At 36.6% G+C, this 144179-nt stretch overlaps 6 protein-coding genes and 1 long non-coding RNA gene across 12 annotated transcripts in view; 4 read left to right on the top strand and 3 right to left on the bottom strand.

Annotated features, from left to right (window-relative positions):
* The window catches only part of bzw2 (basic leucine zipper and W2 domains 2), a 21840-nt gene extending 14614 nt beyond the window's left edge, over window positions 1–7226 (top strand). For both annotated transcript variants that reach the window (XM_058754387.1, XM_058754388.1), the window contains exons 5-12: window positions 178–243; window positions 361–496; window positions 674–783; window positions 2088–2258; window positions 2401–2547; window positions 3775–3913; window positions 6643–6765; window positions 6852–7226. In XM_058754387.1, coding sequence (XP_058610370.1) covers window positions 178–243; window positions 361–496; window positions 674–783; window positions 2088–2258; window positions 2401–2547; window positions 3775–3913; window positions 6643–6765; window positions 6852–6880 — 921 coding nt within the window. In that variant the 3' untranslated portion in view covers window positions 6881–7226. The remainder of the gene's footprint in view (window positions 1–177; window positions 244–360; window positions 497–673; window positions 784–2087; window positions 2259–2400; window positions 2548–3774; window positions 3914–6642; window positions 6766–6851) is intronic.
* A 1118-nt stretch (window positions 7227–8344) lies between these two features.
* On the top strand, window positions 8345–14119 carry rbbp4 (retinoblastoma binding protein 4). The gene is made up of 12 exons (XM_058753623.1): window positions 8345–8527; window positions 9180–9327; window positions 9739–9884; window positions 9989–10162; window positions 10440–10555; window positions 10717–10877; window positions 11023–11149; window positions 11251–11328; window positions 11412–11488; window positions 11599–11656; window positions 11746–11856; window positions 12831–14119. The coding sequence occupies exons 1-12, from the start codon at window positions 8512–8514 to the stop codon at window positions 12891–12893; spliced, it is 1275 nt and encodes a 424-aa protein (XP_058609606.1). The 5' UTR covers window positions 8345–8511; the 3' UTR covers window positions 12894–14119.
* Window positions 14120–14274: 155 nt separating this feature from the next.
* On the bottom strand, window positions 14275–28185 carry sync (syncoilin, intermediate filament protein). The gene is made up of 4 exons (XM_058753622.1): window positions 27980–28185; window positions 26228–26990; window positions 17129–17548; window positions 14275–17059 (listed from the first exon to the last, which is right to left on the bottom strand). Exons 2-4 carry the CDS (start codon window positions 26975–26977, stop codon window positions 16895–16897), a joined length of 1335 nt encoding a protein of 444 aa, XP_058609605.1. The 5' UTR covers window positions 26978–26990; window positions 27980–28185; the 3' UTR covers window positions 14275–16894.
* A 17449-nt stretch (window positions 28186–45634) lies between these two features.
* Window positions 45635–95030, top strand: kiaa1522 (KIAA1522 ortholog). Of its 5 annotated transcripts, none has more exons than XM_058753308.1 (8): window positions 45635–45826; window positions 47464–47755; window positions 88744–88896; window positions 89029–89069; window positions 89582–89708; window positions 90241–90348; window positions 90503–94101; window positions 94196–95030. In XM_058753308.1, the coding sequence occupies exons 2-8, from the start codon at window positions 47518–47520 to the stop codon at window positions 94238–94240; spliced, it is 4311 nt and encodes a 1436-aa protein (XP_058609291.1). In that variant the 5' UTR covers window positions 45635–45826; window positions 47464–47517; the 3' UTR covers window positions 94241–95030. The 5 variants fall into 5 exon arrangements, with proteins under 5 accessions (XP_058609291.1, XP_058609290.1, XP_058609292.1 ...); XM_058753307.1 differs by having other exon boundaries at window positions 88741–88896; XM_058753309.1 differs by having other exon boundaries at window positions 88741–88896; window positions 90503–94105.
* Window positions 78244–80306, top strand: LOC131525552 (uncharacterized). The gene is made up of 3 exons (XR_009267246.1): window positions 78244–78388; window positions 78471–78535; window positions 78747–80306. It is a non-coding gene; the product is annotated as an uncharacterized LOC131525552 (long non-coding RNA).
* Window positions 95031–95196: 166 nt separating the features above from the next.
* yars1 (tyrosyl-tRNA synthetase 1) lies at window positions 95197–105121 on the bottom strand. The gene is made up of 14 exons (XM_058753313.1): window positions 105043–105121; window positions 104665–104732; window positions 103224–103370; window positions 102953–103128; window positions 102600–102729; window positions 101760–101840; window positions 100640–100732; window positions 100314–100449; window positions 100151–100236; window positions 99431–99566; window positions 97107–97207; window positions 96832–97025; window positions 96583–96724; window positions 95197–96061 (listed from the first exon to the last, which is right to left on the bottom strand). Exons 2-14 carry the CDS (start codon window positions 104716–104718, stop codon window positions 95951–95953), a joined length of 1587 nt encoding a protein of 528 aa, XP_058609296.1. The 5' UTR covers window positions 104719–104732; window positions 105043–105121; the 3' UTR covers window positions 95197–95950.
* A 524-nt stretch (window positions 105122–105645) lies between these two features.
* Window positions 105646–120854, bottom strand: mfsd2ab (MFSD2 lysolipid transporter A, lysophospholipid b). Its single transcript, XM_058753314.1, has 14 exons — window positions 120544–120854; window positions 118047–118172; window positions 116790–116914; window positions 113140–113263; window positions 112962–113040; window positions 112715–112884; window positions 112536–112626; window positions 110922–111040; window positions 110653–110736; window positions 108546–108629; window positions 108298–108410; window positions 108070–108213; window positions 107609–107785; window positions 105646–107428 (listed from the first exon to the last, which is right to left on the bottom strand). The coding sequence occupies exons 1-14, from the start codon at window positions 120628–120630 to the stop codon at window positions 107377–107379; spliced, it is 1575 nt and encodes a 524-aa protein (XP_058609297.1). The 5' UTR covers window positions 120631–120854; the 3' UTR covers window positions 105646–107376.
* Window positions 120855–144179: the final 23325 nt, after the last annotated feature.

The following is a 144179-nucleotide window of genomic DNA, read 5'->3' as shown; positions in this document are numbered from 1 at the left end:
AATATCACATACAATTCTTTATTATTATTATTATTATTATATTTTGGAATTTAATATTTGTTTTTAGGTATTATTATTATTATTATTATGCCAAATGTATATAACCCCTTTATTTTTAAATTATTTCACCATTATTAACCTTAATGCTGTGACTCAGATGATTATGTCTATATACAGGTTTTCAATAAACTTATCAGAAGGTACAAATATCTGGAGAAGGCCTTTGAGGAGGAAATCAAAAAGGTAACTAATGTGGATGCCATGTTCTTGCTATTATCAATATATAATGATAATGTGGAGGATGTTCCACATAGGTTGATATACTGTATGTTTTGATCCATATGTCTTCTCCCCGCATAGCTTCTTCTCTTCCTGAAGGCCTTCACTGAGTCTGAGCAGACCAAACTAGCCATGCTAACAGGCATCCTTTTGGCCAACGGCACACTGCTGCCACCTATCCTCACCAGCCTCTTCAGCGATAACCTTGTCAAAGAAGGTTTGTGCTTTGTGTCTTCTTCCTCTTGAAGGAGTGGGAAAAATATGTATTGAATGAATTATTGGCTTGAGAGATTTTTTATTTATTTATTTTTTTGCATTGGCAGTGAATTCTTCATTTCACTATTTTAGAAATGTATTCAAGTATGTGCTGTTTTCCCCACTGTCTGCTTTGTAGGAATATCAGCCTCTTTTGCGGTGAAGATGTTTAAAGCTTGGATAGCAGAGAAGGACGCCAATGCGGTGACATCTGCCCTTAGAAAAGCTAACCTGGATAAGAAGCTCCTGGTATGATTGTTGATGATCAGTTCTGATACTGAATTCATTAACCTCTGATAATTATGAGGAGATAATGAACCATTTTGCAGATAAATTATGTTTCCATGGAGATGTTCATCACCTGGCAGATGCGTCTTAACACCCCTAAAAACACTCATGACCTTCATGCACACAGTACAACAAAATCCATGCAGATTATATAACAAAAAATAAAGGTTTTGATATTCAATCACAGGTTGTAAATAATTGAAAACAGTTTGGACACAATCACAGTTATGATGCTATTTCTAAATTCATAAGGTTTCTGAAATGACCTGTAGTTACGAACTACATCATGTTTGGTGGTGGTACGATTTTTTTATGCTTTTGAAAAATGTGTCTTATGCTCATCAAGGCTGCATTTGTTTGATAAAAAATGCAGTATTATTGTGAAATATTATTATAATTTACAATGACTTTTCAATATATACAGTATATATGTGACCCTGGATCACAAAACCAGTCATAAGTCGCTGGGGTATATTTGTAGCAATAGCCAAAAATACATTTTTTGGGTCAAAATTATCAATTTTTCTTTTATGCCAAAAATCATTAGGCTATAAAGTAAAGATCATGTTCCATGAAGATATTTTGTAAATTTCTGACCGTACATTTTTGATTAGTAATATGCATTGTCAAGAACTTCATTTGGACAACTTTAAAGGCGATTTTCTCAATATTTACATTTTTTTGCACCCTCAGATTCCAGATTTTCAAATAGTTGTATCTCAGCCAAATATTGTCGAAAAATTGACACTTAAGACTGGTCACATATAATAAAATGTCATTTATTTCTGTGATGCAAAGCTGAATTTCAATCTTCAGCGTCACATGACCCTTCAAAGTCATTCTATTATGCTGATTTGCTGCTCAAGAAACATTTCTTACTATTATCAATGTTTAAAACATTGTTCATTTTTTGATGAATAGAAAATTCAAAAGAACAGAATTGTTTGTAACAAAAAATCTTATAGGCCTTATAGGACTTTTTTTTTGGCTTAAACAAATACAGAAATTTTGTTTCTCAGAGTGCTGATGCTGGAGTGTGTAATTTCTGTTCCACTATCATCCCTGAAAATAATTGCAAAAACAATGATGAATCAATCATATTTTCTCCATCTTTCCCTCATCTTCCATCAAAATCGAGCTGGGAAATGAGAAAGTATTTTAACATGGGACTATTGGCACACTTCACCTTCTTAGTCTTAAAGGTTAAAGGTTCTTCCGAGTTCCTCTTGTAGTTAATCTAATTGTGTAATCTGCTCTGACTTCAGGAACTCTTCCCTGCCAATAAGCAGAATGTGGAGCACTTCTCAATGTACTTCACTGAGGCAGGACTGAAGGAGCTGTCAGACTTCCTGCGCGTGCAGCAGTCTCTGGGCACACGCAAGGAGCTTCAGAAAGAGCTGCAGGAGCGCCTGTCGCAGCAGTGTCCCATCAGAGAGGTGAAGCATCCACTCATGTTAAACGCTGCTTCTCAACTGCTTTTGCTTCAAGATCCAGGTTTTATATTGGTCATTAAGGATTGTCACGTTAGTCCTTAAGTCCTTAAAATGTTCCGTATGTTCTGGTGTGAATTGTGCTCAGATCGTGGTGTATGTGAAAGAGGAGATGAAGAAGAATGATCTTCAGGAGCAGGCTGTGATTGGCCTACTGTGGACCTGCCTCATGAATGCTGTTGAATGGAATAAGAAAGAGGAGCTGGTCACCGAACAGGCCCTCAAACACCTGAAGGCACAGTATCAACACCCAGACTTTATAATGCCACATTGATATTTATAATGCTCATATCTGTCTTCTCATATCTAAATCATCATTAAACTTCAAAGTGTTTTGTAGCTATACTACATGTTTTTAGTAATTAAGTTACACCATTCTTACACTACAATGATCACCGCTGAATCGCTTCAGCTATAATCACTGACGCTGTCTACACTGAGAGTCTGTTACAGACGATACACATGAATTTGCAAAAAATATATATATATATCATAAAAAAGAATACATTTTATATTACTTCGCCCTGTTACATCAAAGTCAGTTTGTGATTTTTTTTTAATAAATTATTTATTTTATAATTTATTATATAATTTTTTTTTTTTTTTTGTGAAATTTGTCTAATATTTCAAGATAACCCTTGCAAAAATTGTCAAATTAAAGTCAAGTCAGATTTATTTGTATAGAGCTTTTCACAATACACATTGTTTCAAAGCAACTTTGCAAAAAATAATGATGTTAATGTTTACAATATTACAATATCTTAAGATTGTCAAGCCTTATAGTCGTATTTAGCAAATTAGAGCGGGACGATAATATAGTTTGCATTTCATGACAATACAAGTAATCAAACAATATGCTATATAGTATACTCTATCTATCTATCTATCTATCTATCTATCTATCTATCCATTGATCTATCTATCTATCTATCGAGCTATATATCGAGCTATCTATCTATCTATCTATCATCAAGCTATCTGTCTATCTTATCTATCTATCAGGCTATTTATTTATTTATCTATCTATCTATCGAGCTATCTATCTCTCTCTCTCTCTCTATATATATAGGTGACAATAGAGCTACATTTTGCAACAAAATAAAAAAGCAGAGACCTAAGATTTGTGATTATATATCATTTTATGTGAGTGTATGGATAAACTGGATATACTTATATCTCCAACTTTATATGTAAAGCTGTGATAATATCATTTTACATTTTTCGATGATACAACAATCAACTGCTTGAGATTCATTTCTTTTGATCTTTTGTTATATAAAATACAATTTCAACTACTAAAATAGTTTTTGAACTTATTTTATTTCCAAATTTCTGTGTAGAATTGGCAGCCTCCAGCCATTGCAGCTTAACACATCGCAACAAGTCATGTGCTTCCAGTATAGATCTGTGTAAGAGAGAGACAGTGATGCTGGAATGATAATCATGATTGTTTCTCCTGTAGCACTTTGCACCTCTCCTGGCTGTGTTCAGTACTCAGGGCCAATCAGAGCTGGTCTTACTGCTCAAGATTCAGGAGTACTGTTACGACAACATCCACTTCATGAAATCCTTCTCCAAAATAGTGGTGCTCTTCTACAAAGGTACCCATGTCTCACCTGATCAGTGTTTTACAGTTTTTCTCAATTGTGACCCTGCACCACAAAATCAGTCTTAAGTGTCAATTTTTCAAAATTGAGATTTCTACATCACCTGAAAGCTGAATAAATAAGCTTTCCATTGATGTATGGTTTGTTAGGATAGGACAATATTTAGCAGAGATACAGATGCAAAAAAATCAAAATATTGAGAAAATCGCCTTTAAAATTGTCCAAATGAATTCTTAGCAATGCATATTACTAATCAAAAATTACGTTTTGATATATTTACAGTAGTAAATTTACAAAATATCTTCGTGGAATATGATATTTACTTAATATACTAATGATTTTTGGCATAAAAGAAAAATCAATAATTTTGACCCATACAGTTTATTTTTGGCTATTGCTACAAATATACCCCAGCGACTTAAGACTGGTTTTGTGGTCCAGGGTCACAATTGCTTTGGCACATTTTTCGAAACAGTCTTAACATTCACAACTGTTTGCTAGAACCTCAGAACTTTATTGCATGTCTGCAAAATGTAGTTACTCAGCCAAAACATTTCATTCATGCTTCAAAACCTAGTTATCTAGGTAATTTGGCCAAGGCCACCAAAATATAAAGTATTTTTGTCATTGTGTGACCCACACTTGTCAAAATGTTTAGTTGTTTTTTTCACCATGACAGTCAACCATGGAAACCATGGTTTTATAAAAAAAATCTGATATTTGTTGAGTCAATAGTACATAGAAAAAAAAGTGCAGGTGCATCTCAATAAATTAGAATGTCGTGGAAAAGTTAATTTATTTCAGTAATTCAACTCAAATTGTGAAACTCGTGTATTAAATAAATTCAATGCACACAGACTGAAGTAGTTTAAGTCTTTGGTTCTTTTAATTGTGATGATTTTGGCTAACATTTAACAAAATCCCACCAATTTTGGACTGAGGCTGGGGTCAAGACATCAAGACCCACCACACACAGACGTGTCAAGGAATTTGGCTACAGTTGTCGTATTCCTCTTGTTAGGCCACAAGAGGAAGTCTGGAGGAAGGGTGGAGAAGCTCATAGCCCAAGTTGCTTGAAGTCCGGTGTTAAGTTTCCACAGTCTGTGATGATTTGGGGTGCAATGTCATCTGCTGGTGTTGGTCCATTGTGTTTTTTGAAAACCAAAGTCACTGCACCCGTTTACCAAGAAATTTTGGAGCACTTCATGCTTCACTTCATGCAGAAACAAGAGACCAAAAAATGCAGATGAGCTGAAGGCCATTGTCAAAGAAACCTGGGCTTCCATACCACCTCAGCAGTGCCACAAACTGATCACCTCCATGTCACGCCGAATTGAGGCAGTAATCAAAGCAAAAGGAGCCCCTACCAAGTATTGAGTACACATACAGTAAATGAACATACTTTCCAGAAGGCCAACAATTCACTAAAAATGTTTTTTTTTTTTTTTTATTGGTCTTACGAAGTATTCTAATTTGTTGAGATAGTGAATTGGTGGGTTTTTGTTAAATGTGAGCCAAAGTCATCACAATTAAAATAACCAAAGATTTAAACTACTTCAGTCTGTGTGCATTGAATTTATTTAATACACGAGTTTCACAATTTGAGTTGAATTACTGAAATAAATTAACTTTTCCACGTGATTATAATTTATTGAGATGCACCTGTATATGAACATTTGTATTTATACAGTACATATATTTTTGTACGAATGTATTACATGTAAAGTAGTGTGAAGTGTAACAGTGCACTCTGTTACAGTAGTATTACCTGATGTAAACTATGGCAACAGTTTGGATGACAGTTACTGTACTGAAATGCAGAAGGCTGCACTTCTTATGTATGCCATATTTCCTTTCAAAAGTACAAATTTACACATTACTGTATGTGGGATATTGATTGAAAGAGACTGTTTCAAAATGTTTGAATTATTGAGGATATGGTCGATCTCCCAATTTTTAGCTGCACCCTTCAGCCATTGTAAGGCCATGATTGACAACATTATTTCATCTGATATGCGCCTCTGTTCTTGGCCTCTTCTTCCTCTTCCTCTGTTTTGCCTCTGTACACTTCCATGCATCCTTACTCCTCTGCTTCCTCTCGGCTGTTGACCTGATCGTTTTCTGGATGTTCATCTATCGTCAGAATTTGTATCTCTTGTGTTGTGCTCTGTCTATGTATGCTTTCCAATTGAAGGTTCATGAGATGCACCTTTGAGCTATTTCAGAGAACTGGTTTATAATTGGTTGATCTATATTCTCTTCATTAGTGAGAGTCAAGATTCACTTTCACAATTCATGACAAATTTACAAAAAGTCTAATAGAAATGTGGAGAAAATATGCTTGACAGTTTATGACAACTAGATCAATCATTTTGCATTTAATGACTTGTACGATGAACTAATAACTACATGTTTTGAGGGATAAGACTATCGCACAGAGAACTATATAATACATTTTGAGCAACATGACATTAACAACTCATAATGTAGGAAACAGCAGACAAATGTACATAATCAGTTGCATGAATGTACCAAAGCAATCGCAACTTGTTCAAAAGAATGAGAAACTGCTTTTTTGATGTTCACAAGTGACTAGATGATGTGGAGGTTGAAGTTTTGAGAATTTCATTTCTGTTCTGAGAAATGCACCAAAGCAACTGACAAAAACTGTAAGGATAAATTATAGGCAAGGTAAGATATGGTGTATGTTTCTCATTCCACAGCTGATGTCCTTAGTGAGGAAGCCATTTTGAAATGGTACAAAGACGCCCATGCTGCCAAAGGAAAAAGTGTATTTCTGGAGCAAATGAAGAAATTTGTGGAGTGGCTTCATAATGCGGAGGAAGGTGAGGAATTATATTGGATAAAAATATCCTCTGCCAAACAAAATGTAAATCTCAAGCACATTTTTTCTTAATTCTCTCTCCCACAGAGTCTGAGTCAGAGGGGGAAGACGACTAATAATTTTGAGCATCCTGAAGATTTTCTGGGCTTTACACTGTCAGCTCTCTGTGACCAGCTTTTTAGTGCATATTTAGGCTCTTTGTCATTACATTTGTGTCCAGAGGGACAAATCACATACACTGAGGCCCAATCCAGGGAAAAGCTTCTGAGCTCTGTATAAAGAGTGGAGGAAGCTACATATAGACAGCCTTTAATAACAAACACTTTAACATGGATTTTATATTAATGCCGTTCAGGTACTGCGTTTCCTGCAACTGATTTTCATTTGAACAAACACGTGTATATGTCGTATGGGACTGCTTTGAATCTTTTTATGAATAAAAAGTGTTTTATATGTACTCTATTTCAAGAATTTGACTCTTTTACTTTGTCTGACTCATCTTTATCTCCTCATTTCTAAGTCACTTTGGATAAAGGCATCTGCCAAATGAATAAATGTTGATTAGGACTATATTAAAGGCTTTTAGTTCTACAAATTATGCCAAGGACAAATCCTTTACTTTCTCACTCACATATTGATTAATGTATTTTAAACATTAACATGAAGAGAAGAATTTTGAATTTCATTATAGAGCTGGCTCATTATCATTCAGAGACTTTATAAATGAAAATGTATCTTAAAATTAATTACTTTTTAAAATAATGTTTCTGAATAAGCCTCTAAACTGGGCAAATATATCACCCAAAAAATCTAAAGAAAAAAAAATAGATATTGTAATTTTAGGGCTAATTAGAATTGGCCTATTTTATTTATTTATTTATTTATTTATTTATTTAGGGAAATAAGCACATTTCCCCTCAGTGGTATTTGATTTCATGTATTTTATCAAATCACATAAGTTTGTAAGAAACTGATTAATTTTCCAAAAAGATTTTTAATTATAGTAATATAATGTACCACATGCTGATCAGAGGGATGTAATGCCAGAGTAAAGTAAAGCCACAACTTGCACAACAGTGTTCAGATCATCTTTTTTCCTGACAAAATCAATATAATGCAATATTTCTATCTGCTGAATGTAATCTTTTTCATATTCCAAGCTTGTCTGCTGCACTGGGGACATCACATGCATGTGCGAGTCGTGAAAATTATGAAAATAAATCAAGTAAAATAAATTAAGTAACTAAGCTGTTTTATGCATGGTAACTGTAATATTATTACTGAAATCTTATTAGTAATTAGTTACACTACTAGTTATTGCAAAAAGTAATATTATTACAGTAACTAGTTACTGCCCAACACTGGTGACATGTCAGGTCTCAGAGAAATTTAGTAAAATATAATGTCCTCTACTGAGACAAAAACTTCATAGCTGGGTGAGTCTCAGGATGATATATTTTCCTTTTCTTTACGGCAACAAGTGGGATACTCACATGCTTCATTTGGTGGCGTGTTGTCAGCAGAGGGCAGTGTGGAGGCTGTAGTGTGTGACCCTCCTCCTCCGCAGAAGAAGCCGCTCTTCTTCTCCTCTCCTCTCATTGGTGGCGCGTGCTCTGCTGTGTCTGTCCGAGTTGGCGCGAACGTGCACGCCGGCGCGAGACAAAGAGCATCCTGCACTCCCGAAGAAACTACACCGGTATCCTGTTATCGGTCAAGTTTACGAGTGATAGCTGTCTGTCGAGGAGTTATGGCTGATAAAGAAGGTCAGTATGGTTCCGTGGCATTCGGGGTTCTCTCTTTTAGCGGCGGTGGTTAAATGAAGCCGGTAGCGGCAGCGGTGTTGGTGTGAGTTCAGCACAGGCCGAATCCCGCCATAACGACACAGTGCTGCTACATTAGTACAGTTCACACATTAGAGCTTATTATGAGCACACAGTAGCTGTTTTGCGGCGTATATGTATTATTATTATGATGGGAACGTGTTAGGAAGTATCTAAACTATTAAGCTGTTTAGTTAAATTAGCGTCGAATTAGCTGCGGCTTGTTTGTTTGGCTTTTAAGTTGAAGTGTGTGAATGTGGGATGCGTCGCTTCATTTCAGGAAGCTTTCAGTGTTGTTTTGGATTTTTTGTGTTGCTAACTGATAATAAATGAAAAATATTTTGGCAGTGTGCACTAAATTCGCTTTGAAGTCGCTTTCCAGAGAGTTTGACAGATTGAACAATATTGGTTGCATCTTCATCTTCCAGTAGACTTGCTTATATATTAGACGGAAAGTCATTTATTGTCTTACAGTAATTGGGGGGGACTTTATGATCTTAACTACATATTCAAGTTGCTCTAAAAAAAAAAAAAAGGTGTCTGTGTTGGAGGCGTTTTGACAGATCTCTTGTTTTCCCGCCCCTTTTTGTTACAGCTGCATTTGATGACGCGGTGGAGGAGAGGGTGATAAACGAAGAATATAAAATATGGAAGAAAAACACACCGTTTCTTTACGATCTGGTGATGACCCACGCGCTGGAGTGGCCCAGTCTTACTGCTCAGTGGTTGCCAGATGTCACCAGGTAATACACATTCACACCTACTGACATTGGCTTTGAAATAGGAATGAAACCATTGTTTTGCTATTCAGTTCAGTGGAAGAAAATTGCTTTATTCACTGCTGTGAAGTGACATGGCTGATGCAGTTTATCAATAGGCAAATTTGTCAATTATTTTCATTATTGATTTTGATTAGTTGTTGCTGCCCTACTTTGAAACATTTCATTTATCGAGTGTGTGTGGCTTCAAATAATCTTTTCAACATGTTTGGTGGGTTTTTCCCATGATGCCATGATAATGGTGACGTTTCAGCTTCACTGCTTTAGGGATGCGGGTAATGAATATAGTTCGGATAGTGATTTTCATCACAGCTGTACAATGTGCATTTTTATAAAGGTCAGTGTAAATAAGCACACTTGTCATCTGTTTCACAGACCTGAAGGAAAGGATTTTAGCGTACACCGTCTGGTTCTCGGCACACATACCTCTGATGAGCAGAATCACCTGGTTATTGCCAGTGTCCAGCTGCCCAATGATGATGCCCAGTTTGATGCCTCGCATTATGACAGCGAAAAAGGAGGTGAGTGACTTATATATGATGTTCAGATCTTGAACTAAATTGTGACTCCATCTCCACCTGTGTACTTATCTCATGTTGTCACACCTGTTTCTCTTCGTTCACAGAGTTTGGTGGTTTTGGCTCAGTAAGTGGCAAGATAGAGATTGAAATCAAGATTAATCATGAGGGAGAAGTGAACAGGGCTCGCTACATGCCACAGAACCCCTGCATCATTGCCACCAAGACCCCCACTAGTGATGTGCTGGTCTTTGACTACACCAAACACCCCTCCAAACCTGGTATGAGCAATTCTGGAAAAGTTATGTCACTTTTAGCTCAATGTATTTAGCAGCATTGCCTAAAAGGCAATTGTTTTTAAGACAGCATTTTAACATGTAAACATAATAGCTCAAATATAGCACACTATTTAAAGCGCTGCACTAAAAAATAAATTCTAGGTAATAATGGGAGACTTGGCTTTTTATTTCCAAGCTACTTGTCAACTCAGTGTTTGTTAGTATTAAGTATTCCCTCTAAATTTACACTCTTTGTGTTCCCTTCCTGTGCTCCTGGAAGACCCCTCTGGAGAGTGCACTCCTGACCTGCGTCTGAGGGGACATCAGAAAGAAGGATATGGTCTTTCCTGGAACCCCAACCTGAGTGGCTGCCTACTGAGTGCATCTGATGATCACGTAAGCCATTTGTACAATTGCTATCATTGACTTAATTATATGGTGACCACAGCTGTACATTTGCAAACATGCTGAGGTGTCAAGATGTTACTTTTGTACCCTTCATTTGTTTTTAAATTCAGCCAACACTAAATGTTTGAGTTCTTCTGCTTTTTCTGCAGACCATCTGTCTGTGGGACATCAGTACAGTGCCAAAGGAGGGGAAAATAGTGGATGCTAAGACCATTTTCACTGGTCACACGGCTGTAGTGGAGGACGTGTCTTGGCACCTGCTGCATGAGTCTCTCTTTGGGTCTGTTGCAGATGACCAGAAGCTTATGATGTAAGTTCTTTGTCTTGCTGTGTGTTTCTGTACTCTGAATGACTTTTAGCACGACGTGTAATTTTAAAAAGGCATGTAACAGTTTGAATTGTGGTTATATAGTGCAAGCAGTATTTTTTTAATCTGGTTTCTCCCCTTTCTTTAGCTGGGACACACGCTCCAATAACACATCCAAACCCAGTCATGCAGTAGATGCCCACACTGCAGAGGTCAACTGTTTGTCCTTCAATCCCTACAGCGAGTTCATTCTGGCCACCGGTTCTGCTGACAAAGTGAGAACTAAATTGAGCAATTGGTTCTGTCACACCTGTTAACACTTATTAAATGTGCTTCTATATTTAGACCTCTGAATTGTGCTTTTTGTCTCTCACAGACTGTTGCATTGTGGGATCTGCGAAACCTGAAGCTGAAACTTCACTCATTTGAATCGCACAAAGATGAAATCTTTCAGGTATCAAATCCCCTCCTTCCATGATTGTAGATGAAATTAAAGTTAAATGAGTGTGATGATAAGCTCTTCAAATGTGTCCACAGGTTCAGTGGTCACCCCATAATGAGACCATTCTGGCTTCTAGTGGAACAGACAGGCGACTCAATGTTTGGGACCTCAGGTGGGTTGTTTCATCTTCATTTTACTCACTACTACGGCTGAAATGTAAAATACTTTATTATTATTATTATCTTTTACATGGTTAACGAGAATTCATTGTTTTTCTTGTAGTAAAATCGGTGAGGAACAGTCACCAGAAGATGCAGAGGATGGACCTCCAGAGCTACTGGTGAGTAGTAATGTTGTTCAGTAGTAATGTAGTTATTGTGCTTTTCTCTGAGGTCGTGTTATTCACATTTTATTTTCTAAAAAATTTAGTTCATCCATGGAGGCCATACAGCCAAGATTTCTGACTTCTCTTGGAATCCAAATGAACCGTGGGTGATTTGCTCCGTGTCTGAGGACAACATCATGCAAGTCTGGCAGATGGTAAGGACACTTTCAGCTTTTAAGCCTATTTGTTACAACTTTGAATTTTCCATCAGCTCCTCTGCAATAAATAAACATCAGCTCAAGTGTATGCCACCCCTAAAAATGGATGTTGGGGGGAAAAAGTTGTTTGTGCAAAAGAATTAGCATAACCTTTCTAGTTTTGTCGGTAACACTTTATAATAAATGCACAATATGAATTATTAGGTAAGCATTAGTAAATAGTCGATTCATCCTTTATAAAGCATTGTTCCAACATTAATAGGCATTAGTAAGCAGTTTATAAATACAGCTATAAAAGTTTTGTTCTTGAGCATATCTATACTGTTTAATAATTGTATTTTCATACTTTATTAATGATCAATTTATCATTTGTAAATTATTACATTATTTACAAACAAGTTATTTAGGAGTTGTCAGTGGTCCATAAGATCATTTATAAAGTGTAAGTAAATGATTAATAATCTATTTAAATACATTTATAAATCTTATTTAGATGCATGATAATAGTTGCTCAGTGAGTTAATAAATGCTATATTAACACATTCCTGCTGTAATTCATGATTAAGTCAGGTAGTTATAAAACATTTAGTAGTTGCCAGCCATCTATTTTTGAGAAATATTTTTTCAAGATGTAAAAAATGAAACTGTACACTTGATTAAAAAATAAATAAAAAAAACCTCTGCAATTTCATAGAAAAAATTAAATATTCAAGTTTACAGTTTAATTTGGTTCTGTTAGGAAGATAAGGGAGCCTTTAAATCTCCTTTGCAATAGATATGCTTATAGATCAAGGCATTTATAGCTGTATTTATAAACTGCTTACTAATGACTATTAATGTTGAGACAATGGTTTATAAAGGATGAACTGACTATTTACTAATGCTTACCTAATGATTCATAGCGTGTAGTTATTATAAAGTGTTACTTTATCTTATAGCTCTGTTTTATATGCATATTTCTATTTATTTAGGCCGAGAACATCTACAATGATGAGGACCCAGAGGGGGCAGCAGACACTGAGGTTCAGGGATAAAACAGCTCTTTATACCACCCCACTCTCAGCATAAGACAAAACTCTTCTAAAAACTGTCTGTCTACACGCAAGTGAAGAACTTAAGTGCTCTCCCCTAAGTAATGGAAAAGGAATAATTGACTATTTCCCCACCAGGCATTTTCTACTACTATGTTAATAGAGTATTTTTCTAAGAAAAATGTCAGTTGATCATTGGTCAATATCTGAATGAGACAAATGAACCTTCTCATCTCTTCCCACCAGTGTCTCATGACGATTTCCTTGCAGTTTAAGTATACTTAAAGTATTACTTAATATCAGAAAAGTGTATACAGGTGTGTAGTATATTGTGACCAGAGTGCAGTGGTACAATGTTGATGTTCAGTAGTTTTTTTTTTGTTTTTGTTTTTTTTAATTATTTTAAACTTGCCCTACAAATGCATTTTCACGTTTAAGTATCCATTTAATTACTGGCTAGATGTATTGATAACTTAAGCTCTTGTGTACTCTTTACTTTGAGCTTCATGTATCAGTCAGGTGGTGTTTAATGTCTTTTTAATATTGTGACTTTTCAATGTTTTTCTCCTGTATGTCCATACCGTTGTACAGAACATTATGAATAAACTGTTTTTGTTGATAAAATTTATTTTATGTTATGGTGACACAGCTTTTGTAAGATTTTCTATGTCAAGTGCAGTGTATATCTCTTATATACATTACCAAGTTTCAAAATGTGAGAAATTGTGCGTGAACCAGGCAGCAGAAAATGATTACCATTGTTAACCAATCAGAAAAGTTGTAGGTGACTGCATGCCTATGGCATGAGTTAGGGGCGGGGCTACCTGTTTGTCTGTGGGCTTGGCCCTTGCCAGCTTTCAAGCTTCACTGCAAGCTCTGGTCAGGTGCACTGAAAGGAATGGTGCGATTTTTGAGGAAAGACGTGTTTTTGTTTGTTTGTGGTCAATTATGGGATTTATAATTAAGGGTTTTTGAAATCAATTATGTAGTATAGTAAATATCAAGTTGCCTTAAGATAAAACGCAGGTAGTGTTTCGTACTGTTTATTTATTTTAGTTCTTTGGTACAGGTATGTAGGATTGTACTTGTAAGAGAATTTTGTCCATTTTCACGTGGGAGTCAATATACCTGAAAACAGACAAAACAATAAACCTGAGACCACAGGATAAAAGATAGCAAACACTTATGGACAGGCCTATCACACACCCTTCCTCCCTCATGCCCATGTCCAGAATTTGCTGCAGGTCCCTCTCATAAGTGATCACAAAAAGATTTATTTGAGATGGATATTACAACCAGATGTAATGATGATCTGTCTTGCCTTCCTGACCACTTGTAATTGTTTAACAAATGAAAGCCAAAAAAGAGACTGAACAAAACCCAGTGTTCCTCAATAAATGCCTTTTATTTTTGTAATTACCCAGATTCAAATTTTCTACGTTTTAGTCACCGAAATGTCTTGAAATAGCAAATTATTCAGTCTTAAAAAAAAAACATGCTCCCTGTCACTGACAGAATTCATATCCTTGCACTCAATTCACTACTAGGTATGATAAACAGTATTTCTAATTCTTGTTTATTTCAGATCTTAACAAGACACATCAAATCAACCAAGCACTTAATTCATCTTCTCTTAGTCATTCATCTAAACATTATCACAATCATGCTGTCTGCATGTTTATAGAGCTCTCATACAGTGCCCAAATAAGTCCTTGTTTTGCCCACTTAACTGACTCATAAGAGAAAGCACTTAGTTCAGGCACCATTTGATATGAACTTTATTCCCTCTTATACACACAACAAAAACAGTGTTTTAAGAACATTCTAAACTGTGTAATTTGTCAGATAAAGATCTGGATATCTGACACAATTGGTCCTTGCTGTTCAGAGTGCTTTTTTTTTTTTTTTTAAATCTAATTTGACCTTTGCAGAGAACACTGTTGTGCGTCTTCAGTAAATTGGGGTTACTGTTTTGGTGATTGACTATTAATAAGAGAGGAGAGGGAGTTTCGATTAAACTATGATAAACTAAATATCATATGAAACACATTTTACATACAAATAAGATAATCAGTAACACAAACTTTAGTTCATTAGGTTTTTTCCACCATCACACTGCTCTCTTGCTTGCAGGTGCCATCTACGTGCTCTCTGTAAAACAATAAAGACATAAAATATTTTTCATAAGTTATAAGTTTTCAGCAATTAGTAAAAGTAAATTGTCTGTCCACACTGAAAGTGGAAATCCAGTACAATCAAGGCCAATCAGAACGTAGGGTAAGATGGAGGAAGATGTTCCTCTTGAGAACAGTGTGTTTTTATAGGGTACAATTGCATGACAGCGATGTACTAAAAACAGAAAATGCAATTTTTTGCATTTTTGAAAAGCTTTGTATACAGACAACAGTGTTGTCAAAAGTATCCCCATTCACATGTATCTGCAAAAATGTCTGAAAATGCTGTATTATGCATGCCAGGCCAGTAGTGTGCGATGCCACTTTGTAAAATAAACTACGCACTTGTGCACATATGCATTCTTCTACAGAGCCTTGAATATCAACATTGTTAGTTTTGGTTGCCAAGTACTCTCGCATGCCTATAGACTGAACACATTATACATATGCACACGATGTCACTTTTTTCACAAATTTGTGGTTTTGTAATTTGCACAGAGATAATAACAGTAGTGTTTTCAAAAACGTACACTTTCAAACCCTTTTTCAAAAGTTTGTGTTTTCAGATCTGCAAAACACTGTTGTTGTGTAAATGATCAGCCAAAACCCATGAAAAGTTTTCAACTCAACTCGCCGTTTTTGGAGGAGGAGGAATACTGCCTACGACCCCAAGAACACCATCCCCACCGTCAAACATGGAGGTGGAAACATCATGCTTTGGTGGTGTTTTTCTGCTAAGGGGACGGGACAACTGCACCGCATCAAAGGGACGATGGACAGGGCCATGTACCGTCAGGGTCAGGGCATTGAAAATGGGTCGTGGATGTTATTCCAGCATGACAATGACCCAAAACACACGGCCAAGGCAACAAAGGAGTGGCTCAAGAAGAAGCACATTAAGGTCCTGGAGTGGCCTAGCCAGTCTCCAGACCTTCATCCCATAGAAAATCTGTGGAGGGAGCTGAAGGTTCGAGTTGCCAAACGTCAGCCTCGAAACCTTAATGACTTGGAGAGGATCTGCAAAGAGGAGTGGGACAAAATCCCTCCTGAGATGTGTGCAAATCTGGCGGCCAACTACAAGAAACATCTGACTTCTGTGATTGCCAACAAGCTCTAATAAGGAGGCTAAAGGCCACGGCCTCTAGCGTCAGTCGCTAGAGCGCCACTTGAGATCGGGGAGTGTGGTTTTACCTGCACAGCACTTACCCGCTGGCCTCTGCTACACCAAGTCATGTTTTGCGAAGGGGTCAAATACTTATTTCACTCATTAAAATGCAAATCAATTTATAACTTTTATGAAATGCGTTTTTCTGGATTTTTTTGTTGTTGTTGTTGTTGTCATTCTGTCTCTCACTGTTCAAATAAACCTACCATTAAAATACTAGATTGATCATTTCTTTGTCAGTGGGCAAACATTTTTTCCTTACACAGGCATATAGATATTTACATATTTATTTCCCAATATTTTAATTAAAGATATGTCATAACTTGATTTCACTGAATTAGCTTATAGGTTTTAATGAAAAGTGAAGATATAATTCATGGAATTACTGAATTATAACCTTATGAGTTACAGTAAATAATAAATAAAAAATTGGGGTCATCATGCCCGGGGGAGTCTTACCCCCTTTTAATATTTAATAGAGTAAGCTTTTGGACCAATGACATATCACTGTGGGCAGTGCTATCTAGTTTAGTGTGACAGAGCTAGAAATCTTGCATCTGTCTTGTTGCAGCTGGTTAGGATGAGGATCCATTAACATAGAAAAGTTTTATCACTTGGTACATGCATGGTGTAATAGTATTTTCCCCTTAAATTACTTTGCAGTTTTAAAAAAAAAAAACTCTTTGAAAAAGTGTCAGCACTTGCCTGTAAAAGAACAGCTCTTTGGCCGTGTTGTTCTTCAGCATATCCAATTCTTCAGTCTTCTTTGTCTGGATCTTGAGCTCAGTTTTCAGTTCTCTGATGTTCTCCTCTAAGGCATCAACTGTGTCCTGAATGAAGAACATTAAACTTTCAATAACTAAAATGACAATTATCTAAAATCAGTGAAAATTACTCACCCGATATTGTTCCACATTTTCCCTTCTCTGTCTCTCCATTAGTTGGATCCTCTCCTCCAGACAAGTTCTCTGGAGTCTCAGCATCTGCTCCTCTTCTCTCAGTGGTCCCAACTTGGCCCTCAGCTCCTGGCACTGCTCTTTAGCCTTACTGAGGGCATCCATGGTGGCCTCACGTCTCTTCAGCAGGGACACTAACCGGGGCTCGTAGAACTCCTCCAGAGCTTTGATCCCACCCTGCAGGTACTGCTGGAGGTCACAAGAGGCCCGCCGTCCTTGAGTTACATACGAGCGATTTTTCTTCTTGCTGGACTCCTGAGTGGTGTTCAGTTGCTTTTGTAGTTCCTGCAGGTGGCTTTGGTGATCTGAATGTATCTTGGCGATCTCCTCAGTCAGCTTAACAGCAAAGGCCTTCAGCTCCTCCTGAGCCAGAGGATTTTGAATACAGTTAGAGTGAATTTAACACCCATTTATCACAGATGATATGACATGAACAACAGGGACTGAGTAACTTAAACCAGGGGTCTCCAACCTTTTTTATACCATGGACCATTTTGACAATATTCTCGCAGACAGGAAATCATCAAATTACGTCTCTATATCAACTGCATGCAACAACAAACCATTACAACTCACTATAATAATAAGTGGGATCAGCTTGTTTCCCTGCAATAATAAGGTCTCAATGAGGAGGGATGGGTGACAGTGAGCATCTAAAACTAAACTAAACCAAGTGTGCACGACCAGTCCTCAAAAGTAAAGCCATAGCATCTTGACCGCCTCCAGGTGACTGGCTGCAGTATAGGTCATAAACCCCGCCCTCTCCGTGTAATATAATGGGACGCGAGACAAACTAAATAATCAAATTACACTTCAAATAATTTTTCCCCAATTGTTTCTATCGTGGCTCTTCATGACGTAAACGAGGGTGGAACTCCTTATATGGGCATTTCTCTGAGATGGGTATAAACGGAGGTCGGAGCCAGCTGCAAATGGGTGGGCCAGAGCGGGCCAGCCGAAAGTGGGTGGGACTTAAGCTGCAAGTGGGTTGTACAAACCAACAGAAGATTTTGATTGGTTTGTTTAATATCAAGGGGGTTGTAGTATAGGTTCACGCTCCTGGTGGCGGTAGTGAGCGAATTTTTTGCGATCTGTGAAAAACACGAAGAAGACGACTTTCAGCGGTGGCACGGTAGATGAGTGGAAGAGGTAAGCGTGATGTACAATTTTTGTTTGTTTTGTTTTGTAAAAAGTATTACAAGCTGTGAAAAGTGCATTTTCTTGGTGGCTTTTGTACAACGTTTTCTTAGTACCACACACAGTTTACAATCCGTAATGTGCCTGACAATATCTTTTTTTTTCTACAAACAACCAATTTGCTCTCCAGGTTATGGATACCGAAGACCATAAGCAGGTAATGTAATTGCATGGCATTGTAATGTTGTAACACTTTCTATGAAGCCCATATTTATAATAAATTATAAGGGTATTTATAAGGCATTATAATGAATGCATAATGCATTATAAAAAACCTTATAATATGTTATATCATCTTATGCATATTCATAAGAACAGTTTTATATGTATTATAATATTTACTTATTAGTGGTTATAGCTTTTAAGAGTATGATGATTTGTAACACACAGTGAACACGTTGCATCCACTTAAGTTACAATGGATTATATTTCTCATAGTTATAATGTATTATAAGTGTCATATCTTGCCACCTTTCTTATGCTACTTTACTTAAAGCCATCAATGACCACTTATAAGTATAGTAATAATAATAGTAATATTTTTTTTCTCTCAAACAGCCATAAGATCATATATCAGATCAGATTGCTTTGAACTATTTTTATTTTAATATCAGTTTGATTATTTTGATGGTATCCTTTAGACAGCTGTTGTTAAGTAACTCTGCAACTACGTCAACTAGCAGTCATTGGAGTATTAGTAGTATGTCTGCTAAATATATGCTAACACTTTATTTTGATGGTTCCCCAACAGACAAACTGACTTTTTTTTTTTTAAGTGTTACCAATTTAAGTTTTTTGTTGTTGTTGTTGATCCAACTGTTCACTTTTTACAGTGTAATTTTCTAAAGAATAAGGTACATTTTCAAAAGTATTAGAACACATCTCCTAACCTGCTAATCCACAATGCAATATAATTAAATACTAATAAAAATCAATAATCAGTTTTGTGTAAATGAATGGTGAATTTTGTCTAGTGGTTTTTAAAAGGAATACTTCGTTTAAAAATAGTAATAAAGTCTAATTTACTTGGCCTAATGTCGTCCCTTAAAATTTCTGGACACCATTTACTTGCATAGACCTACAGAGCTGAGAAATTATTCTTAAATTTGTTTGTACATGTTCAACAAGAGAATAACGTCATGCATATTGGATGGCATGGGGAGAATGTTTTAAATTGGGGCTAACCCTAGTGCTCATTGTGCTTCTTGTGTACCCACCAGGTTATGTTGGGAAGGGCAAGTGAGGCGAGCTCCGTGGAATTTACTCGGAAGCAATGCATCTGGGATTTTGCAGTGTCCACTGCATGCAAGTCTATTGTGCTGAATGAGTTGTACACAGAGGTGGGTAGAGTACCCAAAAACTGTACTCAAGTAAAAGTAAAAGTAATAGTCTGAATAGTTACTTGAGTAAGAGTAAAAAAGTATTGGATAAAAAAACTACTCAAGTAGTTAGTTACTAGTTACTTTGGATCATATACTGATTATACTATATACTGCTGATTTTATTTAGATATATAGACCAGCATAAACCAGCATCCCAGCCTCAAAACATACCTAACCAGCATATGCTGTTTTTTTTTTTGTTGTTTTTTTTTTCCAACAACACTGGTAATAAATCAATATATTTGAATGATTTCTGAAGGACCATATGACTCTGAAAACTGAAGTAACAGCTGATACAAATTCTGATTTGCATCACTGAGTTAAATTAAATTATATTTTAAAGTTTAATTGTATTATAAATGTATATAACCTCAGAGAAGAGTGAAAACTCCTTACATGACTGCTACAGAACATCTGAACATAACGAAATATATGCACATTGACGGATCTTCTTCCGTCTGTTCTGCAAAATGTAAACAAATGTAGCCTTTATTTCTGCAAGCGTAAATATTGTGAAAATATCAATATTAATTGTGTCTAGGCAAAGGCATTCCTCCTGGAACTAACGCGGGTTTGGCGGGTGTTTATTTCATACTCTGTGACAGCTTATTTAATGAATAAATTATACAATGTATTTAATGTGTAAGGTACATGTACAACAAACTGGTAATGTCATGGTATCGTGTACTGTAATCGAATCTATACCTGTGGAACCGACAGCATACGCCGTGTTCATCTAATAAAGATCTTCGTAGCTAGCAAACCATAGCCTTTGCTTTCAACTGACTGTTGATCCAAAGCCACGTCTTCAACGCTCTTGATGTTACAACTCTGAGTGAGAACCGATTCAGACGACTCAGCGCGTGCGGCAGGGAACTGAACGAATCATTCAAACTGATTCGCGAACCGATTCATTGGTCTGCCAACTGGTTTGATCAAGCCTTGAACAGAATTGACTCAAAGAATGAATCATTCGCGAACGGGCATCGCTCATTGCCCAGAAAAAGTAGACGGCGCTTGGAATAAATTGAAGGATTTTTAACTTGTATTGCATTAAGATAAAGTAAAATAAACTCACTACATGTTCATAATTTTATGTATTTATTGTTTGGAGTATCTTGAAACTCTCCCGAGCAGCGTTTTGGCATGACCGTAGAGCGCCCTCAGGCGACGTTAATTTGACATCAGAATGAATACGCCACCAACGAACATTTTTAAATATCCACCAAATTATCATCATTTTTGTCAATTAAACGGCATCTCACGTTCAAACTAGCTCGCTCCCGCTCTCTCTAACAGCTCCTCGGTTCTCCGCATTGGATTGTGGGAAATAGTGCTTCAGCGAGTGTACATAGGTTGTACACTCGAAATCAGAATGCATTGTGGGTAAAAAGTAGTGAACGAATGTAGGGAATGAAGTCGTTCACTCAGAATTCGGACAGCACTACAAAATGGTTGACACCCGATATAGTGCACTATATAGTGGATAGGGAGCGGTTTCGGACACAGTTCATGATTTCTCCTGGAAGAACGCGCCCGTGCAAGCATCGACCAGACCGAGAGCGCGCCCATCACTGCACGGAACTCGCTCGGGAAGAATGTCTCTAAAGAAGTGTGTTTTTGGTTGTGAGGGAAAGATAACCTTGTTCAGCTTCCCGAAGAACCCAGCGTTACGTAAACACTGGATGCAGTTTTTTTTTTCGGGGAAGCAACGGAGTTTCTCAAGTGTATCTGTTGACGAACGTTTTATAAACAAGGCCCAGTTCGACGCTGGATTTGTACATCGTTTGATACCGAAAGATGGAGCAGTACCAGCTATAAAAGATCCCGGTCATGATTCAGAACTGCAGACGGTAAGTGAAACGGCATCAAATGTCTGAGTTTTGTTGGCGATCGGCGCTTAGTGCTGGTCACTCTTTAGCTCCGCCCACGGCGCGCCTCCAGGAGCTTTGCTTTTTTCTGAGAGAATCGTAAAGCTGTATCTTTATTTTATAAATATGATAAAACTAAAGACTTTTTGGAGCTATGAAGGATGCAATACTACTCTATAGGTACTCAAGATTAACATGAGATTGGGTGAAACTGTAGCTGTGTCCCAAAGTTAAGTGCTGGCACTTCGAAGTCCACGCCTCCGAAGTGCATGAGACGCTCCGCCTTCGCAGGATTTCTTAATTGCGCCACCAGGTGTTCCCGATTGCCGCTCCTGTCGCATAGCAACGGTGTGAGAGGAGAGCTGCCATCCTGACAGGATAGGTGGAGCCAGAATTTCTCATATGATCATATGTAGACAGGTTTGGAACCTGGACTTTTTAGGCAAGCATAAAAATAAAACTCTAAATAAAATAAAAATAGGGCATTGTTCAGTGGCAGCTGGTACAGCTGAACAGTGCTATTTGGCCGGTCTGAGTCCTTCAGATGCAGCCTCTGATATAGTTAGCAACAATTTGTTAATATTCTGACAATAGATGTTGTTACTTTCATTTTCAAAATAATCAATGGTGGACTGTAAGGAAGTACATTCATTAAGTATTCTCGTACAAATGTGAAATACTAAGTTTTCTTCGTCTTTTTTTTTTTTTCTCACAGGACAGCAACACTACAAAAATATGGTATTTTATAACATGATGCATTGTTGTAGATTAAACTACCCAACAGTAGGCAACTTTAAATTTAACAATCTTGAACATATTCAGAAGTAAAATGCAACATACACAGTAGTGCAGCAGTGATATTAATGCAAATCCTGACGAATTCTTTTTTAGAACAATACTGAATACCTTTACTTTTACTCTCAATACCTTAAGTATATAGAGCATGTAAGATAATACTTTTAATTAGAGGATAGATACCCAAAAATGAAAATTCTGTAATCATTTACTCACCCTCAAGTTGTTCCAGGTTTGGAATTTTCATTTTTGGGTGAACTATCTCTTCAACTAAGGTTTTAAATATGACTAGTTTTTCCCCAATGTGGTATTACTACAAGTAGTTTTCTAAAGTACCTCAATATCTCTTCTACTAATTACTTTTTCATAGCTCTAAACAATTTCTCTTTTCCTTCTTTCGCTAAATCAGACCAGACCCCTGTACTGCAGGATAAAGCTGAATGTGTCAGCACTGGACAGGTCTTTAATGGTTTTGGGCTCAGCAGGGAGGCCCTGACAGTGCTGCTGGATCTTCTGAGAAGTGAACGATGGCACGGATGGGGTGCCACAATCCAGACCCTGGTGTTTCTCTTCTGTCTGGCCAGTAGGGTGGCACGGTACACAGATGTCACGGTTCGGTACGTACCTCAGTTCGGGGGTCACGGTTCGATACGATTTCGGTACAACAGGGGAAAAAAGAAATCTACTATGCTCAGTTTCTTTTCATTTATTTTGAACAGAAAATAATGCAAATTACAATTTTTTACATGTTATATAAAATCTGTTTTGTTTTCATTGTGAGTGTACACAAATAATAGAAGACCTTTATACAGCGATTATTAATAAGACAATAGCTGTTTATAGTTGATTATGCTGGTATAAGGAAACAGTTGAAGTGATCGTGCCGGAGCGCGCGCGCACACACACACACACACAAAACACACATCAGTCCCAGCATTGCTAACTTGACAGCGCAGTTGGTACTTTATCAAAATAAAATACAGTGAACCAAACATCAGCACACGCCTCGTTGGAACACGTCTGAAGTACATTTACATAATAAATAATAGTTTAGCATTCAGATACGTTACATGGCAAATATGGAAATATTATGGAATATTTGGATTTGTGACGAATGAGAGAGGTAGGATACACGAGCACAAAGCTCCTTTTCGCAAACAGTTGAGTGCGCAAGCCTTTAAAGTATACTCCTTTGTCAGTGAGAGACGTGTTCAGAATCAGCACATGGTCACTGTCTAGTGGGCTTTGTTTTCAAGTGCGCAACTCATGGCATTCGCTGTTCTTCTGCAGGCGCTGGTGGTTATCAAACTGCGTTGCATTACTGCGGGCGCCCCCTTCTGGATTGAGGGTGAATTGCCTGTTTTCGTCATAAGGCTTCATGCACCGAACCGAGATGTCCGTACCGTGACAGTTCGGTACGAATACATGTACCGTGCCACCCCTACTGGCCAGTGGTGCATCATACAGAGTGGTCTCCAGAGTGTTTGACGTGCCTCGTTCCACTGTCCACCGCACTGTCCTCCGAGTCGCTGAGGAGGTGCTGACCATTCACCAAGAGATTCACCTCCCGAACAACCCAGAACACATGGAGGCAGGGCTGGGCTTAAAATTGATGTTGTTTTTCTGATGTTAAACCTAAGCTATGTTGTAAAAAGTACTTTCAGTAATGTATAGAACAATTTGTTTCAATGTGTAAAAAATTTATTTACAGGACAAAAAAATAAATAAACGTATAGAAGAAGGTTTTGTAAGCTGCATTAAAAAAAAAATTAACAATGTACATAATTACTTCCCTTTTATTTACACATGTGAATATGCATAACAAAAAATACGAAATGTACAGAAAGTACTCAGGCTCATTTACAAATAAGTTACATTACAAAAATGAATAACGTATACAACTTACCATTTTGTTTTTAATTTGCATCACAAAAATAAACTGCAGATATTAGGTTGTTTCATTGACAATGTGACATAAAAAAAAAGATATTTATGTATCCATTTTCTCCACTGTTTTCTCTTCTTGAGAGAAGGGTAAATAAATAATTTATTGTCTCTCCTGTGCTCTTCTCTCCGGAATTGGATGTCCTCTCCGAGTAGCTCCACCAGCTTCCACTCACTCCCTCACCTGTCCCAAGACACTTGCAATCCTAAGGCAGAGCAAATAAACCATGCCTGTTAACAACAAACAATGGATTTCAGCAAAAATATGTCTATTAACTTGATTACTTTGTATTTTTAAGTCCTTCCCCAGCAGGCTCATCTTCCCCAGAATATTCCTAAAACGAGAGTAAATGGAAACTCTTATGAAAAATATTTAGACAGTGGAGCAGTCTTTGAAAATATGTACAACATATTTAAACATATGTAAAAATTGGTGCAACATTAGAAAATATGACACAGCAGCACATGCATACAAAATACTGAAGTGCTCAAGTTTGGTTAAAACGTGTGGACATATCTTGCATGACAGCACTACAAAAACACAACAAAGGGAAAGATTGCCTTATATACTGGTTGTCTTATTGTTTGTAGGCTTTGTGTTTAAAAAAAAAAAGAAAGCTTTTAACACTTTTCACAATACTTACATTTCAATGTGAATTCCTCCACAGAACTGTCATCCGCCGTGTTCTTTGAATATAAATTCCATCGTCATCTGCGCGCAAGTGATTCTGGGATATGGTAGGGTGCGAAGTGTCCATCAGATGATTTCGAATTACGGCAGCCTTTGTCGCGCTGTGGTGACACAATCGGCCTTGGAATGCGGTCTTTGGAGGGTGCATCCTGAATTGGGATGTGTTATGCCCCTTGTGTGTGTTATGCCCCCTTTAAATAATTTTCTGAAATCGCGCCCTATGTAAATTTGGATATTAGCTATCAAAGGGGAAACACACAATAAATAATACAGTGGGATAGCATATAGTGTAGACTCATTTTGCGTACTTGCGGCCCAATAGCAGCTGTTTCACGGACCGGTACTGGGTCGCGACCCCGGGGTTGGGGACCTCTGACTTAAACCATATGATTTTCTCTGACCTTTGTGACCCTGGACCACAAAACCAGTTTTAGGTGTCAATTTTTCGAAATTGAGATGAATAAATAAGCTTTCCATTGATGTATGGGTTGTTAGGATAGGACAATATTTGGCCGAGATACAACTATTTGAAAATCTGGAATCTGAGGGTGCAAAAAAATCAAAATATTGAGAAAATCGCTTTTAAATTTGTCCAAATGAATTCTTAGCAATGCATATTACTTATCAAAATTGACGTTTTGATATATTTACAGTAGTAAATTTACAAAATATCTTCATGGAACATGATCTTTACTTAATATCCTAATGATTTTTGGCATAAAAGAAAAATCTATAATTTTGACCCATACAGTGTATTTTTGGTTATTGCTACAAATATACCCCAGTGACTTAAGACTGGTTTTGTGGTCCAGGGTCACATTTGTTTTACAATTTTAATTGGTTGGAACTTGTCAGCTATTTAAAATAATCTGGTTAACAAATTTTGCAAGAAAGAAATTCAATTAATTAAAAAAAAATTTTTTTTGTTTTGGGGCCACTGAGAATGCTATCTATAGGCCTGACCAGGAAAGCAGAAAAAAATCTTACCTCAGACAGTTCCTGGTGTTCTTTTGTTATACAGTTCTAAACAACATTTGTAAATGCTCCTAATCAATATAAAAATCTTGCTTAAGTTTAATATAAAAAAAAAAAAAAAAAAACTTGAGCAAGATTTTAAATCTTTTTTGTTTCAATGTACTTGTACTAGTTCACTTAACACTACCTGAGCTTGGTTGAGCTGCTCCACCTCTTTCTGTTGTAATTCAAGTTGTACTTGTCTCTGTGTACAGTCTCGGACCGCTATGAACAGGCGTCTTTTGGTCTTTTGAGTCTCCTCCTGCAGGCTTTGTCTTTCCAGTCTGACTTTGGACAGGAGGCCTTGTTCTTCCCCCAGAGTCTCCCTCACTGTCTGCAGCTCTTGGGCCATTGGCTCCTCCAGCTCCAGAAGCTCCTGAACCAACTCATCCCTTCTGCGCTCCAACTGACCCACCTCCTCAATACAGCTCTCAAATACTTCTCTGAGCTTTTGTATTTCCATGGTGGCAGACAACTCATGCTTTGCCTCGACAGGGATGCCAACAGCATTATCTTCAACCTCCAACACAGTTTGCTCTTTCTCAGGAATGCACGTCTCTCCGAACTCGATTGTTTTTGTGAATCCATTCTTGTCCATTTTGTTCACTGTTTCTGAGAATAACTCCAGTGGGGCAGTAGTTGGATGGGCTGCATCAAAAACATCTAACTGTGCCAACATCTGTTGCATAAGTCCATTAAACTCAGCTTGCAAAGCTTCTCTGCATTTTATTGAATAAGGCATGGACTCTCCAGGAAGAGTTAGAGCAGCCTCAATCTCTTCCAAGCAGTCTTCAAAGTAGTCTCCATCTTCCTCCTCAATAAATAAGGGTTCAAACGTTTTGTCTGTCTCCGATAGAGACCCATAAGCTTGCTCAAAGTTCATTTCTTGATCTTCCATTTTATATGTTGACCTATAAGGTGAACATTATGTGAATGCCAGTTAAATCAGAATTAACCACGGCACGTAGTTTGTATTACTTACACAAACACACCAAATGCATTGATCACTGTATTAACACATCTTGTGCCATCAAGTTCATTTTATAGTTTAAGAATGTACAATGTGCTGTGTGAGCTGTGATTCCTGAGTGATCAAAGGATGGTGAGAAGAAATCTGAAGCGAATGCGTCACTGAAGGACAGCTGCATAAACTTGAACAGCTGACTGATCATGAACACATAGATTAACATCTGCGAGTGGACCTTTGGTCAGTTGTAATTGTACAAATTGGTACATACATGCTTTTGCATGTAGCAAACATGAAGTGGAGATGACGGTAACGTTTCTACAAATTTCTACACATGCATCTTCTGGATGTTTATCAAAATGCTGTCTATCACCAAAAATTGGAAACAATTTAAACACATAAACTTTGCCCAAACTCTATGATTTAAGTATCTAGAAATACCCGTCCACTGTCTTCCTGTGTAGACAGGGATGGCATTTCTTATGCCAGTCTCGATGGGACACAGAGCAGCTGCTGAAACTGGCAGCAAAAACAGACGAAGAACATTCCACCAGTGCCAATGATCCCAAAATCCCCATCATGAACAACTGCTCATTCCTTCGACATGTTTACTCAAGCATACTATATGACATATCAGCAGTTATACATGTTGTTTTGATGTAACTAATAACTCTAATCAAGTGAAGATGGATGTACATTTGTCTTCAATTAGTTCATTTCCTCCAACTTTCCAGACTTTTGAAACCATGGCCAAGAATAGAAACAAAGTGTGAAAGAAAAACCACGAAAACACTGTGCAGTGACTGAGTAGGTAGTGATATGACAAGTCTAAAGATGTAGCTAGAGCTACGATGCTGTGCCAATGAAAATATTCTAAAATCAAAAGCCTTTGAGGAAAAAAATACTGTTATATATATAACTGCATCAACTCACCTCAAATCAGATAACGAGTTTCCAGGACAATAACCATGAAGTGAACCCAAAGTGAAGAGCTGGTAGCCAACTGAACAGGGACAGCAGTAGTCTGGCCTCTCTCTGACCGAGTTTAAACATATGCCGCTGGTCTCTCTGGCAACGTTTTATCTGTTTACATTTATTAATAAACAGAAGGGGGAAGAAATATGAGCTCATACAGCATAGGCACCAACTCGAGCTAATCAGAAATCAAGAGGTCCTCTGGGAGGCGACCTCCTCACTGGAACCAATAGGATAGCAAAGAGCAAAATTTATGCAAATAACTATAATCAGTATCCAATGGGCGGAAAGTGTAGGGTCCGCACATGGACATGACACAGCAAAAGAATCTAAGAGGGGTGGCCGCACAAGAATGACATGCTTCAGTCACCAATAGGGGCCATGGGGAGATGTTGTCATCACTTTTGCGATTTCCTAAATGGCACTGACCTACATTCAGGAATGACCTGAAAGCCGGGCTCTCATAAAGCATGGACAGGATTGAAATTAAGTGGGAACTGAAAGCTCCAAGAGAGTCATTATAGACAGCGCGATATGAAGAGTGAGTGTTTGTTTAGAAGAGCCAACAGCGCCAAATTCCCACCATGCCTGCTCATTTTCTCAGCTGCTTTTAATAGCATCACAGATCTAAATTGATGTAAAGTTGGTATAAAATAGATATTTTGAGGCAGCTAGATTCAACAAATTAATAATTTGGTGCTGCGATAAGGCTTAACAAAATATTTAAACCAAGATAAGACGCCAAAATACAATTTGTAATAATAAATAATAACGACATGGTGAAAGTATTTCTAAATACGTGAGAAATCAGTGTGCTATTTTAAAATCCTTCTTTAGCAAGAATTGTCATGTTTATTCCAAATGAATCTACTGGAGGTTTTAAAAACGATGAATCTGAGAAGGTTATGAAGTAACACTTTAGAATACTGTTCCGTCATTAATAACTACATGGGAACAAATGACTAATGCACTGTTAACATTCTAGTAACTACTATTAACTAACAAGAAACTCTGATTAATGAGTAAGTAAGCACTCGGTTGAAAGTAGTAGTTCACTATTAGCTAATAAGTAACTACTGTTTTTTATTTTCATATCTCTCGGAGAACTTTTAAGAACTACTGTATTCAGGTAATGTGAATAATGCAAAAAGGATAATTACTTAAAAAGTAATGGTCATGGTAACCCACTAGTAATGACTCAAGTATTAGTAAAGCCTTCAGAAGGGATAACTAATTATTTGGATCAGTATTGGAATTAAAAACTCAGATTTAGGAATATTTTGAAAGCCCACAAGGCATAAAAAGGAAAAATCTTGGAGATTTCTGTAGTGACTGGTCCACTTTGGGATGCAGCCATTGCTGGGTTGACATGTCTATAGGGGCTTTCCTGTAATTGAACTCCTACATTTTCACAGCTGTGTTCCACTTAGAACCACATGGAGGCGCTATACAACCACTTTTCCTAAGGTAACAGATACATATTTGTATTTTCATTTACTTTATGAATGTTGTCTTGACGGAATTACTCATCTGATTGGAACCTAAAAATAACATTACATCTAGAAGCTTTTTACTACAAGCTTTTTCGAACTATTTTGATGCCTAACAGTTCAAGGCTCTCTCTCTTACAGAAAGACAGGGTAATAATAATAATAAGCCCACTCTGAGGAATGCAGAGGCTCTTGAGCTGTGTAATAAAGCAGTGTTGAGTGATGCCTGAGCTGACCGAACTTGGTAATGACCATTCAAAATAGTGTTCAACAGCTTCATTCACTCTGATTAGATAAGCTTGTGAAGTTCATTTGTTAAAAAAGTACAGCACCTATTTGGAATATGCACTTTCTTCTTCATAATACAGTGTGTCACTGTGAATCATAATAACGAAGCTAGCCTTAGCAAACACTGCTAATATTTCCAAATGGTGTAAAAAATAATCCCAAACTTTTCCCTGTGTGGCCTTGAATTACTGGTATGCTCAGTAAATAAGTGGATACATTAAACACTGTTACCAGGTTACCATAGATACTATAAGAGACATTGAATGGATTCTGCTATTCACAAACTTACATAGAATGATGAAAAAGACATAACCAATTGTTTTCCTAAACTATATGTATGAGTTTGATTGTATTGTGCAACTATGTCAGGGACTACTCACCAGTTTTCCATCAATAATTTCATTTTTTTTCTTTCTATTTTTATGTATCCGCAAAGGATGGCTGTAAGCCTCTGGTCTAGAGGTGCTCTGGAAAGTTAAATATTTTGGTATGCCGCTTCACGTCCAGTGTTTGACCAAAAGGTCACTACTGCTCTGTTGGGCTTTGCTGCGTCAATATGTGTAACTAAGTACATACAGTGAGGTTCAAAAGTCTGACACCAAACAAAAGTACAAGTACACATGGTCAGTGTCTCCAATTTGGACAAATGATTAGAGACCTAGAAATAATGCAGAATCTTTATTTGTTTTGCATTATAGTTACATTATAATAAATCTTCAAACTTAAATCCTGTATGTTTCATACCTCCTCTGAATAAACACTAGGAAGATCTTAGTTTCACAGTTTTACAAAATAGATCTAACTTTAAAGCCTCTCTTCATGTTGAGAAGTAATGGATGGAAAATGTAATCCCAAAGTTTTGATTTTTGATTTGAATTTTGATCTGTATATCTGTAGAGGATCTTTAAAATATAGTTTTAAAACTTGGTTAAACATTACTATTTTTTATTTTACATTACTACTTTTTCTGCTGTTCACATTACAGCTCATGATATTCAATTTACATGTATTTGTATAACACAAATATTCATGTAAATATGCTTGGTTGGGACCGCTAGTGTTATGTTGCCATCAACCAGTCAATCTTCATTGAGCAACTCCCATTACAAAAAAAGTCACAGGTTAGCTTCACTACAGGCGTCAAAAGTCCTGTAAAAGGCAGAAAGCACACTAAAACAAAAACATTACTTGTTCATATTTTAGATGTTTGTGCTTTCCTGGTGAACATTGCAATATTAACTTCAATTAACATCCCTGACTTATTTCGAATTGCAGCCTAATCAGTTCTGGTCAGAGTTATATTATCATAAAAGTCTTTGGAGAGCTATAACTCTTGGGAAAGTCTGCCTGTGGTGCCAGGTGAGCTTTGTGATCTTTTATTCATTGCTGGCTGTCAGATGTTTCTTAGATTGTATTGTTAATGGAAACTACGTATGGTCTAAGAAAAAGACAGTCTTGAAGAAAATATCTGCTTATCTCAAAGAACGTTTTAAGAGTGACTGACACTCTGTGATAAAAACATGCTTTTCACAAGCACATGTATCACTCTGTGCCTCTTCAAAACAATGTTGAACCATTAGTATCAGATGAAGTAAAGATGGTCGTGATAAACAACCATCCCTGTCTGAAAATAACAGCCTCAACTGCCACGACAACATTCTCAAACATCAGATAACTCTCTCATGATATTGTTTTGTGTGGGATACAACTGAAGCAAATCCAAGTAAATGGCACTCCATAGTGTTCCTTTTAAGTTTCATATATCATTTTTGATCTAAAAAAAACCCACGCAAATTTCTCACAAAACATACACCTGCAAGAGCACTGGGTTGTATGATGATGATTTTTATAGTGCATTAAATGTAGACATATCATTTAAACTGAAATACTTTGGGTCCTAGTAATAGAAACACATGGCACAGGCTAAAAAGCTCAGCTGGCAAGTTAACCATAAATGGACATAGAGGTTTTGGAAGTCAAAGAATGCTGGAGATGAGTAGATCAGTGTGATCTGGAGAGATTTATGTTCTCGCTGGTCTTCTCAATTTATTTCAGTGGATGTGGATGAGGTCAACTCTCCTGACGGTCAGCTATGATCAAAAACTATCTGCTGGGATTTAAGTGCAGCTGTTTTCATTGCCGTAATAAAATGGCTCATGACAGCTGATGTTTTTTGGGTTTTTTTGCTATGATAGTGAGGGAATTCTAAAGGATGGGTCAGTCGGATCAGCCCCCTGACACCTGAATCAGAAAAAGGAGTATAAAATGAGATTGAAGATTTAAATTAAAATGAAAAGAGAGATTAGAGTTGATGGCATTTTTTAAAACAGCAGACACTTAACATTCCACATTCTTGATATGAAAGATGTTGTGTTGATAATGGTGTGTTTTTGACTTTGAAATTCTCAAACATGAGTATATATAACACATTTGCACTGTGTCAGCTGTATGTGTAAATGTGAATTATACTCCTTATCAGTGTGTAGGGAGAGTGAACTATTAATTTATAATATTTCAAAGATCCTCTATAGATATACAGATCAAAATTCAAATCAAAAATCACTGGGTAAGTTTAAAGAATTTGGAATATTGTACACACTGTAGTGCATTTGTGAGAAATAAACACGCACAGCATCTAAGGTCAAACAAACAGCACTTCTGACTGGGATGGCTATCAAAAAAAATTGACTGAACAAATAAAAACTCTAAGTAGCTGATTAGACTCATGTTTATGTTGACAGTTTTTTGCATTGCATGGAAAATGTGATGCATGCAATTCTGGTTTCTAAAAAAAATCTTTCATGCTCCAAAACAATAAACTCAGGTCCATCACAGACATCTCCTTAAATATGTATATTTTTTCAGTTCATTATGTGGCTACAAATACAGCTGATGTTCAAATACTTAAAATCAAATGAAAATGTATTGCTCCTTCAAAGGTTCAGACATTAACAGTGTGACTGTTGCCTTATTCTCTGACAAGTACACTGTAAAAAAAAAAAAAAGTTGAGCCAACTTAAAATTTTAAGGCAACAAACTTCAGCAGATTTTTTAGTTTTCTCAACTTGTTGTTTTAAGTTTATACAACAAAAATTTGAGGATCTCCCACAAAAACAAGTTGAGCAAACTCAAATTTTTTTAAGTTCGCTCAACTTTTTTTTTTTTTTTTACAGTGTATATATACACACTGAAGGATGTCCACTAGCTAACAAAAGGGTTTGGACTACAAAAGCGGTCTTTCATTTTGTGTTGTAACCTGCTGTTAAGGTAATAGCATAAACACGGGATTAGCAAATGCAGTAGATTGCAAACTACTGCAAAGCAAACTGTCCTTTCAGACTCCTGACCTCAGAATGGATACAATGCGTAACACTCAAAGATTGGGTAACTGTACTGCAAATTTTTCCTCAAGATCAAATCTAGCTGTTGTTGTTCTTTTTTAACCATATTCTCATGACTAGTGTAAAATGGTTTTTAAAATACTTTACAGACCATTAATGTAATACTAACTAATCCATAGAAAAAGACCATGTATAAGGGTTTGTTTACATGACAACTTCAACTAAAAACGTAAAACCTTTTATCTGTTTTGGCCATTCATTTATACGACAACTCTTTTTTGGGAGCCTTCAAAGTGCATGTTTTTGAAAACGATACTGTTATCGTCTCGAATTTGTTAAAATGGTGACGTTATGTGCATGCATCAGAAATAAAGGTACAAAAGCTGTCACTGGGGTGGTACCTTTTCAAAAGGTACACTTTTGTACCTATTAGGTTCAAATATGTACACTTTAAGTACTAATATGTAGCTTTAAGGTACCAAAATGGTAGCCTGACTACGTCAGACTTCGTACTTCCGCTCAATTTCATTTAGCTTCTGTAAGCAAAGTGAAGTAGTAGAGTTTGGTATTACCAGGCTACCAAAATTGACCCTTTAGGTACAAACATGTACCTTTTGAAAAGGTACCGCCCCAGTGACAGCTTTTGTACCTTTATTTTTTGAGAATGTATAACATGTTCAGTATAGGCACATGTGCAGTAGTGTTTCTTTACAAAGTAACATCGCCAACTACTGGCCTGGCATGCAGCGTTTAATAATATAGCGTTTTTAGTTGTTTTTGTGGAGCTGTGTGAATGGGGATTGTCTTGATGAAGTTTATACACAAAACTTTTCAAATTGGAAAGGTAAAACTTGGTTGTGTAAATTGTTGTCATGTAAATGTACTCTTTTTAATTTTCTGTGATATTCATCTTGTTGAAAGACCTGCAAGATAAAATAATTGAAATGAATTAAAATCAGTATTTCATGTCATAAGTGGAGATTGTGTGCAGTCATTTTCACAAAATAAACCAAATCAAGGGATTATTTCAGGGAACCAGCATTTAAATATGGATCCAGCAAAGCATAAATGAATAACAGAATGGAAAGTGTGACAAACAAAAGTGTCCATGTGTTTACTGGGATGCTCAACCACATAATGCCCAGAGGAGCACTGAAAATCCAAAGAACCAAAGCCTGGGAATATTCTGTCCACTTTATCCCCAGGTTTTGTGCCTCTGCATACTGACAACTCCAAGCTGAGTTCTCATAGACCTCAAATGTTTAAAAGAACCTATTGTGTGTTCAGGATTCTTTAGTGTAGGCCATAATTAAACTGCAAAATCTCTACATATTTTCCAGACTGTCCGAAAAGAAAAACTGACTTAAAAACAATTATTGCTATCTTTTCTTGTTCTTTTGTTGTTGTTGTTATTGTTGTGCAAATGGAGCAAAGTCCAGGAATTTCAGGACATTTGGCCTCTCAGCATGTCTCTTAAATAGAGTAGGAAAAAAGAGAGAGACCAAACATCATGCCTGGACCTGTGCCTGTGTGTGAACAGAGCGAACAGGACGAAAGGGTAATGAATTCGCTTGTCTGACCTCTCTCAAAGACCGTAAACTCAGCAAAGAATGACAGAAGACAAAGACAAACAAATACTTATTGTCAATAATATCTCTGTAATAGTACCAAGGCTAAATCTTTCTATGCAGTTCCAGCTTTTTTTGTCTTTAGTAAACAGTGATTTCAGCCGCATCTGTCTGATTGTCTGTCTGTGGCAGATGTTATGAATAGGGTGGGGTTATGAAGCTCTTTTGTGTCCTGCCTTCAAGCAGTGGTTTCTTGTCAGAGCCACATTTCTGTGAGTCATTGGTTTGGCTCTGTAGGCATATACAGCCTCAGACTCAGAGCATCCAGCCAGATGTGCTCCTCCAACCTGGAAGTGGTCGGATGGCTTGAAATCTTGCTTTCACATGCTTGTGAACATGGAATTTGTTCCCAATATGGTTTGCAGATCATTATCCTATTACAATTTTGGCCCAATTTATTTATTTTGCTGTAGCTTGCATTTTGACAAAAGTATCAGTTATTAGGTACTTTTTAAAGTATTGCAAAAGTTGGAATATTTGACTCTTTTTCTTACAAAAGTAAACAATAAAGAGTAAATTTCCCAATTCAGTGTTTAAGGGGCATGTTAAAAAAACACTATAGAGGATTTTGTCCACCGACAGAATACTGAACACCTTGGACAACAAGAAGAAATGTTTTGTCTGTTCAAAAACATATTTATATTCTAATGATATATTCTCAGCAAATCAAAATGCAATTATCTATTAGCAGTTTTTTTTTTTTTTGGATAAAAGCATCTGCTAAATGCATAAATGTAAGCTAGCAGGCTTACTGGCTAGTATAAAGTCACCACATCCTCTTTTTCCCAGACATGTTCTAGGAGGGATTTCTAAATTGCCTAAAATGTCCGGGGTTTGGATTTGTTCTCCTATTGACGCACTCTCTATGGTCCTTTTACATATACACGTATTTGCATTGTCCCTGTAGGTCCCACCTTTTCACATGCCACAATTGGTTGATTATGCACAATGCCTGAACTCTATTGGTCAAACTATTTTTCAGTCATTACCTGCAGCAAGTATGAAAACAATAGAAAAACAAAGCCAAGAACTGAACATTTTAAGCTATGTAGAAATCACAGCTGGACATGCAAGGAAAAAGAACATGTATGGTCATCCTACGCTTGCAATGTGCTAAAATAGCAGGCTAATCAGTTTCTTGTATGCTAAGATGGCAGGCTAATAGGCTAGCAGTGTGCAAACTAGTCAGCTATCTTGTTAGCTTGCAAGCTAACTACAAATGTTTTACTTGAAAGCTTGCATTATAATAATATAAAAATAATAATTGTAATTGTCATTGTACACACAGTACATATTTACATACCCACAGTTCTGTCATGACAACTCTCAGAGGGATTTGCATTACATTGGTAATGTACATAACAATGTTAATGTTTTTGGTCTTGGCGGAATAGATCTGCAACGCTGCTGCTGCTGCCGCTGCAGCAGAGCAAGTACCGAGACTTTCTATTGCCAATACATCCACGACATGAACTGAACGCTGATAACATGCTAAAAGGTCTCCCTCCTCTTTAACCCGGAGGACACGGCGTCCGTGATTTCCAACAAGAATGTCAAATTTGGACTCGTCTCACCATAGAACAGTTTTTTCACTTTGAAACAGTCCATTTTAAATGAGCCTTGGCCCACAGGACACGACGGCGCTTCTGGACCATGTTCACATATGGCTTCCTTTTTGCATGATAGAGCTTTAGTTGGCATCTGCAGATTGTGTGTGCCGACAGTGGTTTCTGAAAGTATTCCTGGGCCCATTTAGTAATGTCAATGACAGAATCATGCCAATGAGTGATGCAGTGTCGTCTGAGGGCCCGAAGACCACAGGCATCCAACAAAGGTCTTCGGCCTTGTCCCTTACGCACAGAAATTTCTCCAGTTTCTTTAAATCTTTTGATGATGTTATGCACTGAAGATGATGAGATTTGCAAAGCCTTTGCAATTTGACGTTGAGGAACGTTGTTTTTAAAGTATTCCACAATCTTTTTACGCACTCTTTCACAGATTGGAGAGCCTCTGCCCATTTTTACTTCTGAGACACTCTGCCTCTCTAAGACATCCCTTTTATAGCTAATCATGTTACAGACCTGATGTCAATTAACTTAATTAGTTGCTAGATGTTCTCCCAGCTGAATCTTTTCAAAATTTCTTGCTTTTTCAGCCCTTTGTTGCCCCCGTGCCAACTTTTTTGAGACCTGTATCAGGCATCAAATTTGAAATGAGCTCATTTAGTGGATAAAAGTGTAAAATTTCTCAGTTTAAACATTTGTTATGTTCTCTATGTTCTGTTGTGAATATAATATTAGCTCATGTGATTTGAAAGTCTTTTAGTTTTCATTTTATAAAAAAAAAAAAACGTCCCAACATTTCCGGAATTCGGGTTGTAGAATTTCATGCCAGAACTCTGTATTTTTTACATCAGCCTATTAATACTTGCGCAAAGTATTTCCACATCTACAAAAATGACACACTTCTGCTTTAATAAGGATGGATTATTCAAGCTGGACTGTTTAGGAAACAGTCTGTGGACCTGATTTGACCAGCCACTGGAAGACTGGTGAATTAATTGAGTGCTAATATTAAAGTGTTATATGTGTGATGCTCTGGGAGCTTGGCACGTCAGTGCCTTATTACAGACAGAGGCATGAAGGCACGGAAGCCTCTAAATCAAAGTGTTCATCACAGGCCAGAATGTCTAATTGAAACTCTTCATGCGTTTCATTCTTGAGCTCTGGCTTGATGAAGGAGATTTTTTTTTTTTAAATGGGGATGCTTGCCAAGATGTACTTTCTCCATGATTCTTGTGACAGAGTAATGAGTGTGCACTGAAACTATGTGAGTCTCATTAGGGCTAAAGCTGTGGTACTAGAGCATCCGTCTGGTGCCTGCTGGGGTTTGGCTGGAATGCATATGTGCAACCAAAGATCACAATGTATTAATGTTGACTATTTTACTGTCTGTACCTTTACTGAAGTTTATATCTTCAAGGGATAGTTCACCCAATAATTAAAATTTGTCATTGCAGCTCTATTTTCTCAGTGGAACAACAACAACAACAACAAAAGTTGTTGAAGAATCTCTATGCCAGCTTTTGATCACTATTATTTTTTTGTATGGAAAAGGGCAGCATGGACATTCTTCAAAATATACCATTTTGTGTTCCACAGAAGGAAGGAAGTTTGGAACAATATAAAGGTAAGTAAATAACACTTGTCATTTTTTCATGAATTATTTCATTGTTATTTTGCAGCTTGTGTGTGAATTGTGTGTTTGTATTTTGTGTCCTCTGCCCATATATGATTGGTTTGTGAGATTGTGTGTATTTGCGATTGTGTCACTGGCTGTGAAGTTCAGTGGTACAGAAGGAAATCCAGTCTGCAGAGGACAAAGAGAGTGAGAGAGTGATAATACAATGCTGGGAGAGGAGGGCTTAATGCAGTGGACAGGCGGGATTTCCTGGCTGTTGCTTCAGCTCCCATCCATGAGAGTGGTGGGAGATTTACGGAAAGCACCTGTGTAAAGGGGGCTTGTTATTGAGTTGTTATTGTTTATATGCTACAGGGATTTACAGAGAAAATTACAATAGAACCTGGGTGCCAAATAGGAGTTTTATGGTTTTAAGAATTTATTTTGACTCTTGTTTTTGACTCCCAGCTGTTGGCTGGTTTAAATTTAAAGGGATAGTTCACCCAAAAAACGACAATTCTGTCATTAATTACTCACCCTTAAGACAAACCCGTAAGACCTTCGTTCATCTTCGGAACACAAATTAAGATATTTTTGATGCATTCCGAGAGCGCTCTGACCCTCCCATAGACAGCAAGGATCCTTACACGATCAAGGCTCAGAAACATAGCAAGGACATCAGTGGTTTAACCGAAATGTTATAAAGCTATGAGAATACTTTTTTGTGAGCAAAGAAAACAAAAATAACGACTTTATTCAGCAATTCTTCTCCTCTGCGACACCCTATTGCGCCATTTTGGAGAGTATCAGATACGTACACAACGCATGTACACGGATACGTTGTTTACGTTCAGATCAAAGCGTAAACAATGTAAACAGTGTATCCAAGTGCAGTGCTGCTGACACAGAACAGCATACGTTGTTTATGTAAACAAATATTGTAATACAAATATTCGATACAAATATTCGCTTCGCTGTGCACACACCATAAACAGCTGATATAAAAAAACAGACTTGATTGCTGAAATATTATCAGAAAAATTATTCTCAGGTTGGTATATGATAATCTTCATTTACATATAAGGATTTATTAGTAGGGTACAATGGAGCTAAAGGCCCACCTTAATTAAGAATTTGCTATTCATTGCACCTAAAATGTATAATTGCAGAAAAAAATATATAGGTTGTATTGAACATTAATGGAGCAACATATTTTGTGTGAAAATAAATAATTTAAGCTGTTTATTTTGTTTCAAAATCTTATAAATGTATGAGGTGGCAAGAGGGGCCTTTTACCCCACACACGGGGTAAAAGGCCCACCAGTATGGGGTAAAAGGCAAATACTTGATACAAATACTTCAGCTAAAATAATGTTTTTTTTTTGTTTTTGTTTTTTAAATGTCTAAGTTAATACTAGTTCAAAACAATCACTTTAGCAAAGTTTGTACTATTTTCTGCTTATTTTGAAAAATAAAATAATTTGTTGTTCAATACGTCATTAAAATGTTAATATATATATATATATATATATATATATATATATATATATATATATATATATATATTAAAATACAGAAACAAAATCATTTTAATAAATAAAGATTCTGAAAGCACTGAAGGAGATCCAATAATAATTGAATATATATTTACAGTAGTAACAATGATATTTTATTATATGATATGATTAATATCATGCTTTTAAATATGATGGTTTCATTCTAAACATGGTGATTATCTCTACTATGGACACCCAACATAATATTTGCCATCTGAATCTAACCATGTCATGTCAACAAATGGAAAAGTCAGGGATCTATTAATTAGCATGTTAATTACTGTGGCCTTTAGCCCCAACTGCAGGGGCGCTTTTTACCCCAAATAGCCTACCATACTTTTACATATTCTTTTGTTATTTAAAAACTATTGCTTTAATTATCTTAAGCAAAACTGAATATCATAACGAAGACCTTTGTCTCAAAATATATGCATTAATTTTAGCGATTCTCATTTGCTACTTAAATCTACAACATTTTAAAAAACATAAAATATTAGATCAAGTAAGCACAGAATCAACTTTGCGCTGCGGCGCGCGATAGCGTCAAAGATCAGATAAATATACACGTGCATCTTGAAAAGCAAATGTACGGTGTCTGCGAGGTGACATGTTCGGTTCACTTAGTTTTGTAGTGGCCACGACATCATAACTCGTGGGAAGGTGATAATATGTCGTGGCCACGAGATGGATTCATTAATATTTTATTTAGAATTAAGAAATTATTATATTAATTATTATAGAAATTACATTATAACATTTTTACCATGGCTACTGGACTGTATTACATACCATAGTCAGCATTCAAATGAAGTTTATCATGAAATGTTACATAAAGTGCATAAAATAAAACAGGCCCACAAGAAAACATTTTTATCCATCCCACAGTCTTGTAAATCCATTAACTGATCCCGTAATATTTGTGTACTATTATTATTATTATTATTATTATTAGCCTATTATTGTTTTTTCCCCTTCATTTTGACCTCTTTACTTAATGTTCTGAATTGTAAACAATAGCCTAATGTAAATGCTCGACATGCCAATAAAGCTTTGATTATGCTGACTGGAATTTTTACTGGAATGCAGTTTAAATTTAACATATGCTATATTTCATTTTATTTCTGCTAAGTAATAGACCATAATTACAAATACTATATAGTGTTTCGTTGAGGAATTAATCATTCACGTAATTTCATTTGTAAATGAAAACACAACACACTCATTTATCATCACACACGGGCACAAATACAATCATAAAGTCAAAACTTTATTGGCATAATTGTCAAGCGTTCACAGTATTTGCAAAATATATGGTAGGCTAGCAAATATAGCATAATTACACAAAACGTTAACTAGGTAAAGCGATACACAAATGGAAAGGCAAAATAAACATATATAACAAATATAAAAATATAACCCTATAAGTTAATATAGTAATAATAATAATAGCTTATACAAATATTAAATTAAATGTTTAATGTTAATAAAAATGTTTTATGATAATATCTGATAATCCCGGGTTGCTATGGTCACGCAGGTTTGTTTACGCATTGAACCACAATAAAAATATGTCGTTCCCTCAACATAAGAAGTCGTGGCCATGAGAAATGGATGTCGTTCCTCAACATAGCATCTCGAGGCTACGACATAAGGATGTCGTTACCTCGACAAAATGATCTCGTGGCCACGACATAATATCACGTTATGATGTCGTGGCCACAACACAACTAAGTGAATCGAACATATCACCTCGCGGGCACCGCACAAATGTTTTGGAAAGTGCTAAGCCATGTTTTTGTGCCATCTAGTGGTTTAGATGAAAATAATATCAAAGGCGCCTTTTATCCCGAGGTGCCTTTAGCCCTGTTGTACCCTAATGTTTTAGTGTTTTAGTACAGTGGTATTTTGCTGGGGCTTATTCCCCATTAAGTTTTAGTATTTCTGCACAAAGTTTTACAGCTTTTAAATATATTATACTATGAGAAGTTTCAATGTAAAGCAACTTCACAGCCCGAGAAGACACGGAAGGGGGAGAATAACTGAAGGCCTTTGAAAATCCAGAACAACCACAAATTCTGGTTGGCTGGCAGACAGCAGACCAACTGTGCTATGCCTGTTAGGATATTCATCACAGATGGTTCAACAACTTACTCCAGCCAGAACAGGAACCCAAGGGTAGTGTTTGATTCTCAGTTAAACCAAAATGCTATCTCAACACAGTCTTATTCGTAGTCAAGTCAATCACTATTATTTGTATAACGCTTTTAACAATGCAAATTGTGTCAAAGCAGCTTTACATCAGCTTGATATAAAGCTGGGTGGCTTTATATCAGCTTTACAGTATTTAGACGGGGAAATAGTTTGTCAAAATAGTGTCATTCTCCTCTGGCCAGACAAAATCAGCAGTTTAAATCTAGGCTGCAGCAGAGTCAGATTGTGCAAAGGACTCATCTGGTTCCTGTGGTCTTGTCCCGATGGCAGTCTAGGAGACAGGGTCTTCACTGGGGATCAGTCTCTGGGGCTCATCTAGTTGTCCTTGTCTCCGCTGACGTTCAAGGCTATAGATTAATCGTAATTTGTAACAGTTTTACATTTTGGAAAATTGGTGGCTAATTTGTATGAACTCCTGCTTGTTATGTTTAGTGGTAGACTGTTCACTCTTCTTCTGTGATAGAACAAGCTTTCTTCGATTATGACATGGAACTGAACTAAACGAACTCCCGTACTGTACATCATCACTAATATACATATACTCAATACACTTGTTCATTTGTTAAAATACTTATTCCAGCCCCGATTGGTCCGTGTTTTGAAACTCTTTTGAAAGTGCCTTCTTTGGAATTTAGCTGCACCGCAAAACTAACAACACAACAAAACTAACTCATCCCATTACATACAACAAAGCTACTAACATTACCTTCATGATAAATTGCTTGTGCTTTCCTCATTTGTAAATCACTTTGATTAAAACTAAAAATAAATGTTTTTTTTGCAAGCAATTCTTTGGTAATCTTGAGAAAGGCTTGATTTATCTAGCTGGAAATGAGGAAATGTTCCATTTTCCCAATGCAATCCAATGATCAAAGGATTTGGCAAGGTTGAGTTTCTTCTAGTGGTAAATGATTGTGTATAGTAGTACTCAAAATATACCCGCAGTTTGAGCTCCATACTTTCACAACAAAACACTGAGGCTTTTGTGAAGGCAGAGAATGACTGTTTTCTTCATAGTTGCTATAGCAACATTTAAACATTTCAATGTGTTCATAGGGACTGAGTTTAAGTCTGACTCACAGTAACCCCACCCAATCCCCCACAAGTCTTCTCTCTCTCTATACAATACAGAGGTTGCTGACAGAACATCCATGACATATTTTAACCTTGTTTGAAGTAACACATGAACTCTGTAGTCCTGCAATGGTTAATGATCATGTCTGACTGCAATATGCGGTTGGCTGAAGAAAATTGTGTGCATATCTTCTCTGTGACCCTAGAAAACGGATCCAGATTGTGATCCCTAGATAGTGCTGATTTACAGGATCATAGCTGGTCCAGCCCAGTGCAAGCAAGGAGGCCAGGGCCCGAGGTTCTCCATCTGTGCTTTTCAAAGCAGAAAGAAAGTCAAACAAGCTCTGAAAATAAGCAGGCTTGTGTTTACAGAGCATATTGAGTCGTCCTGGGTACATATCCTGACACACACGTCTTCCTTATCTCTGTTTACAGTCACTAAATTTTCCTGTAAATGGCCATGGCGTGGTGGAAAATACATCGACAACACATTAAACATAGTTCCTGAAGGTTTGCACCAGACAACAAAGCTTTATTTCTTTCTTAGCAGAGGCTGAAATAATACTGTAATTTTAGTTTGTTGTCTCTCTTTCAGATTCAGATAAAAGGAACTAGAAATCAGATAAAAGAAATCAGATTGTTTGAGAGACTCTAGAGTAAACATTGACAGACCGCTTTGACACATCTCTGAAAAATCCCACAGGACGAATCAAGAGCCCCACAGTTTCACAGTAACATACTATATTAATGAATCAGGTGGCAGAGCACATTTCTATCATGACAAGATTTTAGCATAGTAAAGGATATGACAGTGTTATTGTATTTGGTCTTTGCAGAATAGATCTGCTACACTGCTGCTGTTGGTTATTACTGTTGTTGTAGATTATTGCTGCTGCTGCAAAGCAAGTTCAAAGAACTTGCTACTGCCAGTACATATGCCGAAACGGTGCTGTGAGTATTTAAGACATACTGCTGCTGCACAAGTAGCATATATAATAACCCGTAGCAAATCTATACAGGTGGAGCTGGGGAGGTGGAGGATTTCAGAAGAACTCTGAAAGCTTGCTGCGAAGTGGATGCTAACCAGCCATTTAAATGTAAAGCAGTAAGCTCATTGGCTGTGTTTGCAACATGAACCAATATTTTAATGTCTTAATTTACAGAATACATATTTTTATTTGTTTCAGACTAATGTATATCCTCAAACATTAAGATAACAGGTTATTAAATAGGCTGCCATAGGCCATACTGCCCTTAGCCTTTACAATGAACATGAAACCATTAGCAACAGACAGAAAACATCATCTCATAGGATGTTGTCAGAGTGGCAACATTCACATCTTTGAGTTGAGCTCACCGTCAGCCAGGATTTAAAATGAAACCAGATGAGCCGGGTAACAGATCCCTTGCCACCGATTCCCACGGGACATGACATCACTATTAGCTCTGCTATTCTTAGCCTGCTTTCTGTGGCTTCTCTGTGCTGCTAAAGAACCAAAATAGTGAATTCACAGCAACCAAGCTCTCAAAGTTCAAGAGAAAATTCTCTAGAGGGTGAATCACCATCAGAAGTTAAAGAGCTACTCGATACATTAAGGAGACAAGTCCCTGCACATACCCTCCTTTAACCGTTTCCACTGGTTACCAGACCTCATTAAGGCAGACAGTGGCCCCAAAAGTATTTGGACACTTGAGCCACTCTTTAAAATGTATGGCTGTCACTATATTAGCTACAAAAATATATTAGCTATATTAGCTGGTCTCAAGATGATGGTGATTTGAATGTATTTATGAGGTCAGTTCCCTTCTAGTTCACACAGGTGTCCTATCAGAGCAACCCAGTGTTAGTTTAGTATCAGTGATGTACTATTATAGTTTTTATTAAGTGAATTTGAATTAGATTTTTTTTTAATTACCATTTTCATTTTCATTTTAGATAAAGTTGTAATTAATTTTTGTCATGTTTTTATTTTTATTTATTTATTTATTATTATTTTTTAATATGTCTGTAAATAATTCCAGTTAACATTTATTTTATTTCAGATAAGGAAAATGTTTTCTGTTTTAGTTTTAATTTTAGCTGTAGTTAATGATAACGACCTTAACAGGTGTAGTTGATCATTTTAATTATGAACATGATGCACTAGCATTTCAAACCATACAGACACTTGTCTTCTTTTTGAACAGGATATCTATTGTTTTATCTTTTAAAAATACTTTCTTTTGTCTGTTTTGCTTGTCCTGTCTGTCTTTACAATAAATAGCACTTTATTTGATGTTCTGCTATCTGATATAATATAAACCATGTGGCTGAAATCTCCAAATACTTTTAGGAGCCAAAAAATTTTCCATGTTTTGGTTTATTCCTTTATTTTTAGCCTCACTCTCATAACTAGTAGAGTCTACAAGCCTCTAAGCCTGTCAATCATGTCCAAAGACACGCTACATGTCAGGTTTCAGAGTCCATAAATCACCTGTAGCTTATAATGAACATGTGGCATGTGCAGCGCTTGTCTATTTTTTTATATGCCGAACACAATGATCAGCTTTTTGGCTTCATGTCAATGCTTCGAAACCAAAGCCAGCCTGGATGGTGTCTCTCCACCACCTCTGATTAGGATGAGATAGTATAAGTTAACAAAAACCAATGAGTGCACGAGGAAGAGAAACAGGAGGAGTGGACAGACGATGTCTAGAAGCGATAAGTGAAGGTAGAGAGGAGTGAAACGGTGTGCACATTGTGGTGGGAGCGTGAGAGAGAGAAAGAGAGAGAGCGATAAGAGGAGGAGAGAGTCGGGGAGGGAGGGAGCCAGCTTGTCATTGTGAAATAGTTGGGTGGAATACACGTGTGAACTGCAGTTCCTCTCTGCACTGCGCTGAATGGTGACCAGGAGACAGGACAGGAGGGGGAGGACTGACCAGCATGGAGCTCCACTCACCCAAAAAGAGCTGAATAAACAGTACAACACAGCACTGCAGCAAAGACAAGACACACACTGAGAAACACAGACAAAAGGACGCAAGAAAGGAAAGCAAGGTATCCTCTGGTGTTTTTGTGCACTTTTGTGTGTGTTGCCACATAAAATGTGTGTTTGGGAATGTGACGACTGTTTTGAGTTGCATGCTGTAGTTGTGTAAGCGTGATGGTGTGTTAGAGTTTGGGTTTATGAGTGTGTAATTAGGGTGTGTGTTACTCCATCCAGAGATTGTGTTGCTGTTGAATTATTGTACTGAGGTAAGATTGAGAAATTGAGAGAGAAATACAGAATACATGGTCAATATCAGCAAACTGAAGCTCTTGTGGGTGAGCTGGATATAGTGGAGTTTACTTCTGAATATTTTCTCAGAGGGAGAGGAACTTCACTGCCTGCTTTTGCATGAGGTAGAGTGTTTTTCTCTCCCTTACTCTCTTCTACTTTTGTTTTGTCTCTCATACCTCCAGTTCTCGCACCATGACTGAGATTAGAAGGTTTAGCGAGAATAAACGTTTTCAGGGAATGAGGGTGTAGACGCTACATTTGCACGTGAATGCTGAAATGGGACTTGCAAGTACCTGATACAAAACACATGTGAGGCATCTTTGGAGAGGGAGTAATAGTAACTTTTCTCAGATTTCACTGTTTCTATGGGTACTAAGAGAGACTTGATATAGACACAGTAGCTGAAGTGGCTGCTGACTTCTGGGCATTTCTTCTGTTACACAGAAGTGTGGCGTAATGGTTAAAGATCTGGGCTGGTAATGAAAATGTTGTGGGTTCAGTGCCCGATTTGTGCCCTCGACCCCAGTTTGCTCGAGAGGGACTGTCACTGGACCTTAACAAATGTACTGCAACTAATTACTAAACAGATTATGACGGTGATTTTTCCAGTTGGTCCTAGAAAAACATTCCAAATAGATATTTGGGTTAGGACTGAGATTGGACTTGAACATTATTATAAACCTGTCTGAGTTTATGGGTAGATAATAGTTAGGAGTTGTTATTTGTTAGAAAAAAAAAATATTTTATCAAAACTGCTTTGCTGCTTATTGATATTTGGAGAAACTTTCATCTACCATGTCAAAGTCATGTGGTGCAACCAACATACAAAAAAGCATAAAACAGGATATTATGTTCCAATATTCATGACAGTGTGTTGAGGTCAATAAGTCTTGTAACATTTCAAATGATCTGACATAATTGCATGACAAGGTAAGTTCAGGCTGTAAAATGTCATGTGGTGCAACTGCCCAAAACATTTAATGATATTTAGAATTAGTAATTCATAAATATCTGCTAAGAATACTTTTAATAAATATTTTAAATTAAAATATGTACAGTATATTTTAAGGGGGGGGGGGGGGGTGAAAGTAATAGTTAGGATGTGCAAATTCCAATGTTTTCAAAGTGGTGTTAATTTATGGTTACACCACTTGACATTTTTGGAGACATTAAATTGAACCTTTTCTTGAAAATAGTTCATAATATTTTTCAAAACCATATGAAACAAGTATATATATATATATATATATATAGCACATTTCTGAACTTGGCACATGTGTTTTAAACTATATTTAAAAGAAAAATTTATTGGACACACCTACATGTTATTGAGCAACATGTCATTTTCTTATCATTATTTTTCTTCTTTTCTGAAATGTAAATGATCATGTTTCTTTTCTCAATGTTGTGGCAGGTGTTTTGAGTGGAATAGGAGAGCAGTCAGAGATCAGTGGTCATTGGTCTCAGGATGTCCAGGAGCAGCTCTGTGGGGGATTTGGTGCCCAAAGACATTACTGAGATCCTGGCCTTGCAGCAGGCCAGTAAGAAGAAACGGGGTTCATCCTTGGGCCGGGCTTTCAGTTGGTTCAAGGGCAGTAAACGCAAGAGGAGTCTCAGTAATGGGCATAGCCGGTCAGGAGGTCCATGTGGACGGTCTGGAGAAAGCACTACAGCCAAACAGATTCATGCCAGTGGTGACTCTAAAGGTAAGCAAAAACTCCTTGCTTGCTTCAAATGCAGTGTATTTGTAACTAGGTAATACACCTAGTTGTGTATTACCGGGTTTGTTTTTGAAGAACTGGATTAGTTGATGCTAGTCAAAGATGCCTGATTTTGATACCATAGATGAAAAGGTTTCAAAATACCATAAAGTTTTGTTTTAGCCACGTTCTCTGGTGCCAGTCTGTCCAAACCTTGAACATGGAATTTTGTTCTTGCTTTATTTGAATGGTTATCACTGGGACATCACTTATTCAAGCAGGATTAAGCTACAATCACAAGGACATGTCTTCTCTGGAATGGCTTATCTGCTATTTTGTTGTTTCTTTTTGCTTTATGACTTCCTACTTTACACTTGCATTGGGTTTAACTTTTCTACTGCAAAGACAAAACAGTGTTGATATGCTATTATGTGTCTCTGAGCAAATCAGTGGCATTGTGTGGTGTTGTCACGGGTGAATGTTTTCTTTGCGTATCAGTTTGAATGTGACATAATAAGAATTGTCATATTCAGTATCATCCAGCACCAGTGTTGCCAGATTGGATGGACGATTTCCAGCCCAAAAGCTCACCAAAACCCGTCCATTCCAAAAACAACAAAAAACACCCAAAACATTAACTGTCAAAATAATGTGATAAAATGTTCTTGCCCTGCCATGTAAGGACCATTTTTTTAACTCCTTAAAACAAAATAATGATGACAAAATAATATAAAAATAGATACATTTCACAGGAAACCGGATAAAATCAGGGAAAATACATAACAGAGAATTACCAAATATGACTACAATATGCAGGCAGACACTATGTCAAAACAGCAATCAAGAAATTAACCGATTCCCTCGAAATAAGTCAACAATAATAAGCCAATTTAAATGCAAAAAGTGCCCAATATAAGTAATCGGAATAACTAGTGTAATTGGCAGGTATTTCACATTCGTTCATGCACACATCATGACAGTCAAAACTGCGTCATTCATTAATACATACTGTACGATAATCCGACCTTAAAAAATCAACAACAACAGTAAAGCGCTTACCTTCCTATAGCACTTTAACTTCAGACATATTGCAGAACATAATACAGAACTTGGCACAGTCCCATATTCAGTTTTTATTTTGATTAAATTATTCAACTATGCTCTGATTTCAGTTACAATGATATTAGAGCCTTTGTGTCATCTCCCTCCATAGGTTTAATTCAAGTTTTGAGAGTTAAGTCACTCTCCCACTCTTTTCTGTGTAACTTATATTTATATTTGGTGTTGTGATCACTTGAATATACAGCTATTCATTCAAAATCTGATCCCTTATCACGCTAAAAACCCATCAGCTCATGAATCATCACATCTGTCTGCCGATCCCTATAGTGATTGGCTAAAAGCACGGTTGGCGACGTCAGCATCAGCATCAGCTGCTTCTGCAGTGTGTGTGTGTGTGTGTGTGTTTAGTAACATCATGATGACTGATTGGATGCAGTACATGCACACTTGGTTTTTGGTTGTTAACTAATTAGTCTATACAATTTAGATATTTGATTACACCCAGAATCTCCTAGCAACCACCCATATCTTCTTAGCAACACCCTATCAACACCCAAGCAACCACCCAAGACAAGCTAGCAACATCATAACACCCTACACTCAAGAACAAAACCTAGAAATCACTTTAAAACACTTTAGCAACCACCCATAATGTCCTGGGAACACCCAAACAACACCCAGCAACCACCCATATCTTACTAGCAACACCCTATTGACCCCAAGCAACCATCCAAGACAAGCTAGCAACACCCTACACTTAAGAAAAAAAAAAAACTAGAAGCCACCTAGAAACATTTTAGCAACCACCCAAAACTTCCTGGGAACACCATAGCAACACCTTAGCAACTGCCAATATCTTAGGAAGACCTAATCAATGCACAAGTAAACATCCAAGACCAGCTAGCAACATCCTAACACCCTACACATAAGCAAAACAAATAGAAACACTTTAACAAGAACTTCATGGGAACACTCTAGCAACGACCTAGCCTATATCTTCCTATCAACACCCAAGCAAACACCCACAAGATAGCACCACCCTAGCAACCACCTACACCTAATGTAAATCCTTGCATCCACTTAGAAACACTCTAGCAACCACCCAGGAACAATGTATCAATGCTCTAGTGATCGCCTAGCAACACTATAGCAACAAGCTAGAAACACCCTATAATCCACCCACAACCACTATAATAACACCCACCCAATCAACTGCCTTAGAAATAAACAAAAATTTAGAGAGAGATGTGCTGTAACTAGACCTCCAGCAAGAGGATTGAGGATCTCTGCCATGTGACATCTGCTCACAAATCCCTGTGTGGAACCTAAGATTGTAAGAACAATATTGGACACTACGTTCAGCATTATATCCCCAGCCTTTCTGCTAAGTGGTCTTGGGAAAGTTTTGCAAAGCTGGCCCCTGAGGTCCACTTGGACACTGACTCTTTAAAACCTGCTGGACCACTTTTATGTTGGGGTCCAACCAGAAGAGCAGGAGACTATGTAAAAAGTCTCTGTTTCTGGATTTTTCTCCTCCTGCCCCCACAAGTCTCACACTCCCTCTGTTACACTGAAAAAGCAAGTAGACTTTGAGTTGCCAGAGTCTGTGAGTTAACAGGCACTTGGGACTTTAGCTGGACATACACCGAGAATAACATGTCATTCAGAGTCTTCTAGTCTCATATTCTCTTCTTAAACTCCACAATTTATAGCATTTTCTGGTCTTTATGAGAGGGAGACAAAGCCAACGTGCGGAAAGGTCTGAGAGATGAGACACATGCTGTGTTATTGAAGGATGACTGATTTTTCTGAAATGCTTTGTAATATTACATCCCTTTTCTTTACCTCGTGATCTCTTTTTTATCTGGTTTCACAGTCTCCAACCCAAAAAGTACATTTAATTTGAATGAATGTGTACTTGTAGTTGTGCTTTGTATCTTAAAAGTATTTGGTAACAGTAACACTTTATTTTAGGGTCTCTTAACTAGTTTCTTATTAGCATGCATATTACTAGAATATTAGCCATTTATTAGTAGTAATTAAGCACATATTAATGCCTTATTCTACATGACCTTATTCTACATCCCTAATCCAATACCTAAATTTAACAACTACCTTACTAACTATTAATAAGCAGCAAATTAGGAAATTATTGAGAGTGTTCCCTATTCTAAAGTTGTTACCAAGTATTTAAAAATATATTTTTAGATGAAATAATATTAATGAAACAACATAGATTACACTTAAATTAAAGTACATTTTAAATAATTTTTAATGATATTTTGTCATGCTTTATATAAGTACACTGTATTTTGATGTGATGATTATCATACTAAAGCAACTGTAAAATATTTGATTCAAATGTTAACTGTAATGTGTTATTTCATATTACATTTAAAGTTAATATTTTAAATGTACTAAATTGCAACTTCATCATTGCATGTCTCATTACAAATATATTTAAATACACAAAATACAAATTTCAATAGAAATTATATTAAAGTATGTTTTAGTTACCACAAATGCTTGTCAGTACATTCAGCAGTAAACTATAATCATATTTTTTAATAAAAAGTTCTACTGAAGTCCTACATAAGTGGGTCAAAAACTAAAGTTCAGCCAATTATATTTCATATCAATTTAAACTATAATACATTTTCATTTAATTGCAATTCAAATACAGTTAAGTGTTCAATAACATTACATTATTATTATAATATTATTTTAAAGTATGAATTTAATTGCAATATTAGAAGTTACTAATTCACAGAAGATGATGTGAGTGGTGCATGTCTGTGCTTGGTTAGTAGCATATTTAGTACATTGCTTAGCAGTTTCTAGGGTGCTGTGTGTAGATGCTATAGGGCATTGTTATAATTACACAAAGGCACAAGGCCCACGAGACTCTGTGATATTCCAGTCTATATACAGAAATAGGATTTGGGAGATGCTGCTTCTTGTGGGCCCTTCCCCAAACAAATCAGTTGGGCTATCCTGATTCAGGACATTTCTGGGCTTAGGGGCTCAACAGTGCAGCACTAACTCCTTGCGTCACCCCTGTTTGACTGAGCTCAGCCTCTGTCTACCTCCCTCCCTCCAGCCAGAGGGCTCTATCAGGTCCGGAAGCTGTTTGAGGGGTGAGATCACTGTGCATGGGATTCCCTCTAATGCAAAACATAGACACAGTAAATGTGACTTAATGTGACCTTCATAATGTATAACAAAAAGGAAAAATTTAAAATTTGACTTTTAAATCAATACATAAAAGTTTCTGTAGTTGATGAAACATGTGGAACTCTTACGACAAGTGTAGTGGAAATAAGAAAAAAAAAAAGTGAAGAAGAAGAAGGCAGATGTTATTTAACTGGTCATTCTTATTGTGGAAGCCGGACATCTGTTAACGATGATCTCAAATGCCAACATAGAATGATGACTTGTGGTCAAACAGAGGAGGGTTAAATGAAACATGAGCTTCCTGTAATAGCTCTGAAATAAAGAACATGTGAATGTTTAATGGCGTTTGGAGACACTGATATACATCCCAACGCACGTCACAGAATCACAAAAGAACAGAGTGACAAAAGACAGTAATTTAATGTTCCGAGTGCTTCTCTGCCCAGAGGACGGTTAAAGAGCACATGAGGTCAGAATGGGAAACTGTGATAGACATAAACTGTGTAAAAAGTCTTGCAGAGTAGAGGAATATGATGACATGTTTTCATAAGAAGTAAATTTAGTGTTGCTTAGAAGACTGTGAAGATAAATAGGCCTTTACAAAATATACAACCACGGAATTCCACAGAAAACTCTGCAGATTTCCACAGAATAGGAACATCAGCCATTCAAGTTCAACAAATGCATGATCATTTAATATATATCTTTGCATATTAAACAGCTCTCTGCTGTACTTCATTCTGATTGGTCATTCCCAACATTACGCAATCAAATGTTTTTATAGGCTATACTGACCACAAACTAAATTCCTGATTTTGGCTGACATACATTCCAAGGGTTATTAAGTAATTCCAGTATTTTGTTGACTATATTACAGTTGTAAATCAATTTTAAATATTACTTTGTCTTATTTTCAAATAGGGCTGGGCGATAAATCGATAACGAAAATTATCGCGATATAATTTTCCTCGATAAACGATATGAAGAGTTTGATATAATGTTTATGCATCAAAAGCGGAACGAAACAGCATGCCGCACAGACCGCTTATCAAAGTTCAAAACGGCCGCGCAGCGCGAGTTTGCCAGAGCAGATGCGTTCAGATGCTGATGAGACGGTCACAGATGTTACTGATTTTGATAATGAATAAACATTTACATCTGCATCCTAACTCAAGCTACTATCAAATGTGCATTTCTAAGAGACAATATTATATATAATAATAATAATAATAATATATTATTAAGCAACAAACTGTTTCTTGATTTAAAACAATATCACTCATTAGAACATGCAGAAACTAAGAAATTTATTTTGCTATTAAGATATTTATATTGTTAAGGAAAATTAAGGAGCAACTCACTTTGGAGCAAAAATCTGGCTTTAAACTTGAAAAAAATAAAGATTTGATATTTATCGTGATAATTATCGATATCGACTGATATGAAGAAAAATTATTGTGAACCAATAACAGCATTTTGTACTGTTTATAAGAAGTATTTTGACTCTCAAAATCATTTTAGGTCACTGGAGTACTGAAAATATTATTAAATATTAATGTACTCAGAAGTGTAACAGCTATCAGCTTCACTGCTTCATGCCATGGCCGCATTACTAACTCGGGTGTGCATTAATAGTCAATAATGAATAAGTCAATTATTCCATCACAAAGAGTCTAGTATTATCAGCTACATTCAACACATTTTACAACATATAAAGCCACAATTCCACAGGTTTATCACCAAATATTTTTTTAGTTTGCTTTTGAAAGAAGTATCTTGCTCACAAAAGATTATTTATTTAATTACATACAGTAATAATCATTAATATTGTAAAGTACAATTTATTTATTTATTTTTTATTTAGTATATTTTAAAATCTTAATTTATTGATGGCAAAGCTGGCACTTGTGCTGCTTAATAATTTTGTATACACTTTTTTTTTTTCAGGATAATTTGAATTTTATTTGAAATATAAATCTTTTGTAACATGCCTTTACTATCACTTTTGGTAAATTTAATGCATCCTTGCTGAACAAAAGTATAAATTTCTTTTAAAAAAAATCTCTCTGACTGCAAAACTCTTGAACCATAGTGAATTTTCATTGACTTTTCCCTCTACATATTAACTCTGTCGAATAGAAACTTCTACATTTTCTGTGCATCTTTCACCTACGATTCCCATTCAGCCAAGTCATCTCATGTGTCTCAGTGTTTGTGGTTTTCATTATGTAACTCACAGTAATGGATACACCTGTTGACATGTTCGTTTCACCATTTACTCCAACAAATTCTTGCCCTCTCCTCCCTCTTCCAGCCTGTGCATGAAAACAACCAGGCAGCTCACTGACAGCTTCTCACTACAGTCTTCATTTACATAAGAAAGCATTAAGTCTTTTTCTTATTACCACAAACCTGTCAGGGAGACTAAGGCACACTTCTCACACACCTTTTATAAAGTTAAGATAAGTGGGATAAAACAAAGTCGCTAATCCCTTTGCAGTAAGATTTTACACAGTTTCAGTACACTATCCGAGTGCTGAACCTCTTAGCTGGACTGTTTAATTTTGGCTGTGGCCGTGATGTTGGTGTAATGAAACAGGGACACTCTGACAGCATTAATGGATGAAATTGCAGTTTAGAGCTCCAGAGAGAAAGCACAGGAATGAGGAGAGTCTAAAAGAAGCTGCCAAGGTCACGAACAAGTTCTCTGACCTCAGTCTGGGTCATGACGGTTACACCCAACTGTCCGGCAAACACACACAAGCTCAGCAAGGGGTGCTGACACACCCACACTTCGCTGCTGTGAAACCAGATAACAGTATGGGCACATTTCCTATTGTCATAGCAGCCGGCCCATGACCTCTTGACCTCCATATCTCTTTGTTTAGATCTATTAATACCATTGGAGATGGAATAATCCAGTCGCTGTGTCTATCAGGGTATGTTTGCACAGCAGTACAAAGTGTTACTTCTATCATGTGGGTGGAACTTGATATTATTTTTTGGCTTTTCATATTTATCTTGATGTATCTAATATTTTACAATGTATTTTGCTAAATTATGGCTGTACGCTTTATTACCTTGGCTTTAAAGTTATAGTTCAGCCAGAAATGAAAATTGTGTCACCACTTACTCACCCTTATGTAATCTAAACTTGTATGACTTACTTTCTTCAATTAATAAGATAATTAAATGAGTATCGGGTTGGGTGAATTCAATATAATGACAATAAATTACAAATTTAAAGGGATAGTTCATGCAAAAAATTAATATTCTGTCATTAATTACTCACCCTCATGTTGTTCCAAACCCGTAAGACCTTTGCTTATATTCAGAACACAAATTAAGATATTTTTGATGAAATCCTAGATCTTTCTGACCCTTCATACAGCAACGCAACTAAGATGTTCAAGGCCCAGAAAGGTAGTAAGCATATCATTAAAATAGTCCATGTGACATAAGGGGTTCAATCATAATGTTATGAAGCTATGAGAATAATTTTTGTCAGAATGCTGGCTTCTGCATCAGCAGCACCACACACATGCATTGTGCTGCTCTTAGAAAGCACTTCGAACTCTGACACGGAAGAAAATAAAATTTTGAATAAAGTTGTTATTTTAGTTTTCTTTGCGAACAAAAAGTATTCGTGTAGCTTTTAAATTATGCTTGAACCACTGATGTCACATGGACTATTTTAACAATGTCCTTACTACCTTTCTGGGCCTTGAACGTGGTAGTTGCATTGCTATCTGCTGTATTTTATGAATGTAGGTATTGTGAACTTTCATGCCGAACATCTGTATTGGTGTGAACAGGTCTTTACTCTGCATTACTGTACAATTGCATAACAAAAAAGGAAAGTTATTTCTGCGGTAGAACAAGTTATTTTATGAAATGTTTCCAAGACTACCATTTTATTTGAAAAAGTGCACTGAAGAGTTGTGCACAATAAGACCAAGAACATGTGTTAATAAAATAAACAGGATAAATTATGATTCCATGTTGATGTAATAAAATAGGCTGATAGCCAAAGCTTTGATAAAAAAGATGATGGAATTTGTTCATCCACTTGTGAAAGTTAAAATGCCTGGATTTCAGCATTTTAAAAAGCTGTGCATCATCACTCAGAGACAAACGTGCTTTGCTTTGTCTCCTTCCACCTGGTTGATGCTGAGATAAAATTCTGCTGACTTTTTTTTTTTCATTTCTTATAATGGATCATGACTCATCATGTCACCTTGACCTTGATTTTCTTCTGCCTCCTCTAGCCTCTTCATAACTCTGGCACTGTGAGCAGGCATGCTAGGAATGAAGACAGGGATCAATGAACACACAGATATACTATGAAGGTTCAGGCTGGGCTTTTCATGAGATTAGCTTTTCCTACCTTTTTAACTTGCAAAGACAAATTGTCTTGAACAATTAAAAAGGGAGGAAACAATGTTAAAACAATAATCAGAAAAGGACAAGCAGATCCCTCTAAGAGCAGGTGAATTACATTTGTAGATTGGCACTGAGTAAACTGGCCATGTGTCTGCCAAGTGTTGGATTTGGAGGAATGCAGGTGGATGGAATTTGACTTGATGCAGCTTGGATTACACCCCTCATTCCAGGATAGCAATATCCCAGCAAATCCAGAACAATTGCAGATTTGTGCAAGAGAAAACTGTTAACTTAAAGAAAATGTTCTCAGTATGGTTTTGTTTTTTGGCGCTGTTTTGTGTTCTTAAGAACAGTGAGAACAGCAGGTTTGAGTTACTGGTCATTGATCTAATAAAGCATGAGCCAGCAATGTTTGCCAAGCTGTCTTCACCTTCAGCCACTAGAGGACAGTGTGGAACAAAACCAGGCTGTCTGGTCATCATATTTATGTAATACTCTACATTCTGTAACATCAGGCTCAATACATATTTAAAATGCACTCAGATTCTGTCTGGAGTCTTGAGGTACAGCTCTAACCTGTACGTGAACACACTTCTGGCTTCACACAAGCAATGCAATGGCTGTCTCACACATGCTTACTCATGCGCAGATGGGGTTCTTAATCTGTTACATTTCTAGAGGTGCAAGAAAATGAAAGTTCACCTTGACAACAGGAGCCACGACCTGCTAATTAACAAAGTAATTAGTGTCGTCATAACTGTATGACTAACTGTAAACAGCAGTGAGCAGGCTCGATGGCATTGGCATGATGGCTGGTGGTGAATTTAACTAGTAAGGTATTAGAAGCCATGCTGACTAAAAGTTCTGTGAGATACTTAATCCTCATTGCTCAATCGCAGCATTCAGATATTTGTGAAGAATACCTGCTCTCCAGGATCTAAAATATGGCATTATTCTGCTAGAAGATATAGTCTCTGACATGTAAACAGTAACAAATGTTATTCTATGGGTGCTGTGCAGTGATACACACAGTAGCTGATGGACCAGTATTTTGTTTCAGTTACTATAATGCAGGGATTTTAAATCCGGGGTTGGCGCCCTCAAGGGGGAGCTGTGTGGTTCAGAAAATTAGAAAGAAAGAAAGAAAAAAAAACAGGGCTGTCAAAGACAGCATGTTGTTGAATATTAAGATATTGATGATTTCCTTTAAAAAAAAAATCTGCTTTAGCATAATATTTACTATATAAATAATTCCAAAATAGAACATTACTTTTAAAGTAATCTTTTTACTCAAAAATATTTAGGTTTAAATTTAAGATTAACTAAATGAATTTAATTATTTTCACACTGAACAGATTTATGGTGATTCAAAGCAGTCTGAATAAATGCATTTTGAAAATATGACGATTTAAATCAAATAGATGCAAATAGTTAATCATAATCTATGCCATGATTTTTTAGAGCGTAGAAACCTTACCCATTTCTTACTGGTTTCAATTATGCATAAAAGTTTATTTTAAAACTGTGTAATCCAAATAGATGGAATATCCTAAATATTGTTTTTTTATGTGTTGTTTTGCCTTAGTACATTGACAATATTAAAGCAAATCATTTATTTTAGAAATATAATGTGTAATATTTTTTCTCACACAGTATAAATTGATCTTTATAGATGAAAATATGCATGTTCTATTATGCATTTTAATACAGCGTCATTTTGTCATACTTGGCATTTTGACAAAGCTCTATAAATAAAGCAATTCAGTGTAAAACAAAAGTTTTTAGCTGTGAGAAAGTTTCTTACGAAAAACTGAAGTGTGACAGAAAAACAACTGACACACTTTTGTCACGTCAGCAGTGATGAATGAAGCGGCAGGTAGGAAGCCAGTAATATCACTACACCTTCAGGGCATTAAATTCCTGTCAGGTGAAATTCCTCTCTTCACATCAGAAGCCTCTAAAATAGCATAGCGTGTCCCATGGCACATTCACAGGTTCAGGAGAGGAAGAATCAACAGAATTCAGATGAGCTGAGTCACATGGAAGAACGGTGGTGTGGGTCTGTGCAAAGAACTTAATGCAGAGCCAAATAAGGGCTGCATCGATTTATAAGGCATTACATCCATTAGTCTGTGATGATGCCCTCTGAAAGCTTCTTGTGGCATTCAGACTACTTCTAAGTGTCTGTAAATTGATGTATGATGTACTTGTCTTAGTCAAACCTAATGTTAAACCTGGATCTAGTCTATGGCCAAACATGAGAGTGATGTTGAAGGGTTTGTGTTTGCATGCTTTTCTGAGGGTGGTTTGATAGAACTGGTTGTTTTAGTGGAGAATGATAACATGCACTATAGTGGTCTTGCATCATTGTGTTTGTGAATAACAAATGATGTAATATGGATAATGTTTCAAAAGAGGAGTGTTTCAAGAGAGGATCAGTTTGAAATGCAATGCATGAGGCATGAGGTAGCTGATTGTAATGGTCGTCATAGTTTTTGTTACAATCCTTTTCTGTTACATGATTCATAAAGTGTTTTCCCTGCCAAGTTACAAGAGGATAACGTAATTCCCAGGATTCCATTATGTTTGCATCTGCTTATTCCGGGGCCTCCTGTGTCTTCTGTCTGTTTTAGATTAACAATGATTTGCAAAGCTTTCAGTATTTATAAAGCCTGGGCTCTTGATTACAGCGAGAGGAGGTTGAAGGAGTGGAAACAAGGGAAGGGGAGGCCCAACTTGTACCTGGAAAAGGTCAAAAACATTCCTGGGGCACTGTGTTCCCCTCCTAAAATCTCCAGTGGGCATTCCTTTTCTTCCAGATCAGTACGCAATGTATAAATTAACGTTTCTAAAGCCCGGCAGGCTTAGTTTCAGTTACAGCAGTGTCACACACAAATGCTAAATATTTTGCATTTAAACTTAAAGCGTTACAAAATCAAATGAAATAAATGAAAATAACAAAACATGCATAAAGTGTGCATAAAGACTGTTAACGGTCATCTCCTTAATTTAGATGGAAAACAAACAACATTTTCAAGCCACTATAACCATAGTTTTATACTTCATACTGTTCATAAATTCCCAGCATGTTATTTTAGTATCATTGTAATTATAGCTTGCATTAATATTTTGGATTAGTGTTTATTTTTAATACTTTCTGTTATCATTTAAATCAAAAAGGTTTTGGTAATTTTGTTGTGTTTATTATTCTTTAAATATGTATAGTTTTTATTACTTTTTATTTCAGTTTTACTTTTTGGTTATTTTAGTACATCAAGTTAAAGCTGCAGTCCGTAACTTTTTTGGGTTAAAAATGATCCGAAATCAATATTTGAGCAAGTACATAACCAGCCAGTGTTTAAAACTATCGCCTTACTTTAGCCCGATTCACAACGGTTAGCTTATAATAATGTTTTCTAATTTGAGTGGTACGGGTAGGTTTTCATGGGAAATTTGAGCATGGCACTGCGTCATTACGTCACGTCTGTAAACATAAAGAAGTTGTCCCGGCGCATCGTTTATAGCCTTTTCTCACAGCAGCTGGAATAATTAAATGTATCATTTTGATGGAGGATTGTAATCCCGAAAGGATTATGTGTTTATGAAACACATGTGAATGAAATTAAATTATATTCCAGTTTTAAATGTGCATCTGATTACAGATAGCCTGGGATTACACAGGATTTGTATTTTAAAGAAAACCAGTTCCAGAAGGGAGCATAGTTTGCTTTTTGGGTTAAAAGAATATGAAATTCGAATGGTATGACAATTAGATATCAGAAATTGAAATCTACACACTAATACACATACTCATACTCATACTCACACAATGCTGATGTTGTTAACATTAATAATTTGAGAATAAAGTATAATAATAATAATACTTTGCACGGTTTGATGTGATATGAGCTAGCCGATCTTTAGATTAAATCACCATTGGTAGCGCGATTTATGGTAATGCTTTTTTCCTCAGTTGGTCAGAACAAACGTGGCAGACTTGATACTTACTTGTTCAGATGGCAATATAACGGTGAAAATTCTTATTTGGGTCATATATTCCAAGACATAGGCGAGAATCTGTGATTGCGAAGTACAGTAAACATCCACATCGGTGCGGTGACTGACTGCCACACATTCACTTCAAAACATTAGATTCATTCGCGCTGGAGCCGTGCCGGAACACCGGATCACAACCCAGCGCATGGAAGATAATTCCGCACAGAGCTGCAATTCCAGGTTTTCAAACAGAGATGGCGCTAAAGAGGCAAAACTTACTGACTGCAGCTTTGAACTAAATGAAAATGGGAAATGTTGCCTCGACAACTAACTGAATAAGTTTACATTTTTAAAGTTGTTATATTTTATTATATTTCAATTAAAGTTTGTTTTATTTAATTTGTTTGATCTTTTTTTGGTTAATTTTTAGTTTTAGTTAACTATAATAAGCCTTTCATCAAGACCACATTTTTTCATAACAAAAGGGCCGCTGTTTATGTAAATTAATAAAATAATTTACTCTGTTTATGTAAAATAACTGAATACAGTAAGTATAAGGTTTTTTATATTTTCTTATATTTCAGTTTGTTTTATTTCAAATGAATTTTTTTTTTTGCTTCATCTTTAGATTTAGTTTTAGTTAACTATAATAAGCCTACCTTCAATACCATATTTTTTTATTAATTTCACCTTTGTGAATATTTAATTATTTAGATTAATTTGTGTAATGTGTTGATTGCATATTTCCTTTGATTGTACATTTTATTTTTAATGTAGAGTTAAAACTGCTATATCCTGCCGTCAATGCACTTCTTGGTATAGATCAGAGTCAAATGAATATTAGGTTACCTGATAGAGAGAAAGAGTGAAAGACAGTAACCTGGGGGGAGAGAAAGTTGGAAACACAAGAATAGCGAGAGACAAGAGGACTGCACCAGAAATAGGACAAAGAAAGAGATGCTGGTGGAAGAAAGAATAATGGATAAAATATGCAGGATTCTTGGTATATCCGTGGTTGAGATGGGATGAGGTTTGAGGCTTGCACAGTGCAGCAGTTGAATAATAAGTTGTTTTTTTTGTCTGGTCTAGATTTGAATTACATGCCTACAGCAGTAATGTATCAAGAGATATCATCCATATGTTTCCACATATGTGGAATATAAGATGTGTAAGTCATGACTTTTTAATACTGAACCAGGGAAATGTTTTGGAGGGTATATCCTGGTCAAATTTTTACTTTACTCCAATATATATATATATATATTAGTAGTCAACATTTGAAATGGATCAAAAACCTTCATCAAAGTTGTCCTAAGACAGGAACACAAGCAACAAATACTACTATGACATTTAGAGTGAAGACAGATAGCATATAATAATATTTAAATAGCTAAAGTTACTAGACTATACTATGGAAGCTTGTTTCCATAGACAGGATTATTTTTAACTTTTTTTTTTTTTTTTTCACAATTCTGTAAATTCCGAGGTATAAACTCAGGATATATAAGATATAATCTTGCAATTCTGAGATAAAAAAGTTGCAATTTTCCCATTTTTCATTACTTATTTTGTGGAGGAAAAAAACTGAACTGCACGATGAGAACTCCAAATTCAGATAAAAATTTTTAAAAAGGTAAAAAAATTATATATATATGTAAGCTTATATCACAATTGTGACTTTTTTTCTCAGAATTGGGAATTTATATCTTGCAATTCTGAGAGAAAAAAAAGTCAGAATTGTGAGATATAAACTCATAATTGCAAGAAACGAGTCTAACTTGTGAGATAAAATGTCACAATTACCGTTTTTATTGTTTTATTCCATGGCAGAAACAGGCCTTCATAAATATATAGATAAATAAACAAACAAACATTAACTACAAATATGTAACAATCCCATTTTGTCTCTGGGCTAAAAAATAAGCTCCTTTTTGCAGTTTTTCTTTGGTCAATTCTTAACAGCTTTCATAAGATTCACCCACCTACGGTTTAGACAAACATTTTGTGGATGGAGTCATTGGGATTTATTGGATAAAGGCAAAGGAAATAAAAGCAGGCATCCGTGCAAACAGAGGTATGAACTGCCTAAGGCGAGATCTATAAAGCACACAGAGGAAAGAGTGAGAGACAATACAGGATATACTCAAATATGTGAATCCTGATAGTTAAACTGCATCCATTACTGTTGTGTGAGTGCTTTAATGCGTGTTTGTGTGAGTATACAAGCATGAGTGGTTGAAGCAAGCACATATCCCTCCTTCCTCACATTCCAAGTGGCTGGAGTGAGCTGTGACTGATCATCGCTGAGAGCGGTGTGGTCTGAACAACAGAGGCGAGGAGGGAGGGTCTCACACACACACACACACACACAGCAGAGAGCGGGACATCTCTGTCCCTGCTGCGGCAGCTGGAGCTCTGAGCGGGAACAGGAATATACGGGCATTGCGAGGAGGAGGAAGAGAGAGCAGGGAAGCAAGGGTCCATATGTGGCAGTCCAGTGGGTTTGGGGAGTCTAGAGCCGGTGGGGTCTGAGATCAATGCCATGGGGAACTCCAACAGCAAGAAGAAAACCCAGGCTAACCTCTCCAGCAGTCACCGCACTAGCAGAGTAAAGTCCATCTGGCACTTTAGACATGTGGATAAAGTCAAAACAGGTAGGAAAAGATGGGAAATGCTGCATTTTGCAATTCATAAAGTGTTTAGTATTGCCCAGCTTAGATACTGTGAATAAGTTTTCTGGCAGTGCTTTATTTATTTAGATTTGAGTACGCTGATTTAATAGTGGAATGTATAGTAACTTTGTCTTAAAATGCATTTTTGTTTATTTGTATATATGTGTATAACAAATGCAGTATTGGGGTATTTAAAGATAAAATATAATCTGTCATTGAAAAACCCATATTGGATTTCTGTTGTGTGGGAATCCTGAGAGATTTTGTGCTTTTGTCAGTATGAGAGGGAAAGAGATCCAGGTGAGTTGTTATTGAAATGGAAAATGCTGTAAAGCCGTCATAAGTCTATCATTTACGGCTTGTTTTCCTTAAATTCCCTGCAATCACGGCTCTGTTATTAAGCAACCTCTCATTTTCCAGAGCACACAACAGAGGAGGTCTTTGACTGAAGGTTTGGTACTAATGTTCACCAGTATCAGCACACTTCTGTGACTTCAGGCTTTGGGTTTCTGAGTGGCTTTGAGACAGTCAGTTCTCTGTCATATAAAATCACAGGGGAATGTCAGCACTAAGACCCAGACAGAAAATGAAATCAAAAGTGTACGTCAAAAAGAGCTGCTGTTCACAGAGATGAACAAATCTTCTGTCAAACACATGCCTTTCATCTATGTCTCAGTTGCGTCTTAATAAAAAACAAGACGCAATCTGACTTGCTTTCGTAAGGCACCTCACTTTTCATGTGACGCAAAGACTCCTACATCAAAATATCTCTGTAGAGAAAATGGAAAGAGGAAATTAGCCTATTAGCAGTAATGTCATTTGTGCGTGCAGGGTGCATTATGTCCAAATACTAAGACGTCTCCTTTCTCCTTTTGTTTGCCATAAACGTTTTTGCCAGTAAAATAATTAAGAAAATGTTTGTGAACAAATATTTTTATTTTTTATTAATGTCAATGATAATAAAGACAACAAGAATGATATAAAAAATATTTTGCATTATGGCAATAAACTAGACTATTTTAATGAAAACATATCCACTTATTTTGCAACATGGAAGAAACATCTTCTTTGAACATTTGAGACTTCAGAATAATTAGCTGCTACAAGTAAATAGCTAGAAGAATAACAAAGTGCAGTAAAAAGTTAAAATATTGGTGCTGCAAACTAGTCTGTTCATGAGTATACTAGATTGTCATATAAAGCAGTCCAGCAGGCACCTTGATATCAATTTGATGTCAAGACTTGGTCAAGATGCTGTAACATCATTTTAAATTCAGTTTGGACGGCAATTGGTAATTGGGTGAAAATAAGAAGTTATTCCCACACTGAAATTGGTTTAATGTATGTAGGTCAATATGTGTATTGTTCAATTTACATCAAATCAACATCAACGTCAGTTTGATTTGCATATTTGACCTGTTTTTTGACGTCAATTTAGATGCCAATTTGATGATTTTTTTTTTTTTAATTCAGTTGCCCACTGGGAGCATAGTGGACAGATTTTTGTAGAATAACTGGAAGAAAATGACACTTGAAGCCTTACATATTCAAGTTAAAAATGCCAGTCTGTTCTTTCATTAAAAATAAGGTGGATTCTGTAAATACTTGATCTCCTTCACTGACCATTTCATCAGTGAAGGAAATTTAATATTTACAGATACAAATATGTGCATGTGCGCAAGGTATTTTTCAGTCTGATTGAGAAAGTAGTCTTATTCAAGCATTTAGATGCTTTTTTTTTCAGGTCTACAAACTCCTTTCCAACACAATCGAAATTAATTCAGATTGAGCTCAATCAGCAATGCATTTCCCAAAAGCATTATTAGCCAACTGTGCTCGCATATACCATTGTTACCAACATAGTTCAATGATTCGCTGTTTCCTGAAACCATACTTCAAATGAACATTCACAAACAGCACTGGAAACGTACATGGTTGGAACTACAGCTCTCGACCTGTGGTATAGAAGCATAGTTTGACATGTGGACTAAAAAAATCATGCTGTATTGTTAATTCCATTTGAATATATAACAACAAAACGCACTGAACAACAAAACTCCGGTGTTTCGGTGATGACTCATCTGAACAGAATCATGTGTGAGTGGTTATAGCACACAAAAGTGTAAAAAAAGTAAAAAGAAATATGATGGGACAAATAAGCCTTAATATTAATTAGATAATAATACTAGCCTAATAATAATTTTAATAATAATCTTGATTATCAGCATCTTATAGATATCAAATCAAACAATTTGCATAAATTAGGGTACAATATACTGTATAATTTGAAGGAATTTTTCCATATTTATTTTTTACAGTTGTTTTACCAGTATTTTGAATTTCACACTTCATTGCAAATGTGTTTTAGAGTAACAGAAATGTCTGTAAAATTAATGGATAATGTCGTGTGTAATGAGCTGCCAGTACTTTTTCTGTTATTTTATGGATTTATTTTTTACAGTGTATAACAAAATATATGTTTGTCAAAAGACAAAAACTATAAAACTGTAAAAAATGAGGACTGACTGTGGAACAAAGGTTTGAATGCTATGCTGTATTGAGCAACTGTTATACACTCTTCCTTGGATTGTCTTTATGCATAGCTTTACTCATTCATCGAGCCGTTTATTCAGAAGAGCTGAATCTGAATGCATTCCAGCATACCAGTCTCTCTCCTCACGCGTGACTGGGCAGAATACACAACAGAGGGGTCGGACCCTGTGGCGGCAGTGCTGTGTACATGTGTCCAACGGTCTATAGCGGTTTAAATATTTAGAGGAAAATAAGTGTTCTTGTAGCTGAGCTCCACCTTGTGTGCAGCAAACTATTCAACTCTCAAGGTCTGTGAACCATTAGTGATGTTAGAGATTGATAGATGGACGTTGGATTATGGAGCATCAGTTCTCCTCATCCCATCAGTGCCTGAGCTGCAGGAGTCAAATCATGCACTGGGGAATCTGGGCTCACAGTGAGAAATCCAATATGTTAGATCTCTCTCCATGGTCACGTGAATGATGATTAACACTGGACATAACTCTGACAGATCGTTCATCCCAGTCAACCAGGCTGCAGTTCAAGTGGGACTGGGGGAGGGTCAGCAGATTGCTGCGGAAAGCAAGAACTGAATAGTATAGACCTTTCTTGTGATACTACACCTGTCAGTGCTGCTACAGTGGAACGTGTTTCTCAGAGATTTTTCAGGCGTCTTAGAGAAGATAACACTCATTGCATTAGTTTGCTCAACAAATATTATGTATCTATAGTGAATGTTCTACTAGTTTGCGTGTATCATTGTATCATATTGAAATCCAGCTGGACATTCTGCAAAGGTTCACTCAGAGTTAAAGACAAAATGTTCTTGCAGTAATGTAATAGAATAGGACATTTATTAAATGTTCACACCAAGGATTTTTTAAAATTCTTAAAATGTTTATTTATTTATTTATTTACTTACTTGCTTACTCACTTAATTACAAATGGAAAGTTTTGAATGTTCCAGAACTTTTGGATGTAACATTTTATAACTTTTTATTGACACCAAATTGTTACTTGGGAAGAAGCAATGCAAAGAATACAATGACAAACAATCCACAATATAATTGCTGCCATGGTTTAGTTCAATTTGATTCAATATTAATTGAAAACATTTTTACCCCAAAGACAACAAACATGCAAACAAGTAATACAAAACAATATATTTACTTTAGATGTAGGCTTTTTTAGCTTATTATTTATTTATTTTTAGCTTATTACAACTTAATATCACCTTAAACAAAAGCTAAGTTAGCTAAATTATGAAAGTAGAATCTTATCTTAAGATAAAACTAAAAACATTTTGTTAATCAATGTTTAATTTAGTATTAATAAAGACTTCAGTAGACCTTAAATGTTTGTGATGTATTTTTATTACATCACATTTTTATTTTTTATTTTTATTTTGCATATTGTTTTCATCATACAGTACATACCAATAATAATAGTAATAATAAAAACACAATAATTTCTGCAGTCAGTAAAGCTAGCCAGTACACTGTAAAAAGTGAAAGTTGACTTAACTTAAAAAATTGAGGAAACCCGTTGGTTTAAGTACATAATAATTTAAAAAAAAGTTAAGTGAACTTGACAATTCAATTAACATTTAACACACCATAAGCCACTTGTATTTTGAAATGAACACTAAATAGGCATACATCAATTTTAATATGCATAACTATTCATGCAGAAGAGGGTGAGAAACATTGTTTTTGAGACTTTTCAAATATCACACTGTCCCTGTCACATCAGAAAACTGAACATTCTGAACAAGACGAACCACATGCTGACCTTCAGTAACCTCTAGAGAGCGAAGAAAGCATCTCAGTCCCTAACAGAATTGCAGCTGAAGAAGAATTAGAGCGGGTGTGCTTTTGTTTTGAGGGAAATCCTCTTACTCTGGCAGTGCTGTCAGCAGAAACTCTGTGTGTGTGGTCCACACTAAATGCTCATCAGGACCCAGTATGGGATTTTCCATACAACCTCATTTTTAATCTTGTTTTAGCAGTCAAAACAAGTTCAAAAAGAGTTTGTGTAATACTCCTGAAATAACTTGTGATACTTAGTATGCAGGACGAGTCATGAGATGTAGTGTGACTGTCTGTTTTTCCTGAAAACTACAAGCATGCTGCCTTGAATTTATAGTAGTAAATGGACACTAACAATTTAAATCAAAGCTTATAGTGCATGAAAACACAAACATACGTAATATAGATATATGGTTATAGTATAGTTTGGTTATAGTGAGAAGTATTTGAGTGTTTATAAACACTGTGACAGTAGCTGTGAGAAATTCTCTCTAAATGTCATTTAGCAGTGATCCTAGAGTGTCAAATGCACTGAGGGGTGGCATCAAAGCATGGTGGGTAATGGGGCATAAAATTGATTAGCACTCTGAGTGAGTTATTAAGATCCACAGTTGATGGTTCCCATGTAGATGTAAAAGCTCACATTAAGATTGCTTTGCCTTAGGAAGTAAAACAATTCTCACAGGCATTACACAGCAAAATAATACATTTGTTGCTTGACTTTTAGCTCTGTTATATTTGATAAAAAAATATATTGAAAATTGCTAAAGTATTAAAACCTACCTACATACGCGTAACAAAGCAGCCCATTCATTCAAATATCTTCAACTACATTCTTTTACTGAATTGCATTGGATAGTTCACCCTAAAATGAAAATTCTGTTATCATTTACTCACTATCAAGTTGTTCTAAACCTGTATTTCTATATTTCTGTATTTCTAAACCTGAGTTTCTTTCTTCTGTTGAGCACAAAACACGGTATTTTGGAGAATGTTGGTAACCAAACATTTGCTGGTAGCCATTGACTTCCATATTTTAGTATTTTTTCCCCATATGTAGGTCAAAGGCTGTTTCAAATGTTGTTCTTTTGAACTTTCTATTCATCAAATAATCCTGAAAAAAGATCAATAACTCAGAATGTTTATTCAGCATCAAATCACCATATTAGAATGATGTGACACTGAAGACTGGAGTAATGATGCTGAAAATTCAGCTTTGCATCATGGTAATAAATTACATTTTAAAATATATTCAAATAGAACACAGTTCTTTTAAATTGACTTAGTGAGCATGTACTGTAAGTCTTCTTTAAAAAACATTAAAAAAGCTACAGACTCCAAACCTTTTAGCAGTAGCGTGTGTGTGTGTGTGTGTGTGTGTATTATATTGTATATTTCATCACTGCATCTTGTAACCACAATAATTCTGACAAGACTTTAAGGAGCTGTTCAGAATGCATTTTTTGCATTCATTTCAGCTTTTAAAAAATGTGTCTCGAGACCTTGTGATTTTCTGTGCGTCTTGCATATTTATGTCTGTGTGAATGGCTAAGTCATCCTGTTTCACACCTTTAGAACGTTTTTATGTTCAGCAAGTTTGACCTGGATATGAACTGTGTTCAACTGTATATTGAACACAGGGGGCTTGAAAAATCCCAGCAGATTTATACTATTTGGTGTTCAAACTTTCCACCTGTTTAAAACAAAACATGGAGAAGCTGCACTCTAGGACTCATCTCAGAGGCTGGATGTAGTAATTAATAATTCCATAGCAACAGGCTGCGGTGGGCAAGATATTCCATTTTTCATTATCCCACGAGCAGCATTTGACTAATCCCTTTGAATTCTGTGACTGGTGTAGGCGCGTGCACATCCTTCCCCCTTTGAAGTTTCAGTTAAAAGTGCTTCAATCAAGCACAGTGCCAAAAAGAGTTACAGAACAGCACGATAATCTGTGTCAGCGGAGGGAAATTCTTTCATACCCAAAATAGAAATTGTTAACAGTTTTAATGTTTATTTTAATAGGATTCTAGAGTACACTCCAATTAATCCCCCTACACCAGTGACCTCAGGATTGGATTTGTTCTCAGACTGGCCAGGGTTCCTCAGGGAGGAGAGAGTTGCTTTTATTATATCTTGAGCTGCAACCAAAAGAACCCGCCAAATGTTGTTTCAAGAATCCCTGCCAATGTCAACCTGTTTTCCAAACTCAAATAGTTTTCAAGTCATTTAGAAACATGTTTTGACTGGAGTTTTGGTTTTATTGCTTACATCTAGTGATAGGCAGAATAGAAAAGGGCCCAATATAAAGCCATTGTGTCTGAATGTAATGGGGCCTGCTGCAGCCATTTCCTTCATTACAGACAAATTGATTTAGCATATTAGAGGCAAGGAGACAACACCAAAGCCATTTTGTACACTTTTCGACCAACAAATAACATACAAATGGTAGCTGGGATAACAACAAATATAGTCGCTGGGATAAATATTATAGCTGGGATGTGCCTTTAAAGGGATAGTTCAATCAAAAATTAAGATTCATTCATTATTTATGCTACTGTCCTTTTATCTTTCCCAAACTGTATGACTTAATTTTTTCTGTAGAACACAAAAATGTATTCTGAAAAATGGTTCAACTGTTTTTGCCCATTTAATGAAAGTCAGAGGGGTCCAAAACAACACTGACCCCCACTGACTTTGATTGCACGGAAAAGGAAAATTTTTATCTTCCAAAGAATAACGGAAGTCATACAGGTTTGGTATAATGTTTCATTTTTGGGTGAACTATACTTATAAATAGTTCATTAGTATTACTCAGCAAATCCAAATGTTAAATGCACAGTAATGTTGTAGGAGTGTTGTAATAGCCTATAGATTGGGACCCAAATTTATCTTTGTCAAACAACACTAATTTGCTTTTCACTTGATGCTAAGACACTGTCATTAGCCTTGCTAGTGCTTTGATGCAAGTTCTGTTAATGAAGTAGGTCATTGGGCTGAAGTTTGCAGTTTTCTTGCTTACCTGTGAACGTCAATGTAAAGACTTCAGAATTAGCATTCACTCTGTGTAAGAAAGCACACTAACAATTGCTATCACACACCGCCGCTTCATCCTGTTAGACTCAGATAAACAAACTGTTATATTCACATATTCTTCTGCAAACAAACTGTAATTTCGCAGGCTTATGACCAGGCTTGAAAGTTGTCTGATGCAAAGGTCTGCAATGAATTCTGAAGGCCATGAAAAGCAGTTTGTATTGACGGGATAGTGTTTCAGTGATAGCAGAACAGAGCATGTGTGTTACAATGAGACTGCAGTAAAGTATTTTAATTTTGTATGCAACTGAAGAGAGAGTGTCATACATGTTTGGAGAACAACATGATGAATATGGTAACAGAATTAAATTTTTGGGTGAACGATCCCAAACTCGTTGCATGGTGGAATTTTTTAATTTGCTGTATAACAGCAAACACAGATTTGGCATTTGACTCCCTGACCTTATGTAACACCAGGTAGTGTCTGTTTCCATAAAACTTCTGTCTGTTCTGTATTAGAATCACACCATGTCCATTAGCATAGACAGAACTGCTCTTTGTGTTATTAGCTTGTTAAGGTAACACACACACACGCCAATAAGGGAACTGTTTTTGATTTGTAACTGCTGTTAAATCAAATTATGCTTGATAAAAAATTAATCTGACAGCTCTGTACAAGACTCGAGAGTTCATGTAAAGTCACAGGACTGATGTTGTTATTTCAGAGCATTTATACCATATGACAGACTCCAGATGCTCTTATTTCCTAATTTCACTAATGACGTCAATATGTCTAAATGATTAACTAAGGCCCTTCTGATGTAATTTAGTTTCTGATGATCTTCACAGAACCTTCAGTTCACTTAAATGCTGATGAAGCTCTTCTTCTGTTGTCATAGTCAGCCGTGTTTGCATCACAGCAGTAATCCAGGTGGCATCTTTGCCTGTCATCTTGTCTAACAAATTAGACGGCTCAAGACATGAGCAACTCACATGTACAGCCTCTGATTCTTGTAACAAATTTAGGTTGGTAGAAACTAAGAGGGAAAACTGGATTGACTACAAGCTGATTACAAGCCACCATTGCAGTCATTTCAACATCTTAAAACCAAGTGAAAGTGTCTTTGTGTGGTCGTACTGAACAGGGTTTGCCTTGTTTTAGGAAAGGATGATAACTGACAAATGGAATGCTGATAACATTTTCACAGTGTATCTAGTGAGCTAATGTAGCAAACACCCTCCACATCAACCCCACATCAGAGTAATACTATAAAAAAAGTTGCAAGCAGCTACATAGTTTTCCCATTCCTGACAGTTTTCCATTTTCCTGTAACTTACAAAAAAGGATATTGTTCAAATTGCTGTCAGTTCTAATGAGCAAATTTTTTTTCTGGATGTTTCATTCAATGAAACTTAACAATAATACAGTTTGATGTATGATTCTGGCACAATCATTGTAATTTCTTCTCCTTTATAATAAATAGCCAGTCACACTTTAGTTTGGGGACCAGTTCTCACTATTAACTATGATTTTTGCCTCAGTAAACTCCTAATTTGCTGCTTATTAATAGTTAGTAAGGTAAACTTAGTAAGTTTAGGATTAAGGTATCTAGAATATGGTCATGCAGAATAAGGTATTAATATGTGCTTTAGAAGTACTAATAAACAGCCAATATGCTAGTAATATGCATGTTAATGAGCAACTAGTTAATAGTGAGAATGGGTCCCAAAAATGAAGTGTTACTGAACAGCCATAAGCAAAATTATAACCTCGTGTTTCAAGTGGATGGGAACTGTGACAAACAGCAGATATCAGAAGGAAGACACAGGGTTACTGGGTTGTTGTTGCACATCTGGTTGAAGCATGTTGGTTCCTGCACTCACAGACCCTTTAATGGACTAAGAGCAGTAAAGACGCACCCATCAGTGTCTCTAAAGCTCCTAACTGTGCTGCACTGCCTGCGGTGGGTCTGCTCGAGTTCACTCTGAAGCTAAAGCAAACTTCACTATGATTATGTATCTAACTAAAAAAAAAAAAAAAAAAAACTTATGTATGAATTTCTTTCTTCTATTGAACATAAAAGGCAATATTTTGAGTAATGTGGCTAACTAAACTGTTTATTTATTTATCTATTTATTTACATACAATGGAAGTCAATGGCTACCAGCAACTGTTCGGTCAGCCACACTCTAAATATTGTCTTTTATGTTCAACAGAAGAAAAACTCATACAGGTTTAGAACAACTTGAGGGTAAGTAAATGATGACATAATTTTCATATTTGGGGGGTGAACTATCCCTTGAAACATGGTGTGTTAATGGGAGCTGTGCCATTACTTTTCTAAGCAATCAAATTAAAAAACAAAACAAAACACACTTAGAGGTGGGCACCTTTGGGAAAAAGCAGTATGCTTTATTATAATGAATGTGCATAAGTACACTTTTAAGTATTTTACTTATTTTAAGTACACTTTTAAAGAGTGCACTTTGTAATAATGTAACATGCTAATTTTTACCTTAAAGTACATTTGAAATAATCATGTTTTAATATATTTTGTTGTGCTTTAACACTTGTTTTGATATGTTGACTAACATATTAAAGCATATGTAAAGTATATCATTATAATTTGTATTGTAGTGTGTTATTCTATATTACAGTTAAAGTGAATATTTCAAATGTACTAAATTGCAACTTCAGAATCACAAATTTCTAATTACAAATATAGAAAATACTAGTCCTACTTAAAGTATAAAAACCCATTCAATTGCATTTCATGTAAATTAAAACTATAATACATTTTCATTTATTAGCAATTAACATTCAACTGAAAATGAAATGATTGATTACTCGTCTGAAATGATTACTTTCAGTAAATACTTGAATACAATAATTCAATATACATATAATATACAATATATCTTAACAAACTTAGCACACATAAGCACCACTCATATCTTCATTTTGAAATCTACTTTCAGCATGATGTGACAAGTTGGTCTGCTTTTGTCAGTGGGGTCAGCGGGGTATCTAACGCAACTTTTCACAGAGAGGAAGTATTAAATGTATTATAAAAGCCCTGCAGGCTTAGTGACAGTCAACAAAATAATTGTGTTTTAACAGTTACCAAACTATTAGAAACAACTGTTTTTTGTTGTTGCATGGGTAAAACCTGACAGTTAGACTGGTTGGGAAGAAACACTCATTCTCCAGCTTACTGTGCTTTGAACTCAATTTAATTAATGTAATCATTACATCATGGAAAGAAGCGTGTTTTACCCACAGTGCCATGCACAGGTCATGCATCCTGTTTTTCTGTATGTGTAGAATCTGGCTTTTCTGAATGTGCATGGATCACATGAGGATATACTTTCACATAACTGGGTTTAATTATGAGCTGTTACATTTTTGTACAAAAATAGCAATGCAACTTATACATTTCAGGCCATAATCAAAGCATTTAAATGCATTGAAAATCAGAGGGCACACAGACTAGAAAGTTAGAAAGTTTATGTGAATATGAGTAGCTTACAGAGCTTGAGCGTTGAGGCTTGGACGGCTCTCCTCGCTGTCCACAACAGCCTTCTGTGGTGTTAAAGAATAAAAATACCACTGAACTCAAATCCCTTTCAGAATTCTTGTATCCGGCATGTGTTTGATTTAACCACAGTGCAGGATATTCACTATAATATTTACATGTTTTTGGTTACTTTCTATGTCTCTTTCTTTGCCTTTCTTAGAAACGCTTGGAAGTTTTGACCACAGGCTGCATTGCACAGCATTCCCAGATCCTAGATTAAATCCCTGACAGATATATTGAAATCACTTCATAAAAATCATGTTATAAGAACATTTTCTGAAGTTCTGAATGAATAAAAATACATTATGTGAAAGTCACACAAGGATCTGTGCAGTATAATCCTGCGCTGTATTTGTCGTGACAATGTAATTGACGTTGTTTTGGTTGAAATGGCTTGTTGCCTGGAGATTGTGTCTCTAATGAATGATCAGATGTGATAAAGACTTTGCTCAGGGTCGCACTCTGTTAACAAACACTAAAAACTGACAAATAGTCTCCCAACTCTGGAACAAACAGTCTTTATAAGCAAACATGCTAAAAGCCATGCAAAGTCAAGAAAAAAAAAGTGAGATGAATAAGAATAAGGACATGTAAATGGGCCATGTTTATGGGTAAATTACAAAGCACACAAAAAAACAATAGAAGCCCAATAGAAACATCACAGAAATTCTAATGGTTTCCATTAAAATACCATTATAGACCATTAGCTTTTTCCAGTAAAACCATTACAAAATTCCTTTTTGTAGTGTGTTTTGGGCATCCCACCAATAGAATCCATCACATACCAGTAGACACCATTATAGTTTCCATTAAAACCAATACAATTCCCATTATAACCATTAAAACCATTACATTTTCTATTGTGTTTTGGGCAGGGTTCTATTGTTTTTTTCAGCAGGGCAATGAAGAAAGATTGCAAATATATTGCACTACACTAAAAAAAGATGGTTCTTTAAAGGTTCTTTACATGCAGTAATAGTTTTATTTAGAACCATAGCATCCTGAAGAACCCTTTTATGCTGAAATGTTTCTTTGGGTTAGAGTTTATTTATTCAAATCTGTAACTGTCAAATCACCTCATTACTGATTTTCTGGAGTTCAGTGATACAACTACACAGACTGTCAACACACTCTCAACAGGTAAATTATTTCATTCTTAAATTTAAATACAAATTTAACTTTGTAACTGGTTTCCAATCTTCTTATCTTTTTTTTTTGTTTGTTTTTGGTCACATATAAGTGTGTGCAGCTCTGCTGTGGAAACCTCTCTCCTCTTCTCCACTAAGTAAGTAAAAGAGACAATGAATTTATAATTCATATTGTTAGATTTGTTTTATTAATTAATTTTTTTTGAATGAATTATTACTTGGGCATATGTATAAATATACCCAGTCACAAAAAATATTAAAACTATCCCATGACTTTATATCATTTTTTTCTTTTAAGAAAATATACTGTCTATTTTTGCTTTTGGCCTTCGTAAACATAATTGTTTTTACATAAACACACTGTAACTCTAAACTCAATTGTGTATTTCAGATTTATCACATCCTACAACCTCATCATCTGCAGAGAAAAATCGCCACTTAATCACACCAAAATGATGGACTTAAAGGCATCATCTTGATTGGATTGTGATTGTTTCACTGAAACTTGGTCTTCATCACATCTATGTTTTGTTCTTATTTTGCATTTTACTTCCTTATTTATTTATTCATGTTCAATATCAAATGTCATTCATTAATGTATTCAGCTAATAACTGTTGTTAAGAGCACTGACAATTTTGCATGTCAATAAAAACATATTTAATTCACACAACATGCTGCCGTTGTGGTTATTGTTGTTTTAATGTAAAACCCTAACCAAGGCTACACTCTTAGATTTACATTTACATTTACATTTAGTCATTTAGCAGACGCTTTTATCCAAAGCGACTTACAATTGGGGAATACATCGAGCGATTAATCTTGAAGAGGCAATCAGACATACGAAGTGCTTGCAACACCAAGTCTCAGACATTGTTCAAATAAATACAAACTACCAAAGGAAGGAATAAGTAAAGATAATTTTTTTTTTTTTTTTTTTTTTTTTTTTTAAGTTTAGGATGAAGTCAAGTGCTGTCGAAAGAGATGAGTTTTCAGTTGTTGCTTGAAGATTGACAGGGATCCAGCATTCCGGATAGAGGTGGGAAGATCGTTCCACCAGCCAGGAATGGTGAATGAGAATGATCTAGAGAGTGATTTTGCGCCTCTCTGTGATGGTATCACGAGGCGTCGCTCACTAGCAGATCTCAGATTTCTGGAGGGGATGTAGTTTGTTAATAGAGAGTGCAAGTAAACGGGTGCTGAGCCAGTGGTTGTTCTATATGCAAGCATCAGTGTCTTGAACTTGATGCGAGCCGTGATTGGTAGCCAGTGCAGGGAGATAAAGAGAGGTGTAACATGGGCTCTTTTGGGCTCGTTGAAGACCAGTCGTGCCGCTGCATTCTGAATCATTTGTAGAGGTTTGACTGTATTAGACGGAAGTCCAGCCAGAAGAGCATTGCAATAGTCCAGCCTAGAAATGACAAGGGCCTGGACAAGAAGTTGTGCAGCATGCTCTGTCAGAAAGGGCCTGATCTTTCTGATGTTATATAGTGCAAACCTGCAAGATCGAGCAGTTTTTGTAATGTGGTCTTTGAAGGTCAGCTGATCATCAAAGATTACACCAAGATTTCTGACCGAAGTTGATGGGGTTATTGTTGATGAACCTAACTGGATCGTGAAGTCATGCTGTAGAGTCGGAGTGGCAGGGAGGACAAGAAGCTCAGTCTTTGCCAGGTTGAGCTGCAGGTGATGTTCTTTCATCCATGCCGAGATGTCCGCCAGGCAACCTGAGATCCTTGCAGTTACCGTTGGATCATCTGGTTGAAAAGAGAGGTAGAGCTGTGTGTCATCAGCGTAGCAATGGTATGAGAATCCATGTGCCTGTATGATGGGACCCAGTGATGTAGTGTATGTGGAGAAGAGGAGGGTCCAAGAACTGATCCCTGAGGAACTCCAGTGACCAGTGTATGTGCTTTGGATACCTCACCTCCCAGGCCACCCTGAAAGACCTACCAGTGAGATAGGATTCAAACCAGCGAAGTGGAATGCCAGAGATGCCCAGTGATGAGAGGGTGGACAGGAGTATCTGATGATTGACAGTGTCAAAAGCGGCAGATAGGTCCAGCAGAATGAGGACTGATGATTTGGAATGGGCTTTTGCAATTCGCAGGGCTTCAGTGACCGAGAGAAGCGCAGTCTCAGTTGAATGGCCCCTCCTGAAACCTGACTGTTTAGCATCCAGTTTGTCGTTCTGTGAAAGAAACAGTGAGACTTGGTTGAAGACAACTCGTTCAAGTGTTTTCGCTATGAACGGAAGGAGAGACAGGTCTGTAGTTTTCTATAAGAGAAGTGTTTAATGTAGGTTTTTGAGCAGTGGGGTTACCCGAGCCTGCTTGAACGCAATGGGAAGTTACCTGTGAGTAGGGATGTGTTGATGATGTGTGTGAGTGCAGGTAAGAGTGTGGGTGAGATTGCTTGGAGAAGGTGTGAGGGGATTGGGTCAAGAGGACATGTTGTAGGATGGTTGGAGAGGAGAAGCTTGGATACTTCAGCTTCAGTGAGTGGACAGAAAGAAAAGATGGGAGTTTTAGCAGTGGATGTGGTAGGGTGAGGGTCCTGTGTGCGTGGAGGTGAAAACTGACCACTGATTGATCTAGTTTTGTCTGTAAAGAAAGTGGCAAAGTCATCAGCTGTAATAGAGGTGGAGGGAGGAGGTGGAGGGGGACAGAGGAGGGAATTAAATGTTCTGAAGAGATTACGCATGTCTGGAGCGCTGTCGATCTTGTTGGAAATGTGAGGATTTGGCAGTGTGGACTTTAGCAGAGAAGGATGTGAGCATAGACTGGTACCTACTGAGGTCCGACAGATCGTTTGATTTGCGCCATTTTCTCTCTGCCGCTCTGAGTGTAGTCCGATGTTCACGAAGAACCTCGGATAACCAGGGGTTGGAAGGAGCAGCCCGTGCGGGCCTAGAGGAGAGAGGACAAATGTCGTCTAGACAAGAGGTTAAGGTAGAGCATAAAGTCTCAGTAGCTGCGTTTACATCCAGAGATGAGAAATGGGTGGGTGAAGGAAGAGAGGAGGATACCACAGAGGAAAGATGGGAAGGAGAAAGGGAGCGCAGGTTTCGTCTAAAAGTAACTGGTAGGGGTTGGTGGCACAGGAGAAGCAAAGTGTAATGTAAATGTAATGAAGAAATGGTCCGAAGTATGTAGCGGTTGTACCAGAATGTTATCTGCAGTAGATGCCTCATTACTGATTTTCTGGAGCTCAGCCATCCAACTACACAGACTGTCAGCACACTCTCAACAGGTAAATAATTTCTTTCTTAAAATGTCTATAAATTATAACTTTCAAATGCTAATTGGTTTTTCTATGTCTTTTCTCTTTTCAGTTTAAGAGAACATGTAAGTGTGACCAGCTCTATTCAGTTAAGGATACTCTCCTCTTCTTCACTAAGTAACAATGATATTAAATTTATGGTCCATTTTGTTAGATATTTTAGGGTTTATGCATAAACATACCCAGCTATCCTATGACTTTATATAATTTTTTCCTTTTAACATTGTGAAGTGCTCACATACTACTTTTGGCCTTCATAAACAATTGTTTTCACATAAACAAATGAAAGGAGACAAACTGTATATCTAAACTCAATTGTGCATTTCAGATGCTGTCACATCCTACAATCATCATCTGCAGAGAGAAACTGCCATTCAATCACACCAAAATACAGATAACGATTAACTTAGAGGCATCGTAGAGGATTGTGAAGATATTTCACTGGAGCTTGGTCTTCAATACACTATTTTATGTTCTATTTTGTTTTACTTACTAAGCATTTTTTTTTTTATGTTCAATGTTCATTGTCATTCATTAATGTATTCTGCTAATAACTGTTGTTAGAACACTGTCATTTTTGCTACAATTTCACATCATTTAAAAAAAAAATTAATAAAAGTACCTAATTGACACGTTGTTGTTGATGATTTTATGTAAAACTCTAGACACTTCAAGATATTATAAGACCAGGCAGTCAGAGGGTAAAAACAATATTAATAAATAAAATATACAAATAATACTAATATTAATGATACTAACATACTAATATTAATGAAAATCTATCATTAAAAAGGTTATTTATTACACCATTAAGGTCCTATAAAGCATTTTCAAAGCATGGTTCTATATGGAACCCTATAAAAAAGGTTCTATTTAGCACTGAAAAGGGTTCTGCTATTGTTACAAGTCGAAGAACCCTTTTCTGGTACTGTTCAGAACCATTTTTCTTAAGAGTGTAGCATATGATAGATTCAGAGCTTACAGCATGGAGTAAAGGCCACAAAATTTTAATTTTATTTTAATCGGGTTTAATTGAAACAGCCCTCCCAACACATTATTTAATTCATTTTATAACACAACCTCATAAAGGGACAGAACAGTGGTCAGATTGAGATCCAGTGGATATAAATAACAGGAGCATGAGCACAATACACACTCACATAAACACTGGTGTTGCTTAAAGAGAAACAATAGATGCTTTTATTTGCATGGCCTAATGTCATCTCTATATTTAAGCACCACAGGGTCTTATACCACTATACACACAGAGATAAAGTATCTGTTTCAGAACAATATTTACAAGGTTCTATTAACAAGTCAAGCAATGAACCCAGCCTGTGGGGACATTTCTTCAAAATGGTCATGTTGCTTCTTGATAAAAGATTAAAGCTCTATCGTGTTTGAAAATAAAGTCACCATCACTAATCCCTACCCTATACCTAACTGATAGTGCTAACAAAAGCTCTTTGATCGAGTGTTGTGATTTGTGTTTCACGGGACACATACCTGAGCACTCTATATTGCAAGTTCAGTGCTGTACCAGGTGAGCTTCCAAGCAAGTTTACTACATCAGAAAAGCCATGTGGAGCTAGTTATGTGATGCAAATGTCAAAATACATTAGTTTACAAATCACGCATTATGGTAAAAGTGTTTTGAGGTTCTAACATAGTATTGTCCAAGCAACCGTTTGAAAATAAAGTTTTATTTAATAATCTAATCAATAATGCATTTAAGATTTGTGTGAAAAGGAACAAATTAGTTGGTGTTTTACTGCCACTAGTGTTCATTCGGATGGAAACTGCAGTTAAATGCATGAATAGGTATGATTTTATACTTTTTTTCTTTTCTTTTTTTTTTTTTTACAAACATTTAGGTAGATTTTTCAAATAAACCTAGGTGGTTATTAATATTCTAGAAGACTTGATGAAACCTCAAGCTTGAGACCATTGTGTTGATATTAATATATTTGATATATTTTCTCTCCCTCTATCCTTATTCCTATACCTCACTGACCCCTGCAATATATAGGAGCGCTTGGGGCACAAACTAACTAACTGTTAGTTGTAACAAACGTGGTTTAAATATTTCCACACATGCTAGCATAACAAAATTTATGGTATTTACTAGTTGCCATATAAAAACTATATTGAGAAAAAGGCGTGGCTTGTTTCTGTGGGCTGTCCCAAGCATGGTTGCAGTGTGTTCATTGTCAAACTTCAAAATCAGATTATTTTTCATTCTTAAAAACACCATTATTTTATTTGAAAAAAATTATAATTTTATTTTATTGACAAAATATTTTAGTTTTTGTATGTAACATTTTAAGCATGTGCCCCACCTACGGGGCATGTTGTCACATTTCACTTCCATTTTTTTAGGTTAAATAAAGAAAAACGTATACATTGTAACAAAGCGACATATTTGTTCTAGACAAGTGTGAAATTACTGTGGATAAAAATAAATAAAAAATTATACTCTGAACCCCATGTGAATTAACAAACTGAGAAAGTCAAAAAGTGTTAGGTTGTGTCCTGCTCTCCCCTTCTAAAAATGCCCGTAGAAGCCTACAACTTTTAAAAAAGTCAGGAACACCATAATAGAAAAGCTGCTGTTTTTTCCTATATTAGTGGCATGCAGCTGCTTGTTAGCACCAAGTGACCTTGTATGACCTCGGTTCTGATGATACTAGAATACAAAGCAGATGGAATGCAACATATGAATCACTATATATTTCACTGTAACACTTTCATTGGTAATAACATTCAACATGACCTTAGTCTGGAGAAGGGACTCCATGTTTCCTTTGTAGACATCTGCATCATGAAAATTAAACTGATGTTGTTTGAGATGAGAGCAATATACACTAAATAGATTTCCTGAAATCAAATATTTCATATCTTATTAGGAATATATAAACATATTAATTTGCCACTTCACTACACACAAATGACCCATTTTGGGTGCCATTTTTAAAAAAAAATCATGGTGTCCCAATCTTTTAATTAAATGCTTTGCTTGAAAAGCGTTCTTGTGCTGCATTTCTGTAAAAAAATGATATCTATTGGCAGTCACATACTCGTATGTTTTAAGCACGCTTTAATTGTCAACTTCTGTGCCCATTGTAAATTTAGTATGGAACACTGTGTCTGATAGAATGAGAGCTATCCTAAAACATCGTGACGCCTGCAGAACAAACCCTGCATTCTCCTCAACCCCTCATGCTATTATTAGTAAGTATTGATGAAGCTTTCAGGCAGGGGGAAAGGATTACTTCACACAGTGTTTTTTTTTTTTTTTTTTTGTACAGAAGATTTATAGATGCTTCAAAGGACTTGTAAACACTGATAGATGCAGAACTCCATCACAGACAAGAAAATAAACTTGTCTTTGGCTTCCTGGCACTAATGACTTGAGGTGGTGCACTGCAGGGCGCTCTAAAATTAACCAGATGATCAGGAGGGAAGGGGAGGGGAGGGGAGCGGAGCCGAGGAAAAACGCCTCATCATCTCCCGAGACAGTGAGAAGACGCCCTAGTACATCAGTATCATCTCCTCCAGTCGTTTGGTCAGATTCCTTGAAAACAACACAGAGGCAGTTTTATGAAAGCAACCCATTGTCAAAATGGGAGATTTGGATCTGATATCTGGGCCAGGACTCTGTTAGTCACGCTTAACCAACTATAGAATATAATTAAATAAATATGTCAACAATTGACACACTTGTTGGCAAAAGTCAAACTACTATAATTCTGTGAGTGTATAATAGTAACAAAGAATGCTAATTTCTAGACATTTATACAACTTTTATGGAAGATTTCACATGGCTAACGTGCATTGTTTGGTTGAAGCTTACCTGTGATCAAACACAAAGCGGTCATGGAAAAATGTGGAAAATAGAAGCTAAAACAGCTGCAAGGTACATTAACCTTCTATTGGTGTTTATCACAGATTAAGTCAGATGTTAAAGAGCACGCCCTACTTTGAAAGCCCCAGGACAAAATGATCCCACGTTTATAAGTAACTACTGTATAAGCACATAGTCTTAGTGGCTGGTGGATAGAAATATTTAAAGCATATTGTTGTTTCACATTTTCATTGTTCTCACACCTACAGGCTATACAATATGCATGTGCAACTATATTTAAACACAAACAAAAAAAATTATTCAGACACCAGATATAATTTTTGATATTTTATTTACTAGTGGGTGCAGGACACTATAGTTCATAAATGTAAGTGACGATAGCAAAATAAAGTGAACTGTGACATATTATACCCAAGAATTCTTCATACAGTGGACTACCAGTAAAATTTGGGGAAAAACTTCAGACACTTTGACCTGACCATGTTTTGCTTAAGTGTTTTTCTTTAATTGCTAATGTGAATTTTTACCCCACAGACTGAACAAAATTAAGCATTGCTTGGTAATTGGTTGAACTAAATTGGTATTATATAATTGTGTACTTAAATTTAACAGCTGAATAATTTTTTGGTTAATTGTAATCCATATTAAAATTATCTGATATTATCAAGATTAATTTGTTCTGACACAGTTTAACTCTGAGTTCTTGTCATATTTTATTACCATTTTCTAAACTATAACGAATAAATTATGTGAGAAATGTTGAAGGTGTCTGAATACATTTTGGTTTGACTGTATATACAGTATATATATAGGAATATATTCCCAGTTTCAGCTCTCGTCTCTGTCAGTTCTACTGTTCTGCACTAGTGGATCTGGTCATGTTTTGGAAACTTTAGGAGAGATGATCATTAATGAATCAGATATATCAGACATTGCAACAGACGACAGACATCCCGTACCACCCCCTGGTGGACTTTATGGAACATTATTTTTATTTTATTAAAAATATATATATATATATATATATATATATAGAAAGATCAATAAAATATAATATAAATATTAAATAAAATTAAATATAAATTTTGTAAAATAAAATATTAGATAAAAGCTTAAACTTAAAAATAATTTGCTTTGGCAACTAAACTAAAACTAAAACTGAAAAATTTTTCTGAAAAATATTAAGACAAAAAAATACTTTTGCTTATGTAAACCCAATTGCTAATAGCCAAGCCAACCGAGTGTTCAGGTTATGCTTCTGTAATTTACCATAAAAGGCCTGTGTGTCATTTGTTTCCTGTGCATCTAGGAATACAAAAGCTTCAGTGTGAAGAAACTCAAGGGTCTGGTGATGGTTTAAAGGCATGCATCAACCCTCATCTCACACCATGTGCCAGATGGTGTCTTTTGGCTCTCCTGATAAATATTAATGGGATTTCTGGAGTTGGACAACAGGCAGTTGGTAGACTGGGTGCAATCTGAATGACAGACTGAAAAAAGAAAAAGATGAAAAATAATCTACTGCTTAGAAACATAATAGCTCACCTCTCATACATCTCAAAGAGTTGAGATATGATTCATTCATGCAGATGTGGTGAATCTCTGTTCAAAGCTAAGAACGGGAAGTTTGCCAGCCGAAATAGTGACCTTTCTAGCTCTGTTTGAAGTAACGCCCATAATTCTAAGCCAACTCCACTTGAGTCTCTCTTCAGTGCCAAAACCAGTGACTGTGAAGCGAGTGCAGACATGGCATGTCTGATAAATGGTTTAATGATAAAGCAACCCCTGCAGAGGTATACGAAACATACCAAGGTGTAGCTATGTTACCCTAAACCTGAAATAATCAGTTAAAATGATTTCTGACATCTGCTGTTCTTGCTTATCTCTTCTCTGATACTTAAAGCTGCAATTAGACCTCTCATTGCATTGTTTTTAAGAAACTAATAAATATTTTCCTAGATATGAAATTAGAACACCATGATAAATCAACTTTGATCATAAGACAAATATACAAACAATCTGAGAACACAATTATTTTCCATAAAATGGAAGCGTATAAGTTTCAAATATGGCTTCAAAAGTCTTATCATAAAAGTCCATGACTCATGCACTATTTTACATTCTTGTTTTTCACCATCTTTTTGGAGCTTTGTAGCTTACTTTCATTGTATGGAGAAAAGCAGTGTGAACTTTCTTCAAAACATCTCATTTGGTGCTTTACAGGTTAGAACAGTTTGAGTAACTGAATTTTGAAAGTAAGCAGCAGAAATTTCAGTTTTGAGTAAACAAAGTTCAAATAACCATCATCATACCTGCTAAAACACAAGGACTTTGCAATTTGAATCACAGGGACCATCAGCTTTGCTCATTACTTCATGTAACACGCCAACACTGTCTAGTCAAGACATTAGATGAAGTATTTGATTCTACACACAGTCCCTGCCTAAATTTATATAAAAAAGTCTATTTCTTTTACTATTTATGATGTTTACTAAGGGTCAAATCATGGAGCAGATGCTCTAATCTGAGTGTGGCATGTTTCCAAGCAGATTTTAAGGGTAGCAGATTAGCCAGGCTCCCTTGTCAAGGCGAATCCCAAATTCAGTTGGTGGCACAATGGAGGAAACCAGCCAACACGTTGGGGGACACCTCTCAGTAAGATGCTGACAAAAGCCGGGGCAAGGGGGAGGAGAGATGAAGAGGGGTGGGAAAGATCAGGGCAGCTGGAGGATTGGTGGCACACAGTAGATCTCATTGTGTCCAACCTGATTATCCTTCACGGGAGACAGCTAGTTGACATCAGTTAGTCTGCAGCCGAAGAAGTGGAGAGTTAGTCATGATGCTGCTTGGTGGAAGAGTTTATCTCTTATCATTCAAATAAAAGACACTTTCAAACTACAATGCTATCTGCCTGGACCTTTATCTCAAGGTAGACATGGTGGTCATCATTAGTAAAAACGTTCTATCTCTGTTGTCAATCTTCAAGAAGAAGGGTGAGTAGATTCATGAATTTATAGGTGATTATTCACCTTCAAACTGAAATATTTCTGCTGGTTCTCAAGGATTTTCTAGTTTTTATATATTGTCTCTCCTTGTGAATCTTGATTATTCTAGTTAATTTTTCTAGACTGGAGTACAGGTGTTAACAAATGTTGTAAAGGTATTGGCTACTCTCAGTTGTATTTATTAAAAGTTGATGGAAAGTTCTATGTGTACCTGTATATGTAACAGGTGGCTTCTCTTTGCATAAAATGTTGGCAACACTGAGGGACTTTAAGAATGTGCAATGAAATGCTTATAATGAAGTTTACAGACTCAATACCACACTGTAAAAAAAAAAAAAGTTGAGCCAACTTAAAATTTTAAGGCAATCAGCTTCAGCAGATTTTTGAGTTTATACAACAAAAATGTAAGAATCTCCCACAAAAATAAGTTGAGCAAACTCAAAAATCTGCTGAAGCTGGTTGCCTTAAAATTTTAAGTTGGCTCAACTTTTTTTTTTTTTTACAGTGTAATGTTTCCAAACAGATAGAGATAATTATTATTAGTGAAAAGAGAATAAGGTTTTAAGTCCATTACCTTGCTGTCTGTTTGCTGTTCATACCTGAGGTAACAATGGTCAGGAGCCACATTGAGTTCAATCCTTGGCATGCACACTTAATTTAATTTTACCAGTATACCTTTATACCAGGGTACATTGTTTGTAAATGTCCATTTTCATCTAGTACTCTTAAAATGAACCAAAGTAACGGAATGTTTCAGGTTAAATACAAGTTAAGCTTCATAAAAACTTGTCTCAATTTTAAAATCAAACCCATAAAATGTGTTGATTGAAATCCACTTAAAAATGGAAGTCTGTTATTGAATTGGTGAATATTCAACCCGATCTCACAGCAAATTCGTACATTTTTGACACGGTGGCTAATTTTTACGAATTTGTGAAAATTGTATGAAATTGTATAAATTGTATTTATGTGGTAGCAAATTCGTAGGAATTCGTACGAAGGACCACACCTAACCCCACCCCTAAACTTAACCATCACAGAAAACGTACAAGTGAAGTCTTACGGATTAGCCACCTCGTAAAATATGTATGAATTGGCCATGAGGTAGCATTGGAATATTTGCTGTATATTGGATTATAAAGTACGCTGTTAATGTTTTTACAAACCGAGTTGTATTTAACATGGAATAATCCTTTAACTTGAATAATTTGCAAAAAGGACTCATACAGTGCACTTGCCTGCAGTGTGTGTTTTGACTTTCTGTTGTACCACAATGCCTGTAGTCAGTGCCAGGACACCTGACACCCCCCATGAGGTGTACTATACAATAAGCTTAAAAGTTGATACTGAGTGAACAGTTAGAAATCTGCATAAATGGCTAAGAGGCTGAGGAGAAGATCCCTGTTAAGGGAAAGTCTCTATCCTAAAACACTCTCATTAACTCCATTTTGCAATGCCTTTTGGAAGCATCAAAACTGCTGTTATCTCATGGCCAGTAGTTTAAGGCACTCAGGAGGTACATAAGGAAGATGATAGGGGTACGAGTATGAGGCTTTTCACTGTTCCTTTGAGAGTGCCCCAGTCTAACGATAGGCCACCCTCAAGTGTCCCGTTTCTCCCTATTGTAAAGTTAACAGTGAGTCTCAGTGCAAGTCAGACACGAAGGCCACTAAGGTAATTCATAGTGCTTTGATGTTTGCAATGCTTGCATGTTTTACAAATAAATTTGCCAATAATAGATATTTGAAAATAAAATCCAGTTGATCAGATTCTCTAGAAAATCTGCTAACAGGAACAAGTGCTGTCTCATGACTGCTGAAATTTAGGTGCATTGCCCTTGTTTAGAGGATTTATATCAGTTCCTCATCTTGGTCTTGTTGGGTTATAAACAAATACTTGCCTGGGATAATTCAGGTGATTTCAGAATGAAACTGATTAAAGATTTAAAGAAAGACAAGACAAGTTCTTCCTGTGAATGCAGAGGCTCTTGTGCTGCCATATGTTAAACAGAGGCAAGCAAAGGGTAATCTGGTCTTTCAAGGAATTAAAGATCAGAAGAGATTACCTGGTCACAGCATGAGTATGAAGTCCATTACTATGTTGGAAATCTACAACCCGAATTCTGGCAATGTTGGGACGTTTTTTAAAATTTGAATAAAATGAAAACTAAAATAATTTCAAATCACATAACATAAATGTTTAAACTGAGAAATTTTACAATTTTATGCACAAAATGAGCTCATTTCAAATTTGATGCCTGCTACAGGTCTCAAAATAGTTGGGACGGGGGCATGTTTACCATTGTGTAGCATCTCCTCTTCTTTTCAAAACAGTTTGAAGACGTCTGGGCATCGAGGTTATGAGTTTCTGGAGTTTTGTTGTTGGAATTTGGCCTGATATAGGTTTCCAGCTGCTGAAGAGTTTGTGGTTGTCTTTGATGTATTTTTCGTTTAATGATGCACCAATATAGGTGAAAGATCTTGACTGCAGGCAGGCCAATTCAGCACCCGGACTCTTCTACTACGAAGCCATGTTGTTGTAATAGCTGCAGTATGTGGTTTTGCATTGTCCTCCTGAAATAGACGTCATCTGGAGGGGAGCATATGTTGCTCTAAAACCTTTATATACCTTTCAGCATTCATAGTGCCTTCCAAAACATGCAAGCTGCCCGTACAGTATACACCTCCATACCATCAGAGATGCTGGCTTTTGAACCGAACGCTAATAACACGCTGGAAGGTATCCCTCCTCTTTAGCCCAGAGGACACAGCGTCTAGTTGCTAGATGTTCTCCCAGCTGAATCTTTTTTGCTTTTTCAGCCCTTTGTTGCCCCCGTGCCAACTTTTTTGAGACCTGTAGCAGTCATCAAATTTGAAATGAGCTCATTTAGTGGATAAAAGTGTACAATTTCTCAGTTTAAACATTTATGTTATCTATGTTCTATTATGAATAAAATATTGGCTCACATGATTTGAAAGTCTTTTAGTTTTCATTTTATTCAAATTTAAAAAACGTCCCACCATTTCCAGAATTCGGGTTGTACGATTAACATGTGCCTCTAACATCCATCAAAATCTGACTAGAATTAGCTGCCAGCTTGAGCAGGTGTTGCTGTTGGCTAGAGAAAGAATGGGCATAGTTAGAGCACTTGACAGCCAGGTTTCTGAGCTCTCACTGCACCTCATTCACAAAACGGGTGTGTGGAAATCTTCACTCAGTCATATTTCAAATTTCTTACAGAAATGAATGAACGGGGTAATTTGTAAATGTTGACCTTTTGTGCCTTTAGCAAAGATGTCCTGCTTATGCATCACTATTTTGATTTGATTTGGAATAAACTTTTCTTAAACTCTCCTTGAAAACCGGCTGCGATTTGTCATTCCGCATGTTTGGGAGAATGACTAAATTTTTTTACAAGAATAACAATACCTTTCCCTTCCCTCTATTTTTAGCAGGCCAAAAGCAGAACGAGCCAAGAAAGCTGACTGTACACTACACGGCCTCCCAGTACTACCAGGAGAATGTGTTCATAGAGGGAAGCAGACCACAGTACCTGGAAGACCTGCATACTGAGGCCCAAGAGGGACTGAAGATACTACAACAGGAGGGTGAGCCTTATGCCCATCTTTTGTTACACAAAACACTGATCTATGACAACCTTAATGTACTGCTCATAGTCTGGCCTTCGAATGTACAACTGTGTTTTCTGATGCACCTCACTCAGTCTTTCTTCCATGCAGAGAACAAAAATGGAGTGGACTTTCAGGACGATCAGACTGTGGTAAGCCTCCAACGATTATATATCAATATCCATTGCGATTTCCACAAATATGGTATACTTTAGGAACCCATTCTGCTTTTTTAAAGCATTAAAACATTTTTTTTTCTTGGTATTTCATACTATAGATTAATCTAACATAACATTTGATTAGCATGAAAAGTTGTTCAGTTTAAACAAATCAAATATTTTGGCAGTTTTGACCTGTTCCATCTCCTAGGTCTGGTCTTGAACTTTCAACTTTATCTAACAAATAAAATCATTAAAACAAAGTCATCAAACTTTAATTACTTAAATTTTTAGGGCCTGGTTCCTACAAACCCCTTAGGATAAGCTTTAGTTAAGGGAGTTACCGCTAAGAGGTTTTTCTTTTCTCTTTTTGGCAACTTAATGCAAGCCCTGTCTTGTATCCTATTCATTCAATCACTTAACTCTTTCAAATGAAAACATATATGCATAAACTGAACCTTTATTGGATCACTTACAATTTACTGATGACCTCCAATTCCCCACAGCCAGAGGAAGATACAAGCTCAAAAGAAAGAGATGAATCACTTGAGACTGATAGCACTGCTGGACACTCCGTCATTTCAGTGTCAACTGTCTCAGCAGTCTCCTCACGTCCAGTGCTTACACGTCAAGGTATACAAAGCTGACTTACTAAGAAGGTCTACAAATAAACAATGCTTAGTGGCACATACTACCTCTTTCGTTTTTTTCCCTTTAAAGCTTTTTCAGGTTTAACAGTGCACTGATTTGCCACCATTATAATCTGCATTGTAGTGGGGCAATGCAAACACAAAGTCATACATTTGATTAAATAAAAAACGTGTTTGTTAGTTCACCAAATGTTTTTTAATTGTCATTAATTCACTCACCCTCATGTCGTTCCAAACCTGTAAGACCTTTGTTCATCTTCGGAACACAAATTAAGATATTTTTGATGAAATCCAAGAGCTTTCTGTAGTAAATACCAAGACCCAGAAAGGTAGCAAGGACATCGTTATGTGACATTAATTAATGACAGAAAATGAATTGCCTTTAATGTAGTGAAGCCATCACTCTTGAGTATAACTTGATATTGAATTTGTAATAACAAAACAAAACCTGAAGAAAACCTCATGATATTTTTTTCTTTGTATTCAATATCTGTATGTTGTACCACTCCCTTTAGGTTCCACATTTAAGCCCTTGAACCCAGTTAAACGACTGGACAAGACCAAGAGGAGAAGTAGAAGAACAACTATAATGGGCATACCACAGCAAGTCCAAAGAGAACTGGGCATGTAAAACTATGTTATTTTCAAATATTAAGGAAAAAACAGTTTTTTTGAGCATGACATACCTTAAAACGGCAATGACAAATATATGAGATTACACAAACTGTTCTGCCTAAAACAGAAAAATGACATTACTTTGTTTTATTTCTATTAAAGATATGGCAAGAGGAACTATACTGCAGCAGCGTCCAAATGGAGACCATGACAGTGAAGATGAGTTCTCTGGCAGAGTTGTCATCCCAACAATTGATGGAGAGCTTCCTTCAGTAAATCATGAAGGGGCTCGTGTGCACCTGCAGAACATTGAGGTTCTTCAGACATCAAGAGATGAGGAGTTTCTAATAAACCACATCCATTCTGTCTACCAAGATGAGTTGAACCGAAAGCTTGGGATAGGAGCATGCCCTACACAGAGGCCAAAGTCTCTTGCTGTGCCATGGATGACCACATCCTCTTTCCTGCATGAGCCTCAAGGTCCTGTTATGTCTATTTCACCACAGGCAACTTATTTATCTAAGATTATTCCAAACGCAATTCTGCCTGCTGCAATAGACATCATTGAAATTAATCATGATCACAGCCGGCGCAGTACAAGTACGGTTAGCAAGAGTAGTTTAGCATCAGCTAGTCCAGCTTCTTCACGATCTGGAGGTGGCACAAATCAAGATCCAACTACCGCTAGCCCCAACAGGAGCCATTCACAATCATCTGAGACGATTGTCTCCAACTCCTCCACAATCTCTTCAAAAGCAAAGTGTCTGCCAACATTTGTTGCTGACAGCACCAAAGAAGTTTCAGATTTAATCCCAAAGGACGAAAGTATTACAAGCTCAAGCAGTTGTAAAAGCTCTAACAGTAATGGTACAAATCACAGACTAGACCACAGAGAGATGGGTGAAGCAGGGGAAAAAGTCAGAAACAGCCATTCATTCTCTCGCAATCTCTCTGTAATGAAGACAAAATTGCCACCAGCACCACCTCAGAGAACCTATTCCCTGCACCATGAAAAACTTAAGCGGAGATCAAGGGAACTAGTAGACATAAAAAATATGGCCCCAGATGATGGGCAAACAGGTAGAGAACTTAGAAGTGCAAAAGACCATGAGTCCACCAATAATGAGAAGAGTTCAGTCCACTCTTCTCTGCTCAGCTCATCAAGAGAATGCAGCCCACTTAGTCCTCATCAAGCTTTTACTAGAAGTCATGTCAGATCAGGTAACTCATCCCCACAGAAAACTGGAGAAGAATCTGGTGAAAACAAATTTGATAGGACTTTGTCTCCTTCGAGTGGATACTCAAGCCAAAGTGGGACACCTACGCATTCCCCTAAAGAGGTCAGTCCCTCCTCACCTGGAAAGAGAAGAGTTAAGCCTTCAAAGCCTGAGAGAACATGTGTACGGACCTCGCCGGTGGTTTCAGTCTCTTCATCAATGACATCTCTATCTTCAGTCACATCAGACACGGCACATCATGACATTCAAACCAACACCACTCCATCAGAGCCTTTAAAGTGTTCCCCACCTGTTACAACAGTGAAAAACAAGGTGACACTGACACATCCAACTATTCCCCTTAGGGAACTGTTCAACATTCCCCCTCCACCCAAGGTAAAAGCCCCATCTCCCCCACCCCCTGATACCTGGATTCACAATAAACGCACAATTGAACTATTATGTGGCCCAGGTCCAAACCCCCATAGGTTACATCAGCTTCAAAAACAGCAAAAAGAGTCATTAATAGGTAAAAATCAAAACACAAATGCCATACAAATCACTGAACAAATGAACCCAAAGATACAGACAACAGAAGAAGTGAAGTCAGGTACCCAACTGGAGAACAAAGAAGCTATAAAAGAACAAAATGAGTCCATGTCATCACAACTGCATGAACAAATGATGACAGAACCCCCATATTTGAGGCATAATGAAAGTTCAACATTAAACAATGTGCTAAATGAACTTAAAAGTACAAAGATCCCTACAGAGGTCAACCAGAACGTTCATACACAAGATCAGAGAACTGTAGAGGATCAAAAGGAAAAAGGAAACCAAATACTCCCTACAACAACGGTACCAACTATCAAAGTTGATCAAAGTATGCTGTCACAACCAAACTGTGAAGTCAAAACAAGTCCTGAAATTGTGATCACAACATGCACCACAAGAAATGAAGAAACCAGTGAGGAGAACAAAGGAAACTGCATTGTTAAGGACCTTCTCAATCATAAACAATTGCAAACTCTCGGCATAGAAAAACCTGAGGTCAATGGCATTTCTCCTCCTCCTTCTCCACCTCCAGAACACCACCCTCCACCACCGCCTACTAAAAAGACGTCAGCCTTCTCAGGGTCTATACCACCATCTGATGAAGAGGAACAGAAGCAAGACACAGAGGAACAGGTGACTCTCCTGGAGTCTTCTTGGCCTCCACCACCGCCACCAATGGAAGAATCAACTGACTTGATGTTTGAGGAACAAGATGAACTTGACTTCCCCCCACCACCTCCCTCGTTCATCCATGAACCCCTTTCGGAGGTATCTGTCGACTGCCACGAAGAGTCCTGTGAACAGCAAGACAATATAGAATTGAGGTCATCTAACGCCTCAGATATGGCTAGCAGTCCAGACCAAGACTCCAAAATACAGACCATTCTGCCAACAAGAACTGTACAAAATGAAATGGAAGGCAGGCAAGATAAGCCTTGTAACAATGTCTCACACTTCTCTGTGGACGAAGGTGGCATGGAAACTGTAGCTCCTACAAAAATGTCCTCTCTTTTACCAGATGAACTTGTACAAGGGGAGGAAATGCCAACTTTGTCAGCACAAGATTCATCAGAGCAAACATCACTTGATACCCAAGCAGATTCCACTAACGTGCCACTTGCACCTCCACTGCCAGTGGAAGACCAATCCACTGTTAACTTCCGAAGGCAACTGAGCCTCATAAACAAAGACAGCCGGAGCAAAGACCTGCTTTGTCGTCACAAAAGCACACCTATTCCAAAGGAGGATGCCAACATTCCCCTCGTCACACCTTCCTTGCTTCAGATGGTTCGACTAAGATCTGTAAATGTAGGTGAAGATCAAGTTAATGATACCAAACCAAGCACTGAGGCCACAACAAATGAGGATCACGGTATTACTAGTCAAGCAACGCCACAAAAACCTATTCGCAAATCCTTGACCTTGAAGTCCAACTCACCTGCTAAGTCATCTCCTGCTCCAGCCACAGTTCCATCCATGCGTCTTCAAGAGGCCATACGTATGAAGACTGCTGCAATGTCCTCCAGTGGAGTACCTGCAATGCTCAATCTACGCTTTTCCTCAAATAGTAGTGCTAGTTCACCTGTGCCATCCCCTAAAACACCAGACGGCTGTGACTTACACAAGTCCCCTGCATCTACAGCCAGCTTTATCTTCTCAAAAAGCACAAAGAAAGTTGTCATTGAAACGTCTACTTCTCCTGAGGTACAAGCAAGCCTCAAACAAAGTCTTGCAGCTGAGATAATGCAGGTTTCTGACCAAGCCAAGACAATGGTTACAAATGGAACAAAAAAGCCAATTAAGGTGCCGCCACCTGTTGCTAAGAAACCAGTGCATGGAACAAATCATCCCAATAAGACAGAGAATGCAACACCAGATAAGACTGAGATCTTGACAAATAAACAATTAACGAGGGTTGAAGTTAATGGGCAAAGTGATCAAGTGCATCCTGCTGGTCAGCGAGCACAATCATTAGGAAACCAGAAGCAAGCAAGTAAAGAAGCATTCACTGGTTATTTTAGTTTGTGCATGAAATACAGACAGAACCATGCAAATGATCATTATAATTATATTTCTTTTTCAGGAAGTACAGAGACTGCATGTTGAAGAGTCAGGACACACGAGTTGAGTTTTGATTGGACTGTTAAGTCACAGTATGGGAAAACCAAGAGGACAAAGCAAGTGATGAAAGCCCAAGATAGATCTTGTTCAAGGATCCATGGATACCACAGCTGTCTTAAAAGCCTTAGCCTGGAGAAATGGCCTTCAAATGTATGCAAAAAGCTTTTCCCCAATCTGTTTTATACAATAGCTTTATTACAGCTTTTAAGTATTTTTCTAAATGAGTTTGTCTGCTCTGGGAAAAGTCACTTTTAGTTTATTGTGGACTTAAAATAGCTAATGACTGCAAGACTGAACTGACATCTAGTGGTCACTAGTGGTAGTAATCACTGCTTGGCGCAAAACAAGTCTAAACCTGTTATAACTGTTTTTTTTGACATATACAAATATGTCCAAGCACACAGATTGATTACTAGCTTTTAATGAAATTCTACTAACAGTTTTGAAAGTTTTAGTGCTACTGCAATCAACTTTCAGAATTTGCTTTCAGCAAATGTGTAATTATACATGTACAGAACCATGTTACCTTTATGAATTTTGCAGTATGCTGACTATAGCTGAACATATACACGTTTACGTATTTACTTTTCATTAGATTAAAGCACTTTGTAAGCTAAATGCTGCATTTCTTTTTAAACCAGCAAACAGGTAAGAGTATTGACTGATGGTCCTTCTAAAATTGATGTAAAAATATACATATACAAATACTTTAGTAGCTATTTACTTTAAGGGAGGAGTGAACAGAATTACTACACTGTTTTAAAAATAAATATGTATTAAAGATATTTATAGATTTACCTTGTTTTGACTCTTTTTAACTTCCATGTGCTTTTCAACATTACCGACAGCCATACATTCGTAACATCATATACTGTATAAGCCCTCCATACCACTATATGATGTTATCTGGTAAATCTACTACAACACTTTTTTTTCTATTGTACAACACAATACATAAGTGAATTATAGTTTCCATAATCTTTAATCAAGCATTACATTTTATTGCTCATATGGTGAGGTTTTAAAATAGGCTCCCAAACATTTGTCAGGTTCGTATATTTAAATATCTCTTTTCAGCAGATCAAACCGTAAAGGTACTTTCAAAAGCATTTCCATCAAGACATATAGGAAATGGTTATGAATCATTGTTGTTTATTTCAATGAATTTGACTAACATCAGATGAGATCTGAATATTTTATTAGATGAAATTCCATATTTCCATATGTTTCTCTGTGAAGTAACCTAACTAATGCTAAAATATGTATCCACAACAGTTTATGGAGTACATGGACTGTCCATGTCTGAACCGTTTCCACGGATGATTAAAAACTTTGAACATTGTCAGACTGGAGAATGATCATTGTAAGCAATGCTCTAGTTCCAGACATGGCATAACAGGAGGACCTGAGTTTAAGGATAACTGATGAACTCCTCCAAGAGTTTTCATTTGTCATTCAAACAAATGAGCATGACATTATTTACTGCAGTACTTTGTGTAAAACATCCTGGATGGCAATACATGCAATGTAAAGCACAGACGATACCCATATGTATTTTGTTGCAGTAATCATGTGCTATTAGATTATTCACAGGTTGATATGGCTGAATGGGACAACTGAAATTAAATAATGGCATTATAAGCCAATTAGACACAGGGATAGGGGGCTATCATGGAAACTCTAGCTTTGAGGATTTTGAAAGAAATGGTGAATACAACTAGCTAATATTTCCACCCTTCAGTGTTTTACAGGTGATCTGTCCTAGTTTGGTCATCAGATTTTGCACTTTCCATTGTGCAACACACTCGCCTGAGATCTTCAGATCCACCTGAAGAGATCAGACAAATAAACATACAAACAAGATTAAGACACAGTGATACTTTAATATGTGACCCTGGACCACAAAACCAGTCTTAAGTGTCAATTTTTCGAAATTGAGATTTATACATCATCTGATGTATAATCATCATTCCATTGATGTATGGTTTGTTAGGATCAGACAATATTTGGCCGAGATGCAACTATTTGGAAATCTGGAATCTGAGAGTGCAAAAAAAAGAAAATCGAAATATTGAGAAAATAGCCAAATGAAGTTCTTAGAAATGCATATTACTAATCAAAAATTAGGTTTTGATATATTTACAGTAAGAAATGTACAAACTATCTCCATGGAACATGGTCTTTACTTAATATCCTAATGATTTTTGGCATAAAATAAAAATTTATAATTTTGTCCCATACAATGAATTTTTGGCTATTGCTACAAATATACCCCAGCGACTTAAGACTGGTTTTGTGGTCCAGGGTGACATATGAATCTTTAAGTACAAAGATATAAAACTCACATACCTGCAACTTTTCAAAAACCTTTTTCTTTGGTTTCAATTCATCATCTGGTTTGCCTGATTCATATCCTTCTACATAAACACGGTCTCCAGGTGCTGATCCTTCTGGTGGATCCAAAGGCTCCACTTTCCTGGGCTCTCCCTCACTGAAGACCATCACATTTAGAAAGATCAAAAATCAAGAGGATTTTTACTATAAGAACTTAGCTGATTGAATGAAATGGTTGAATTAGGGTGTATCAGTCCTACTAACATTGAAGCACAGAGCAGCATGGCTTGAGATTCAATCCCCCTCATCTTCTGGGGCTTTAGGTTGCATAACAACACAACAAGACGATCCTGAAGCTGCTCCTGCGAGAGGTAGGCCACCAGTCCACTCACTACAGTCCGTGGCTGTTCCTCACCCACATCAATCTTCTCTAAATACAGTGAGTCTGCATCTGGATGCTAACAGGTCAAGAAACAAGGTTTTTTAAACATCCTTTTACTCGAAAAAATAATCATAAAATTATAGCTGGCTTTCTCTACCTTTTCTACACTGATGATTTTGCCAACTCTGATGTCCAATCTAGATGGGATGACCTCCTCTTCATCTACGGTTTGTTTAGGGTTTCCCTTCACTCCTCCTTCTGTTAAGCAATGACAATTTCAACATATGTGTAAATGGATGTGCAAATTCATCCTAGTCCTAAAACTCAAACTAGAACTTGAAGCAGCACTGTTAAGTGTCATTGATTAAGTCCAAACCAGTGTTGGGTGTAACACAACTTGGGTGTAAATTACTTATCCACTGAAAAAGTAAAGTAAGGGATTACTGCTCATTTTTAGGTCATTTAATTACAGTTAGTTCTAAAGTACTTGCGTTACATACAGTAAATAATTTCAACAGTTCTAAAATCATTATTGAATTTGAAATCTAAATTTACCGTCTAAAGATAAAATTGAATGCAGCGTCTGCACGCCAGCACATTCACTTTCAGTTTTTCCTGATTCACAGAGAAACCTTAAATCAATCAAATCTAAAAAAAGGGCCAACTTTTATTTGTGTACACTGACAATTAGGGATGTAACGATTAACCGCGAGCCGGTTGAAAATCGATTCAAATATGTGACGATTCAAATCGGTTGAGATGCGAAACAAATCGCGATTCAATTAGGGTAGTTTATATGAATGCATGTCTGAGGGGAACTTACTGTCTTTAGAAAAGTTTAGATGGTATTTTTCTTCTCATCTTGCCTCTGTATAATGCATATTAAAGTTCATAAGTGCAGCGCTGCTTTGTTTACAGCGGAAACCAAGGAAACGCTTAAAGTGCCGCCTGCTGGCAGAGAGTGAATCTGCGTCTCATTCAGCTCGTCTGCTGTTTCTATGTATAATTTCACAAAACTGAAGTCATACCATTCTGTTTTTGCTTCAAATTTCGAAATTATACAGTCTAATTTAGATTAAAAACTGTTCCTGCTGCATGTATGCAGCATCTTTGTTTGGATCATGATTAAAATGCAGTGGTTGCCTCTAATTTTAAATGGAAAGAGCACAGACAAAGCCTTATTTAGTTTTTATGAAGAGATTTCTTTTATTTATGTTACTTATTTTATTTGATTTGGGGCTTGTTTTAAAATTTCAGTTTAGTTGTTATTTACATTTACATTATATTTACATTTTGTTATTTAGCAGACGCTTTTATCCAAAGTGACTTACAAATGAGGACAATAGAAGCAATCAAAACCAACAAAAGAGCAATAATATGCCAGTGCTATATTAGTATATTATTATAGTGTTATATTTCAATTTCACAAAGAAACGTGCAGCATTTTGTCCAAGCAATAATAAAAGAACATATTTAATTTATAATTTGTCTTAAATCTAATTTTCTTAAAAAAAAAAATCATGAATCGTGAAATCAAAATCGCAAATCGAATCGTGAGTTGAGTGAATCGTTACATCCCTACTGACAATAAACAACAAAACATTGTGCTTTTGCAAAATAAACAATACAAACAGGGTGCACTTTCTGCCGTCTAGGTCTCCGTGAACAACTTTCTACGCATCACAAACTCAGCGAATATTTGACACAGAGACATGAGAAATAAGCTTGTGTGTCTACTTTTAAATGAACAAATTCAAATTGAAAATGAATATTATCTGATTATGTAATCCATATGAAACTAAAACTAGGTCAGTCTTTCCCATATCTGAGCTCATTATATGCAGTCACCTGCGCACAATCACCCTCATCTAGATACAAAAAATAAATAAATCTAATTTTCATCGTTTTTGAAAGAAGTCCTGCTATGAGTAATTTACCTCAGAAGAGCAGCGCGATCTGACACGGCTTTATTCAGCAGAGAAGATCATTTATGTAATTTATTCTTACAGTACCTACATTAGATAATGTGTTACTTTTACATAAACCTGTACGGATTTTACTAGTTGGGCTTTTCTCCTGAACATCTTGCCAAACTGAAATGTATTGTTTAACTTTTCTTAAGCTTTTTTGTTATTCAGAGTATTTTTATTTGTTAACCAAAGAAGGTTAAATTTTTTATAAAAATGTTTAAGTATTACAGTTGTTTTAAAGCTAAAAGGCTAAACTATTCTATGTTTGACTCAAATTGAAAGAATAAAGAGTTTAATTTCTATTAAGGTTTATAGGGATTTTAAGATGTAGCCTAATTAGCAATTTGAATAATTAAGTTACTTATTGAGTAACTATAGTTACTTTTCAGACAGAGTAATTAGTAAAGTAATTTAAATACAATATTGATGATGTAATTAGTTATAAAAATTGATTACTTTTTGAATAACTCACTCAACATGATTTTAGATATTGTTGTGTATTTTCACTCACTGTTTTTGGAGGGATCTGGGTAAGCTGATGCTGTCAGTTTCTTCAACTCTGGGGTCTCAAACTTCTTTCTGATGGGGTCCAACAGTTTGTTAAGAGCCAACTCTACTGAAGCCTTCAAGTCACCAGGATGGATTTGCTGCAGGTAAGCAGTGCAGGGGTTAACATATGATGCTCAACTCAATTTATATGAACATATCATTTGTACATTAAAGGGATAGTTCTGATGTTGTTCCAAAGCCGTAGGATCTTCGAAACACAAATTAAGATATTTTTGATGAAATCCAAGAGCTTTCTGACCCTGCATAGACAGCAGCACAACTGACACGTTCAAGGCCCAGAAAGTCAGTAAGAACATCGTTAAAATAGTCCATGTGACATCAGTAGTTAAACCTTAATTTTATGAAGCTATGAGAATACTTTTGTGCACAATGAAAACAAAAATAAGGACTTCATTCAACAATTTCTTCTCTTCCGTGTCAGACTTCACATGTGCCATGGTACTGTCGTGAACTTTTCTGGGCCTTGAACGTGTTAGTTGTGTTGCTGTCTATAGAGGGTCAGAAAACTCTTGGATTGCACCAAAAATTATCTTAATTTGTGTTGCAAAGATGAATGAAGGTTTTACGGGTTTGGAATGACATGAGGGGGAGTAATTAATGACAGAATTTTCATTTTTGGGTGAAGTATCCCTTTGAGTAAATATAAATATTATTTAGATACCTCTGCAGCAAAGTCCTTCTCAACTTCCTCATAGTCTGTGTAGACTTTGTTGCCTCCCCACTTTGGATCTCTTTTGATCACAAACTCTGAAAACAGAACACATCATTGAGCACTTCACTAGAGGTTTACATTTCCCAATTTAATTTTTTTTGCCTGAACTCACCTGAGTGCAGAGGGAAAAGCACATGTTTGACAAAGGACAGAACACCATTATTCTCCACATTTCCAGGCTCACAGAAGGCTTTCTTTAACTTCTTCTTCACCTCTTGGTTCTTATCCAGCAGGTCAATCTTGGATTCCTGTAGCAGATATGAAAGTTTGAGAATGATGAATCTTAGTGTATCAACCCGACACCTGGACAGCATAAGCATAAGCCATTATCCCATCCCACAGAATCAATAGGATTCTTTACATTAATCAAAGAATGTGATTGTAAATCTTTATCTTGCAGCATTCTTTAAATCTTTGAAGGTGTAGATGGTAATATACCTCCTCAGAGGAGCTCATCTTGCCCCCCGTCAGTCCAGGCACCATTGGGTTCATCATGTGGATACGTTTGGTGTACCCAAGAGAGGGCAGATACTGCAAAAAGAAGAGAAAACAACAATTCTTCAAAACAAAATATATCTAGCAAACATACCCATTCACATATTTATTGGGATCAGGACAGAGTCATCAAATCAGTACAATATCACAACGAAAGCTTGATTCACATATTATTCTGTCAACTCATTGCATTCGATGCTTCACAATAACATTTAAAGGGATAGTTCACCCAAAAACGAAAATTCTGTCATTAATTACTCACCCTCATGTCGTTCCAAACCCGTAAGACCTTCGTTCATCTTCGGAACAAAAATTAAGATATTTTTGATCAAATCTGAAAGCTCTCTGACCCTCCATAGACAGCAATGTAATTAACACGATCAAGGTCCAGAAACGTAGTAAGGACATCAGTAAAATAGTCCATGTGACATCAGGGGTCCAACCATAATTTTACAAAGCTACGAGAATACTTTGTGTGCAAAGAAAACAAAAATAAATAACGACTTCATTCAACAATTCTTTTCCTCCTCATTCTGTATGCTGTGGCATGTGGTGAATGCATCAAGACGCATGCGTCTGCTCCGCATCATGTAATCAACGCATGTGCGTGTTAACGTAAGCAGAGGCACCATGCGCTGATTACATGATGCGGAGCAGACGCATGCGTCGTGATACTCTCTCCACAATGGTGGCACACCACTGCAGACGGGATGAGGAGGAGGAGAGTTGTTGAATAAAATCTCCATTTTTGTTTTCTTTGCACACAAAAAGTATTCTCGTAGCTTCCTAAAATTATGGTTGAACCCCTGATGTCACATGGACTATTTTACCGATGTCCTTACTACGTTTCTGGACCTTGATCGTGTTAGGACCCTTGCTGTCTATGGGAGGGTCAGAGAGCTCTCAGATTTTATCAAAAATATCTTAATTTGTATTCCAAAGATTAATGAAGATCTTACTTTTTGAGAAGCATCTATTGTGCCTAAGACTTTTACACAGTACTGTATAGGTAAACATTAAGTTTAAAAACATCGTATGGAATAAGAAATATGTAAAAACGTACCTTCTCTGCTAATGTGAAGATCTTTCTTTGGTCCACACCACCGAACTGAGCATCTACTTTTAAGTATTCCTCATCCAGTGCCTGATAGAAATGAAAAACAAATGTCACAGTGTCTGGAATAAGCAGCAAATTAGAATATAGAACAGAACAAAAAAATAAAAAATAAAATCATCCAGTCCAGAAATTTAGGTTTCAATAAATGAATCAAGTACTAAGAAGTACTGGTAAGCATACAGTAACCATACACTACTGTTTAAAAGTTTAGAGTCAGTAGGATGTTTTTTTGTTTTGTTTGGTTTAATGCTCACAAAGGCTGCATTTATTAAAAAAAATATTATATTACAGTTAAACCAGTAATATAGTGAAATATTATTATACCTTTTCTATTTTAAAATGATCGTTCAGAAATCATTCTAATATGCTGATTCGCTGCTCAAGAAACATTTCTTATTATAATGTTGAAAACAGTTGTGCTGCTTCATATTTTGTGGAAGAATATTACATTTAAAAGAACAAAAAAGAGAGTCAGAAAAAAAAAAAAAAAAACTTTTTCAAATAATATAACGGTCTTTCCTGTTACGTTTGATCAATTCAATGCACCCTTGCTGAATGAAAGTATTAATTACTTTAAAAAAATAAATACTGGTTCCAAACTTGTGAACAGTAGTGTAGAAATACATAACAAGCAGCATAATTTTAATGGGACGTATATTTGCATTTGCACCAATATGAAAAAATAAGTAAGTTTTGAAAACAGACTCCATGTTCACATTTTTATAGAACACCCTTCTAGAAGACCACAAAGATAAGGAAAATGTTAGCAGAAGATGATCTGCATACCTGTAGTCCAGGATACAGCAGGCCACTCAGAAGAGGATGCTCAACCTGTTTGACCACCTCAGCACCTGCTTTCTTGGCATCATGTTCAGTGACCATGGATGACAGTCGGTAAACATCCAGAGTGTACTCTCTATAATAAATCAACCACACAAAGCATTTGCCGCCTTCTTAAAGAAATAACAACCACAAACATCATCTTTATATTCATGGTAAGAAAAACATGTTTGACAACACAACAAAACATATCTCTTCTTAATCTGTAAAACCACTTACTAACAACCATTTGGTCAATTACCATCCTATGTAATTGTTTGAAATCATAGCCACAGTATTTAAATAAAAAGTACGGTTACCTGCTGAGCTGAAAATTTGTGCCTTTGACAAATTTGAGTTTGTCAAGGGGAACTCCAATGCTTTCCAACATGGCCTTAATGACCTGCTCATAATACTGCACCCTGAGCTCCAGCAGCTCCCAGGGAGCCTTCATGTTGTCCAGATAGGCATGGAGATCGGCAAAGAGGATGGTCACCTACAGAACAGAAACATCAATAGTTATACACACCCGTGCCCTGATCAATTGTCCTGCAGGTAATTTGGAACCAATACAGAACACCAGAGACAAACCTCGCAGCCGGCCTTCAGGAAGTCAGCGATCTTTGACATGGGGACAAAGTAGGCCACATGGGGTTTGCCGGTGGTTGCTGTTCCCCAGTAGATCTTCAGTTCCCTCTCCTTCAGGATCTCCTTCAACCTCTCCTCACCAAGAACCTCCTGAGAAAACAAGTGGCAGAAACAGTCTTTTGATACCTCAGAACAGACAGCTCATTAACAGTGCATGTAAAACATAGTAACAGAAATCATTTAAATGAATATCTTCAAAACAACAAAAGACATTAGTGATGTTCGGTTCTTGAACGAATCGTTCTTTTGAGCCGGTTCTCAGGAAGTAACCGGTTGAGCCAGTGTCATGAGACTCAAATATGACCCTGGACCACAAAACCAGTCTTAGGTCGCTGGGGTATATTTGTAGCAATAGCCAAAAATACATTGTATGGGTCAAAATTATCCATTTTTCTTTTATGCCAAAAATCATTAGGATATTAAGTAAAGATCATGTTCCATGAAGATATTTTGTAAATTTCTTACCGTAAATATATCAAAACTTCATTTTTGATTAGTAATATGCATCGCTAAGAACTTAATTTGGACAAATTTAAAGGTGATTTTCTCAATATTTAGATTTTTTTTTGCACCCTCAGATTCCAGTTTTTCAAATAGTTGTATCTTGGCCAAATATTGTCCTTTCATAACAAACCATACATCAATGGAAATATTATTTAATCAGCTTTCAGATGATTTCGAAAAATTGACACTTAGGACAGGTTTTGTGGTCCATGGTCACAAATGAGCCGATTAAACCAACTGTCGAAGTTTGCCGAGGATGTACGTACTGGAAATATGCTTATTATGATTACTACTATAAATTAACATTTTATTAAAATTTATTAAAAATAAATACATTAAAAAAAAAAAAAAACTCTACAGTTTATTGTGCTTGCAGATTATTTTTAAGTTGTTTAAGCGAAACCAACGAGTTTATAAGACTGGTTTATTCCTTCTTTATACTTTAGACATCCGCGTTTGTGTCTCCATGTCTGTAATGTGTGCTGTAGGTGCGAATCGTTTATGAATCTTCTCCAAGTTGTAGGCTAGTCAATATTGACACCATACAGACACCATTAACTTGAGTGAATGAAAGGCGATAATAAGCAATATGCGTCCACACAACTTTTTATTTGAATGTTTCAATATGTGTCGACACAACTGAGTTTACTTGAATGTTTTATTGATACAACATGAAACCGAGTTGTTAGAAAAGAGAAGCGTAGCGACATCATTGTTTTTTTGAACCGGTTCAATGAGCCGAACTGTCCGAAAAGAACCGGTTCGCGGAAATGAATCGGACTTCGCATCACTAACAGACACACTCCGAATGTTAAATGTGTGTTTCAGCTGTTACAATGAATTTGTGAATCTCTTAACATCTTTCCCTGCTGTTTCTCACCTGAAGGTTCCTGGTGATGAGCTTGAACTTCTCATGAGGACTCTGCTCTCCCATGATGTCTGCTGCTTCTGTGCGAATGAAGTAATCACAGGCTTATATGACAAATCACGAAGATAAACTCAACTTGTGGTTCTAGTAGAAGCCATATGTCAAAATTGTTATTTTTAGGATCAGTCATTCAGCCCTGAGTTAAAATGACGTCCGCTATGAATGAACCTCTGAGGATGAGCTGTCTTATTTATCCATTTCCCAAAGTGATAGAAACACTTCAAAGCAGGAAATAGGTAGGTGTAAAATATAATACTATCCTCATGAAATGTCAGTGATAATAGGAGACAAAAGCTCAGATATTTAATAAAAATTCACATTAAATCTCACCAGTGGTAGCAGAGAAACGTGTATGCCGGTGACAGGATTTTCCTGTTGAAAGATTTCATCACGTATTTCATAATAAAAGTCCCCCAGCTATATCTATGAATTAAAGTCAGTTTTATTCATTTATGTATAAAAATAAAAAATAAAAAATATTTGGACATATCGGTGTAATATATTAGGTTTATATAAATAAATGTGTATTATTAAGCTTTTTTTTTTAAACTATTTTGCTTTGTAATGATAGTATTGCATCAGCTCTGAACAATCGATTGTCCAGCTATTCAACAGCAGGAAGAGTAATCGAGTGCATAGATGCGACCCATTGAGCTGCTGTCTGTCTCCTCCAGGAGGCGCTCCTACACTGACCGAGATTTTTCTGTCCTTCACTCCATTTTTTAATTAAAACAAAATGTATGTGAATGATTTACAGTTGAGAGTACGGGTACCGCGTTTTAAAACCGATATTGATAATATTTTATAACGAAATAATGACACTGAAAAAACCCCACAGTGAAATGGAATTTGGATTTCAATATATTATATATATATGTTTTTAGATTGCATTATATAAGAGGCTGAGTGTGTAGAAGGGAAAGGCAAATGATGATCCTTGAATATTAATTAGTATTTATTAAACATTTTTGTAACATCGTTTCTTTTAAATAACTGCACACATTTACACTTACAATAACTGCATCCAAAAATATCACATCTATGTACAAAAATCAGCAAATCTGTAATATACAATAACTGTAATGTTTGATATCATAATATGGAAATCTTAACAGATCTCCACAAACCGGTGTTAATGAAAATGGAGTTAAAAAAAAAAAAGTCTCAGATGTATCAATACAAAATTGACACGTGTTATAAAACGGTATTAACTCCAAACATGCACTGATGAGATTTCAATGCGCATCATATGTACATGCGTATAAAATAAGACATTTACACAAACATTATTTACAAGCCATTCCATTTCCCCCAAATAGAAAATGAAAAATATGACTTAATATTTTCAGATGGTCTATGTACATACATCACAGCACTTACAGATGGTAGAGAAACACTTGGCATTCAGATCTTTGACACAGAAGTCACAGGCAGAGAACTATACAATAATAAAAGCACTTTTGAGACAACTACTGTACGGACACCGACACAAAAACAAACAGACCAGAAATCAGATTAATTAAACACCTAAACAAACAGCAGTGTCACCTGTAAACACACTGATTGGCTTTTCCATAGGAATTAATGGCATATTAGACATAATTCAGCAGTGACAGCTCTAATTGCCCTTGTTTCATGCGACTGAGGCCCTTAAACAAGATAAATTAAGGAAGATGGGAGAAACAGACAATCAAATCAACATATGATCTAAAACAAAAGTAATAAATACTTAAATAATTTTGTTCACCTCACAACATAAGCAATTGATCGTACATTTTAATCCCACATAGTCTGATGGCATCCTGCTAGTTCATAGCCTCAGTTGTCAGCAGCACTTTCACCCACACTTTAGTGAACCCATCCAGAATGTAATCGAATAAGATCCCCTGATCTGAAGGCGTTGAGGGACCAAATGTGTAAGTTTATCCCTCAGCGCATCCCTCTAAAAGAGCTCTATTTGCCCCTAAAGAGTGGAAACAGATAAAAGGAACATAATAGAAGGGGTATGTGAAGGAAAGTAATACAAGAAATAAACAATAACCTTCTGTGTGCAATACTGAAGTTTGATATGATCAAACCCCACACAGGTCTCAATGTTTCAAGTTTGCTTATCCAGTTAGATGCACAAAAGCATTTATAAATATTAAATTACATACAAACATTACTTAGTTGTGTACAGTTTCACAGATATTCCTCCCAAAATGTACCTTTCAATCACGATTGAAATGCATTTTTGGTTGCAGCACCTAAAAACCTTTTTTTAAATGTTTCAAGTTTTTTCTTAAGGTAGACATGTCCCACAGATCTTTTTTTTTTTAAGTGCAGTTTAGATGTGTGCTTATAAAAAGCTGGCTTTTTTGGACACTGCTTTGAGATCCTCTACCAGCGAGCAGCACAAATACTGGCGACACACACACGCCTTGTGCGACTCAGGGAAACGTTTCTAGCGTCCAAAAGCACTTGCAACTGGAAATGGCAAGGCACTTAGGACTTGAGCTGGAAAAGGCTACGTTTCAAGTTGACTTGCGGTCGTGTAGGGGTGATATGGGTGGAAGTTTTCAGCCACAAGGCAGCATGGTTTGTTCAAAGCATCCTCTCAGTTTGTTTTGGCTCTGTTGGTCTGACGCAACTGGCACGATGTTCTTTTCTAGTGTTCTGATGCTATTAAACCACATTGAGCGCAGTGGAGTCTGTTTCAGAGTCAAGCTCATTTTCTCTGGGAAAAAAAAATAAAATAGGACAAAGTTAGGCAAAATAATTTAAAGAATGCCATTTAATCCGCTTTAGAGGTTTAAAAGTACCATGTCAATTTATAGATTTCGAGAATGTTGAGCAGGATTAACATCTTTAAGAAAAACATGTGATTGGAAGACTTAAAATCAATAGGTGGCTTTACCGTTGTTCATTAAGTAGTTTTCGGTTGCCTTGTCTCTTTTCCTCAGTGATTGGATATGAGATGAATATTAGCAGCCCGATAATGATCAAGATTATCGGAGCAGCAGACACCAGGATCTTCAATGTTAAATCGACTTCGGCAGGTTGCGTGCAACCTCTCGTCACATAGCCGGCAAAACTGTTTGAAAGAGAAGAAACGAGAGATTAATATCTTATGCATGTTCATCCAGATAAATCCAACCTCATGACTGATCACGGAATCGCACAGTAAAACACTATCTTATATGGTCACGTCTCCAAACTCAAAAGACCCATAAAACCGACGCTAATCGCATTATATCTGAATGTCAGGAGGCCAGACTGATTCTCATACAGTAAAACAAAAAGCCAGGCTTAGTGGATCATGAACACTATAATCCCATTTAAAAGCCAGTATTTCATGTACAAGGCTGTGAAACTTACTCAAGACTAAGAGTTGAGACCCCCAAGGAAACTCCAGATGCAAACTTGGTGAAGAACACATAAAAGGAGTAGAAGATCGCTTCATGGCCCTGAGATTCAGGATTTTGGACTTTAAAATCATCCACGACATCGGGAAGCATGGACCTGAGCATATGGGAAAACACTCCATGAATAAAATGCACCAAATCTGGAAGTGCACACACATTTATACAATTGTCAGGTACTTACCATGGCAGGAGGAAGGCCGCTGCAACGCTGACTCCAGCGGCAAAGGACACAACGTACGTCACAATAAGATTGCTGGGAACAAAGACGACGGAGACCAAGAAAGGCACCACAGACTGCAAAGAGAATATAAACCATAAGTAAGAGGAACCAAAACATTAATTACAGTATATGACAAACCAGAAGCAGCCACTGTTGTTATTCAGTTAGTGTAATTAACTGAAGGTTTATGTGCCGCTGCCAGTACTTACTGTAGTCCCAATATACACAGCGGTCTTCTTGCCAAATTTTGTGAGGAACCATTGCCAAAATGGGATGGCAAGTGTGGCGGAGAGCTGAAATAGAGAAAATTAAAATAGAATTTGCTCAAAGACAACTACTGTAAAAGTGTGCAGGATGAAAAACGTTTTAGTTTGTGTGTATATGTCGGTCACACCACATGATGGTGATTTGCAAGACAAACATTTTTCAAATATTAAATATTTTGATGATCTATGTTGACAGAGATATCCATTTATAATACAGTAAAAGCAATGCACTTCAAGATGGTTTTCATGACTAATAACGTGTGCAAACAAGGTATGAGCTAAGATTAGGTTTCTGGCAATGAATTTATCCATCTGCGTGTTCACTCGGGTTCCCATCACTAAGAATGCTTCCCAGCACACCTTTCTGACAACAATTCTTCAACAAATGTTTTGTCTCATATCTAGGACAATGCCTGAAAATTTTCTATTCATGTATTCAGCTCCCTGAACAAGGCTTATTGTAGTCTGAAAAAAGTCAGCAGACTGGGTTTTACATGACTACAATAATACTCTCTTATTGAACATGAATTCTTAAAGGAATCTGGGTTTTGAACACTCTGATCTCAAGGACAAAAGCACATGAACAAGACATCCTTGTTCTTTGAAACTAGATGAACAACTTTTCTCTTCCTTAAACGATAATCTAGTTGTCAAAACTCTGGATACTGACAACTTTTCTACGATACTGGTTGGTTAAGGCGTAATACATTACTGGAAACTCTAGTCTATTCAGATGGTTGGCAAAAATGGAACTTATGCAAATGTGTTATGTAATGGCCCATTAAATTCTCTCATTCTGTACATTTGTCTGTCAAAATGTCACTGTCAATCACTCCATAATAAAACCTCACCTAAAAAAAAGCCCATTTAACACTAGAACCGTCACGGGGGAAATTTGACCCGTGGCTGTTTTTCAAGTGTACATAACAGATTTTCAACAAAACAAGTCTTCCAGTCATTGACTTTTACTAACATGATGTAATTTACAATCCAATGTTGTTAAAAATTATTTAGATAAAACCAGATAAAAAAATGGAGCATTTATACCTATAAGCATCGCGCGGGTCAAATTTACCCGCTATATAATGCATGTATTTTAGCGCTGTCATTTTCTTGCCGCTTATGTTTTAACATTGTACATTTCTAGGCAACACCTTTCACTCACGGATTTAAGTCAAAATGACTAAAAGGCGGCGATTTATGGAAGGTAAATGCGATGAGTGATGGAGAGTCTGATGGTAAGTTACGCGTCTTGGGTTGACTCAGCATCTGACAGTGATCCAGACATCATATTTAGATGTTTCAGCCTAACGTTACTCATAATTGGTCAAACTTTGGTTTTATTATTTAATTTTTGTCTTGCCATATCGTTTATTGTTCGCTACTGTGTTCCTGTTTCCTGAAGAAAAAAAAAATACGATCTATGATGTAATGAATAAAACCTTTTTTTTTTTTTTTTGATTACCCAAAGTTTATTGGTGTTGTTCTCTTATTCAACTTATAAATGATATAACTAAACAAATTAATAATTGGGCCTAGGTGAAGCTGTGCGCTTGAATTTGTCATAGCATCATCCTATGCAGTGTGGAGAATTATTATTGCTCATTATTGTCTATTGGCTATTTTAGGCTATAATTTTAAATAACATGGGTTATCCTAATATATTGATTAATGACATTGTATTATAATATTACACCACCCAAATATTTACTCCCTTCTAATTTTCATTGTCAGTGCAGGCTTCTTTTTTTTTTTTCTCTTTTTTTTAGCTTACTGACCATTATGGATTAGTGTAGGCTGCATTAAAAAGTCTTGAACATAAAACAACAGGTTTAAAATATAGTTGACGACTAGACAATAATTTCATGACTCTAGACACTTCTTTGTGAAAACAGTGAAATAATATGTTCTTTAGCCATATAAAAACAGTTGTCATGTGTGTGGGTACAATTTACCCGCTGGCGCTTTTAGGTATACAGCGACCTCTGGCGGTTCTAGTGTTAAAATACGTTTACAATTTAAAACAAAAAGACAGATTTAGTTTGCTTACCATAATGACGAGAAGGATGTTTTGGAAGTCATTTCTGAAGCCAAGGGTGTAGCTACAGAACAGTGCAAAGTTTCCCTCCAGAAACTGCAAGAAATGTTTATAGAAATAATAAGCTGCACAGTCAAGACACATTAGCAAAACCTAACAAATAAAGCGATCGCCAAAGGCAACAGTGCTTGTCCAGGGTGGTCACAGATTAAACAACCCAAACAACTGGTGGTGACCATGGCTCAACATGAAATGAATGTATCATTTGAACAAGAACTCACCATAAAAGCCAAAGAGGTGAAGAGAAAGCCCATGACCAGCTTAGCATACGGACCGTGACCCATCACCATACGAATGCCTTGGAAGAATGACATGGGCTCAGTCCTAACCCTGCAGGTCTCTGTCAAAAAGATGATGGAAACAAATGGCAATTAATGGTGCTACATTAAATGCAATGAATTACAGAGCAGTGGGGAAGAAGAGACTAGGATTTTTCCCCACCAATTCTCAGGTGTTAGCTTACTGAAGAATCAAAATAAATTGGTGCACACAACCGTATACATTTTGATTAGCTGCCAAAATGAGTCATTGCATTGCATGACAAGGAATCTGCCACAAAATATGTTGTTTAATTGCTCGTACGCTTTCATTTCTACATGCCGAGCATGATAAATCAACAAATGAGGCGTGATGAGCTACGCCTGTGTTTGATTTTTCCTTTCAACAGTCTACTGAGGTCTGCATGTTAAGGCTCAATATTTTAGTTTAAAATTAACTACTCTAGAGAACACCAATAATAACCTTCCTTTACCATGCGCCCCATTTAGACAGCACTATCTGTGCTGTGAAAGCTAATCACTGTGCTAAGCTTATTCACTGGCATTTCCCTGCGTCCAGCTGACTGAGTTTGTGGGCCAACTACTGACTCAAAGAAACCCGAGCAGTCTGGAATAACCCAGGTACAGCTGTAAGCAACTTCATGGGCTTCACTGTTTACACACATTTCTCACTGAAACAGGAAGTATAGGTGAGACATACTGAATGGATCATTTCCCTGTTTTAAGACAGTCAATAGGCTTTAGTTACATCACAGTTAAAAACTATGATTTGCTGTTAACAAGTCCGTTTCAGTAGCAGGGACATTTTAGAGACGACTGGACAAAAAACCTGTTGTGCTGCATGAGTCATCAAAGTTTTTGTAGATTTCCAGCATTTATACTTGTAGAAATTTTAAATGTGTATATCTAGAAAAGGTTTAAACTTCTAATATGCTGGTAAAATTTACAAGACCTCATAGCTAACAGCTTAAAAGCATAAAATTAAGTCTTAAATTATGATATCATAAAGTCTTTAAGAAAGAAGCTATACTTTCATTCAAAAGTTTGAGGTCAGCAAGATATTTTTTTAAAGAAAATCAATACTTTTATTCTGCCAGGATGCATTAAATTGATCAAAAGTCACAGTAAAGACATTTACAATGTTAAAAAAGACTTCTATTTCAAATAAAGACTTTGAAATTTCTATTCAATTCAAAGAAACTTGAAAAAAGGGTAATGTATCAGTTTGCACAAAATATTAAGCAGCACAACAGAATGATTTCTGAAGGATCATGTGACACTGAAGACTGGAGTAATGATGGTGAAAATTCAGCTTTGCCTCGCAATAATAAATTACAATTTAAAATATATCCAAATACAGTTATTTTAAATTGTAATATGTTCACAATATTATCATTTTTGGCAAAATAAATGCAGCCTTGGTGAGCATAATAGACTACTTTTTAAAAACATTTGTAAAATCTTACACCAACCCCAAATTTTTTAACAGTAGTGCAAGTTTAATTACATAAAGTTTCATTTGTAATCATGTATCTTTGCAGTAGTAGTGGCACCTACCTTTTTGTTCTTTCACACCAAAGAACAAGACCACGGCACAGACAACATAAATGGAGCAGATGACACCAGATGCGATCAAGTAAGCATTTCTCTGTGGGAACCACATGATACCAGGCATTTAATACCAATACAGCAAGAATTTTAAATTTAATCAACCTCAAAAGAAAAAAAATCCTTACCAGATGCTCCAGAGAAACATGAGGCTCAGTGATGTTGACCTCGGGAGCCACCTGCAGATCTGTGGAGTTCAGGTCCTCACCAGCGCTGATACAAGGAGCGTTAGCCATTCCCACAATCTGACCTTGAACAGCAGTGCCAATGAGCGTGCCCAAAACCTCAACAGTCATTCCTGAGATAAGAAATCAGCGGTTAGCTGTGACTTTGAAAACAATGGATGTATCTAGCTGTAGATGTTTTAAAACTCACGGTAGGCTGTGGCTGAATCCCTCTCCTTCTGCTCAGTGCTGATAAACATTGTAAGTGCAGAATATGGTACGTGGAAGCACTGTTGTTTTTTGAGGTAAAGACAATGGCAAAAGGTTAAAGGAAATTATGTACAACTATACAGGCTACAACTTATGGTCATATAAAGATGGTTACTTACTGTCTGTAATGTTTGGAAGGAGCAGTAGAAGATCAGGTACCAAACAACTGTGCCGTGGTCAACAGACGGCACGTACCAAATGAGGAAATAGCATAGCACGGCAAATGGGGTAGACAGTACAATCCTGCAAGGAAAAGATATATATAAGATTAGAAGAAATGTACAAAAGGTAAAAAATGAAGTACAACTAGGTTGGTATTCTGCTAGCCCATGATGATAAACAGGTTTGGGATCAGGTACATGTAGATGAAGTTTACGGTGTCATGTCATTGAACCTTGCCAAGCACCGTGTCATTTCTGTTCCCCCATGATTTTGAGAGATGAAAGAATTGACTGGATAATGTCTTTGTTCAGTGACCCATGTGGCCAACAGGATCCTGAAGTGGAAATACATTGTCTGCACTTAATCTGTTGCATCTGTACAAGGAAATACCATTTCAGGCGCGTTACACGTCATTACCACATTTTGTTTTCTTGGTAGAGTGACTTAACATGTCGAGTAGTAAAACCCAGCATTAAAAAAAAAGGTTTGTGGAAAAAGTGGAGCCTCACTTGGCAGTTTTTCTAGAGCAGACATTAACAGAATCGGACCCCACAGAACTCCACTGGTTTACGCAGAATGTGAATGTTTGTATTCAGTCAGTATATTCAACGCCCCACCTTTCTGTTTGTTTATCAAATATTTTGGTTAATTCCATAATGCTTTCAGCTACCAATAAGACTGCAGTACTCAAAGGTGTAGCACTACCCATACAAGTCATTAAAGCTATTCCCCAGAAAGCGTTTGCAGATTTCACACAAACCTGTCTGGGTTACATGTACTGCGGTGATGTTATTCATCAGAATTTAATGCACAAATGTGTTCAGAATGACATAAGACGGAAAATATTAAGATGTTTTCACTGAGCCTTAGTATACTATTATCATCATATATGTTGTGCAAAAACAAAAATTTTAGCCTCTCTATAAAAATTGAAATTATTGACAGGAATATCTTCTGAAATAAAAGCAACAAAACTCAAAACCTTTTACAGCTGTTTTGACCTATATTACATCCTACGATGATACTACAGTATAATGCTATTATACAATATCACCAATCTATTAAAACATTTGTTATGAAAATGAATTGCATATATTCGATTTCTCAACAGTTTCTTGTATTTGTTTGTAGTTGAAGAGTTTATTTGCAAAAACATAACTTTTTTCATTTTCAAAAATCTTGTTTTTTATTATTTTATCATGTTTTTATTGTGTTAGTTAGCTGTAATTTTTTTAAAGTTATTTTTACTTAATCAAAATAACCCAACTGCAGTTTGATTGAGATTAATTGGAATGCACAATGAAAAAACATGATTTTTATCCGGATAGTTATCCGTTTTAGCAAAAAGATGCAACTAGTTAACAGATGAAAATAGTAACAATCTGACTCTACCAGCAAGGCTGCCATTTGAACTAAAGTAACCCCAGTATGCTGCCTTTAGACTTGAAGCAGAGTTGTTCTGCCTCCCGCTCACTCTGATTGGACGACAGAGGTGGTGTGTTGTGGGTTGGACCACTCAAGAGTTGCTGCATTTTGAATACACCTCCCAACCCCCAAGGCATGCAGCACCAAAAAGGGAGTGTCTTCCTTCTGAACCCGGCAGAATAAGACAAATGTCGTGTTATTCATGCCATTTGCAGAATTACACCTCAGATAATTCAATCCACACAACATGAGTCGCTTACAGACAGAAAATATCCCATGGATTAAGGAAAATCAGAGACGCTCTTAGCCGTTCTGACTCTAAACATTTTTTTTAGGTTTATGGTGCCTTGAAAATCATTTGCGGTTTATGAGATACTATCACATGTTCAAATATTGACTTTTTTTTTTTTTTTTTTTAAACAGTTCCCCAGCTCATGTCATTTAATATACCATTGCACGCATGACTAACCTTTGCAATGAATTACCTTTCAGGATTATGATAGCTTAACTCACATACTTGTGACTATTAATAATGCATGTGATCAAGCATCGAGAAAATGAAATTATACAGGCTTGTGGTCCATACGACTCTCCACGGGGATAGTTAGGGGAGAAAAGTCCCCTCTCTCCCACATATACCCATAATTACACCAACAAACCTGTCTCGTGCACTACCAAGTAACATTACAGCACAAATCTAGCGTCACTAGGGATCTTGTAATCACACCACCCTGAGAGGATACAACCATCTTGCTCAGATCCAGTGTCATTGAAATAAACTGATTAGGGCAGAACTTTCTCACCAGCTTCCTACCAGATTCCTTCACATGCCCTGAGTCCAGTTAAAAAGCAGACGCACATTCTTCACCCCATCCCCCCCCCCACCCCCCCATTCCTTCCTCGGAGTGGTTTTCCAATTATTCATACAATGAGTGACCTCCTACTTCTGAGGACTTGAACGCTCTTCAAACCGACCATCATTTGGAAAATAAGACAGAGAAAGTGGAATCTTGTACAGTGCTTTTGATGTTAGCCTGATCGCCTATTTTCCAAGGTTGAGAACACCAGTTAAGAAATGATAAACTGGTTATTTGCTTCATTTGATGCTGTAAACCCAGATTTCTCGCAGTCTAACCCAATAAGGCTTTCACCAAACCCAAAAGCCTTCATTGTGTAGAGAACCACACAAGCAACTCCATCGCCGTGGGCATCACTGTCACTACAGATAACGCTTGTGTGAGCACAGGGTTAAGGGTCACTAGTTTCAATTTTTCAGTTTTGTGTTGCAGGAAAGAGTGGTTCATCAATCAAAGGATGTGCTGAAAAATATTGGTCGCCAGTCTCGTGAGGTCAAATTAAATACAGTATTAGCAATTTTGTTTTCGATTTTCTATGAGGTTTGCACTTCTCACAACCAAATTGCCAACATTCAGGGCAGATGGTCTAAATACAGTGAATTTGTTTTTGCTAGAATATTTAACTACACCAAAATGAGTAAGAAACTACTTGGTAGCTAGTTTTGGACCAAATGTTGGTTTCTTTAGGATATTTGCCTCCATATATTCTTCAATACAAGTTAAGAAAGGGAACCATTTAACTTGCTTATAATTTGTTGCTCAATGGCAAGCATTTCTTGTTGTCAGGACACTGATAAAGTGGTTTAGTCATGCATGGGATGTAGAATCAAATCAGATTGGCCGGCTGAAAATGCAAATTGGCCGAAGGCAAAGCTACTGCAGTGTATCCAGCCCCCCACCCATCACGCCCCTCAACCCCCCATGAGAGTTCAGGGGACTTCATTTAGCCCTCAAGTGTCCTCTGACTTAGAAACATCACCAGATACATTTGGCTCTCTCACTTAAAGACTACCTCCTGACATTTCACAACAACAGAGAAATGGGTCAGAAGACAAAGCAAGTGACGGCGCAGAGAGATTCATTTGAGACACATTTTAAACGCAACAGAGGAGTCCGCTGAGTTAGTGGAGGGTTGAATTGTGAAACTAATCATTTTCGTAAGAAGGGCAGACAGTTACTACAGGCAACATGCTCCTTAAACAAGACAATTCTTGTTCAATGTTTAATGTGATAGATTGCTCTGAACATAAAGGTAAGAATGCACAAAGACCTGGACAGTAAACCCTTGGAGAAATCCAATGAAACCGAGGTGAAGAAAGACTTACCAGGGCATCATTCGTCCAAATCTGGTCCAGGGACTCCGGCTGATTAGAAAGCCCACCGTAGGGTCTGTGATGGCATCCCAAGCTCGACCCACAAACAAGATGATGGAGGCATAAAATGGGTCCAACTGTCAAGAAAAGAGAAAGATCAGCATGTCATCATCACACATCACTGGTTGAGAGCTTTCCCAAAAACTTTTATTCAGCATCAGAATGGACTAAATGCTAACTTTAAACTAACAGATGAAATACCAACATGAAAACGTAAAAAGTAAAGAAAGAAAAACTTTTTAAACAGGACAAAGGTCTGTTAAATATTACATACTTACACTGGCAATATGCACCACTACATATCAGTTGCAGATATGACTTATCACGATAAATCTACAAATATTTATAACTGTTTCGAGGGCTCTGCAGCATGCACAACAACTTCTTACAGAGATCAAGAGGTGCACATGAGGCCTGACCAATAACCTTGAGATACATGAGATCATAAACCACATGACAGGCAAATGGAGTTACTCAGTTGAAACAGTTTTACTTCCAGTACAACTACTTGTAAAACTACTGGAGGACTCTGAAATACTGTACAGACTGAGTGATTCATGTTGGCATTGTATGAATAACTGTTAATTATGGGATTAAACACATTAGCAGAACTCACACTGGGAACCTGTCTTCTGTAGTCAGTGGTTACATGATAAACACTCAGGGCTATTATAACAATCCTATTCAGACTCTTTAATCTGGCCAATCAGACTCTTTAATCTGACTGTACTTGTCACCTCTGACTATGTGATATGGGGAGTAAAGAAACCCACTGCCCCCTGAGGATCGCAATCAGATTCTACATTCTACAAGTCGATCTGATCTTCTGTTGAGGCACATTCCACGAATTCAAAACAGGGCAAGATTTTACAGGACACCGTCAGACAAGATTTAAAAAAAAAAAAAAAATGGTTAGTATGAGGAAGTTCTTTGCAAAAATGTCATCCTTACGAGGTTGAACCAAATTATTACATGAGCTGTTTTGTTTTATATCCATTTTCCATGAGGTTTGCTTGACGAATGCAACCAACACAACAATATTCATAAAAATGTAAACTTTAATGAAATGAAAACATAAATAATTTTTTTTCATGGAAAGTGCATTAAAAAGGTTAAGCACACTTCATTTACATCAAAATTCATCAATCAGTTGATCGATCCATATGATTAAGATGTTATTAGTAAAATCAATCACATGGTTTCACTCACCAAAGCAACGTCCAGCAGGTAGATCTGAAGGAAGAATCCGATTGCACATCCTGTTATCTGATATGGTGCTCCTCCAATGGCATAACACAACTTGCTGCATACCGACAACCGGCCCCCTGATTCACGCTATTTTTATTTTTTTTTAAAAAGGAAGAAACAGGATATGTTTTGAGAAGTTCATAAAAAGACACTCCAAATAATTAAGAATACAGTACAGATGCTATATCCATTCAGGTCATACTGAGTTCACAGTCTCAGTTGGGATTCAAACTATAATTGTAGTACACTGTGGCCAGACTCGCTTGTAATTTGGCTTAAGTTGTTGACTAGCTAGGATTTCCGCTCTTAGACAAGCGCTGGTTTTAATTATGCTAACACGATGCATTTCTGCTTGACTTGCTGTTTGGTTCTAATCCAAACCTAACCTCATTCTTCATACAGCTGGGTAGCTTCTGATATTTGGGTCAGGGAGCCCTCAAGCAAGAAATCCCACTGAACACAATCAGATGAGACAGGCAGCGTTCTTCTGTGATGAACATTAGTACATCATCTCACGCCAGATCAGCACATTTCGAGAGACTCAGGGAGGGTCAAATATGAGTTTGACACTTCTGTTCTCATTTATTAAGAGTGGGTGTGAATTTCAGTCAGTATGGTGACTTCTTATACATTAGTCAAGTGTCTGTCACATGCATCCTCCTAAAATAAACCATTAAAGTTGCAATGTGAAGACCATAAGTAACTACCTTTGACTTTAATGCACATGGTGTTCCCACAATGCCACCTGCTGATGTTAAAGGACACTTGGGCAACCTTAACACTCCAACGTCATGTAACGCAGACACTGGATTACAGTGAAAGTGTCCAACTGACATCGATACAGTGCAACAGAGCTACAGTATTATAACACAAACAGAGAACAATACAGCCACTTTACTAAGGACTGTTAATAGAGGATTTGTTGGCATGTTGTGTGAGTGGGGCTTTCATGAATTCTGGACCACATACTGACTTTGCTTGTAATGCCAATACACAGTTTTGGGGAAAATATGGTTGCTATAAAGTCAACCATATGTAGAGAAACACATTCAATGTTTATGTAATGACATGCCCTAAACAGTGAAATACTGCTGTCGAACAGGACATTTCTACAAGACAACCGATCATTTCTAGGAATTGTGATGGTATCCTCCAATGTCAGGTTTCCCTTCATCTTTGCAATGGTCAGGATAAACTATAAACACTCTCAGTCTAGATGATAGATGGAAATGGCTAAAATACTATCATTTAAACTGACACTAGCTGGAGTGTTTATAGTTTATCCTGACCATTGCAAAGATGAAGGGAAACCTGACATTGGAGGATACCATCACAATACCAGGAAACTTTTGGGATGCAGAATCTATGACTCATTTAGCTTATCTACATCAGCAATAAAGCCATATCACATAATATCAACCTCATAAATCAAATAACTATGTTTAAATTTAAGGTTGCATGGATTATCCATTCCGATGATGTGGCATGTGGAATCTAGACTTCGATCAATTAATTAGGGCTTTGTGACACACAAAAATAATTGCTATATATACAATTTTAAGTAAGGAATAATTGACAACAGACCGTGACGTTACTGAAAATCAATGCAAACTCTTAAGTAGTAAAGTGGAGAGGAAATGTGCATTATATTTTTTAATAATTCACAAAGCTTTGTGAAGTTTAAGCAGTTTATGCACTTAAGAGACAGGGCTTTCCATATTTTTATTTATATTGTTGTCATATTTATTTGTTTGGCCTTTTTCTAGTTCTTTTGCTGTAATAGGGCAAATCTCTTTGAAATCCCTACAAAAAAGTCAAGACCTTATCTGTCAGGAAATTAAAATAAAATAATTTAACTGAAATATTTTGTGCTCATTTAGTTAGTTTCACTATATATATTATATATTATATATATATATATATATATATATATAAAATTATTTGAGATATTGGGTTTAGGGAAAATTACACACACATTTTCCTTTTAACTGATAACTTCACGAATTCCCTCAATTAATTTAAAATACTTTCGTTCAATTCAGTGATCCCTGAAGGACTGTAAACTGTAACTATACACACACACCCACCCACCCATAGGCTATATATCACAAACCCATGTAGAACAGTCGGACAGCAGCAGTGAATTCTGCCAACGGCTCCCATTCAAACCCTGACACCGGTACTGTGCATGCTAAACGAACAATCAACGAACAGTCAGAGAATTCATGTGCAATCGGTGTAATATATGCTTATATCATATATAATCTCCAAGCGTCTCGAGCAGTGCGCGTGCGGGACTGGGCGTGCGCGCTTAATTTAACACGACAAAATGACACGTCGATCAGCTCTCGCCGTTTCTACGTGGCTGTTCAGCAGGGAAATCGTGGGAATGGGAAACGCGTACACTGCTAATAAACTTATCACTGAATGAAAGCATAAAATATTCTTAGTTTCTTACCTTTGCTGCCAGTTTGATTCCATCTGGGCTGGGTTTTTGAAGGAGACTTGTATTGGAGTACTGCTCTGCACCCTCTCCTCTAGCCATCTCGTTTTTGAAGATTTACGTTCAAAGTCGTTTACACTATGAATCCAGTTATTGAATCATATGAAATAAAGAAGGAATAAAATAAACAGGCTCGATAAAAAAAACAACAACAACACTGTATCTGTCCGCGTGAACCGTTTTCTTCGGAATCAACTTGTGTTTCTGCCGGTTCCTGTATCAACCGGCGGTAGTAGTAATTGAAGGCTTGGATTCTCCGCCCCTTTCAAAGAGTCATTCATTCTAATGCAAACCCCTCCTTCTTCAACCTCGTATGATTTTCGAGATTGATTTTCACCCTATAGGGACGGGGCGAGTACAAACATGACGTCAATACGCTGACGCGCGTCTGGATGCACTGGTTCTAATGAAAATCTTTTTGAAATGAAGTGCATCGAAAATCATACTAGCCTACTGCATCATGTTTAATGTATATTATAAGTATGCTCATCATTTATCAAAGGCTGTGCAATGGCTTTCCATTCAGCAATACACTCAAATAGCTGTCATTGGGGGTCATGCAGGATATATAGGCTACCATGCCACGTGGAGACTGTAACTTTACTGTTTATTCACATATTGGGGGGCGTCCACCAAAATAACTTGAAAAAAATATACACGCCATAGTGTTTACAGAATTCAGGTCCATGCACTGATCAATGTGTGTCAACAGAAGATAAGATAACAGTCTGCTGGGTTGAGTCGTTCAGTGTCACAGACACTGTTTGGAAAGGCATTAGTAGTTATCTTGAGATCAGAGGGCAATGCAGTGCTGTATTAGCGTTCCAATTAAGTTTAGATTGACTTTGCCATTGTATCAATTTTAGGTTATTTCAATACACCTGACTGATTTATCGCAACCTTTTGATCTAAAAGCTTTCTACTGCTAAAACTTAATATATGGTAAAACTTAACAACAGTGTCCCATTAATGTTAGCTGCAACTAACAGTGCATTTGTTACAGCAGCCTATTGTTTAAAAACGTTATTAGTTCAGGTCCATTAAATAATATTAACAGATACATCTTTTGATTGTAAAAAATTTATTTTGTAAATGTTGAAATGTAATATGTAAAAAAAAAAAAAAAAAAAAAAAAGAAGAAGAAGAAAAAAAAAGAGAAATATTTCCCATTGTGAGTTAATGTTGGCTCTGGTCCATTAAATAATCTTAATACAGCTTCTGATTTTAATCATGAATTAGTAAGTGATAAAATTAACATTAACTAAGATTAATAAATGCTTTAAAATATTTTCCTCATTAGTTATATTACAGGTAGGGTAGGTGATTTCGGAGATTTACATACCCTACCTTTAACTAGTTCACTAATGTTAACAAATTGAGTTGTAAAGTGTTACAACTCCAACAAAATTATAATCCATAATGTTAACCAATCTGAAGTTGATTTGTTAATATATCCTTCAAAATATGAGGGAGGCTTTAGTTGACATTATGTCTGTTTATGAGGCATTTTAGTTTGCCATTGGTTAAAAGGCATAGTCCTGATGCTTATTTACCTGTCTGGGACAAAATAACCAATTTTCAATCTGTCCAGAGATCGTTTCGCTCTTGTTTGCACAACCACATGGAACAAATGCCAACATGAAATCGATTAGTTATTGGTATTTCACATATGGAGCATTGAAGTTTTACTGCTGTCCTGTATCTCATAACACAATCACCATATTTCTTTCATATTGTCTTCAGGGTGGTGTGACCAGAATCCCTGACATCAGCCCTAACCTTGACTCAGTCCTTCTGCATTCACTTTCTGTTACAGCATCAAGAAATAATGGCTTTTTGTTATAATGACCATTATAATGACCACTGGTTTAATGTTGGGAGGGGTCATTCATGAATGAACACTCTCTAGCTTTCTCGGCACTCGCACATTTGCTTTCGTCAGCTCACATGAGTGTGTTGTCAAACACACAAGACATGGGTGTATAATGGCACTGAAATCCTGACTGCTGTTCTGCACTATACATAGCCACAGGTGTTATGGAAAGTCACAAGCGAGGAGGTGGGATTTATCTGTGTGTGCGTGTGTACAGTATGTGAGAATTGTTCCCATTACGGCAACAGCTTTGAAGCACAAGCACCTTCTGTACCCTTGTCAGTACTGCTTATCTGGTGCACAGTGTACCAGAATGAACGTATTTTTAATTAAAACAGGATGTTATATACCAGTCAGAATTCTGGACACACCTGACTGTTTAACCTTTTAAACTGAAGGCTTGCTACTGCTTCAAAAGAAGTTTTGCAGACAAATATACATTCTGCATTCATTTATGTATATGCATTTATTTATTTGATTTTGATATTGACTGGAGGAAAAGGCTTAAAGGGATAGTTCACCCAAAAATGAAAATTACCCCATGATTTACTGACCCTCAAGTAATCCTAGGTGCACATTTCTTTCGTCTTACAGACAAATACAATTGGAGTTATATTAAAAAAATGTCGTGGCTCTTCCAATGGCAGTAAATGGAGTTTGAAGTCCAATAAAGTGCATAAATCCATCATAAAAAGTACTCCACGTGGCTCTGTGGGGTGAATAAAGGCTTACTCAAGTGAATCAATGTTTTTGTAAGAAAATATACATATTTAAAACTTTATAAACCGTAATCTCTAGCCTCCGCTGAGTGTCGTTCACGCATTCACAAGAGAGTGGCGTTCCAGCGTATAACGGAGGACATAGACGTAGTGTAAGCTCCAGTGAGAATATGCTAGTCTCGCGAGAACTTTTGTTTACAGCAAAGGAAAACCAGTCTCCTCTTGGCATATATTGCAATCCTCTGACATTTTTCTTTACAGATCCTAGTTTTGTACTTCTAATTCGTTTTGATTTTCGCTCTCCTCTGTGCTTCCGCATTCGTCACTTCCGCGTTCATCACCACATTCGCCTACGTCCTATGTCATCCTCTTGAACGCCACTCTCTCGTGAACATGTGTATGACAGTTAGCTGACAAAAACGCATTGATTCGCTTCAGAAGGCCTTTATTCACCCATGTGGAGTACTTTTTATGATGGATTTATGCACTTTTTTGGACTTCAAAATCACTGCCATTATAAAGCGTGGGAAAAGCCAGGACATTTATAATACGTATAACCCTGACTGTATTCATCTATTTTAAAGTGTCCTTGTTACACGTTACTTACTATTATAATAACAATGAATTATGCATAATTGCATGCAAGTAATCCTACAACCCTAATCCTAACCCTAACCATATAGTAAGTACATATAGTTAAATAATATGACTCAGTATAAATGTATAATTAAACTGTAACAAGGACACCTTAAAATAAAGTGTAACCGAAAGTCATATACACCCTTACAATGGCTTAAGAGTCAGTAAATCATGGGGTAATTTTCATTTTTGGGTGAACTATCCCTTTAACACTCACTACTGCTTAAAAACGAGTTTTGTAGACAAATATAAATTGTGCCTATATTTTTGTATGTATTTATTTATGTATTTATTTTCATTATTAATTGACTGGAAGAAAAGCAGCTAATAGGTATACAAGTTACCTCCCAGACTCTTAGCTATATCACCCTGCAGCAAGACTAGTTACCCACTGAAGCTAAGCAGGGTTGAGCCTGGTCAGTACCTGGATGGGAGACCTCCTGGGAAAAACTAGGTTGCTGTTGGAAGAGGTGTTAGTGAGACCAGCAGGGGGTGCTCACCCTGTGGTCTGTGTGGGTCCTAACGCCCCAGTATAGTGATGGGGACACTACACTGTCAACAAGCACCGTCCTTCAGATGAGATGTTAAACCGAGGTCCTGACTCTCTGTGGTCATTAAAAAAAATCCCATGGCACTTCTCATAAAGAGTAGGGATGCAACCCCGGTGTCCTGGCCAAAGTCCCTCCACTGGCCTTTATCTATCATGGCCTCCTAATAATCCCCATTCATTAAATTGCCTCCATCACTCTCTCTCCTCTCCACCTGTAGCTGGTGTGTGGTGAGCGCACTGGTGCCGTTATACTGTGGCTGCCGTTGCATCATCCAGGTGGATTCTGCACACCGGTGGTGGTTGAGGAGAGACCCCCTCATGATTGTAAAGTGCTTTGGGTGTACAGCAATACACAATAAAGCGCTATATAAATGCATCATTCATTCATTAGCTCATGAAGTTGTTTGAAAGAATGCCAAGATGTACAGAGCTATATTCTAGACAAAGGGCAGCTGCTATTTTACAGAGAAATTTAGGCTATTTTATCTAAAATATAAGGAAGTTCATGGAATAAAAAGCAGCATTTTGTTTTTAAATGACTGAATAAAACACCCTCTCTGCACATTCTTTATACTAAACAAAACTAAATTTGCGTCTAGATGTCTAGATGTGGGTGTTTTTCGGCAATCTGTGAAAGTAGTTTTCCTCTGTGTCTTTTCTTTTCTTTCTTTCTTTCTTTCTTTCTTTCTCTTTCTTTTTTTTCTTTTCTTTTTTTTTTTTTTTTTGACTGAAATCTGCTCCAATAAGTGCTGTTTAGTATGGCCTTTAGACAAAGAGAGGTTCCGTTCCCAGGACTGAAAATGAAACACAAATAAAAGACATTTGATAGCAAGACTCAAGCAAGATCCAGTTCTGTCAGAAACACAAGTCAAGTCTGCAAGTCAACACATGAGTTGTGTCCATTTCACAAATAAATCACACCTAGCAACCTGTACCTGTAACCTAGTACCTAGGAAGATATTTTGAATGACTCAAAACAATAATGAAGACAAACCACATAACAAAAAGAAATATTATTTTGTGTTGCAAAGCATACTTTATGTATTACTTCTTGAATAAAAATTATGCATTTCTTGCTGGCAGATGCAATTAAATGACAGATGCAATGTTTTACTATCCATAACATTCAATATTAAAAAAAAAAATGTTTTCTACTTTTTCAACAGTGCACTATTCTTATGCCAGTCCATGCACCTGTCTACATGAGTCCCTCATGTATAGGCTAAAATTACCTTTCAGTTTCAACATTTTGCCCACTTGAAACTTCTACTTGGATGTGAACTGCAAACATTATTTAAAAAAAATAAAAATAAGGAACACACCCACTGGAAGGTGGGACAGTCCACGTACACACACTATTAAAGAATCTCTGCTGATAGTCTCAAAGTCCAATAAAACTGTCCATGTGGCTGTGGGGCAGATATACAAAATGTTGGGCCATGCTGGTTCTGTTTAATCTGCAAAATAACATGACCTCCGACTGTCTGAGATGGACCTGAACTGTAATACCTCTTGCCATGTTGGTGAGGAACACGTCACATGTGGAATAGTGCACTGTGCTCAGGTTGGAACAAGAAATTAAGAACAAGCTATTTATATGACTGCACTAAATAATGTAGTGCAACTAAAGATATATTTCTTGGACTGCTCATGATTTAAATAATCATTTTAAAAGCATATTAAGACCTTTATTTACATATACTCGGTTAAAGTTTTATATACCATACTCAGTTTATTCCCATTATTAGGATAAGACTTAAAGGTTTCTTTTTAGGCTCTCACTTTTTTAACCCACTGGTGTGCTCCTACACTCATACATTATTAAATCCTTGGGCTTGAAATATGATGTCAAAACCCATATATATGTGTGTGTGTATATATATATATATATATATATATATATATACATACAGTATATTTATTTATGTATATATAACATAAAAAATACCACATCAGGTCTGAAAAAAATCTGTTGTTTTTGGTATTAGTAGGCTATATATACTATTAAAAAAAAATAAATAAAATAAATAAATAAAATTATGTGTGTGTATATATATATATATATATATATATATATATATATATATATATATAAATCAATGAATGGATAAATAAATATTTATTTATTATTTATTTATGCATTTATTTATTTAACGATTTATTTACATATTCAAACATTTATTTGATTATTTAATTTTGAGTCATTTGGCCCTATATAATAACAAACATAAAAAAGACAATAATATTTATTTATATGTACATAATGCAGTACAAAAAGATAGCTTCGCCCCTTTTTAGCTTCATTATGAATGATGATGTCATGCAGGAAGCTCAGTGTGAGGATGAATTATGTACGATGACTCCTTGCAAAACACCAGTATGTCACAATTGCATATACTGTATCATGTGGGGTCATAAGGTAAGCCAGTCATTCTCTCTCTGTTTTAGGAACAGCTTCATCACACGCATTACTCAATTTCCAACGGACAGCTTCATGTCTATTTTAACTCTGCAGTGTTCAGACATGCCATTGACATTCATAGCAGCTCTTTGCCTCCGTCATGAATTTTCCATCCTGACCCTGTGAGTGTTTAAAGGTTTCAGGGACATCATCAAATGCTGACTTGCTTGGCATGCAACTTTGTTGTTATTTTCAAACTTGGGTCCACCATTAACAAACCGTTGTGGGGAAAGGAAAAGCGCAAACAAATACAATAAAGCTTGTGATATTGATTCTGAGTTACTTGGACCAGTGAGAAATATAAAAAAATAATTTTGTCATCATCATTAGGGGTGAGCTTTGTTCCATTGGTAGTTTCCTATTTAGTAAATTCTTCCATTAAAAAGTGGAAGCAATTGCAGAAACAAACTGTTCAAGATGAATAACCTACTGAAGTACATAAAGTACTGTGGCCAAATATCCTCCCTAGCTGGATTCCTTCTACCTCACAGCAGCCTTACCGAAACTTTCTGTGACGTAACACTCTCTTAGTCAAGCACCGCCATCGTCTATAGGAAGTTTACATTGTACTGTACATTTAATTTCTTTCTGATGACTGTACAGTACATGTGTCACACTGTCATCGTTTCCTCCTCACATAACCAGTACATCCAGTAGACACATAGCCTATTAAGTAATATGACTGTGTGAAAGCAAGATCTGCAGGCTATAACTTGTATCCGTCTCTGTGTAACCCTTGTTGTAAACATTGCATGTTATTCCAAAGAAAAAGGAACTTCCGTGGGATGTTTGATAACCAGCATAAGGCAGATCCCCATTTAAGCATTGTTTTAGTAAATTCATAGGAATCTGGGTTATTTTACTTATGCAACATCCATACAAGCCATTCCTGATGGATGAAGTCAAGTCTCGCCCAGTCGCCCTACATAAACAACACAACAGTGTGAAACCAGAACCGAAATGAGTTACTCAGCACATTGACGACGAGGGAGAGGAATTGGACTGATTTGTTTTCAGTGAGATTTTGCTGCCATCTTGTGGTCATTGGCAATACAGTTCTCATTTTAATTTGAATAAAATGCCTTCTTTTATGTTGCACATACGTTTAACTGGAAATTTGCCAGGAACATATTTTTAGTATAGTGCTATAATTTACTAAACCCAGTTTGTTAACATTAGACTATGGACTATATATATTGCCGACATTATTACTGGAATTAGGCTACTGCAATTGTTCAGACTAAATAAGTTTTTTTTTGAGCCAGTTCAGAGGATATAAGACAATGATGGATTACTCATTCTTTTAAATCAAATTATCATTATTATTATTATTATTATAACGACAAATATTTTCTTCCTTTGCTTATATAACCTTGTATTAGCCTACTATTCTGCCTAATGTACGGTTGTAATTTCTTGCTTTGGGTTTGAGAGATCCCTGGTAGAAATGCTGGATCAAACATACTGTTCATACAAATTCACTTTGGATTTGGTACTGTAAATATCTAACACTAATCATTGCTGAAATCCAGAACAATACCACTCAATCACTGGTGGAAAGCTTTAAAGGGACAGTTCACCAAAAAAAAAATAATAATTCTGACATAATTTACTCACCCTCTATTTGTTCCAAATCTGTAGTTTTAAACACAAAAGAAGATATTTTGAAAAATGTTCATAACCAAACAGTTGACAGTAGCCAGTGACTTCCATAAAATACTATGGAAGTTAGTGGCTACCATCAACTGTTGGGCTACCAACATTCTTCATAATGTATTTATGTGTAAAAACGGACTTTCAAAAATAAACCCACCCTGAGAAATATTCACTTGAGTAAAAAGTGTGACACAATGCTATGCACAGTGTAGGCTGCTACACATGCTGCAATGCAATGCACAATGCACAAATATGTAAATACAATTTATTATTAAAAACAATGGTTTGGAATATATATATATATATATATATATATATATATATATTTTTTTTTTTTGCATGCATGTGTAACATTAAGGATTAGAATATAATATGAATATCGTCTTTTATAATATACAAATTTACATATATACAATATTACATATATATCACCAGCAGGTGGCGTAATTGGACCACAAAGTTTTTCATTCAAAATCTAAAGTCGCCGCATTCGTAATCGACGCCGTGCACTTAATAAGTTTATATTGTGATAATGTGACTGCTGCTGTGTTCAGCTTGACAAACTAAGAAATCTCTGTTACAATGGTAACCAACTAAGTAACTAGTTACTTGCAGTTGCACTAGCTGTATGTTGGAGCTGTTTGCAAACATCATGCATGTTACCTGTGACCTTAAACACCTCCAACACATCTCCTGATACATTATCAGTATCTAGTTGTGAGAAATGTCACAGCCGTAAGAATAATGCAATCACATTTGACATGCATCTTCTTAAATGGGTTCTAGAGAGAGAAAAACACAGAGTCCCAAGCCACCCACTCCAGACCCTTCACACATCTCAGTGCTGGAGAAATCAGCGCTTAGCAGCACAGATGGATCTTACACAACATATCCAGGAAATCAACTTTCAGAAGACTTCTGTCAAGAACTGAAAAATTGCACTTGCTTTTGGTTGATAAATAGACCTTAGTCAGGGTAACAGCATATTTATTTTTTAATTTTGACAGGAAAGAAAATGAGGTTGTGAGGGATAGAAGTACAGTGCGTTCATTGGATTGTGCTATTGTTTAACAACATGCCGATTATTCAATTGATGAAACCTCTTTCCGAAAAAATGTCTCTGCAGAAATAAAACTCCATAAAACAGTTTAAAAGTTGTGAGTTGTGTGAGCTGTGAGTCCAAAATAGAAGTTTTTGTTTACATAATATATGTATGTGTACTGTGTATTTTTAATATTTATATATAAATACACACACATGCATGTATAATAATTCACAAAAATGTTATTTTATGTATTAAACACATTTATTTATAATATAAATTTTATGAATATAAATATAGACATGTCTACACATGTAAATATTTTAAAAATATATACTGTATGTGTGTGTATTTATATATACGTAATAAATATACACAGAACACACATATATTATTTGTATATTACAAAACGTATTTTTGTATGCGAATAATCCCGATTAATCATTTGACAGCACTAATACAGTACATACATATATATATATATATATATATATATATATATATATATGTGACCCTGGTTGACAAAACCAGTCTTAAATGTCAATTTTTCGAAATTGAGATGTATACATCTTTTGAAAGCTGAATAAATAAGCTTTCCATTGATGTATGGTTTGTTAGGATCGGACAATTTGGCTGAGATACAACTATTTGAAAAACTGGAATCTGAGGGTGCAAAAAAATCTAAATACTGAGAAAATCGCCTTTAAAGTTGTCCAAATGAAGTTCTTAGCAATGCATATTACTAATCAAAAATTAAGTTCTGATACATTTACGGTAAGTATAATATATCTTCATGGAACATGATCTTTACTTAATATCCTAATGATTTTTGGCATAAAAGAAAAATTGATAATTTTGACCCATACAATGTATTTTTGGCTATTGCTACAAATATACCCCAGCGACCTAAGACTGGTTTTGTGGTCCAGGGTCACATATATACACATACACAGACATACACGAACACACACTGTATTTACTGTAAAATGAAACTGGGTATTTCAGTATAAATAGTAAGCATAATATTGTTGAAGTGTTCGTCTTGTTGTTAGAATGATTGTTTTGTACAACATAATGGATTACAAGATAATAAACAGGCAAGATTTTAAAACGGTTTCTTCTCAAATCAATAAATTCTGCCCCTGTCATTATTAAAAGCTGTATGATAAGCGAGACAACGGTGCATTATCCCTTAAATGTCCATCTTGTTTGACTTTGTTTGTCTAGGTTCAAATTTGTTTGCTAGGATCCTTGTAGTTGATGAGCTAATAAAATATTTCACCTCAAATCAATATTTTTGTGTCTAATTATTTACTTGAGACGTTTATTTTGTGACAACAGCTGGCTGGATGTACATTATCTCTTGTTTAATGACCAGTAAAGCATTTACTGAAATTGAGCATTGGCAACCAATTTTGTGCTAGTTTGATAGTCTTTTGTATCACTTTGTGGTCTCTTTCCATTCACATAATAAAGTCATTTCAATTAAAAACATATTTCATAAGTGTGATAATCTAAAGCCATCATTGTACAAGAACCCTATTGGCATTTCATCATTATGATTTTGTGCGGATCATCTGATTGTATTCTTACTTGACATAAAACTTCTGATAAATGATGTATGTTATAAATGTTACATCAATGTTTAATAAGTTTTGGTTACATGATCATGTCGGACCCCACACAGAGTGACAGTATAGGCTGGTTGTAAGGAAATCCTTAGGGGCTGAGGCAGAAAAGGCAGTTCTTTGATGAAAGCCTATAGACAGATGAGCAAGTCCAGCTGTCCAGAGCTGCTCGGCATCAGTTTACAGCAACCTAAGTGCCTCCCCAAGAGATCCCAGAGCAAATGGACCCACCGGCCTGCTACCCTTTACCATATGATATGGCACATTCAATCCTCATAACGCTTTTTCATGCAGCCAGGCACACATGGACACACAAATCTTAGAACAAAGTGTTCTTTCTCCATGGAGTATCACTTTATTTTATTGCCTTTGTGTCAGAATTGCAGGGCAGTAAAAGCACATGCCCTCCCCGCAGACACAAACAAACGCATGCATGCTGAAACAGCTGATTCTCTCTCCTCCTCAGGGGGCCTCCGCCTGGTGCCAGACCCAACGGCTGAATGTTGTAATACTGTTATTCTGTAGCGCTTAAATGCCTCAGCTGTCGAAAAATTCAACTCGCCTGCCAAACATCCTGGGACTAGTACAAACTTCAGGGATGTTTTGGTAGTGTTTCTCCTCACCTCTATACTGTCTGAACTGAACTTTCTTTCCACAGAAAGGTCTACTAATTAAATTAACTCACTCAGCTAGCAGCCTTTCTTTACTACAAGAAAGTAAAATGACAAATGAAACCTCTTATATAAAGTCACAGTTGTTTCTCTTAGACTACAATGACATTTGGAGAGAGAGAGAGAGAGAGAGAGAGAGAGCGAAAACAGTGAAAACCTGTTTCTCATACTGTTTCTTTGTTGCAGATGAGTTCTCATCAGTTCCTCAAAATGTGCTCAGATTTCAGAAGATACTTAAAGGGATAGTTCACTCAAAAATTCTGTCATTAATTACTCACCCTCATGTCATTCCAAACCCGTAAGACCTTTGTTCATCTTCAGAACACAAATTAAGATATTTTAAATGAAATCTGAGAGCTCTCAGACCCTCCATAGACAGCAAGGGTCCTAACACAATCAATGCACAGAAACGTAGTAACGACGTCAGTAAAATAGTCCATATGACATCAGGGGTTCAACCGTAATTTTACGAAGCTACGAGAATACTTTTTGTGCACAAAGAAAACAATAATAACATAATTTATTCAGCAATTCTTCTCCCCGAGTTACCGTTTTCCGCCATTTTGGAGAGTATCGCAGAACGTAATCAGTGTTGATTACGTTCAGCATGTGCGCGCTTTCTACTGAACGTAAACAACGCTGATTACGTTGATTACATTCTTAGGTACTCTCCAAAATGGCGGTAGACGGAGAATAATTGTTGAATAAATTATGTTATTAATTATTTTATTCTTTGCGCACAAAAAGTATTCTCGTAGCTTCGTAAAATTACAGTTGAACCCCTGATGTCACATGGACTGTTTTACCGACGTCCTTACTACGTTTCTGTGCGTTGATAGTATCCTTGCTGTCTATGGAGGGTCTGAGAGCTCTCAGATTTCATCAAAAATATCTTAATTTGTGTTCTGAAGATGAATGGAGGTCTTACGGGTTTGGAACGACATGAGTGTGAGTAATTAATGACAGAATTTTCATTTTTGGGTGAACTATCCCTTTAAGTCTGCAATTAGAGGACAGACTCAAAATTTCAATATGAACTTGTTATTAAATAAGAAATTTCTTATTAAATTCTTCAGGGATCACATTTTCTGAACATTTAATTTTCAGACATTTTATGCCAAGGGCACCAAGTGTTGACAAGTGTTTTATAAATTACATTTTATACCAGTGAAAGCAGAATGAAATATTATACAATTATAAAAATTAGTTAATGTGAATGTAAAAAAAAAAAAATTGGTGACCACTAACTTCCATTGTTTGGCCCAAAAAAAGTAAACTGTATACTCTAATGGCATGTAAAATTTGTCTTATTTGTGTTTTGATTTCTTAAATGGAATTTTAAGTAAACATGACTAACAGCTCAATTTATCCTCCTTACAATTTTTAAAAAGAGCCAAAAATAAATAAATAAAGAAATGTGTTAATCCTCAGACTTCTGAAAAACTACAATTTAACAGGGTAAACTATAAGCAGATGATCTGTCATTTGACACACTCATAAGTATGTGAGTATATGGCCCGTTACAGCTGTGTGAGGTCAGGTTGTGTAGTTCTACTTGTAATGGTTTTCTAAGTGGACAGAAGGTCCTCTTCTCCACCTCACCCCGGCCCTCTTCCTGTGCTTTGATCAGCTCGAGGGGGATGGATCAGTGTGTGTGTGTGTGTGACTGATAGAGACAGAAAGAGAGCAGGAAAAAGAAGCATCTGTGTGTAAACTCTCCAGATGTGTGTGTGAGGGTAGAAAGTTACAGGAGGATCAATCACATTCATTGACAGTTCTTATCCGGGATGAGGGCTCACCCGGGGATTCCCATGGGACTCGTACAGTGGTCCATCATGCTGCTGGCAGAAGGGGCTGATGGGATGCAGTGACCGTCCCATCTGTCGGGCACTTTAGCACCTCCACTATCTATCTATCTATCTATCTATCTATCTATCTATCTATCTATCTATCTATCTATCTATCTATCTATCTATCTATCTATCTATCTATCTATCTATCTATCTGTCTATCTGTCTATTTTTATTTATTAAATATGTTTTAGTATTTCAGTGGAAAAGATTTCAACTAAACTTTCAGTTTCAACACTCATGGCAATTTGTGGATATTTCTAATTTTTGAAGAATATGTGGAGTATTACAGTTTTTCTCAGTCGTTTTGGTGCATTTCTCAGACCAGAAATGAAATTCTCAAAACTACTTGTTCAACCTCCACATCATCTAGTTACTTGTGCACATAAAAAAAAAAGCAGTTTCTCATTCTTTTGAACAAGTCGGGATTGCTTTGGTACATTCATGCAACTGATTATGTACATTTGTCTGCGGTTTTCTACATTATCAGTTGCTAATATTATGTTGCTCAAAATGTATTATATAGTTCTCTGTGCAATAGTCTTACCCCTCAAAACATGTAGTTATTAGTTCATCGTACAAGTCATTAAATGCAAAATGGTTGATCTAGTTGTCATTAACTGCCAAGCTAATTTTCTACATATCTCTATTAGACATGAATTGTGAAAGTGAATCTTGACTTTCACTAATGAAGAGAATATAGATCAACTCGTATAAACCAGTTCTCTGAAATAGCTCAAAGGTGCATCTCATGAACCTTCAACTCGAAAGCATACATAGACAGAGCACAACACAAGAGTTACAAATTCTGACAATAGATGAACATCCAGAAAACGACCAGGTCAACAGCCGAGAGGAAGAAGAGGAGTAAGGATGCATGGTGGAAGGGTACAGAGGCCAAGGACAGAGGCGCATATTACAGTAGATGAAATAAAGGCCACTATTGTGGACCATGTTGTCAATCATGGCCTTACAATGGCTGAAGGGTGCAACTAAATATTGGGAGATCGACCATATTCTCAATAATTCAAACATTTTGAAACCAACAACCAATATATCACGTAAAGTACAGTGTAAATTTGTACTTTTAAAATGGATATATGGCATGCATAAGAAGTAGCCTTCTGCATTTCAATACATTAATGTCATCCAAACTGTTTCCATAGTTTACAGCAGGTAATACACTGAGGTCACTGTTATATTGACAATATGACTAAGCATTTTGACTATCTTGTTTGTGAACATTGACACAAGGTCTTTTCATTCTGATGGCACTGATATGTTCATTGACATAAATACTTATTTTTGAGAGATGAACTAAAGATTTTGAGTAAGTTACAGGCTTTTGCAGGTAAATGGTAAGTGGTGCTGTTTGTACAAGAGAAATTGTTTTGAGAAATGCACATACTTCTTTGCAAATATTAAGGACGAATCAAGAAAACTGAAAAACAGAAAAACTGTAAGGGCCAACCATCATGTTCAGTATTTTTCTAGAAATTGTACGCTTTCATACAAATTAAATCATACATTTATACAAAATCACCAATTCGTAAAATAGTTATGAGATCTTTTTATTTATTAAATCTTTTTTTATGTATCACTTCATTTTGGTGAGTTTTTCCACACCATATCAAAGCATTGACTTTGACGTTAACAATATAAGTGAGAATAAGGAAACATTGGTCTTTGGTAAAAAAAAAAAAAAAAAATGTATGCAATGATGTCACTCCCTCAAATATTATGTCAGAAAGATCAAGTCATTATTTTTACTGGGGACTTTTTAAATATTCTTTGTAACTGAAACCTATTCTAAAAATAGGTTTCAAAATAAAATAGATTCCAGATAAATCTGTCAACAAATCTGACTATGCTAATTATCTCTTTATACAGTATGTTTTATAGTATATATTTGAGGGCTTTTCACTTTTATTACACAGGACAGAAGGAGGAGAGACAGTAAAATCTCTGTATACACACACACACACACACACACACACACACACACACACACTCATCAGTAGTAGGATGGGAGACACAATTTCACTGTTTCCTAAAACGACTTACAGCATGAGCAGATTGCTGAATATCAGCACTTTGATTCCTGTGTGTGTGTGTGTGTGTGTGTACACCCTTGCTGACAAAATACGATATTCTTTATGTCTCATCCTTTTGATACATCTAACAACACATCAGAAGTACTTTATGCAGAACCAACCAATCCACTGCGTTGATTTGTTTGTGAGCTTAATTTAACTTTATGCCATGAATTCTACATGCATTGAACAAAGAAAGATTTACTGTCTTTGTGAGGACTGTTTCTGTATAGTGCTTACTCAGCATCTGCTCATTGTTTCTTCATTTAACATTCTGCTGCTGTGTATGGATAGTCAATTGAATGATATTGATACTGGATTCAGCCAGTAAGCCGTCAGGACTGTGATTTATTGGTGCTTATTAGAGAGCATTGATCAGTATTGAGCTGAGAGCCGCATGTACCTGATTGATCAAGCTAGCTGCTCTCTGTAGTGGCCTGGGAGTCATTAGCAGTCCAATAATAATTTGCTTTCAATGAGTGTCTGTCTGAATCAAGACTTTTTCGAGTCAGCCAATAAAGAACTCGCAGAGTGAGCGTTGCTTTTTTGCACAGTGACTGATAAACACACAAGTACACAACTGTACACAAGTACTGAATCATGTTACAGTAATGAAGCCGTGGGCGATGTTGCTGAAGTGTGCGTATCTTTACAATTGAGTGGGTATTTTAGTTTTGTTTTAATGTTTTCTTGTGCTCACCAAAGCTACATTTATTTGATTAAAATATTGTAAATATTGTAAAATATTTTTACCATTTAAAAGAGATTTGTTGTATTTTAATATATTTTGAAATGTCATTTATTTCTATGATGCAAAGCTGAATTTTCAGCATCATTACTCCAGTCTTCAGTGTCACATGATCCTTCAGAAATCATTCTAATATGCTGATTTGCTACTCTTATTTCTTATTTTTATCTAAGTTGAAAACAGGATTCTTTGATGAGTAAAAATGTTTGCAACATTATAAATTTATTTACTGTCTCTTGCATGCTTGTTGAATAAAAGTATTCTTTTTTACAATCTTGCTTGATTTGCACATGATTTGAGATTATTCATTCATGCCTGTAGCACAAACACAAATTCTACTTTAACATCTAAATGTGAGCAATGCTAATAATAATGATTATTTGCTTATACATCAAATATGAATAGGCAAATATAGCACAAAAATAATCTATATAAGAAAAAGATCTTATCTATCTATCTATCTATCTATCTATCTATCTATCTATCTATCTATCTATCTATCTATCTATCTATCTATCTATCTATCTGTCTATCTATCTATCTATCTATCTATCTATCTATCTATCTATCTATCTATCTATCTATCTATCTATCTATCTGTCTGTCTGTCTGTCTGTCTGTCTGTCTGTTAGTTAGAGTTAGTTAGTTTCTCCGCCCCATAACAAAGCATTGACTTTGACATTAACAATATAAGTGAGAATAAGGAAACACTGGTATTTGTTCAAAATGTATGTAATGATGTCACTTCCTTCAAATATTATGTCAGAAAGATCGTCATTATTTTTACTTAGGTTTTTTTTTTTTCTCAGTCGATTTGACACTTTTCTCCGATGCAATGTACTTGTTCTCAAAACAATTAGCACAGCCATCCAAACACAAAATGACCTTAACCAAACAGTTCAACTTTACTGCAAACTGAAGCACAGCATTTCTTTCTAGTAATGCATTTATTCAAAGTAAATATTAACATCAAATCTATAGGTGTGTTCTCTGTTGATTATAAAACACATTCAGCTGTAGATGCACAAATACACTAATCAAAATACGTTTATTGCAATTCCTCAACAGGGAGTTTTGTTTTATATATATTGTGTATATCTAAACAAAATAAAAATTGTTATCCAGCACCTGCTATCACCCATGAGAAAATAACTAATCGCGTCTTTAAACTTAAAATCTTTTTGTGCCACCTTTAGCAGCAAGAACTGCAAACAAACTTCTCTGATAACTACGGCTCAAGTCTTTTACAGAACAGTGGTGTATGTGTATATATGTGTGTATGTATATACTGTGTATATATATATATAGTGAGGAAAAAAGTTGTTTGATCCCCTGCTGATTTTGTACGTTTGCCCACTGACAAAGAAATGATCAGTCTATAATTGTAATGGTAGGTTAACAGTGAGAGACAGAATAACAACAAAAAAATGTAGAAAAAAGCATTTCAAAAAAGTTATACATTGATTTGCATTTTAATGAGTCAAATAAGTATTTGACCCCTTCGCAAAACATGACTTAGTACTTGGTGGCAAAACCCTTGTTGGCAATCACAGAGGTCAGATGTTTCTTGTAGTTAGCCACCAGGTTTGCACACATCTCAGGAGGGATTTTGTCCCACTCCTCTTTGCAGATCCTCTCCAAGTCATTAAGGTTTCGAGGCTGACGTTTGGCAACTCGAACCTTCAGCTCCCTCCACAGATTTTCTATGGGATGAAGGTCTGGAGACTGGCTAGGCCACTCCAGGACCTTAATGTGCGTCTTCTTGAGCCACTCCTTTTGTTGCCTTGGCCGTGTGTTTTGGGTCATTGTCATGCTGGAATAACATCCACGACCCATTTTCAATGCCCTGACCCTGACGGTACATGGCCCTGTCCATCGTCCCTTTGATGCGGTGCAGTTGTCCCGTCCCCTTAGCAGAAAAACACCACCAAAGCATGATGTTTCCACCTCCATGTTTGATGGTGGGGATGGTGTTCTTGGGGTCATAGGCAGCATTCCTGCTCCTCCAAACACGGCGAGTTGAGATGATGCCAAAGAGCTGGATTTTGGTCTCATCTGAACACAACACTTTCACCCAGTTCTCCTCTGAATCATTGGCAAACTTCAGACGGGCTGTACATGTGCTTTCTTGAGCAGGGGGACCTTGCGGGCGCAGCAGGATTTCAGTCCTTCACAGCATAGTTACCAATTGTTTTCTTGGTGACTATGGTCCCAGCTGCTTTGAGATCACTGACAAGATCCTCCCGTGTAGTTCTGGGCTGATTCCTCATCGTTCTCATGATCAATGAAACTCCACGAGGTGAGATCTTGCACGGAGCCCCAGTCCGAGGGATATTGACAGTTATTTTGTGTTTCTTCCATTTGCGAATAATCGCACCAACTGTTGGGACCTTTTCACCAAGCTGCTTGGAAATGGTCTTGTAGCCCATTCCAGCCTTGTGTAGGTCTACAATCTTGTCCCTGACATCCAGCTCTTTGGTCTTGACCATGGTGGAGAGTTTGGAATCTGATTGATCGATTGCTTCTGGACAGGTGTCTTTTATACAGGTAACAAACTGAGATTAGGAGCACTCCCTTTAAGAGAGCGCTCCTAATCTCAGCTCCTTACCTGTATAAAAGACACCTGGGAGCCAGAAATCTCGCTGATTGATAGGGGATCAAATACTTATTTCACTCATTAAAATGCAAATCAATTTATAACTTTTTGGAAATGTTTTTTTCTGGATTTTTTTGTTGTTATTCTATCTCTCACTGTTCAAATAAACCTACCATTAAAATTATAGACTTTGTCAGTGGGCAAACGTGCAAAATCAGTAGGGGATCAAGTAATATTTTTTCCCCACTGTATATATATATCCTCCTGTCTCAACATCTCCACAGGCCTCTTCCTTTGTGGCTGGTGTTGTTATTCTGGACCATGCTCCTGTTTCATTAAAAATAATCTTGATTGTCCACCTGAATGATCTCAAATGTCAATTCTGAAAAACGTTTGGAAATTTACCGTAAATAACAGAAGTTGTCCTAGGAGGACTAAAAATGTGTACCATCAACAATCATAGTACAAAACGTCTCTAAAGGAGAGGCCATGATTTCTAACATGGTAAATTAGGGTAATTCTGATTTCATTTGAAATTTTTGTGTACCTTCTACTTCTCCTTCCACCCTGTTGTCCACTTTCTCTCTGTCCATATCTTCTTACAGTTTCTGCTCTTGCTCTTTCCACTACACCAATGCCCTTCTCTCTACACATCTCTTCTCCCTCTCCTTCTCCTCTCCTCTTTTCTCACATCTTCCTCTCTGCTCATCTTTTTCTACTTGTTCCACTCTTCTTCTTCTTCTCTCTTATTACACCCCTTTCTCCACCCACTCCACTGCCTTATAGACTTACACCTCTTTCTTTACGCCCCCCCCCCCCATTTTTATTTTTATTTATATTATATTATTATTATTATTATCATTATAATTTTTTGCATATTCTATTTGCATATTTGCATATGACAGAGTTCTGTTTGTTGTGTTTGGACAAATGGTACATAAATGTTTGTGATTTGTGTAAAGCCTTTTTTCAGATATTTTAAAGTATTGGTTGGTTGTATTACAGTTTTTCTCAGTCGTTTTGGTGCATTTCTCAGATCAGAAATGAAATTCTTAAAACTACTTGTTCAGCCTCCACATCATCTAGTCACTTGTGAACATCATAAAAGCAGTTTATTCATTTGAACATAGTTGCGATTGCTTTGGTACATTTATGCAGTTGATTATGTACATTGTCTGCTGTTTCCTACATTATCAGTTGCTAATGTCATGTTGCTCGAAGTGTATTATATAGTTCTCTGTGCTATAGTATTACCCCTCAAAACATGTAGTTATTAGTTCATCGTACAAGTCATTAAATGCAAAATGATCTAGTTGTCATTAACTGCCAAGCTAATTTTCTACACATCTCTATTAGACATGAATTGTGAAAGTGAATCTTGACTTTCACTAATGAAGAGAATATAGATCAACTCGTATAAACCAGTTCTCTGAAATAGCTCAAAGGTGCATCTCATGAACCTTCAACTCGAAAGCATACATAGACAGAGCACAACACAAGACAGAGTCTTACCCCTCAAAACATCTAGTCATTAGTTCATCGTACAAGTCATTAAATGCAAAATGGTTGATCTAGTTGTCATAAACTGTCGTTCTACACATTTCTATTAGACTTTTTGTAAATTTGCCATGAATTGTGCAGGTGAATCTTGACTTTCACTAATGAAGAGAAAAACTGTAACTATTATGAAAACATTAGAGAGTTTTGTGCACATTGTTTTGAGAAAATGATTTGCGTGATTTGTAATTTGTATGAAATGAATGAAAACCTACAATCTGTTTAGGACAATTACAAAGTGTTCAGATCACTGTGTTAACTGTTTTGAGAACAGTGACCTGAGTTTGGAGAAGTTTGTCAAATCGATTGAGAAAAACTGTAATATTCTTTGTAAAAGATTACATGTATTCAGTGGAATAGTGATAATAGCAGGGCTGCCAGAAAAATACTTTAAAAATTATGTTTCAAAGTAAAATACATTTAGAATAGAATATATTTTTTTGCATCACATCACAAACAATCTAACAATACTCATTATCTCTATATGTTTTTTAGTATATATTTGTGGGCTTTTCACTTTTATTACACGGGACAGTGGGAGGAGAGAGAGGAAAATCTCTGTACACACACACACACACACCTTAACATTCCACCTTACAGTAACATCCAAATGTGAGCAATGCTATTTTTTGCTTATACAGCAAATATGGATAGGCAACTGCATATAGCACAAAAAAAAGCCCTTTTCACACAAGCTTAAGTTCATTTTACAGTACACTAACTGCGTCCCTCTGGAGTAACCAAGGTTAAGGACCTTACTGGCACACTGGTAAGAAACAGTGGAAATCAACTAAGTCACAATTTCTTGTGATAAAATCAGCAACATTTCTTTTACAAAAGCCCTGATCTTCTCGAGTAGCATAAGAAGGTTCCTTCCATCCCCCTTTTTACAACACCATGTGCATTTATTGGGCTATTACCGAGTGAGTGATTGATTGGTGTCCCACAAGATGCATGACATCAGTCCTCCTGCATCATTGATGTACATGGCCTCCCTACGGCCTGTAACGACGTTCCTGGAAAAGGCTGGTCAGAGTTTTTGGAGGAGGTGTAGGCTTGAGTGCTTCACTATGGGTCAAGAGGCTATTGGCTATTGGAGGGCTTTGAATTGAGAGAGCATTCTGGGGATGGGATCTATAGATCAATGCAGAGGATTGTATGGATGTCTTGAATTCCTGTAGAGTGGTCTGCCCCATGGCCCCACCCTCTCCTGCTGAGGTGGCCCATCTCTCTGGGGTGACTGGCTGCTAATGTGCTAATGTGCCCTGCTTGACTTCTCCCTAAAGCCAACAATGCCCTCTACTCCTCACTGTTTCACAGACATATGCTGGAGAGACAATGGAGAGGGTTTGTGTGGGTGGGTGGGACGCGGATGAGTTGAGGTATCTTCAGCTTGTGTTAACCTGGAGGGCTCTTGGGTGGGAAAGACGGTGTTGTCAGTGTTAACCATTGTTGGGACTCAAATGTGAATGTTGAGACTCTGAAACAGAGGCAGGCCATGGGAGGAGAAGGAGAAGCTCCCCTGGTTGTCTGAAAGGCCAAAGGGCCCGTCATTCCCCCAGGCTATAATGAATATCACATAAGTGCAACAGATTGTGGGGTGTCTCCAAAACAGTGAGACTTGCACAGAAGAACACAAAACACAATGCAGAAAGCTTCACTGACTCCACTATTCATGAGTTTTATTCATCCTCTCTAGAGACTCGCATTACTCATGAATGTTAAGATGATGTTAATCAGACAATGATGTGTTAAGGAAGGAATATCTATCTATCTATCTATCTGTTTTTGTTTTAAAAGGTCTGCCATAATTTTATTTGTCCACACTAAAAATGCCAAGGTCCTGTTCTTAGCTATTTATAAGATAAGCCACTTCCAGTCAAGACCCCCCACATGGATAAATGTTTTTAGCACAGCAATTTGGAACTTTTTTTGTGTAATGTAGATAACTTTGATCCTCCTTGGTAAAATGCAAACATGGGTGCTCGCGGTCACACACACTCGCATTTGTGGTTTACGGGGACTCTCCATGGGTGTAATGGTTTTTATACTGTACAGACCGTATGTTCTATTGCCCTACACCAACCCTACATCTAAACCTACCCCTTACAGGAAACTTTTTGCATTTTTAGATTTTCAGATAAACATCATTTACTATTTTTAATTCATTTTTTTCCCTCGTGGGGACCGCTGGCCGGTCCCCACAATGTCAAAAATTTCAGGTTTTATTATCCTTGTGGGGACATTCGGTCCCCACAATGTAGCATAAACAAGTACACACACACACACACATTTCCCCTATATAAAGATTGAGTCTCTGGCAACCAAACAGTTGTTTTATCCCACTATGAGTACAGACAGAGGAAGCAATAGTCTTCTGGCAAGGCAACAACTGTTTTCTTTGGCCCAGCTGTGCTTGTATTACAATGAAGGCAACCCTCTAACTTTAACAAATGAAGGGGTCAGGTGGAAACTATTCTTATTCTAATTTGAAGAAGAAAAAAAGAGCAATGCATGCGAAACACTGTAGAGTGGAGATTGTCATAATGTTTCTTTTAACTAAAAATGTCTGTGCCCTTATTGTTAAGGGCATGGACTTGTGGTTACAACTAAAGTGAGAGACCAAATTTACTGTCTTTTACCACCTTTCATGCAATTTTTATTTGCAGTACTGGCAGACTGCGGGAAATCTTACAGAACAAGAAAAACATGTAAGTCTCATTGAGTTTAAATATCAGCAACAGCTAAAAACATTCAATAAAAATAGATCTCTGCTGATAGAAATTGCACACTCTAAAAAAGCTTTGTCAAATAACCCAAATGAGATTCAATTGAGATGGTCCTCACTGCAGAACACAAGATCCAGCGGGTGTGGTTGGATCTAGATCCAACTCCTCCTGTCAGGGATCTGGAAGGAGGACCCAATAGCAGAATGAATGACAAAGGTTTATTAACAAAACAGACTGATACAGGAGGGTAGTGACGTGCACATGTAACAAAAAAACACGGTAAACAAAGAGACAGCTGGGGAGGACCACTGGAACGGTCTCGGACAGCAACTGGCAGATTACAATGGCAGCAAAAGGAGCGGCAAGACCAGGCAGATAGAGAGGACCAAACAAGGCACCATAGAGCAGAGCGCAGATACTTGTTGACTGCCGACTCCGAAGCAGACCAAGTGCCAGGCATGGAGAACCAGTGGCAGGACTCACAGGAACAGGTCAGGACAGGACCTCTAACACAAGAGACAAGACTCCACAGGCACACAAATTACTCCAAAGCAGGCAGGGGATAAATAAAGCAAAAGAACTAATAAAAAGGAGGGTAACATAAGAAATCATTACTCATTTAACCAAGACAACTAACTTAAAATATAGCAAACAAATGCAAAACAAGGAGCAAGACAAGAACACAAGACCAACAAGGCGACAAACACGTACTCAGCCACATCCACAGGCAGAGACAAAGACAGTGACAGAGGGGGTGAGAATGACAACAAACCAGCAAA

Source organism: Onychostoma macrolepis, chromosome 19 (assembly GCF_012432095.1).
Source record: "Onychostoma macrolepis isolate SWU-2019 chromosome 19, ASM1243209v1, whole genome shotgun sequence".
NCBI classification, from domain to species: Eukaryota; Metazoa; Chordata; class Actinopteri; order Cypriniformes; family Cyprinidae; genus Onychostoma; species Onychostoma macrolepis.
The sequence above is the reverse complement of the archived record's forward strand: the minus strand, read 5'-3'. Positions and strand labels throughout refer to the sequence as shown.

What these genes read in the sequence shown, in the direction of transcription:
- rbbp4 (XM_058753623.1), top strand. An exon ending in ACAAAGATGAAATCTTTCAG is followed by an intron (nt 11,329 to 11,411) that starts GTATCAAATCCC and finishes ATGTGTCCACAG; the next exon opens with GTTCAGTGGTCACCCCATAA. An exon ending in CTCAATGTTTGGGACCTCAG is followed by an intron (nt 11,489 to 11,598) that starts GTGGGTTGTTTC and finishes TTTTTCTTGTAG; the next exon opens with TAAAATCGGTGAGGAACAGT.
- sync (XM_058753622.1), bottom strand. Translation starts at nt 26,977, where the DNA reads ATGGAAGATCAAGAAATGAACTTTGAGCAAGCTTATGGGTCTCTATCG. An exon ending in AGCAGCTCAACCAAGCTCAG is followed by an intron (nt 17,549 to 26,227) that starts GTAGTGTTAAGT and finishes CCTCTGGCTCAG; the next exon opens with GAGGAGCTGAAGGCCTTTGC. An exon ending in AAAATGTGGAACAATATCGG is followed by an intron (nt 17,060 to 17,128) that starts GTGAGTAATTTT and finishes TTCTTCATTCAG; the next exon opens with GACACAGTTGATGCCTTAGA.
- kiaa1522 (XM_058753307.1), top strand. Translation starts at nt 47,518, where the DNA reads ATGTCCAGGAGCAGCTCTGTGGGGGATTTGGTGCCCAAAGACATTACT. An exon ending in TTCAGGACGATCAGACTGTG is followed by an intron (nt 89,070 to 89,581) that starts GTAAGCCTCCAA and finishes AATTCCCCACAG; the next exon opens with CCAGAGGAAGATACAAGCTC. An exon ending in GCAAGTCCAAAGAGAACTGG is followed by an intron (nt 90,349 to 90,502) that starts GCATGTAAAACT and finishes TTTCTATTAAAG; the next exon opens with ATATGGCAAGAGGAACTATA.
- yars1 (XM_058753313.1), bottom strand. Translation starts at nt 104,718, where the DNA reads ATGGGAGAGCAGAGTCCTCATGAGAAGTTCAAGCTCATCACCAGGAAC. An exon ending in ACAAATTTTCAGCTCAGCAG is followed by an intron (nt 102,730 to 102,952) that starts GTAACCGTACTT and finishes GATTTATTATAG; the next exon opens with AGAGTACACTCTGGATGTTT. An exon ending in TCTTCACATTAGCAGAGAAG is followed by an intron (nt 100,733 to 101,759) that starts GTACGTTTTTAC and finishes TTCTTTTTGCAG; the next exon opens with TATCTGCCCTCTCTTGGGTA.
- mfsd2ab (XM_058753314.1), bottom strand. Translation starts at nt 120,630, where the DNA reads ATGGCTAGAGGAGAGGGTGCAGAGCAGTACTCCAATACAAGTCTCCTT. An exon ending in TTTGGACGAATGATGCCCTG is followed by an intron (nt 113,264 to 116,789) that starts GTAAGTCTTTCT and finishes TTTTCCTTGCAG; the next exon opens with GATTGTACTGTCTACCCCAT. An exon ending in ACATCCTTCTCGTCATTATG is followed by an intron (nt 108,630 to 110,652) that starts GTAAGCAAACTA and finishes TCTCTATTTCAG; the next exon opens with CTCTCCGCCACACTTGCCAT.